We start from the raw sequence: 144179 nt of genomic DNA, 5'->3' as shown, positions 1-144179 counted from the left end.
TAGTATAAAAATAGATTCCATATAGTTTTAAAGAATAAAGGTTTAAGCCTGACACACAGTGCTCAGTCGACTTTTAGGGAAACCAACATGAAAATGTCCATACATTATGGTGGACAGTGGATATTTTGGTGCAAAAAACAATGGTTAAATAGAGACTGTAGACGTTTAATTCCAGCACCAGGTGATTTCATATTGTGAAACCATAGACAGTAGATTAGTCTCACATGCAACAGTAAGACACTTTTAACTCTTTCCCCAGCACCGCAGCATTTTTGATCATTTTTACAAAACTTTAATCGCCCCCAGAATATTTTGTTGTACGAATATCTGAACAGAGAACAGAGCCTCTGCTCTAAGAAAAAACAAAACAAAACAATTATTCTTTCACTTGTTTCTGCTTCTTCGCTTGTTTTTGGATCCGGAGATACTGTACTATTTCAGAAGATTTGCAATAGCATCCCCCTACCATATAACAGTGAAAACATGGATTGCTGTAAAATTCTGTCAAGTATGGTAAAAGAGTTAAACTGGATAGAACTTTTAGCTCAATTTCTTCATCAAGTTTTTAACGTAAGTAGTTTGTCCACTGCTTGTGCTAAAGGCATGATTGATACCATGTCAAATCATGAGGCTTGATGAGGTGAAGGATTCTACTACATTTCTAAGTAATTGGATTTCCAGATGTTAAAACTGGATAGAAAACTACACACTCACACTTAAGGAGGGCCCAAGCATTGTCTGAAAGCCAGGCAATGCCCACGGACCTTTGGCTAAACGTCTGATGCATATGGCACACTTATCTGGAAACACTTCAGGACTTTCAAAGTCGTCATCTGATTGGTTGAATTCTACTGGATGTCCAGGAGACGTGTGTGTTGTGTTTATTTAACGGTCCGCCTGGAAACAAATGCCGTGACGCCAAACTCCCTCGTGGAAGAAGAACGCCGTTGTGTTTACAATTGTGTCAATGAGCACTTACCAAAATCAACTAAACACTGGATTTTCAAAAGTATGTGAAATTCGCGGCTCCATTGTTGCGGTAAATTTGCACAACGTTCTGGAATTAATAATTTATAGATGCACGCTGGTCTGTTATTGAAGGGATCACGACTTTTTCACGCACCTAAACCTTTTGAGGAGGAAAACGAAGTGTGATTGGTTGCGTTACATGTCAGTCAAACGTCCTCTTGGGCGGTCCTGCTTTCAGTCTGAAGGTCCAACAACCCCCCTATAGCATTGTTGCTTTATAGTTTTTGTTTAGAAAATGTAAATCTAGTTAAAATCTTGCTATAGAGATCATTTTGCCTCAAACTATGTATGTTCAGCCCAGTCTTTCCGGAGTTGTGTTTTAGTTGTATTTGTTAGAGCATTGGCTTCATTGTGTGTCTCATGGAGGACTGAGGCTACAAGTGGAAATTTGGCCCCGTACCCAGTTTCCTCCAGCTATGTTTGGCTGAGAAAAAGCACATGTCACAGCCCATTGTGACTGTAAACAGATGAATATCTTTTCCCAAAGTACTTCAACCCTTCGTCGCTTCTTTTTTGAATAGGTCAGTATAAATGTTGTAGCAGACTTCCAAAAATGGTTAAATTTTTCTTATCCACAAGAAGGGTTTGCCAGGCCTTTTAAATTTTGCAAGGAGTTTGGTGTATTTAGCTGCGATTCATCATGTCTAATGAGGTGATAACATTTAGTGAAAGGTCGAATCTCACAGAAAATGCTTAATGTCAGCATTTCCTAAAAGCATTGAGCCTAGCCTACAGTAGAGACAATTGGTGCTAATGGTTTCTATGATCCACTTAGACTTTGATAAAATCAGCCCTGGTGGTTCACCTCAAAGTCGAAATAAATACGAAAATATAAAAGTAATAAGTGATTAAGATCACATTTGATTCAGCATAAATACAATTTTGGTCAGCAAATATCACCATGATGTCTACTAAAATTTTTACTTTATACAATATGAATTAACTACATGTACTTACTAGAGTTAGGGTTAGGGTTTGGTTTAGGGTTAGTTACTTGTAATTATGCATCATTTACAGTCATTAAGTAAGTACATGTAGTAATGTGTAAGTACGTCACCTTAAAATTAAGTGTTACCAAATGTTGAAATATTTACAAATTTGATCTGCATTACCGTAAAATGATAATGTCACAGTGCTAAACAAACCCTTCATGTTCCTAAAAATAAACCTCATGTCGTATATTCTCATACAGAATATAAATTCTTATTTAATACATTTATTTTTTTCTTAATAATCCAAACATTTCTCAATGTTGTATTGCAAAATTTGCACAAAAATAGTCTATTAGTTGTTCCAATACTATATCAGATCTCATAACCAGTTATCACATTTGTCAAAAATGTACATTATGTACAAAGGCACATTAAGGATTCTAGCGTGTTTTCATAAGCTATTCCTGTAATATCTTGTGCTTTCATTGCAGAACAACAGTTTGGAGAGAATCTTGCTAAACAAGTTAAAGTAAATACATTTATGGCAACTTGAATAACAACAATTTAGTTTTTGCATACTTGCGTGAAGTATATTTCTGGCTGAAGACTCTTTTGTCAATGCCCTTTTGTTATGCAATGAGCGTTTCAGCAATGAGTGATCGTTTTTTGAAAACTGATGGCTTTTTTTGGAGAGTTGAACATGTACGTATATCAGATAAAATCATACAGTCACGCGTCTGTGATGGAATAACCGAACGCAGAGGTGCAACTATATCTGATGAACTCTTTATCAACACTTCATCAAAGTTGTTTAAAGCTTTCTTGTCCCTCTGCTAGTGTCCCCTATAAATACTGCAGTGTTTACCTGACATTTAAAAGTACTCTAATTCAATGAAATTAGTTCTATGCTATTTTAAGTCAACTGTAAGGAGCTGCAACAGGAAATGATGCATTGCAAATTTGGGAAATCCTCTTGAGAGTTTAAATGAAGGAAGTTTCCATTGGCCTCCCCACCCTTTCAAATTCAGTGGAACTAAGAAAACAAAGATAGTGAACGACAGTCCATAAAAGGTCTTTATAAGATCAAAGTAACGTTGTAAATTGCATCAGATGCAATTCTATTCTGAGCCCTGTCAAATTCACTACAGTCAGGGTCTGCTGTTTCCATCCATTCTTTCACGGCTGTGCAGTCAAATTCTCGTGACCTGGTTTCACTGCATGCTTGACAAGGCTGAGGAAGGGAGTGGTCTGTGTTTTCACTTTTTTTAGTGGTCATTGCGTCAAAGAGACGCAAAAGCAAATTAAACTGCAAAATGTTAAGCAGACACCTATGTTTTAGACAACCTACAGACAGACTGGCAGTGGTCTGCTCTCTAACACAGTTCTCAAATGAACTTTGAAAAGTCCTGTACCTTACTATTCTGCGTTGAGTTAACAGGAATTTCACACTTGTGGTTATAATATAGCAGACCACGGGGGCACATATCTGTGACACTGATAAAACTGGTCTGTTTTGTAGCAGCCAGTGTTATTAGGAAGTAGATACAGATATTTTTGAATATGTTGCGTAACATTCAGTCATCTGTGGCTGATGTTTTTTTAAACTATTTATTTTACTAAATCCATGAGCAGGGGTGTGAAGTAACGAATTAGAAATACTCATGTTACTGTAAGTGGGTTTTTTATTATTATCAGAAATTGTACTTTTTTTTAAGTAGAAAATGGTTCCAGCCCAAAATGGCTAAACACTAAACTTTTAATAGTATTAACCACAAATTATTGGTCAGGAAATGAGCAAAATTTAAGCAAATTAAGCACTTCTTAAAAAGCCATTGCTGTCTCAGGAAAACATCGAAGACAAAATGAAGTTTTTGGCTGAATATGGGAAGTTTGGTTCAGAGTGGTTCTAAAGAGTTGTGTGAAGTGATGAATTGCAATGAAACTCAAGTTTATGTCGGTTTACTAACTTGGAGACATTTTTCAACGACTCATGAACTGTTTGAAGCCATCAACATTGGGTGGAACAACACTGACTGTTCTTGTAAATAGCTGTCTGCAAGTTTACCCACATGGCTTAAACATTTAAAGAAAACAAAGTGGAAGGCACTATGTTAAGTTATTTTATCTACAGTATAGATAAATTAATAGTTACTTTATCTACAGTATTTGTGTAATTCTTGCTAATTTCCTGACTAGGGATTTTTTTTTATTAAAATGGTTAAGACCATTAAAAGACCACTAAATATTTTGCCATTTTTGGCCCATTTTGGCTTGACCAATTTCTTGTTTTAATTTTATTTTTGTCCATCAACGTGATAATCGGTCTAGTGACTTCAATTGAGATCAGCTTCTTCCTCTAATTTGAGTATCATGTTTCAGATTTCTGCTTACTAAACTAAGTATAGGCTATGGCTATCCTTTTGGTGCGAGGTTTTGGGTATTCCATAAAAGTCCTGCAAGTGCCATGTTCAAAATTTGGGAAATTCCCACACCCATTTATGCCTTCAGCATATCCACCTTTTTCCTATGCCCCATTATGCTTTGCGTGAATTATGGGAGTAATTTCCGTTAAACTGTGAACAATCAGTGAAAGTCTCGCTCTATAATACGCTTAAAAAAATTTGTACATTGTACAATGAAGTCACATTATTCTACTCACCCCTCAACCATCAAACATTAAAAGGAAATTGAATTGTATAAAAGTATTATCAAATTACTACAACACACCATGAATAACCCCAAAAGCGTGATATTTCTGCAGCTTTATTATGGACGTGTTAAATATCACTTTAGTAGGCTAATATTTGTTTATATTATTTAACTTATGTTGCCTTAAAGGGGTGGTTGATTATGATTTCACTTTTCTAACTTTAGTTAGTGTGTAATGTTGCTGCTTGAGCACAAACAACATCTGAAAAGTTATGACGCTCAAAGTTCAAAGCAAAGGGAGATATTTTCTTTTAAAGAAATTGCTTTTTAAGGACTACAACAAACGGCTGGTAGGGACTACATGACATTCCTCCCGGGTTAGTGACATCACCAACCCTACAATCTACATAAACCCGCCCCCGGGAACGCGATTTATAGATTATCATGACAGAATATGTTAATCAATGACTAGAAGATGGTTAACTCCACATCAGCTACATAAATTCATCAACTAACCATTCAGAAATGTTGTCTACATGTTGTCACTTCTTGAGTCTCTCCATGTTTGTCTGACTCCAGTTTGAACATAAAAGGCTAAACGTTTTTGAAATTTTCAGGACACAAGCTGTTGAAGCTCCGCCCTCTGTACTGGGAGCAGCAGCTCATTTGCATTTAAAGGGACAGATACAAAAACGGTGCGTTTTGGCTCACCCTCAAGAAGTGATGATTTTAACAAGCTATATAAAAATATCTGTGGGGTATTTTGAGCTAAAACTTCACACACACACTCTGGGGACATCAAATACTTATTTTACATCTTGTGAACAGGGCATTATACCACCCCTTTAATCAAAAATGTTCATTGAGTGATAATATTTCAAAGTGTTTTCTGTCATTTTGACAGATAACAAATACGGTAGTTACCTGCTTTAGAAATGTCCTGCTAATAGTGATTAGAGGTACAAATTGGAGAGAATTACATTTTAAAGCATCTGTGTGAAAATGAACTTGGAAAGAGACGTGAGGATTTGGAGAGAAAACGAGAGATTCTTAGTGCATTCCAGTGAATCATTCATGGGATGTATTGTACAGTAAACCAGGAGAGCAGACCACAAATGCAACATATGTTGCCATTTTCATTCTGTTACAAAACAAAAGAGAAAATAATAATGAGGAAAAGAATGCAGAAGACTGAAAAGAGCTCTTACCACAGATATGCTTGTGATATCACATTTAAGTACCAAGCATTACATTCTTCTGACATTTAAATTAAAATACATTTAAACTACAGATCACTTTTTCTGAAGGTTTTGCTTTCACATCAAATTCACAGCGTCTCCACGACATGAAGACAACACTACAATTTACTGAAGGCTCATCTTTTATTCTTTGCATATGCCTTTGGCCGGACATTATGCTAATATAGCCTATCACATAATATTTCATATCGGGACTTCAATCGAGGCGTTTTAGGCAGGTCAGGATCAGTGTTCTCTGTTAGATAGAATACATACTTTTGTGGGAGACTATGAGCTTTGTAACTTTGCAGATATTATACATGCACAAACAGATATATTACGCACTAAAGGAAAAGTGAGACATTAAAAAGCATCATATGACCCCATTAAAACAAGTGCACTTTCATGAGTGTTTCTTAACACTTAAGTAAAAGTTTAAAGTTTACTTTGAAATGATGTCAAATTAAAAGTTTTACGTTAAAGTGTTTTAAACTTTTTCTTTAAATGTTTGAAAAAGAAGTAGGCCTACACTTATTTTCTTGTTGACTAAAATACTTTTAAAGTTTAAAGTACTTGGTTATTATTTTTACTGTAGTGTGTTATTCAATATAGCATTTATAATCATATCAAATAGGTCAAAAAAGCAAGTTCAGCTAATTAGATTTCATATAAATTTAAACTATAATAAATACTTTTTCATTTACTCAATTAACATGTAATTGAGTGTCCAAAAAACATGACATTCCCAGTTCTTAACAGTATGTTAAAGTGTACTTCTTTTTCACAAGGGTGTGCTTGAAATGCCTGAAGTGCTTAAAAATATCACACATCTGAAATATGTAATTGAACCTAGTTACCTCAATATAAACCTTCATAACTGAAATATCTAAGCTCCTTCCTGAATCCATTTCATGTTTTAGAGCTATATGGCTGCTGGCTTTATCAAGTCGATCCTAATTCCTTTGCCTACTCTCAAATACAAGGCATTTCTGCTATGCATGACCTGCCACGGCAGGTCACAGATCTTCAGATTTAAGTATACGCACACTGAATGCACTGCTTCATTCCTTAGAGACTGCCTCAAACCACGTATAGTCTTGCATAGTTTTTTTTTTTTTTTTTTTTTTTTTCACTGGCAAAGTCATTTAACTCATTTAACTCATACATTTAATTTAACTCATTTAACATTTTATTACGAGCACGAATTTACACAGCAAAATCCCCAGAGTTAAATTAACTCTGCTCAGAGAACATTTGGTCCCTCTAGTCTCTACAGAGAGTTAAAATAACTCTGAATCAGAGTTAAAGTTAATGATATACTTAAGTGATTAATTAAGTGATGATTGGCATTAATGATGAACACCTGCTGTCAACAAGCAGAATCACTGAATGAAAGAGAAACAATAAGAACAGAGAAAAAGAGAAACACAAGAATTACAACTGACTTCCAGCCACAGCCTTAGATGAAATCAACTGAAGACAAAGGAAGACATTAAATCTCTCAAGATCTCAGCAGAGGAGGATTAAACAACTCCACAAACAGCATTACCAGCTTCACTTATTACTAACCAGATTGACTTTATTTCTGTCAGACGTCTACAGAAGTTTTTATTGAGAATTAAGGTTTAGATGTTGATGATTTATTGAAAATGTTTGGTCACCATTGTGGTGACCAGTGTTTACTTTAGTTGGGCAGTTTGACACTTAGTTTTTTTTTTGAAATGAAGAAGCAAAAATGATCAGGTGATATAGTTTTCAACAACAAAAAATGATATCATCACTGTCCAAAAGTGGTTATTTGATGTTAATAGATTATATTCACCAACAATACTCTCTTGCCACAGATTGGACATTCAATTATTTATTTTTTTTAATACATAATGGGGAATTTTTTTTTTTTTTAAAGACACAGACGTCAAGAATCAGCATATGAATCTCAACAATGAGATTCCCGCATGTTTCATCCCGCAATGCCTCCTGGGAGTCATGAGTTTTATACTATTGTGACTCCCAGCATGCATTGTGGCATGAAGCATGTCACCATTGTTGAGATTCATATGCTGATTCTTGATGTCTGTGTCTTTTACAAAAAAAAATAAAAAATCCCCATAATGTATTTTAAAAACCAAAATTCAGAAAGTCCGATCTGTGGCAAGAGAGAATTGTTAGTGAATATAATCTGTTTACATCAAATAACCACTTTGGGACAGTGATGAGATAAGTGCCTTATTCTACTTTTTGTTGTTGAAAACTGTATCACCTGCTCATCTTTGTTTTTAGCTTTCTTTGTAACAAATGGCGTGTTTTGGTAAAAAACTGTTACAAAACCACAAACTTGCAAAAAAAGCCAAGAGTCAAACTGCCCAACTAAAGGAAACACTGATCACCATAATGGTAATCAAACATTTTCAATAAATCGTCAACATCTAAACCTCTGTTAATTCTCAATAAGACCTTCTGTAGACGTATGCCACCAATTAAGTAAATCTGGTTAGTAATAAGTGAAGCTGGTAATGCTGTTTGTGAAATTGTTTAATCCTCCTCTGCTGAAAACTTGAGAGATTTAATGTCTTTTGTCTTCATTTGATTTCATCTAAGGCTGTGGCTGGAAGTCAGTTTTAGTTCTTGTGTTTCTCTTTTTTCTGTTCTTGTTGTTTCTCTTTCCTTCAGTGATTCTGCTTGTTGACAGCAGGTGTTCATCACTAATGCCCAATCATCACTTAATTAATCACTTAAGTATATCATTAACTTTAACTCTGATTCAGAGTTATTTTAACTCTCTGTAGAGAGGGACCAAATGTTCTCTGAGCAGAGTTAATTTAGGTTATAATCCCAACTGATTATTGGTCATTTGTATAATAGTTTAGCTACGTATTCGATTATTCTGTTTAACTCTTTAACTCTATTGAAATCACAATCGTTCATCCGGATTCCTATAATACTTTTGAGTCTCGCACCGGCCGGGTATACAACCTCATAATCACAAACTCGTCAGTATTGGTCATTAACAGAGGCGATTTACTACTACTTTTAGATAACCGCACCATGCTTGTTAATTACCAAAAGTATATTATGTAGTCCCCATAGGTCTGTACACACTAAATTAAGGCAAGACTATATTTAACCATTACCATAGAACCAAGCCGACCAACTTAACTTTCTCTAATGGTAACGTATAATCATGCCGTGGTTTCCCACGTACACTTAGTTAGAATAATACTATACAATAATCAGAGGTTGAGGCTCCTCCCTATTTAGATTGGTCTAACAACACTGTTGTTCTAAATGGAAAAACCCATTATTAGCCTCTACATTCTAAATATACATGACTAATGCCAATGTGTTAGTCGGAGCTCTAAAACTTCAGCTGAGCTATATTTTAGTCCATTACTAACCTGAGTGTAGACTTGTGGTGTTATGGACTTAACGTAATCTACTTGAGTCAATAATTTCAGAGTAAATCAGAATAAATCCAAATGTAAAAATATTTTTTTAGTCAGGTAAATGTATCATGTCAATTACATAATCAGTTAAAAGATAATGCTCTGGAATAATGAGTAAAAGATGCATACCTGACAAAAATATAGTATACATAATGCAGAGTTTCTGAAAGACTTTTTCAGCATTTCTTTAAATAACTAAAGACAAAACATCCCCTCAATGTGGTGCATGAACTTACAACAGGAATTTGCATTGACTAGGGTTATAGACCTTGAGGGATTTGCACCTTGTCAGGGAACAGGAGTTAGTTTGGATGAAGGACTCTGGGAAAGGGGCACACCCACCACAGTAAGCAAAGTATCTCTAAACTCTTGAAATCTTTATTACCTTTTGGTTTACTTCTGTGGAGACGAGACCATTGTACCAGTCACAATGAGACATTTTAAATTATACCAAACGTGACTTTTAATTCACTTGCATTGGCATAGAACATTATAATAATTTATATAATCTTTCTAAGTGAAGTGAGTGAAGAGAAGAATGTGTAAAGGGAAGGAAGTGGGGGAGAAGTAACAAATGTGAAGGGAGGATAGAAGGGAAAGAAGATTTCTCGCAACTTCACTCTAAGGGGTGTGGAGACAAATGACTGTATGTGTTTGTGTTGTCCATATCTCAGGAGATTAAAGTATCTGAGGTTCTGTTTGTCTTACAAGGCCATTCATAGGTTTATTTTTCTGAAAGGTTTAACACTGTTTAACACTTATCTAAACATTTGCTCTGTTTGTTTGTGCATCTCAACCAGGTCCATATGTGTTTATAATTCAAGCTAATCTCTTCCACTTTATAATTACAAGCTAAGTTATTGTCTTAAAATTGAGCCTGCGACATATTGTTTATGATATTGAAACAGTACCTTTACTTTTCATATGTTTATGTCTAAAGTATCAGACTTAACCGTATTTGAAACCTGCTTCTCAAAGCCTTCAGATAACGGTTTAACATTTTTTAAACAAAATTTTCCGCCAGTACACACGCACACACTCACTTTGAAATGTTTTTTGCTTTCAGTTCTTAAATTATTCATGCAGTTTTTTTAAATGTTAATGTTTTTCTTTGTTCAAAATCTTTGTGTTTCCTTTCTAACACACAATAGCTTCATTCTTCGAGTTTTAGATCTGTTTGTCAGCAGCATATGCTGCATGTACGATCATCTTTGTAATATTATATTTGTTATTATATGCATTTATTCTTGTCCAGTTTGGGAAAGAGGTTAGAGTAACTCGATAATCTAATGGGAGGGATGTACTGTACTTTCACCCCATGGATGGGTGACAACATTCAGACTCTTCATGATATATATCGCTTCACAGCTGCTTTATTGTTTTATTATCATTTAAAATTCAGCTGTGAAATACAAAGTAAATGTGCAAAGTGCATAACACACCTCAAGTCTATCTGTCTGTCTGTCTAGAGAACTATAATAGCACTTATTACTGGACTGGTTTGATAAAGACCTTCAGTGGCACATTTACCTGTACTGACACAATCAAAGCACTCAAACTTAATATCTCTGAATGGAAATGAGATCCATTTCCAAGTAAATGTAATCCACAATGCAGTTCAAAGCTTAAAGCAGTCGTTATAACCTGACCATGTTATTAGTATTATTAAAGTGCCCTAACAGGGAAATCTGGTTCTTTTTCTCAGGTGGGTGAAATTGAGGGAGACTGGCTGCGAGAGTTCTTCACGGTGAGTTTGATGTTCAAACACTCACGTCTGATGTTGCTCTATGTAGCATAGTAGAAAAACTAAAAGCTTCTTCTTTTTTTTTTTTACATGCTCTTTACTGTTCTAATATTCACACGTACATTTCTTTGTCTAAGCTCTCCATCTGTTCAAACCTGCTGTAAACACACACCTTTGCAGAGTGAACTTTACTCGGCCACTGTAAACCTAAAGGTGTTTTTCTAATTTATACAACCTGTCTTTGGAACACCATTAAATCATGTTATATTATCTGCTGTTGTCACGTTGTGAGCAAAACAAAGTTGAATCACAGATTTAATGATTTTCCTGCTGGGAAATCTCTGCATCTAATGCATACAAAATCTGTTACCTTGTATTTGAATAGTCTGTGGTTGTCTTTTTGCCTAGTAACATTATTTGTGCAACTTTATCAAAGATAGCAATAAAGTTTTTTTTGGAAGTTGCTTTTAAAATATATATATTTATGTATTATGTATTTATGTATTTTTCTATAAAAAAATCCATGTTGAAATGTGCCACACAAACTATTAAGATCAGACTGACATGAACACAACAATTTGGACTTTCCCCAAATCTTACTCTACTAATGGTTAGTTTTTCTGGGGTTAGGAATTATATTATCCCTTCTACATCTATGTGACTGGAGAAGTTACAGTACAGTACTAGCTACAGTATGTTTGTTTATTTAAGAAAAAAACAACATGTTATTATTTTATTATTCTCATGATTTGATCCCTTTAATGAATTCTGTGATTCAACAGCTGATAAACACAATAGTGAATTAATTGTATGTCTAATGTAAATCTTATCATTTTAGACGGTCCGCATTTACAAGCCACGCTTCATCGCCCTGCACTTTCAGGAAGTTGGTGGAAAGGACTATATGTTAAACATGGGCCATGCAGAGAACTTTTTCTGGTGAGGATATGGCAGATTGTGTGATATAAAGGAGTCACCTTATTAAAAAGTACTGTGGCAGTATCGTCAGAATCAGATAGTACCAGACCACTGATTATTGTGTTTATATACCATGGTATTTACATGGTATTCTGATGTATTGTTGCATGTCCAGAAATATCCAAATAATGTGATAGTAGCATTATTTTTCAGTCCTTTTTGAATGATGTGATAGTAGTGTATTAAACAGATTACAAAGGATTTATTGTTTCTATTTTGATATATAGAATTATATAATTTTCATCCTTTCCTTTCTTCTGATTATAGGGCCATAGAGTCCAGCTCTGAGATGGCAGACTTCGACAGAAGCTCTGTCTATGTAGACAGTCATTTCAAGGCTGTGGACAGTTTCACGGTGAGTGTTAAAGTTGTTGCAACATCTGATATTTTCACTTGTTTCCCTAGTGATTTAGTTCAAGGGAAACACGTTTAACACATTTAGTCATGCACTAACTAAATGTGTTGTCTTTTGCAACATCAGTGCTGTGGTTGGTTTGTATGTCCACTAGATAGAGCCCTACAACCATTTTTAGATTGTTCTTCCAATACTCACCTTTCTGTGATTCTAGTGCTATTCTTACCTACACTCACAGCAGTGCTTCAAAGTCAAAGTGATAGTCCACTTAAAATATAAATTCTGTAATCATTTATTACCGCCATTATAAACCAAATATACATTTATATATACAAGTAAATAGTGGATGTGTATCCTGGCCACTATTCACTTTAATGAAAGTGAATGAGGACAGGGGGCTTTCAAGGTGCAAAATTAAATAAAAATAAAATAAAATAAAATAAATAGTAATAGTAATCTATCCACCTTATGTTTAATGTAACAGCAGCTTTGGCAAGTTGATTGTGCGAAGCTTGCATTGTCATTCGCTTCCGTTATGCTGCTGGATATTGCAAGATCGTATTTGTTATCATATAATTTTAATGTATTATCGCAAACATAAAAACGCATAGTGCAAATAGTTTGACTGTTTACTGCACTTTGTTTTTCTTCTAGATATTTATCTGTAGTGGCTAATGAATTGGGAGTCTTGCACATTCACAGAAAATAGCTTACTTGCGTGTTACAAAATAATAAATAAATAGTATTCTGAAGCCATCCAATAGTTTTTCGTGAGGAACAGACTGTTTTTATCTGATAATTGTTCCCCACAGTAAGCTGTTAGCGACTGCGACCAGATCATTGAGTCAGTGAGTTGAACTCAAAAACAAGATCAGTCCGATTTCAAAAAAAAAAAAAAAAACTGATTCATAATTTCAACACCCTTGAATTTATTTTAACTACAACAGATTTTAAAAATGTAAGTTATTCAAAATGGAACATACAGTGGGAGACCATATTAAAATATAAAATTACAAAGACCTCTTAAGTAAATTATTGGTCAGCTACTATCTAAAAACAGTGATGGACCAAAGATAGAGCCTAGGGGCACCCCTTTCATTACTCAAAGTAACTTAGTAAAATCTGTGAATAGAAATAAGTTGCTGGTGTTTGGCAGGGTATTAACCCTCAGCCCACCCAGGTGAGAGGTGCTGTCTGTGTGTTTGTACACAATGTGTATGGTCTGTACCTTGATGGACTGGGTTAATGTGCGGGAGTGGCCAGGCAGCAGACCGAGTCAATACGTTTAACTCCAGATTAAAACTATTGATTAGGCCCCTCTCATCTGAACATGATAAATAAACTGAATGTGTACGTGTGTGAGTGAGTCAGTGAGTCAGTGAGTCAGTGAGTGAGTGAGTGAGTGAGTGAGTGAGTGAGTGAGTGAGTGTGTATTTGTTTTGTTGATGCAGGAGGGTTTGTGAGTTTTTCTGTACGTGGGCCCTTTGCCACACCTGCCTCAGTTTTTGTTCCCAAATTATAAATTTATGTCAAATATTGAAATGTCATAGATGCACACAAATCATCTCTGTCAAAAAATTGGCTCATCACATCATGAGCCTGTTTCAACGGGACCCACAGCCCCACACACACATTCACACTTAAAGAGAGATCAGCACACTTGCAGCTTTACACCTATCTTCATCAATCAGGCCAGTGCAGGGTTTAATAAAAATGTATTGACTTAAAAGTGATTTTTTTATCTAAACACCATTTGTACGATGTGTGCCAGACGCTCTCTGCATTTACACACACACTCTCTTCCCAGTCAAGCGATGATTCACAACCTTCAGAAAACTAATTACAAATCAATACAGATGATGTGAGACAAATGAGAATGAAGGTGGGTGTTAACACAGCCGATGGCTGTGTGTGTGAGTTCATGCACTGCAATGTGGACCTTCATTATAAAAAGCTGGAAAATTTGAGCAAGATTTGATTATTTTTTGCCAACACACAATTATTTGTTTATCAAACAGACCCAAATTTTCCCCATGGCCCAGTGGTATTTCAAATACAGTCGATCCTTGTCAACAGTATTTAATGACACTTTACAGCAATACAATATATTGGCTTTTAGTTCTTTAGCCTTAAAGTGTTAAAGAATTGAAATCTGGAAGTATGTAATTTGAAGTCTGTTGTCTTTGCTCATGGCTAACAAAACAAATACACTACTGGTCAAATGTTCTGTGGTTTGTAAGATTTTTAAGGTTTTCAAAAGAAGTCTCTTATAATATAGCATTCTCAACAGACAAACTCAAAAAAGGTTAATCCAGTCTGTGTCATTTCCCAGTCCAATTTCCCATCTTTCTGGTCCCTGCCGGAGCTGTTGTGCTTCAGTTGCACATGTGCCTGTTGTAATGTCCAGTCTCTCAAGACTGGTCATCTAGAAAGCACTATCATATTAAAAAAGTATAATTTCTCTCACAAGATTTCTTTCTTTCTCCTGGGATGGATATTTTGAAGAAAACCTGACTCTGTGTGTGTGTGTTTACGGTGTGGTGTGCTTCATGTCAAAACATCCCTCAATGGCAGGTCATTTTTCTCTGCCATCCATGCGGCTCGTGTTAGGCCAACAGGAGGGCCCTGTGTTTAATCCCTGTGTGATTGTTTTAATTTTCTGTCCGTATTGATCTCTGCGGAGCTGGATTGATGTGCGCTCACCAGAGCAAGCAGCTAGTACATTAAATTCATTCAGCGTGCTGTCAGAAAACGCAGGGAGTGTGCGTGTGTGAGGTTTGTATTGCATGGGCATATCTAGGTGTTTTTTGGGGTACCAAAACTATGGGCAAGTTTATGATTGGATAAGGAAATCGACTGTAACAGAGTCTTGAAAGTCAGGGTTTAATGATTGTGATGCGAGTACATCATCAACATCATCTAAAATCAAAGCAGCTCTTCAGACATTGGAGATCTCCATTAACCCCTTATTGTGCATGACTTTAAGCTGTCAGGTCATTAGCCCTGTATCCACTCGGGATATTATTAGGGCTTTCGATTAGAAGATCACACAAAATAATGTATAATTGTTTGCTTGACTGATTTATTTATTTATTTGATTTTAGGCTCTGGGAAGCATGTATTTCATCCACAAGTCACTGAAAAATATCCAACTATATGACTTCAATGGTAAGAGTATTATTTCGATAAATGTACTATAAAGTATTTATACTACTATAAAATATTATGGTTGAATTTCACAAAACCTTTCAAGAACAAGTCCGGGTCATATTACAAAATCCCGATCACCACGTTGGGGGTTATTTTGCAATAATGACTAGCTGATTGCACATCATCCTGCTTATTACATGGCTTTTTAGCAAATAAATCAATAAATAAACAAAATATTTTGGAGTGGTCAGTTGGTCATACATTGTTACCTGTGGATGAGCTGCAATTTATTCTGAAAAATTTGACAATTCAGCATTCAGGAGAGCTGTATAATAGGAAATTATATTTTTCTTTTTTAGGACCATTAAGATTTTTGCATTGTGACATTATTTTCATGACAATTAAGTACATCCCAACAATTTTAATTGTTGTAATATAATCTAAAGAACAAATATGGTATAACATAAAGACAAAATATGTTTGTATCTATATCTAAATTGTATCTATATGGCATGTATACATAATTTGAACTGGCTTTAATTTATGCTTATAAAAAACCATTGTATTAACTGATAGAACTACAGTCATGAAAAACAAATGAGAATCAATCTCCATTGGAAAAAATTTTGAATGAATGATGAAGTGAAGTACAATCAAAAAGATGCTTTACATTAAAAACATATTCAGGTGAATACATAGAATTCAGTTGAGGAACAATGTTGCTTCTCAGAATGTTTTATTCTATATTAAAGATTAAGATCAAGATAAAATATTTCGTGGAAATTGTGTAATGAAGTGGGTTTAATGGTACAAGGATTTTCCCAATTCGTACAACAACAAAAAAAGTAAATTTGTGCAATTCACACAATCTTACTGGCCGAAACACAAGACATTTACTGCTATTAGCAGAGAGAAGAATTTCCAACCAACACAACAGAAATAAATGTTCTCCTTTGACTCGTTTGGTTAGTGTCTCTGATAGAACAGGATTTAACCTCATAAGCTTTTTTTCTCAAGCCTTCATCTGTTCTAGTCACAGCATCTCATGAATAAGCTCTCAAGAAGAGGACTAATAGAAGAGCCATTTAGATCAGTGGACCAATGAATTTGGTGCCCTATCAAATCAGTGTCTCATAGATCCTGCTCTCACAGGCTACAGCTGCACGACAACTCCAACATTAGTATATTGATTTTGCATTTGCATGTTTTTCTTACAATATGTCTTGTTTGTTTATTCCTCCTCCTTGTAGTGAAGGAGTTTAAAGCTCTCTCAGGCCGTAACAAGTACGTGGGCTCCCTGGAAGGAGTGACTACCATGGAAAAAGAGAAATTCCCCAAGAACTTTTGGCCTGATGTAAGTCTGTGTAAAGTGTTCTTTTTTATTATTATTTTTTTTTTTTTTACAATTGTAGGGAATTTCTCTTTGCTGTGTCACACACTTCTGTTTTGACTACATTTTTAGGGATGCACCAGGTTAATTTACTCACCCTTAAACTGGTTAAATGCTCTCATATAGAGCATTTGTTACATAAACCTTGAAACACAAAGAAACTGGAATCAGAACAAACTATCAACGATTATTTCAAGAATTGATTAACATTTCATTCATTCATTAAACATATTCATGTCTGTAATATTGTGGAATAAGATTTTTTTACTTATCTTCCCACCATGCTGTACAAATGGTCCAAATAATGTTCTTTTTTTAGTTGTCACAATTTTAATGAATGCTACATATTTTATAATTAGGGGAAAATCATGCAGTAACAAGGTTGTATGCAAAATCTAAATGTTTGGTCATTTAAATTAAAGTTAAATAGTAAACATGCAGTTATTACTAAAATATACTTTAATTTTTTAATACTGTCATGGACTTGATCATTGATTACTCAAACACTGTCTATAAAATGATATGGATGCCTCCTTAATTTTATAATGCATATGTGTGTGTGCATTTCATTACAGTTTAAGTGGTCCAGAAAAGGCTACATGAGGACACGATGGATCATTCACAACCAGTATGTTTTCACTCACACACTTCTTCACCTTTTGAGATGTCCCCCTTAATTTTCTTTACAGTCTGTCGTGTAAGTGTTTTTTGGCTTCAGCTCAAAGAAAACACTCTGTGTTAGCTGTGTGTTAGTGGAATAGTATGTCATCAGAAGCGCATTAATAGCAGACACATGGCAGCAATATAATAGAGCAGTACAGGAACCTGAAGACTGAGTGATAAATGAGCGGAGCCTGTGAACTCCATCCTATCAGCTGATGTCCCACATCAGTCACAGAGACCCCCATATATAATATATCTTGTGTTTATCTGTGTGTGTGTGTGTGTGTGCAGGGGTTTAGACCTGGTGAACGTTCATCTGTTTCACGACGCCTCCAACCTCATAGCCTGCAACGCTAGCCCATCAGTGTATTCCGCAAACCGCAAGAAAGCTCTCAGATATGTCATCAACAGGTTTGTGCTTCTGAATTATTTGTGTAAATACTTTCAAGAAATACAAATGTGACCCTGGATCACAAAACCAGTCATAAGTGGCACGGGTATATCTGTGGCAATAGCCAACAATACATTGTATGGGTCAAAATTTTCGCTTTTTCTTTTATGCCAAAAATCATTTGGCTATTAAGTAAGAATCATGTTCCATGAAGATATTTTGTAAATTTCCTACTATAAAACATTTATTTTTGTGAGTGATTGCAGCATAATTGCGAACATAAATGGACAACTTTAAAGGCGATTTTCTCAATGTTTTGATTTTTTTGCACCCTCAGATTCCAGATCTTCAAATAGCTGTATATTGGCCAAATATTGTCCTATCCTAACAAACCATACATCAATTGAAAGCTTATTTATTCAGCTTTCATGTGATGTATAAATCTCAATTTCATAAAATTGCTCCATCTGAATGGTTTTGTGGTCCAGGGTCACAAATGACAGTGGATGCAAGGACAACATGAAATTAGAATTAAATAACATGCATTAGTGCACGTTATCCCTACATTCATTAAAGGGTTAGTTCACCCACAAATTTATCTCATATATTTATATAAAATATCCCATACTTTACTCACAGGCTGTTCTTTCAGCCAAACACAATTGTCCAAAAATATCCTGGCTCTTCCCAGCTTTGTAATAAGAGAGTGAATGGTACCCTAGATTTTGAAGCCCAAAAAAGCACATTCATTCATCATAAAAGTAATCCATACGGCTCCAGGGGGTTAAAGGGATGGTTCGGAGTAATTTCAACCTAGGGTCCTTTGCACCATGACCTCGAGCCATTACCTTTGTCGAACGTTATTAAAGTTAGAGCTTATTTAGAGAAATCAGCCGGATGGCTTAGTTCAGGCGCTAACGTTCATTCAAGGATGTATCTCGTAAATTACCCCACTAATAATGCCCAGAATGGTACCAAACTTCTACAGTAGTACAAATAGGTTCTGCACTCATAAAACAAGGCATTGGAAAGTTTGTAAGTACATCAGGAGTTTATTTAAATAACACTTGCCTGACGGCTCATGCTACTGCTAACCCAGACGTCGACGTCACTTCTGTGATTTGGGAAAAGCCCATAAAAGTCATTTGCAAAACTCACAAGTGTAAGGGGAAAGTGGAAAACTTTTCCGATGTGTTGACAACTTAGTGTTACTAATAATTGTTGCAAACTGGTACTACCAACAAAATATTAGTGCATTCCTGGAACTGGGCGTCATTACACCACATCCTAAAGGCCCTTGCACACTGAGTCCGAAATTCGCATTTGAAATTTTCGCCGTTAAAAAATAAATACGACCTCACGTTATGTCAGTCACGCATGCACACTACCTCCGAAACTTTCGTCCGTCAAAAAAAAAATTCGGATCAGGTTCAATTTTTAGCGTTTTTCACATCTGTAGCAAGCATTTTGAATGGTGTTTTGACAATTTAGAGCCACCGAATCACGAATATTCACGAATACGGAAAAACGCATGCGAAAATTTCGGACTCAGTGTGCAAGGACCTTTATTCATCGCTTTCTGCCAGGACTTTTACGGGGGTGTTTGGCTCGAGGTCATGGTGCAAAGGAACCTAGGTTGAAATTACTCCAAACCATCCCTTTATTAAAGGCCTTCTGAAGTGAAGCTATGTGTAATTGTAAGAAAAATATCCATATTTATAACTTTATAAACTATAATCACTGGCTTCCGATAATAACGGCCACACGTGAGTCTAGTTCCGGCGGAAGAGTGACCTCTGAACTGACGTATAATAATATTAATCTATAATATCATAGTTCACTCATCATGATCAAATCAAAGCTTGAATAGAATCGAGTCCAGGTCAACATTATTTCCAGTAGAATTTTCTCCTACACACAGAAATGCATCAGTTGAATGCTGTGTTATGTTGTCTTTGAGCAGAAAAGACATTGAGTTGTAATGTGGTTTGTGGTCCATATCAAACTTTTTCTCTTGTCTTGAAGGATGGAAGATAACAGCTACAGTCCTCTTCCCTTCTTCCTGTTTGGGGATTTCAATTTCCGCCTTGACACACTCAGTCTAGTACAGGTAAATCTGACTGATATATTCCACACACACACACCAAAGAGACCATACACACATCAATTATATAACGAATAATATGTGTATTTGTTTGTGTTCAGAACCTCTCCATGTCGGCTGATATCCAGACGGTAAAAAAAGACAGTAGCAACGAGGTAGAAAAAATCATTTGTGAAGGGAAAGACAATGACCACCAGGTGATTATTTATTTTTAAAGCTGTTTTGATGAAAAGAGATATTGAATTAGGTGATACTGAAATATGCTGATTACTTAATCAAATTAACCACAAACATTTGCATATATCAATTATTTCTGAGAAAAGTCTACAAATTAAGATTCAGTCATTCAGTAGACATCGCAAAAGTTAACTTGAGTCTGTCTGAGGTAAATTTACCGACTATTTACACATTCCATTAATTGTTGTTTTTTGTACCAAAAACGTAGGAGTCAGTAAGAATTTTTTTTTTTATTATTCACCAAGGACGCATTAAATGCTGACACAGATCAATTAAATAAGACACTTTCACACTTTCGTCATTTCAAATTTCACAATAATTTTTTTTTTTTTTGAGTCAGACGTCGGCCATTGTGACCATTATTAATTGACATGTGACCATTATTAATTTACTTAGTATATATATATATATATATATATATATATATTAAACATACTAAGTAAATTAATAATGGTCACATGTATGTATATATATATATATATATATATATATATATAAAAAATCTGAATTCACCAATATGCAGAATTACAGAGCCACCACCAAATCTGCCGAGACACTTGCTTTCCTGAGGTTTTGTAAACATAGATGTTAAAGGCTCTGACTTAGCATCTAGGAGATGATTAATTTTTTTCTTTTTGTGTGCGCTCAGACATATCCAGTACACTGTCCAGCCAGATTTATGGTTCTTGGACGGTTGATATTGACTTCTTGCCAGTCCTGAAAATGCACGCTTGCATTTAGATCACTCCTGCAGACCTGTGCTTCATTTTTTTTTTGCCAGCAAAGTTGGAGTTACTCTCCGTTCTTTGCTAGTTTTTTATGCCCTGCATTAACCTCTGTCCTTCTCTTTTCACCTTTGTCTTTACTCTTTGTCTTTCCTTGTGTTTATTCTTTCTTTACTCATTTTTTGTTCCTTTGCTTTCTTTTCAATACTTCATTATTTTTTTTCTGTCCTTCTTTTTATCACTCCATCACTAGGTTCTCCTTCATATAGAGACCAAGTTATTTGCTTACTTGAACCAGGCCGTGTTCAGAGAAAACAACGGAAAAGAGGTCTGAACTTTGTTTTAAGAAATAACATTGATTATAATTCAATCAAAAGAGTGTATCACTAGAAATGAGTTCTGTCTTTCAGCTGCTGAAGTATGATAAGGAGATCTCCGAGTTTCACGATGTCATCACAGAGGAGGATATCCGCTTTCCTCCTAGGTGAGAAACTTTAAAAAGTCTCGTTAAACACCTGAGAATGTAAAGTGCACAATATTCCAAATGTAAAAATCTAAGTAATATCAGACTCTGGCCTTGCAGAAAAGAAACGTCTTTCAGAAGCAGAACAAAGTATATAATTTAAAAATATATATATTATAATAATATTAGCTGTACTTTTCATGGACCAATCAAATCTGTATGGACACTGTAAAATCAGGTCCTACATCACATCATTTCCTGATTAATATTTTATCATTATTAATTTACAGAAATACATTACTTTTGAATACTATCAGTCAAAAGTTTGGGCCGGAAAGATTTTTTTTTTTTTTTTTTGAAGAAGAAATTAATACTTTTATTCAACAAGGACTAAAATATAGTCCTTTTAAAATATAAAAATGTCTTATTCATCAATAACTTTCTTATTCATCAAATAATCCTGAAAAAAATAATGGTTTCCACAGAAATATTAAGCAGCACAACTGTTTTCAACATTGATAAAAAAATAAGTAATGTTTCCTGTGAACCAAATCACCATATTATAATCATTTCTGAAGGAAATTTTAGTTTTAAAAATAATGTGTTACAGTATTGTGTTACTCCCTAAAAAAGTTACTAATTGCGTTACTTAGTTGCTTTTTATGGAAAATAATGCATTACATTACTTTTTCTCGCCTGGGCTGGACTAAACAACAAACTGAACAAAAGTTATATTTTTGGCAAATGCAAAGGCCCTTTCACACCAAATGTGAGATGACCCATGAGAAGAAAGTTCAACACTCTCACTTCAGCAAAAAAAGAAAGAAAAAAAAAGAAACACGTGATGTTTAACTAAAGTCATGTTTGCTTATTTGTATGGTTGAATTGGACCATCGAAAGTCAGCAGCAAAGACACTGGTTAATAAAGTGAAATTAAATACATAAATAGTATATTATTCAACATTTTAACTATTGCAGGTTTGCTTAATGGTTATCATTTCACTGTTTTTATTCATTTTGAGGAATGCTGAATCAGTGTTTGTGCATGCAAGTGAGAAGAGTAAATGCATGTTCACATTAGCAGAACTACAATAACCATCATGTTCACACACAATGCCTCTGCACTTACTCCTGGTTTCTCTCAACGTGAGGACAGGAGAGCTGTCAGTCAATAAATGGGAAAACAAAGTAACTTAAGTGTTCCTTATTTGAAAAAGTAATTCAGATATTTTGGTGTAAATTTAAAAGTAATGCGTTACTTTACTCGTTACTTAGTAAAAGTAATCTGATTACGTAACTCATGTTACTTGTAATACATTACCCCCAACACTGCTGAAGACTGGAGTCATGGTTGCTAAAAATTCAGCTTTGACATTTCAGGAATTAATTTTTTTTTTTTTTATATATATATATATTAAAATAGATTTTTTTATTTATTATTGTAATAATATTTGACAGTATTATAGTTTTGACTGTATTTTTTATCAAATGAATGCAGCCATGGTCAACATAAGAAAAAATAATAATTCCGGACCCAAACCTTTGAACGGTAGTGTTTCATCATGATATTACAGTAGTTAAATATGTTGTGGGTCAATTTTACCCATTCAAATTTCTGAAATGAAAGTTAACTTATGATTTTTTTTCTTGACATTTTGTGACTTTTTCTCAACGTGCCTGCAAAGTGAGGCGTTAAATAATGAATTGTAATTGTCAGTCCAAAACAGTGTAATGTTCATGTCTGAGTTCTGCTTGTATCATTTTAATGTTTCAGTTACCCATACAGTGAAGACTACACTAAACCTACACAGTACATGAACACACGATGCCCGGCATGGTGTGACCGCATCCTAATGTCCCACAGCGCGGGAGACATCATTCACCGGGTAGGTTTACATTTATAACGTTTATTGTGATTTTAATGAAGTTTTTTTCTTCTTCTTCTTTTCTTACATATTCTTTTACACCATAACTAAATATGTTCATCTGTATTACACATCCATGTGTTAAATCTGGTACCAAAGGATATGCAATATGCGTGTTTGAGATGAATGAACAGCGACTTGTATTGCTCTTTGTTGATTTATTGTTTGTTGTCTGCAGAGGGAAGGGAGTGAGAGTGGTGTTTTTTATAACACACTGGGCTCCAACATCTGCATGGGAGACCACAAGGTGATCAGATCTCTCAAACATCCCATCCAAATCAAAATGTTTCAACGAATGCTTATGGATGATTCAATCAATGACTATTTTATTGGTTATGTTTTATGTCTTTTCTCCAGCCTGTTTTCCTGTTTTTTTCACTGAAGACCATTTTACATTGACACTAGGCGAGTCAAAGGGTGAGGCATTTCATTTGTTTGTGTTGTGTTTGCTGCTTTTGTAGCTTGACCTGAAACAACAAAGATTTTGTTTATAAGTATAAAATCAGATTTTCAGGGTTTTTTCCCCCCAATATATTCTTACAGTATAATATGGACAATACATTATACTGCTTTAATGTAAAGAAATACAATAAAACTATATTGGCATTTAATTCAGTTCTATTTTTTATATATCATTTCTTGAATTACCTCAAATTGTAAAAATGTCACCAATAAAATTAACTTTTAATTGAAGATTAACTGCAGTGTGACACGAACTTCAACTAAAACTATCTTAAATTGCAAAGTTGTAATTTTTTTATAATTATGATGCATCTCATTTTATATTATGCATGTCTTTACTCATTGAGTAAATATGGAATGTTTGTACTTTTACACATATATTCGTCACACAAGTGAAATAACAAAGACAAAAAAGTGATTAAATTGGTTTTGACAGGGAACAAAAGCTACAATATTCCTAATTTGAATAATTCTCACCCAAGGCATACGCAAAAAAGGGGGGTAATGGTAAGGGCGTGACATTTCCAAAACACGTAAGAAGCGGTTGACCAATCACAACACACTGGTCCAATCAGAGCACATTGTGTTTTTTAGAAGGAGGGGCTTTATAGAAACCAGAACTAAACAGAGCGTTGCTGGCAGTCCGAGAAAGGAGGTGCTGCAACAATGTAAATATGTGAAAAAATTATGTTTTTTGTACATTTAAACATGAAATCCTACTAGACCCCAAAAACATAATCAAGACTTTGAAAAAGGGCATAACATCTTGATGTTGAAAAAAGGTTTATGTCCACGTTATTTGTCAACCACCCAAGTACACCTCTCCCATTTCCAGTTTGAGTCGCAGAATGTCCGTCAGTCCACTTAAGCGTTCTGTTCTGATCTTCCCCGAGGAGCCGTTAGCCGCCCCTCGGCCCTCATTTACTGTGACGCTGAGCCGAGATGATGGAAGACGGGTCCCGCTGCTCGTCTCCTGATCTATGTCTGTTGGATTCCCTGGCTCTCAAGCCTACGCAAGCAGTTCCACCGCTCTGGACCATAAACGCACCAGTGTTCATTAATTACAGATACACAGAACACAGATCTATCCTGCATTGTTGTCCCATATTGGCATTTTTAGGGCAGTGATTTTGTTTTGCTGCCAGTTTTATGTGTGTTCTATAGGTTACGCTTGTCTAGTGCTTAGATTGGTTTACTACTGAAGCTGGTCTGTCGTTTAATCTCCAAATAGCCTTAAATTATGGACATTAGTATTCTTTGGTGCTTAAATTGAGGAATTGGGGTCTAAAGTGGATTCTGCAGGTTTAATTTTTTTGTTTGTTTAATATTATGTGCAAGACAATACAATGTACATTGTGAAACATTTCAGTCTACGAAAAACGTTAAATGGCTAGAAACAAAGATTGTACTGTACAAAGATTGTAATGGCTAGAAACAGTACTGTACAAAAGCAATGTCAATACCAGACAATACCAAGAAATACAAAACTCTGCACAAATTGTGATACCGTACAGACAGATTATAGAAGAGCAGGAAAGTTTATTTACATAGCATATATGTATATACTTAACAGTCATTGGTAATCCAAAGTGCTTGACATTGGTATAATAAGGAGAGAGAATAAAAAAAAAATGCAAACATTATAAAAGGCCAAATGAATAAGAAAGATAAAAGAACAGTTTTATTTAAAATGGACAAAACTAAAATGGAATGAAATACAGTATAATAAAAAAAATTCAAAAGACAAAATGTGACACATTCCCATTTAAAACGAACTTCTCAGCAATATTATACATTTCAATATAAATTTTCTGTTTAATTCTTATACATTCATAAACCCATTTCAGTCCATTCATAAACCCACTTTAATTCTTTCTATTAGCACTGTTTAAATTTTTTCTACAATTACTAAAAATAATAACAACACATTTCCACTAGATGGTTTTTCATTGAATGGTTTTATCAAGATTTATCAAGATTTCGGGTTAAAATTATTTCATATATAATGGGAAGTGTATGTCTTAGGACAAATAACTGGTCACATGCCATTTTTTAATCACCCTTTAAAAAAAAAATTCATGTGAAATACCCATAAACCAAACAAATATTAATTTACAAAGTTGTCATGTGCAAGATTAATATGTTTTCATAAATAAGTTTTCTTTTCAAGTTGATTAACACTCCTTCTCTCTTTATCAGGACTTCCTGTGTTGTTGACGTGTTCCTAGAGGTTATTCTGTGGTCATCTCTTCCGATCATACCAGGGCTCTACAACAAGTACACACTCACTCTCACACACCGAGACAATGAGAAAACCCCTACAGGACCCCCTGAAATCTCCTGGCAAACTCAAGTGGGCACACAATGTAAAGGACAAGAATTGTTCATTTTCTGATATGTTCTCTTAGTTTTACTTTCATCATATAATGCACATTTAACAAAGACTTCAGGTATGTTCAGTCAGCGTGACTTCAGAAATTTCTGAACAAAGAAAAATAGGACAAAATCAAAAAAGGACCAAGAGAAAGAACACCAAGACTTCTCAAAGCTCTCAACTCCCCACTTTTCACAAACAACTAAGCTTAAGACTTTGCATAGAGTGGGTATTACAACTCCATTCGTTTGCTTTTTACTCATTGTATGCGAATGCAAGTACAAGTATGCTGAAAATAGCACACCGTATCCAAACGCAAGCTGCTGCGACACGCACAAGCTTTGTTTGCTCTTTCACTCCGGAATCTCTTTGCATTGACGTTCATCATTCGTGTGCATGTGCATCGAGTAAAGTGCGGCCTGACACTTTAGCTTTTACCTAGTTGCTTTTCAGTTCTTATGCATGTGTGAGTATGGATTCATAACCGTATGTTTTTGCATTTACACTCGCCTCAGCACTTATGGCTGTCAGCGTGTTCTTCAGCTTCAGTCATTGTCTCTGCGGGGTTGTTAGTCAAGACTCTCGGATCAATAGAATATGTACAGGACACCAAGGGACAAGTTATAAAGCCATTAGCACTTGTGAATTATGGAAATCCCACCCAGAGTGCCCTGGCCTGGAAGCCCCCAGACTTTTAATTAGAGCACTAGTGCAATGTGGAATGCTAATGTGGAGCATAGCGTTCGCAGATCTGTTTGTTGTTTTATTTGCGTTGGATCTTGGGTATTTCGTATTGTTTAGTCAAGTTTAACCACTCTATAAAGGTTTTCATTGGTGTTGGTCCAGCGTTAAATGTGTTTAAAGCTAGTTTTAATTACCACGTTTCGTATAGTAGGATTCTTTGTGGTAAATTACCTTATGTGTTGCTTTATGTAATGACTTTAAATTGTAAATACGTAGGGCTACGTAACTGTTATTGAATCACTTTGTTAGTCACTGATGCTCAGAAATGTATAAATAATCAAACCCGACAATAGGCAAGATTTAAGTTGACACACTTTTATAGTAAAATATCCCTTTAAATGTCCTCAGCAACATGTTTCTCATTTCAAAACCCAAATCAAACAAATTATCTCTACAAGGGATTATATCCAGATATGATAGGGCCGTGATTTCTTAACCAAACCGGAATTTATTGATTAAATCAATATAATCTGAACACCCCCCACGCATAATTTACGTGTGAGGGTTAAATCGTACAGCCCACCTGTCAATAATGGACTTGTTGAAGTTGATTCATGGTATGGTCAACATAATTTACTGTTCTCTGGGGCATCGCTTCAAACCGTGGTTCAATAGGAGGCCACGGAGTCGCTGTAGGAAACGGCATCGATGTCGTTTAGCATTTGAGATTTTACAGATAAACACAAACACTACAGTCTCTTGTGATTTATGTGCACTGTTATTAGCATGCTAAGTTACACGTGTATGTAGCCATTCATGTTTGCACTGGTTTTGGGGAAGTATTTTACTTAGCAGTGATGTGAGCATTCATAGTCCGTAATAAAAGGGATCTTTCTTTCATAGCAATTGTGAAATCAGTCACATTGCTTATTGTATGTTAACCTTTAAGTTATTTCTACTTTCTGTGACTCTGACTTTTCTTCTTCTTTAAAAAAAAAAAGAACTCCTGGGTGAACATATTTTGTTGATCCTGGAACAACATTTCTAACCATATCCCTAAACCTAAACCTATCCATAAGTTATCTCTAAAATCAGTGGGAAATAATCTGTGAATAACTCTGATGTAGAAACACCTAACCATGGTTGCAAGCCTAAACTTGACATAAACTTGTCCCTCAAATCTTACTGGTTAGAATGTTGTTATTGAAAGATATTGATCCAGGAACATTTTGTACTTGGTGAAATCAGGTTCTGCCATGGAGCCACCCTAGAAACATTGAAAAATATATTGTTATATAGTGTCTATCAAGAAAATGGGCAGTGGTATTGTGAAAAGTTTAAAATAAATGGTGACTGCTGGGCCAGGAGGAAACTTGTCGATAAGATCAGAACATTTGCCATTATGAAATTACAGATTGTTTGGAGTAAACAAAGGGAAAGTTCACCCACAAATTTTAATTCTGTCATCGTTTACTCACCCTCGAGTTGTTCTAAACTTGTATGTTTCTTTCTTCTGTTGAACACAAAAGCAGATTGTATTATTAATTTTTTTCTTCTCTATGGAAGTCATTGGGGACCAGCAACAGTTTGGTTACCCACATTCTTCAAAATATCTTCTTGTATGTTCAACAGAACAAAAAAAAAAAACTCATACCGGTTTAGAACAACTTGAGGGTGAATAAACGATGACAGAATTTAATTTTTTTGGGCAAACTATCCCTTTAAACAGTCATATTCATACCTAAAAACTGCAGGAGAAAAAACTTTCTTGTGATTGAAGATGTACATGATGCTTGATAATGTGCCAAATATAGTTTTTTCCTTTTTTTCTCCATTTTATGATTTTTGACAGACCGGTTGTAACAGACATAAGATGCAGTAAAACAGTAGCAGTGCATCTGGTGTACCTAATGTGCTGTCGAATGTTAGACTGGCCTGAAACGGTCTAAAGACCCTCTTACTGTACTATAACTTCTGCAGCACCAATGAATGTTTTTCTCAAATATTTTATGTCTTATTTCCTAATAAAATGTATATATTCATCAACTGATCAGTCGAATTGTGTGTGTTTTTTTTTAGCCTAATAGATAAACAGAATATTTAAATTGGGTAAATAAATAGATAGATAGAAAAATGTAAATTGCTATTGAATATATGAACACATACACTAATGTTCAAAAGTTTGGGGTCGGTAAGATTTTTTTGTGTGTTTTTGAACGAAGTCTCTTATGCTCACGAGGCATTTATTTGTTAAAAAAATACAGTAAAAAATTGTTTTAAAAAAATGAATTGCAATTTAAAATTGACTGTTTTCTATTTTAATCTATTTTTCATTTATTTCTCTGATAGCAAAGGTGAATTTTCAGTAGCCATTAACCCCAATCTTCCTTTTATTAATAAACATATTTGTCCGGTTTCACAGACAAGGCTTAAGCTAGTCCTGGACTAAAATGCATGTTCGAGCTGTTTTAACTGAAAGAAACTTGCTCTGATATATCTTAAAATATGTAAATGCCATTGTTTTGTCTCAAGATTCACACTAGTAATGTTTATTTAATGTTACATTTATAAAAGCTACTTACATATCCTAATTGAACCAAGTCCTAAACCTGGCTTAATCTATGCCTTGTATGTGAAACCAGGACAATAAATGTTTTTCCTTTCTTTTAGAAACAAAAAACTAAACAAAAAACCTTACTGACCTACTAGGGTCAGGAAAATTAAATGCGGGATTAGAACTGAGCCTTTTTTATTATTCAAAAACATTGATGATAATGAATCGTGATATGTAGGCTTTGTCTGAAAGCTCAGGCAGCTGACTTGCCTCACTGCCTTGACTTCGTAGGCAGTGTTTGCGCATGGCAACTTGGTGACAACTAAGTGAATATTTATTTACTACAATAGCAATTTCTCGCTGGAAATCAAAAGTGCGGAAAAGTAAATATACATTTACACACAAACTGACCACCAACTGCAATTTTCAGACGCCATTTTTATTTTTATCAAAGGCTGCGAAGGATACATCTAGGATACAAAAAAACATTAGATAGAGATAGAGACAGGATGCGACACGATCATTGGTTTCGGATGTGCCTTGTTAACTTCTTGTGCTGCATGCGGAGGCAGCATTGTTCAGCTTTCAGACGCAGCCGTTGAGTTTCTCCATATTTTAAATATTGCAACTGGTGCTAAAATTAGCATCACTGAGAAGATCCATTGATGCCTGTTTGGTCAATTGTTTCACATTGACCCCATTCACATTAATTGATCAATCCAGAGTCATTATCATTATAAGACCCTTTAATTGAGGTGTGCAGTTAAGACGTCCATAACAAGCAGATGCCAAACAACACACACACACTCCCACCATCTGCTCTCTCATTTAGATTAAAGGATCTGAGATCTGACTAATGCTTCCCTGTAGACAACTGGTCTCAAAGGAGCCATTAGTTAAATGGCATTCATCAAACTGACAATGACCACTTTATATCCAGTGCCTGCTGATTTGCTGTAGAATTATCAGAGTAAGTTTTACATTTATTGACAGTTCAAACTGCCTTTTTTCCCCAACAGGTTAAACTCAGGCATTAACTTAAAATTGAACTTAATATTCTCAAGATTTCATTCCTTTCATAATGTTCACTTATCCAGTATGCTGAAAAGTTTTGATTTACCTCTTTAAAATGTTAAAAGATTGAACAGATTTTCAAAATAACAGGACAAACTCAACATTCAAAACAGCAATTTATTGTTATAATTAATAATTAATTTACAGATCATGTACATTAGATTATATGCATTTTAGATGTTAAACATTTGAGTGTTATTTATGGTTTCATTTATTTATTATTGGGGGGAATATCTACCCTGTCTTCAAGAGTTTTTAAAAATCAATAAATAATAGTATCTCTACAGTGCTTATGGCATTATGGAAAACATGCTGTCTTATTACTAAACATCCCTGTCTGAACTTGACCTGATTTATGGACTGAGAGGGTTGCAGTTGCAGGTTAGTTCAACTTCACTGGCACAACATGAAATGCTTTTAACTTTTGGAAGAAAGGGAAGAATGTACATCTACAGTGACGTAATGATATAAAGAGAGTGAGAATACAGTTAATTCAGTATTGATTTATGTATCTGATTGCATTTGACCATATCTCCTTGTTATCCCTGTTTCATGAGAATTTAATAATGCATTTTATCTCTGAATAAGTTTGAGCGATATTCAATACAGAATTCAAAGATAACTGGGTACACTGTAAAAAGTGATCAGTTGACTTAACTTAAAAAAGTGAAGAAACCTGTTGCCATAAAATTAAGTAGATAAACTTCATGCGTAATTGAAAAAAATAAGTTATGGGAACTTGACATTTTTTCTTTCAATTACGCATGAAATGTATTTACTTAATTTGATGGCAATGGGTTTCCTCACTTTTTTAAAGTTAAGTCAACTGATCACTTTTTACAGTGTAACACTTTCTTTGAAGCTTTTATAATGCAACATAAATGTATTCTTAATGCCTTAAAATTGATTCCTAAGGCCTTGTAAATTTTGTCAATTGTATGTTCTCGTAAATCATTTTCATCAGTTACAGTAGCCTATAATAAATTATAACGGTTTATTCATGGCTATATATTTAGATAATACATTGTATTATAACACAATAATCAATAACAATGGTATGTATAAAATGTTATAATGCATAATCAAACGAATAGCCATGAATAGTTCAATATTAAAATTATTTGTTATACAGAGTATTAGGCCTAGCTGTCACGCAAGAAAGATCAATATCCCCAATAACTATAGCCTAATCTTTTTATAAAAAAATTCTAGTCCACAAATGTGTTTTTTCCGTTACAATACATACAATGAATTAATTAGGCTACACACTGCCCAAAACATTTAGTCGTCTTTTACATTTTATTTTGCCATTTCTTTAATAGTTTTATAGGCCTATATCATAATTGTTTTACTGTTTAAACTTGTACCGCTGAAAAGCCTAATAGGCTGTTTAATAGCAGGTTCCATTTTGATCACCCCATATCATTTCTGTATCTTTTTTTTCCTTGGCAAAACAAATGGTGGTAATTTTCATAGAAAGTGTTACAGAGAACGGTTATATAATAGCCTACTGTGTATTAGTAGGCTATAATTTGAGACCCCCTTGTTTTTTTGTTTAGTTTTTGGAGTGTATGAATATGCGTGTTTGTTTCTATGTTGGTGTTCTGGTACAGCGGCCTGTTGAACGCGCGTTCGCCTTCAGAGGTGATGCGGTCCTAGGCGAAGTACTGAGAAAGCTCTGCGGTGTTTTCGCAGCAGCTGTCGGATCTTCTCGTCGTCCGTGTCGGGGTCCAGCGGTTTGTTGTACTCCTCGTCCTCCACCTCGTTCTCTGAGCAGTCTCCTCCACTTTCCACCCGCGAGGCCTGTGTGGAGCTGGGCTCCGTCGCGCTCTTCTTCCGCCATTTAGTGCGCCGGTTCTGGAACCACACCTGAGAGGAATCGTATTATCGTGTCAGATTCACGCAGGTGCTGTGCTGTTAAAACTATAAACTATTAAAATTTACAAATAAATAAACTCACAACAAACCTTTAAGAATGTCAGTTAGACCGAACCTACTTAGCTGTTTGCTTCTCAACAACTTTACCAACTTTAATCCACAAACAATTTAGGCGTTTTTATATCGAATAACGCACGAATGCAGAACTATTAAACTATTATTGTAGGTTTAACTTAAAAAAGTAACCTGGTTGTTTATTGAAATTACAAATGTGAGAATGAAGGAGATTGGTTTAATCAACAGAAACTCAAAATATGTTATCTATTCTGAACCACATTAAAGGGATAGTTCACCCAAAAATGAAAAGATTCTGTCATCATTTGCTCCCCCTCATGTTGTTCCAAACCTGTATGAGTTTCTCTCTTCTGTTGAACACAAAAGAAAATATTTTGAAGAATGTTGGTCACCACTGACTGTACCCATTGACTTTTATAGTATGTTTTTCCTACTATGTTTTTCCAACCATCAACAGTTTGATTACCAACACTCTTTAAAATATCTTCTTATGTGTTCAACAGAAGAAACAAACTCACACAGGTTTGGAACAACATGAGGGTGAGTACATGATGACAGATTTTTTTGGGTGCTCTATCCCTTTAATTATCGAAGTTGATTTGACAAAAGAAACAAAGTTGTGATAACAAATCATGAAAATATTCTTTACAGTGTTGTACTATGTTATCTTACTTTAACTTGTGACTCAGTCATGCCTAGTGAGTATGCCAGTCTGGCTCTCTCTGGTCCTGCCAGGTACTTGGTCTGCTCGAAGGTTTTCTCCAGAGCGAAGATCTGGTGCCCGCTGAAAGTGGGTCTTGTGTGCTTCTTTTTCCCCGCCGTCTCAGTGTGATGCCCACCGTCTACAGAGAAAACACAAGTTTGTGTATCCCAACTAAATCTGCGTGTGCTGACTTAATTTTTCTTTTATTTAACCTTGTGACTTCAAAGCAGGAATTGAAATGAAAACTATTTTACATTTACAATTTTTTATTTTATGTTAGAAACATTCATAGTTACATCTGAAACTAAGAGATCTTGGAATAAGTAGAATAACCTTAAATAAAAAATAAAAGAAACATATGGTATTATAGAAGAAGTTTTACATTTTATAGACAACAAATGCCTATGAAAATGTCAAATGTTTGATATAATTATGTTATAATGTTTATTATATTGTATACAAATAATTATTTTAATATAATATTAATATAATAACATTTTGATATTATTATTTTATATTTCAATCTTTTTTTTTTTACATTTCCACTTAAAGCTTAAAATAATGAACTGTTTAATAAAATGATCGGGCTACAGTTATTTAAAGTAAACAATTTTTCTTTATATCTTGTTTACTGAAAAAAAGTCATTTGAAATATTTTTCACAACCTTTCATTTAAATTTAATTTACATCATATAGAGTCAATATTATAAACATGGATAATATCACGCTGATTTGTTAAATCTTGTAACTTTCCACTTAAATCTTAAAATAATTAACTGTTTAATAAGTTTAAGTATTTTTCATTAAAACATTTTTTTTTTAAATCTTGTTTACTGAAAAAAGTCATTTAAAATATTGTCCACAACCTTTCATTTAAATATAATTTACATCATATACATTAGTAAATTTTATATACTGATTTGTTAAATCTTATAACATTTTTACTGACATTTTTAAATATTAATATTAAAATTAAATAATATCGCACTAACTGGACTCACATTTAACCTGTTCTCATCAAGTCCTTAAATACAGTCTAATTGGGATTTTTCTTTATTCTTCTGTATGATATCCAAACAATTTACAAAACTGTACTAAACAATAAATAAGGTAAATTAGTATTAGTAAATGTCACATTGTTGGTATGACATCACACATACTACTCTTTTCAAATGACTCACTGTTGGCACACTGCTGTCTCGCTCCTCTCCACTCGTACCCTCCATCCACCCAGCAGCTGCTGCCTTTGCCCTTCATACCCGAACACTCAACGCCGGCTTTAGGGAAAGCGCTCAGTCCCGATGGGGCGTAATCCCGATTATAATACACCCCTGGACTGGGCACAGCTGTCCCAAAGCCACCCATGGTGGGGTACCCGGACAATAGCGCGGGGGTTCCCGGGCCGCCCATCAAGGATCGACTCAGGATGTCACTGATGCCATGCGGAGTGCCAGCCTGGAGCTGAGCGTTGATATTGGCGGGGCTGAGCTTGTAGAAGGAGTTGGGAATGGAGTACTGGCACACCGGGGCCTTGATGTCTGAGGGGAACTGGTTCAAGCTGTTGTTGAAGAGGAAAGACCCTGAAATATTGGACTCCATGGAAACTAGTGTGCGCTCTTCTTCTGTTTCCAATGACGAGGATGAGGAGGATGATTACCAAGGTCCTGACATCCAGTACTCCGAAGGGTCTAGTCCAGTTCTAATCTGAGTTCTGATTTAATAATCTGGAGTATTTCCAGCGCTCAGTGTGGTCCTCACATCACACCAGGTTCAAAATGTCTGAAAGGTCAGGTAAGAGTCTGTTTTTATTTCCTCTTCTCAACTCTTTTAACTAGTCCATAATGGATGCTGGAACTCCAAAGTGAACACCCAGCGCCACTCTCAGTTGCACAGACAAATGTCCCACTGGCTCTCTGGTTGCAGGTCATAAATAAGATGTACCTTACACAGTCCAACATAATGATGGACAGAATTAGAATGCCCTGTCTTGATTGGTTAAGCGCTCAACGTGCCTGATCTCTTCATTGGTCTGTTTTCACAGTGGGACAGCCTTTGATTGGTTGTCAGCAGATTAATAGTTTTTTAAAAAGTCTGGGTGAGAATAAGTAGCTTTTTAATGGGGCGTCTGCCGTGCCTGTGGAGGAGCAGCTTGGAAGCGTAACACAAGGAAATGGGATTTTTGTCATCTTCAATGGTCATTGGGAATATATTTGACATAGTCATTTTCTTCATAATGATTGTGGCTTTGTGGAAGATGAATAAGATGTTTGGTGACTATGTGATAGATTTTTTTTCTTACTAATATCAGCTGCAAAATCTTCCCCTCTCTGCTTGCGTAATTCCTCAAAATATATGCATTTGCATCTAAATTGTATTTCTGGGATTGTAGAGCAATTTACAATTTTAATCAAAAGTATCAAAGTATGTAGTCAACAAATGGAAAAAGTCAAATGTTTATTGTTTATATGTACACTTAAATGTAACAAGCGCACAAGGGTATAAATAACAAAAACAAAATGATGTTATATAATGAAATAAGTGTAATCTACAGCAACATACACCCATTTTCTGAGAGCAAAAGTTAAATCGTCAGTCTGACCTTTAACTAGGCATTGTCCTTGACTTTCTGGTCTTAGACTGTTTGATATTCTGTCCAGCTCAAGAAGGGTTTTACAATTATAGTTTGTACTGAGATATTGATTGTGTAAGTTCATGCATAAATTCTTAAATTTCTTGACACAGGCATTCACAAGTGGTGTAGTGTCAGTGGCAGTTTTTGAGGTATAAAAAAGGTGCGTGTGTGTGTGTATATATAATAAATATAAATACCTTAGATATAATAACAATAATTAAAGAAAATAATTAAAGAAAGAAAAAAAGGAAGGAAGAAAGCAAGAATGGAAATAAGAAAGGAGAAAGAAAGAAAAAAATAAAGAAGGAATGAAGAATGGAAATAAGGAAGGAGAAAGAAAGAAAAAGGAAGGAAGGAAGAAAAACAAAAAAAGGACATAAGGAAGGAAGGAGAAAGAAAGGAAGGAAATAAGGAAGGAAGGAGAAAGAAAGAAAATAAGGAAGGAGAAAGAAAGAAAGAGAAAAGGAAGGAAGAAAGAAAATAAGGAAGAAAGAAAGAAAGGACATAAGGAAGGAAGGAGAAAGAAAGGAAATAAGGAAGGAAGGAAGGAAGGAAGGAAGGAGAAAGAAAGGAAATAAGGAAGGAGAAAGAAAGGAAATAAGGAAGGAGAAAGAAAGGAAATAAGGAAGGAGAAAGAAAGAAAAAGAAAGAAAGAAAGGACATAAGGAAGGAAGGAGAAAGAAAGGAAGGAAATAAGGAAGGGAGGAAGGAAGGAAGGAGAAAGAAAGGAAATAAGGAAGGAGAAAGAAAGAAAGGAAATAAGGAAGAAAGAAAGAAAATAAGGAAGGAAAGAATAAAGAAAGGCAATAAGGAAGGAAGAAATAATGGAAATAAGTAAGGAAGAAGAAAGAAAGAAAGAAAGAAAGAAAGAAAGAAAGAAAGAAAGAAAGAAAGGAAATAAGGAAGAATGGAAATAAGGAAGGAAGAAAGAAAAAGGAAATAAGGAAGGAAAAAGAAAGAAAGGAAGGAAGAAAGAAAATATAAGGAAGGAAGGAAGAAAGAAAGGAAATAAGGAAGGAAGGAAGAAAGAAAGGAAATAAGGAAGGAATGAGGAAGAAAGTTTGGTCACCATATTTTATTTTATTTTGTATTTAATTTTTTTATGCAGGGATTCCCTGACATTTATTAAAAAACCTCTTCTACTGACGTTTAGGTTTTATAATGAAAAATTCCCTATCTGTATTTAATTGTGTGGGCTGCTTTAACTTGTTTTCCTCTGTAGAGGGCGATAGATATCAGACATCAACAATCTCCACATAGAGACCTTGACAATCCCTCAGTCAGTGCATGAAGACAAGAGGAACACACACTAGTGCTGGAAGCATTTAATCAACCAGTCAGTACATTTATAAAGTAATGTGTCCTCATACCAACACGGCCAATATGTGCATACGTACTTTAATACTGTACTGTTTTATCACTGGAAAATACAATATATAAAGCTGAGTAGCTGTCTCTAGCACAGGGTTGTCAATGCTTTAAAAACAACTGGCAATCTGTGATCAGTGGGAGAATTAAGCTGATGAGCTTGTCTCAACTTGAACTTGGCTTTGTATTTAGACATTTAGTACAAAGAGATTTAATAGAAAACTTTGGTTAATGCACTGAGAACTGACATGAACAAACAATGGACAACTGTATTTTATGAACTAACTTTAACAAAGATCAATAAATACTGTAACAAATGTATTGCTCATTGTTAGTTAATTCATCAACTAATGTTAACAAATAACACCTCATTGTAAAGTGTTTTCATTATATGATGTATTATATTAACTTTAGAGAAAAGGGATGTTTTAGGACAAACAATTACATGGAATTTTTGTTTACACGTGACAATATATCTTGTTTCATCTGATCAGGGCTTCTTCATCTGTTCATCTAGGCTCTCTAAGGGTATTTATAGTTTTGGAAAGTGCTGGATTTGTTTTCGTTTTTTTTTTTTTTTGCTTCAACACACACTACCAAATGTTTGCAGAAAGCTCTTGCAAGTTCTTCATAATTGGAAGTAACTTGCCTGTAAAATCTGGACTTGCACAGTGTGTGAAAATTTCCATTGTTCTCCAGAATGGATTGAAATAAATACAGTATGTTAAACAGAGCTGATAATTATACACTTTTTGACAACTGATATCATTGGCAAATTGTGGATGTGCAGTTTTCTGCAGCCAGTCACTGCGACAAGCGAATTCTGCATACTGCGCAATACTGCTATAATAACAACAACAAGATGTTAAAGATTGTGACTGATTAACGCGACACATCCGTCAAGCTAGAAGGTCAGACGCTCACTGCACGTGTAGTTGTGTATATATTTGAACAAATGTAGTAGATGTGTATTGAAGGGTCAAATACAAAAAGGACAGTTTGTGTGCTAATCTGAAATCTCCTGAAGTCCACAGCTATTATTTATTCATTATAAGTAAACTCCTGAAGTCATTTCCTGCGTTTCCAGATAACCCTCATGTCAGGCAGGTTTCATTATTATTTACTTGTTATGTTTCCGCGTGTTTTTACAAACCACTGCATTGCTTCAAAGAATGATGAAAGAAATGATGTGATGAAAGAAAGATATGATGTGATTAAAATGAAAACATTCTACAGAACTGGACAATTCTACTAAACATGGTTTAGTTTCACATTTCAGATTTTTATTTTATTTATGAATTATTTTATTTGAGTTTTTATTGTTTCTATTTTCATTATTGTTTCTGGCAATTTATATTATTGTGTTGAAAACCAAACCCTACGCCAAAACAAACAGATATTTTTAGAAGTCATGTGTGGTCAGGAGTCATACTTTTGCTTTCGTTATGACAGCGTCTTGCCACATACATGTTTGTGCAGAAAAGGAAAGTGGGATGGTCCTAATCCCTGGATTTTCCAGGTATGTTTTGATTTCAGAGAAATGTCCTGCTGTAAAAGGTTTAACCTCAATCAATAATTGATTTTACATGAATATTCAAACCCATCTGAACTATTTACTGTATGATACATGAATATAATTAGGTAAGTCATAAAAAAAAAAAAAAATATATATATATATATATATATTGCAATGGTATTATTAAAATTACATGCAGGGCCCTCCTCACTTTGGCGATTTCAAATAATGTGAAATCCCGGCATTAATCTCAGCATCAGATTCATATTTCTTGTTTGAAACCCTAAACATAATTAAGAATAATACAGTTTGTTAGGTGTTTGTTTTCTTAAAAAACCTGTCATGAAACTATTCGCCACGTCTTGTTTCACCAGTATTTCAATGACAGCCAAATGACAACTTAAACTTTCAAATGTAGCTTGGATTATATGTATTCAAAACAGAAATAAACTCACTGGTCAAGATTGTTGTTCTCTGGATTTTTCTTATTCACCAAAGAACTCATCTGAAATATTTGTGATTCCATTTGTGAAAGTTTAAACTGTAACACTTTACAATAAGGTTCCATTTGTTAATATTAGTTAACTACATTAGTTAACATGAACTAACAATGAAAAATACTGGTAAATGATTTATCTTAGTAAGTGTTCATTTCAACAGTTACTAATACATTATTAGATCAATTAGATATTACATTATTAAATCAAAAGTTGTCTCTGTGAATATTATTTAATTGACCTGAGCTAATATGAACTAACAATGAACAGTAAATAATGTTAACAAAGATTAATAAATACTGTTACAAACATATTGCTTATTGTTAGCTTAGCTAATGCATTAAATTGAATAAGAATTCTCATCTATGCCATTGTTTAAATGACATGATATATACAGTATATTTAGGAGTAAATTTTGATCTCAACATGTTTTATGAGATTCACCTTTCAGCTCCACCTAATTTCTCAAACATTTATAAGGAAATGAAACAGACAAAATGGCATACTTTATTTGTAAGTTTAAAACATGTAAGTTTCCTAACAACCAATTTAAAAAGAAATCTTACAATGTAATTTCAAAACCAAATTACAAACAGTAAGCCAGTAATTTCCCCACTGTGCCTCACCTGCATACAGTATACTGTAAGCCCGTCCCCTTCTTCTTTTCATTTCTTTTCTTCATTCAGCCAGTGTAACAAGTAAAACAGGCTCTGTACTCATGGGACTCACAATGACTTGGACAGTAAAAGCAGTCACAAATAGTTTTTTGATTGAGTTAACCATCTTGAACATCAGGACCTTTTCATGAGGCAAAGACAAACCAACAATGAGTGAGTATAACTGGTCAAAATACATAAAGTGGTTCTAGGTTCATTGGTTTGTCAGTCTGACTGTAAGATTCATTTGTATTATTTTAGGGCACGATCGCATGTGTGGAAGTCGATGTCTGGGTCCCATGACTTTCAATGTGGACCAGACAGGTCAATATGTGTCCCTCAGCCAAGGAGGGAGACTCGCATCCAGAGACGCCTCCACCTTTATGAACGGTTTGGCGTTTCTTAGCCGCACTGTAAAGGTGGACGAAAAGCTGTGTATATGTATTGAGGACTGCACTTCATCATGGGATGGAGCTCTCCGTGTGGGTTTCACCAACATCTGCCCACAAAGAAACAATATACCACCTGCCTCTATACCAGACCTCAGGGACGCACAGGGATACTGTGTTGTGCCGGTGCCAGAGGACTTGTGTAGGAGAGGTGTAGAGCTTCAGTTTTGGATGAACTATGCAGGCCTGGTTATTATCCAAGAGAAAGGTGGGGAGAAATATTACCTCAAAACAAAAGGACTGAACCTGAAAAATCCACTGTGGGTTTTCATTGATTTGTACGGGAGCACAAGTGCCGTCCGCCTTTTGGGTAAGTACCGAATGCGAAAAAGACTTTTCTTTGCAGTTCAGTCAGAATTGATTATAAAATCTTTGGTAATAATGTGCTGTAGGCTCAAGGAGGGGGAGTCGAACATCATGCCCGGTTTGTCCCGTTGACGGTGGCATCGACTGGTTGACGAGACAGTTTGAGAGACAAATGTCAGAGGAAGAGCAAAGTTATAATAAAATAGGTGAAAAGATTTTCTTAAGACGCCAACATCAATAATAAACCATCCATCAAGCATATTGTTTAGTTTTAGAACCCAGTGAACTGATTCCATTGACTTTTTTTTATCCTGCTTAGACATCAGAACGGTCCAGAAAACATCATCATACTGGAAACCAAGTCTCTTCCTTGTACAGTTTGCCAACCAAACGACATCCCCAAGCACCAAAGAACGCTCAGATCTCACAAGAGCTGGTTTAGGTACATTATATGGCTACTTTCAGCATAAAGGGATAGTTCACCCAAAAATGAAAAATTTGTCATTACTTACTCACCCTCAAGTTGTTCATAAACCTGTATGAGTTTCTTTCTTCTGTTGAACTGACAAGAAGATATTTTGAAGAATGTTGGCTACTGTCAACTGTCTGGTTACCAACATTCTTTAAAATATTTTCTTTTGTGTTCAACAGAAGCAAGAAACTCATACAGGTTTGGAACAACATGAGGGTGAGTAAATGATGACAGAACTTACATTTTTGGGTGAACTATCCTTTTAAAAACATCTCCAGCATCGACAGTTATCATATTGTGCATAACATTTACAATTAACACCAGTTTGAAACATTAAGAATCTTACAATATGTCCCATGTGATGCTTTCTAGGCATACCTGTCCAGAAGAGGAGTCAGGAGTCAAGAGGAGTAGATCTAAACTGGACTTGGAGAGAGCTGAATTGCTTCATTTGCTCCAGATATCCATTGGTCAATCTGGATTTGATTGGTTTCCATTTAGCAAAGGCTGATAAACGTGGAAGACTTTGCAGATTACGTGCAGACACTCTGAAGAAAATAAAAAAGGAGCTTGATGATAGCGAACTTTATATAATTCCTGAGACGGACATTGTTTTAAATGAGGTATAGTAGGAAATTGTTATTTATTTATTCATTTAATCAGTTCTGAAATACTGTAATAAGTACCACAGTACTAAAGTAAATGTTTATGCACTGGAGTTCTTTGAAGGCACTTCAGCAGCTCAACCTGCTAGTTAACAATTACTTGACAATACTATACAATTAAACTAGGCTACTACTTTTTCCACAGATGACTGCGCACACACCATCGTCAGTCATGAATGCAAATGCTTTCTCACCATCACACTCTCCTCCACCTGATCCTGCACAACAGAGGAACCGGCTGACTTCAACCAACAGTTATTTTTCAGATTCAAGCCGAAACTCATCAGTGGTAATTATCTTTATGATGACACACACACCTTACATACATCTTTGACATTGACATTGCAGAAAGGCAGCATAAGGCAGTGTTCACATCTCTTCAACAGGAGGACATGGACGTTAGCTCTTTGCTCAGAGAGTTTCAGCACATGCATCTCAGTGCCAATGAACAAGTTTCAGTATTGGTTTCTCGTAAGAAGTTGCTGCAGAGTGCTAAAGATACGCTTTCCAACTGCAATTTCCCTTGGACCAAAATACCCCTCGTGACATTTGTTGGTGAGCAAGCACTCGACTGTGGAGGTCCACGGAGAGAGTTTTTTAGGTATGTCACTTACAATAAAAATTTGGATTTGGATTCATTAAAGAGTAGAAAACTCATTCTTACAAAGGAAACATGCACTAGTGAGATTACAGTTTTGTTTGACTTTGACATGAATGGCATCTCGTTTCATCTTTACCCTGGCCTCAGAATCCTGATGATGGAGGTGCAAAGCTCACTGGGGATCTTTGAGGGACCGTCTGGACACTTGTTCTTCACCTATGACCAGATGGCCTTGGAGGAACACAAGTATGAGTTGGCAGGGAAGCTGATTGCGTGGTCTGTGGCTCATGGCGGACCAGGACTCAAAGCTTTTGACCCTTGCCTGTACCAGCTGATGTGCACCCAAGAATGTCAACTGGAAGACTTTGACTGGCACCTGATACCAGATGCTGACATTCAGGACAAACTGAAAAAGGTTTCTATCCCTTTCTCCTTCAATCTGTTTCCCTTCTTTAGCTACAAGATCTCTAACCATTTTATCTTGCGTTCAGATTTTGTCATGTAAAACGTCGAAAGACCTCTGTAGGCTTCAGAGAGAGCATGGCGACTGGATCTGTGACTGTGGATTCCCTGGAATATACAGACCTGGAATTTCCATCAAAGATGTACCAAAGATTTACTCCTATGCAGTTCGACATTACATATATCTTAGGTAAGTATCTATATAAAAATTTGATCTCTCATATAATAAACATTATTTACGCTTGCTTTTATCAAATGAAAGGGCTTTTTACACTGAGTGCGATTAAGTGACGCGAATGTACGTCGCGAGGACACGCTTGAATCAAAACTATAGATCCCTATGGAGTTATTCACACCGGGCGCAATCAATCGCAACGTGACAAAGCGAGAAGTGTGTCAACAATGAAACGAGCCGCCCAATAGATTTGAGCTTACCCGAGTCACAGTGGTGGCGCTGTTTTGAAAACCTGCGTAAACACTGAATAAAAGTATTCCAGAAGATAATAGAATGGATGTTGAGTTCTTGTATCATTGGTGTCTGAGAACAGATTTATTCTTACATGTTCTTTATACAGATTTGTATTCATTTCCCACTGAATTATGCGATCTGAAGAGCTTGAAAAAGCATATAAAATTCTCAGTCAGCGCCACCTATCGTTCAGGCGTGAATTAGCTGAAGGCAGTCAATCATTTCACGTTCAGAAAGCTCCGTTCGTAGGCGATTTGCTTAACTTTATCGCGGCGTACTCAATGTGAAAGAACTCATTTATACGACAGTTAGTTCCGGTCCTCTAATTTGACTAGTCGTTCCAAGAGCACTGTTTAGGATATTTATACAAATAATTATCTACTTCTTAAACTGCTTAAATATAAGAATAGTCATTTAACAGTCTCTGCTAATTTTCACAGAACATCAAATATGATTCACCAGTTCACAAAGGGACTGAATGCTTATGGACAGTTCTGGGATATGGTAAGAACTCACTGGGTTGAGTTTCTGCCCATCTTTACCAACATACATGAGCCCCTTTCCAGAAGCACATTCACAGCCCTGTTGCAAATCCACTGGAGTAAAGCAGGGACCAAGAAGAGAGCGGCTGAAGAGGAGACTTTACATTATTGGGAACTGGTGCTTCAGATGATTGAGGGTGAGTTTCCTAGTCAGCAAGTAAACTGTGTAATTGCATACTTGTGCTTGTAATTGGCAATTTGTTAAGACTTGAGCTTGTAATTTTTCCCTCAACAGATAAAAAAGCTCCACATAATGAATTGCGTTTTGAGGAGATTTTGGCCTTCATAACTGGAGCGGATGAAGTCCCACCGCTTGGGTTCTCCCAGAAGCCCAGCATTAATTTCTACCAGCCAGAGGAGCGTGGATGCCGTCTACCATATGCTAACACATGCATGATGGGATTGTTCCTGCCCAGGGTAGTAAAAGATGAAGTGGAACTTTACAGAATGCTTCTGAGAGCAATCCGAGATTCGGCTGAATTTGGGAGAACATAAACGTATATAGTTCAATATTCGAATGGAAACATTCACATCTGAAATATATAATTACTATATACAAGCTACTATTTCATTACTTGAAAAGAAAGCGCTTATGTACAGTTATTTTTATATGCTATATATTTTTTGACATGTTTACATTTATTTTACATTGTACTGTAATTACAATAACTGGGTAATAACTAGGTACTAACCCTGAACCTACCCCTAAACCTAACCTTAACCCCTGTAGTACATTATGTATTTATATAAATATATTTATATGTATATATGTATTATATATGTATTCACTTAAGTAGGCTAAGTATACACTGTAAGTATATGCACTTTTAAATAAAGTGCAACTCTAATGTCAGTCATGCATCTATAAACGGTTAAAAAAGAAACAAATTGAGTGTTTATTTCTCTGGTTTGGTGGGGAGGAGTGATAAACAACTGCAATTCAGCGAATCAACTGTGATTTCATACAGTGTCGACTAGGAACTATTAGGTAAAATATTTAAAAAAATAAAAATATTTCAAGTGAACAATGAATACCTGCACACATCAAAACATATTCTTCTTTAGTTGAAGTAACTAAGAAGTAACTTCTTCTTCCATAGTTGGGTAACGATGCTTTTGTGAAACGCTCTCCTGGTAGACAGTGTGTTACTACATAGGTTTGGCATCTAAAACTGGTTTACAGAATGATGATTGGCAGGTCCTATTCTCTTCAATCTGCCAACTGAACATTTAAGTATGCAGTGAATTAAAAGAAAGCTATAGAAGATTAAAATAAATATTAAAGAAGAAGAAGATGTTTTGAGGTGTGCAAGTATTCATTGTTTACTTTAAATATTTTTTTTTTTTTATTATTAATTGCGATCATATTTGGCTTCAGGAAAAGCCCCTCATGTGGTCTTTGAGCTGTCAGCTGTTGAAGAGAGGATTCAGTACGCTGAATCAGGGGCGGATACCGGGGTGGCAACTGCCTCACCCCAGAATTATTATTAAATATTATGTAGTATGTAGTGTTTCCGCTTCAGTGTGAGGGCTTCAAAGAAGAAGAATACCAAATGGCAAGAATAGATTAGGCTACAGTGTATTCTCCCCCAGTTAAAATAATCCCCATTTGATCCAAAACAACGGCAATACATTCACTACTGTTTGTATCCGCTTACAGTGATTTACTGTCAAGGCTATAACGCGGTTGGTTTACGAGGCACACGTGAACCAAGTTGTCCATTGCAGACTCTCCTCCTCCCGGCCACGACCACTCCAGCTCCTCAGAAGCGCCCACCCCACTTGCATTTCCTCCCAGAAGGCGGTTTCGCTCTTTCACTCTGCTCACATGATAAAAGTCAAACAAATAAGATAACTGTCATGTGATTTCTCTGAAATGCCTAGTGAGTGACATCATCTTTTGAGCTCGTTGTAAACTTGTTCCTCGGTTAAACCCATGGGAATAAAATACTTGACTTGTCATTATTAAGGAATTGAATCAGATTCAAACGGGCGGTTGATAATAAATAAGTAAAGTTTAATTAAAAAATATATTGTTTAACACACTAAAACACATTCTGAAAATGTAAATATAAGAGACCCATAATATAGAATATAGATGTAGAGGGCAACTAAAAGAGTCAGGGACCAGCTGACATGGTCAGGTGTGCGTTTCCCAAAAGCATCATATGCCAAATATGGTCGTAATCCGTGTAATTAGCCTATTGATAACGACGGAACTTGCAACCATAGTTGGTTTCAGGGAATGCACCCCTGTACAGGTGTCCTTTAGCCTAGTAATTTTCCAACAGGATGAAACATATAGACATAACCATCTTCTGAACTGCATCCTGTGAAATTCCCAGAATGTTATACTGATGAATTCTGAATCCGTTTACTTACATGGACTCCATAGCTACACTCTTGCATGTTTGATTATGGACAGTCCCATAATTTAAGTACAAAAACCTAGATAGGCTATTAATATTAATATATTATGATATTTTATTTGCAGGGTAGCCTACTTACAACTTAAGAAACCATTGCAGTTATACAGTAGGCTATGTCTAATAAAATAAGGTAAAAATTGCACAAGATTTACAAGTCTATTTAAGACTTTTATAACTTGAGAAGCTTGAGAATGGTTCTCTTCAACAAGTATGATATTTTATTACAGGTTGAAGTTCATCTAAAACTGTTATGGCAGGAAAGGAAACACATTTAATAGGAATAAACATATCAAACAGCTGGAAGGATATTGGACCTACATCTACATCAAGTGGGATACAACAATAGCTTTTTTCCTGGCAACATATTTTAAACCAGAGCATTTATTACTGACCTCATGTCAGGCCCAGACTGTTTGAGAATAGGGTTAGTCATATTAATATGATCACTATAAAAATGAAAATATTTCAATATTTCAATACAGCACATACTCATTCTGTATGACAATTAATTTGTAAATTAAAACAATATCCTGTCCAACTGTAGAACACAACCTGACACACACACACACACACACACACACACACACACACACACACACACACACACACACACACACACACACACACACACACACACACACACACACACACACACACATACACACACTTCTCTGAGCGTCTTTTATAGTACGCTTATTTACTTTATCTATGAAGATAAGCTTTACACCATAAGTAGAGATAAACAGCCTGTATTTATGGACAACATCATTACATTTATTAGGTGATTTTCACAACATCGGTCCCTTCCTCTATGAAGTGAAATGAAAACTTTATGGCATTATAATGATAAACTTATCATCAACTTAAGAACGCATCCATTCACACATCCACAGTAGTTTTATTGACAGCCGTACCCTTGACCTGGAAGTAAGCTCTAAGTCAGTTCAGTTCACAAAGTTTAGGCTACTAAATCAGAAATGTTTTAAGGGGAAAAGATGTGGCCAAAAGTAAAATTTTTGACATTTTATTTAACATTTCATTTAAAAAACAATGTCATACTTTTTAACAGTCATAAGATCATCAAGGGGGCTGATTTTGGGTGATGTCACTCAAGCATCCCAGACAGCAACAGTGTCTGACTCTGCCCAGATCCGGGCCACATCTGGTACATGTGGATTCAACGCATACCAGATGTGGATCAGATCTGGGCAAACACTATGTTGCTGTCTGGGATATCAAGATGCACTCTACTTTACATGTATGTTCATGTGCATAACTCTGGACGCTTTGTTTTATGCACCTGTTAGAAAAGGGCATAGCTAGAATAAGACTTTGGTATCTACACTTTTGGCCATGTACTATATCAAAGCGTGGTGGTTTAAATATGCCTGTCTGAGGAAATTGATTCCGCAGGATGATTCCTAGGTGCATTAACCAAGACTGAAAATGGCAATCGTAGAGATTAAAAAACACTAAAGTAGAAAGGCGTGTCATTAACCCTTAAAAAGTAGAAGTAGAAGAACACGCTCGTGTATATTGGATCCGTGCATTAAGTCTTAAAGTGACAGCAGCCTAATATTTCTGCTTCAGTCTGTGTTTTTAATGTTAATCAAACAACAAAAGACAATGAAAAATAATTATAACTTTAATAATAACTTTAAATAATTTGTAACTTTAATAAGGATTAATCTGTTCATTCATAAAGCGAAGACTATCCAGTATTATTTATTTTGCATTTGATTACTTTATTCAGTTTCTGAAAACTATACTGTTAATTGTCTTTAATAACGTTTTAAATTTATATTAGTTAGGTTAGTTTTAGATGTGCTATTGAAATTGCGGGGTTAGGTTTTGGCCATTGGTGTGGCATAAAAATAATTGTATGCCCTATATATATATATATATATGTATAGTTATGTACATGCTTGAACAGAAAATACATTTATTCAGTTCATTTCCACATTACTCCTTTGAAGCAATTATAAACATACCAAATGGTGGTTATCATGAGATAACTGAATGATTAAACAAGTAAATGATATCAGAAATATTGTAACCTTGACTCAGACACTCGAAGTGAAAGTTCAAAAATTCTGTTTTCTGAATATGTTGTTGACTGCTTTGCAAAGCCCTTGAGCTTTAAACCGACCAAAGAGCAAAACACAAATTAAAGTGCCTTTGATCCATGGCATTTTCTGTTGCCAGGTATTTCCCCAACCATCCCCACTGGTTTTAGGTCAAACTGACAAAATGCCCACAGAAAATTAAAAAATCATGTGACCCACATATACTCAAAACAGACTCAACTATGAGAATGATAGCAGTATTGGGTGAGCAATTCTTTCTCATGCCTCCTTCACTGGACTAAAGAGTATATATCTTGTGGTGCACGTTGCCTGTTTAATATGCTACGGTCACTGTTAATGATTACAGCTTAATTAATAATGCTTTTTATGAGTGTGCAGAGAATGTGCCTATCCATTCTCACCACAACATTTAGGTTTCTTTTTGACAGTTCAAGTAAGGTGTGGCTCCTTAAACATCCATGCAATACTTAATTTTAGAACTAACTTGCTGTGAATACACAATGAAGTAACATACTTACATACTTTCATACTTTGTGGTGTAAAACAAGACAGCAAGGGACTTTTCTTTTAGTTAAGCTAAGTTTGATACACACACACACACACACACACACACACACACACACACACACACACACACACACACACACACACACACACACACACACACACACACACACACACACACACACACACACACACACACACACACACACATATATATGTAAATAAATAAAAATGTAGATTTAATTCATTTCCACATTTACCCCCTTTAAACAATTATAAACTAAACAAATGGTTGTTGTTGTGAGATTAATGAATGACTGAATGAGTAAATTATGTCATAAATATAGCACCCTTGACCCAGACACTCAAAGTGAAAGTTAAAATGATACTGTGTTTTCTGAATATGTTGTTGAAGCTGTATAATTCTTCTTCTTCTTTGAAGTTTTGTGGTGGTTGGCAAACCAGCTTTTGGTCCATATTCCGCCACCTACTGGGATGGAGTGTGGAGCATTGACTTTGAGGGAAAACGACATAATATATAAATAAAAAAGGAACCAACAAATTACACGTACATCTTAAATCATATCCATTAACTCTGTCTTTTAGATATTTAAATAGAATATTAAACACTCTTACAGTTGTATCTTTGTTTAACAGATTCTGCAGTAAAAGCTGATTAACTCTGATATCTCTATGTGCTTAATAAGTTGTATTCTTTCATTGCCATAACCTTTACACTTTATTAAAGCATGCTTGACTCAGGAAGATCACATCTGATAAACATCTTGCCTAGTTGATGATTTTCCACTTTTTAAACTTGAAAATGCTGCAAAAGAGTCCGAAAAATATGACCACTTCAGCTATTTTCAACCTGGTCTCTTGCACCCACTGAAGAGCAAGTAACATTGCAAGCATTTCTGTTGTTATTACTGATATACGATTAGTTGCTCTTTTTGCTATTTTGTTCCTAAACCTTGGTATATACACTGCTGATGCAGGATCTGTAGATCCATCTGTATATAACTGAATTACTGATACATATTTCTGACCCAAATATTGATGTACTATTGTATCTTTAGGTTCTTGTCTGTTTTTATCATTTATACTCACTAGAAGTTGAAAGTCAACTGCATTGGGAATAACCATGGAGGTGTTGCTGGCATATTACAGTAGAGCAAACAGCACAGTAACTTATTCCAATATGATGAGCCTCTTAATTTGCTTTCCATCCAAAACTATTCAGATTTATACACTCATGTTCCCAGCAAAGCTGTATAATTTAGTAAAATTATGACTAAAAAGTCAATTTATGTTATGCATTAGCCTACTATTAGACAAAAAAAATAAACTACCCAAATACTTTCTTTTGCTTACCAGTTTATACGTACAAAAAACGAATAGATTACTAAATTTCTAAAAGTTTCCCAACAGTTATTGCTGTCAGAGTCATTCTCAAAGGAAACTTCCCAGGGCTCCGCCCCCTAGTCCCTCCATCCAATAGTACTCTCGTGTTTAGGTGCAAACCACAACACATGCAGTTACTTAGATATAGAAACGAATGTAGCCTGCAGAAGATACCAAGAGCTGCTTAAGAAAACAGGATGACAGAGAAAAAGAAAGGTAAGAAGATGACACTAGAGCCAAATTGTAACTTTTCAGCAATATCACTTAATGAAAAAGCAATATGTCAAGCTTAAAAATAGTTCTGTTGGTAGGCTATTTACATTTTTTAATTAGCAAGTTTCTAAATGTAAATTATTTATTTTTGTTTTAAGAACGTTAACCAACCAATTAATTTAAAGTAATTTATACAATAAAATTGTCAATAAATAAATAGATTATAGATTATATTATGCGTCAATAATATGAAATTATTATTTTTCGTGCAACATTGTAGAATCTGAGCTTGATGATAATGTGCGTAACGTGATGCTTGATACGAAACTTTCCAAAACAGTGATTTTGACAGTTGAGCAGCGGCTGCCTCTACTGGCTATAAAGCGCTATTGCAGTCAGTGAGTTGAACAGCCGGAACGACTAAGTTCGCGAATCGGTTCTTTTGAACCGAACAAAGAACCAGTTAAATTCTTATGCAAATTACATTTATTCCGGAGTGACTTTTTTTATGCTGTACTGTAGCCTACATGTACTATTGCGTTTTTAAGCTTCAATAAGGGTGTTTATTTTCATTTCATGTGTCCCACGCAGGTTGTTGCAGACATGATTCATGTTAATTATTTAGAACCTTAATATAATTTGCATTTAGGCTACATTAAACATTAGGCCTACTGAATTTAAGTTTAATCTCTCTGCGAATATTAAACCCTTATTTCATAAGTGTCCCAATCGACCTGAATGTACCCTATATTACAAATAAATTCTCGGTTCAGTGAGAATTGACTCGAGAAACGCTCGAGTTCAATCTTTGGACGAGTCGTTCGAACCTTTTCTCAACCGGTTGATTCTTCTCAAAAGAATTGATTCGCGAATCGGACGTTCTGGAAAGTCCCGAGCAAACACAAGTTGCAAAAAAGACAGATGAATCATAATAGAATCATAACAGAAATGTCCACAACACACCGCGTGGTCACTTCATTTCTAATGACAAACTCTTTATTTCTTTTCCAGAGAAAGTGAAGTGCGTGTGTCACGCGCACGGGAGCCTGAGAGCGATTTGTTTCCACTCAGAAGTGAAGGGTCCTCTGATAACGCTGAGTGACGGGGGTCGTCGCGTGACCAGGGACGGTTCGTCATTCTGCCACGGACTGACGTTCAGCGGGCGACAGGTGAAGAGACAGGAGAAAGTTTGCTTGAGAGTCGAGCACTGCGTGCGGGGTTGGCACGGAGCACTGCGGGTCGGATTCACGCATGTTTTACCCGAGCAGACAACTTTACCCCCTCTGGCCATCCCAGACTTGACCCACTCTCCACTGTTCGCGGCGGCGGTGGTTCCCGTGGACATTTGTCGGCATGGCTCAGAGATTCAGTTCTGGTTGAAGAAGAACGGCTGTCTGCGTATACGGACTTCTGATGGCAGAACACACACAGAGCAAACCGCTCTGAACGCCAAGTGGCCCGTCTGGGCGATGGTGGACGTCTATGGACAGACCACGTCAGTGATGATGCTTGGTGAGTGAGGCTTCTGATGTATCATATTTGTCTTCTGAGGGCATACATTATTATAAAATTTTTTTTTTGAAAAGTTGAAAAAAGCTGGTTATTTTTGTGCTATATTTTGATAACCTCAAAAAATATACTGTAGCACAAAAATAACCTGATTAGGATCTATTTTTAGGATCATCATTGCACCGCCATAACACTTTTCTGTTTGAAAGAGGCAAGTTTTTTTTTTTACTTTACTTTTTGATGTAAAAATATACATATATATAATTTATGACAATTAATAGGTCATTTTCATTGCCATTTAAGAGAAATAACTGAACTTAAATATACGATCTTGATCAAAATGATCATTCTAGAAGAAAATTTCAGATGGCACTTAGAGGCTTTTGCATCTGAACTCTTCATATATATATATATATATCATTAGTATCTTAAGTGTACGTGCTAGTTTGACCGTTCTAAAAATACATTTTGTAAAATCTTTTTCTTTCTTTCAAGATTTCACAGAACCCTTGTGGCCCTGAGGCTTAAGCAAACCAGGGACATAAATATATGTCTGGTTCTTTTTTCCCCTGCCTAACAGTGAATGTGATCTGTGTATCTGCATTATAGGCTCAAAAAAGAGACGTTGCATCTTCACCAGGAGGTCCTGTCCTGCTCTCACACACATCAAACACACTGAAGATAAAGAAATGCTACAAATAAAGAAGGAAAAATTGAGCATGGTGGAGCAGAGAAACCTGAGAAACCCTTATCTCGTCAACACAGGTAAGAATCTCATAAGTGCATGATATTAATTGTATGATCGAGTACATGTAGTTTCAGCATCTAATCTCTTCTCTTTCCCCCTCAGATCATGAAACTCCTGACTCTGAGGAATGTGTCGTGTGTTACAGTGATGTGGCAAACATTCGTTTGAGCTGTGGTCATAAATGTGTTTGTACTCCGTGCGGCATGAGGGTGTTCATGGCGTTTGGGACCTGTCCTCTGTGTCGTCATCCCTTGGGTTCCTTCCAACCATATGACTAGTTTTATCCCATTTAAACTGGTGGCCTATGGCCTGTTTGTTGAATGTATTTTGTACAATTCATTTCAGAATTGCTTTAATGTACAAATCTATCACTGCACTGTGCAAATTTGTATGTTATTTTTTATTTTCTCTTGTTGCACTATTTCTCATTTGTACATTATTTTACATTCTGATTATTTATGGATATATTTGCGAAAGTATCAGATTATGTTCTTAATCTATTATGTAAATATGTATGTAATATGATTTAAATATATATGTATGTATTGTAAATATGTATGTATGTAATATAAACAATGTTTTTAATTTTTTATTAAATGCATTTTATGTAAACAGTTTGTAGGACTGACTTTTATTCTCAGTTATTCGTCACCTCACAAAGCGTAATGTCTTGCACTACTGAACATTTCCGCCAGGTGTCAGTATTGTGTAGGAAAACAAAAACTCCCAACAACAGAAGAAACAGACAAAAGTTTGATTAGCCACTATTCTAATTCAACATTCAATATGTGAGGCTCAGTGCTGGAGAATAAGTCTACGTTTAAAAGTGGGTGAGCTTTTTCCTTTAAAATAGTAGTTGAAAATATTCAGGAAGGGTGGGGAAGAAGAATTACGGATTTGGGCGTGAGAAATGCAGTGTGTAGGCTACTAAAAAGAGAACGTGCTATATTTGATTTCGTTTGTTTGCTGGCTGTTAGATATTAAAGTCTAGAAGTTATCACTATAGTTTTCTTTTAATTTAAAGTTAATCTTAATAACATTGTGATGCAAGACATTTCAACCAATCAAAATACGTATTTTGTACGGGGGGTGGGGTTGACACACAGGTAAGTTTGCAAAAGTCTTATTTGACAAACGTGTGCTTCTATAGTTGGTTTATTGTTTTGAAACATCTAGTTCAAAATGCTCTTAAATTAGAATAATATTTGTGAATAATGTCCTACGAACTAAAATTCCAGTATCATATTTTTCTTTTAGCTCAATAAAACCACACTGACCCGTGTAATACCTGACAAATTGTAATTGTCAAAGTTAAAGATTAAAAGCGTGTTCTCAGGACAAGACTTTTCCCACAAATTAAATTTGAATTGCATATACAATTTTCATTCATTTGGTTAAAAGGTTTTAATTAATCTTGGTAAATTGTGAGCACTGAATAAGAGCAACCCACAAGCCTTGCCATTTTAGAGATAGCAAATAGATAGATATCCGCGTACAGTGATTTACTGTCAAGGCTAGGCTATAATGTGGTTGGTTTACGAGGCACACGTGAACCAAGTTGTCCATTGCAGACTCTCCTCCTCCAGGCCACGACCACTCCAGCTCCTCAGAAGCGCCCACCCCACTGTTGCTCGTTCTATAGGAAAAATACTGGATACGCTGCAAACTATTTCCTCCCAGAAGACCGTCTCCGCTCTTTCACTCTGCTCACATGATAAAAGTCAAACAAAATAATAAGATAAACTGACATGTGATTTCCTTGAAATGCTTAGTGACATCATCTTTTGAGCTCGTTGTAAACTTGTTCCTCGGTTTAACCCATGGAAATAAACCAATAAAATACTTAGTGACATTATTAAGGAATTGAATCAGGTTCAAACGAGCGGTTGATAATAAATAAGTAAGTTTAATTAAAAATATATTGTTTAACACACTAAAACACATTCTGAAAATGTAAATATAAGAGACCCATAATATAGAATATAGATGTAGAGGGCAACTAAAAGAGTCAGGGACCAGCTGACATGGTCAGGTGTGCGTTTCCCAAAAGCATGCTTAGCCAAATATGGTTGCAAGTTCCATTTAATTGCGTAGGTAACGACGGAACTTGCAACCATAGTTGGTTTCAGGGAACGCACCCCTGTAACAGGTGTCCTTTAGCCTAGTCAATTTCCAACAGGATGAAACATAGCAGACATAACCATCTTCTGAACTGCATCCTGTGAAATTCCCAGAATGTTACAGGTGATTCATTCTGAATCCATTCACCTATATGTACTAATATGGGTTTACATATAGCTACACTTTGGAGTCCCATAATTTAAGTACAAAAAGATAGTCTATTATTATTAAAATATTATGATATTTTATTTGCAGGGTATACTGACGACTTAAGAAAATGTTGCAGTTCCATATGTCTGATAAAATAAGGTAATAAATGAAACAAATTGCACAAGGCTTACAAGTCTATTTAAGACTTTTATAACTTGAGAAACTTGAGAATGGTTCTCTTCAACATGTATGATATTTTATTCCAGGTTGAACTTCATCTAAAACTGTCATGGCAGGAAAGAAAACGCATTTAATTGGAATAAACATAATAGCTGGAAGGATGTTGGACCTATGCAGACCTCATCTGCATCAAGTCAAGTGGGATACAACAATAGCTTCTTTTCTGCATTTTGACTGTTTGAAAATAGGGTTAGTCATATTAATATGTTCACTATAAAAATTTAAATATTTCAATACAGCACATACTCATATGAAAATTAATTAGTAAATTAAAATGATGTCCTGTCCAACTGCATAATACAAAATATTATGTCCCCCCCCCCACACACCACACACACACACACACACACACACACACACACACACACACACACACACACACACACACACACACACACACACACACACACACACACACACACACACACACACACACACACACACACACACACACACACACACACACACACACACACACACACACACACACACACACACACACACACACACACACACACACACACACACACACACACACACACACACACACACACACACACACACACACACACACACACACACACACACACACACACACACACACACACACACACACACACACACACACACACACACACACACACACACACACTTCTCTGAGCGTCTTTATGTAGTAAACTTATTTACTTTAATACTTTATGAAGCTTATCTTAAGATAAGCTTTAACGATGTAGAGATGAGCAGCCTGTATTTATGGACAATATCAATACATCCGGTAGGTTATTTTGAAAACATTATCGCATTATAATAAAAAACTTATCATTAACTTAAAGGGTCATGAAACCCCCCTCTTTCAGCTCAAGTCTAGCTCACAATCTTTTTGAAAAATGCAACTTAAATGGGCGTGGTGGCTGTGAGAAGGGGAGGAGAGTGGGTGTGGTTCGACACGGCATGGGAGGGGGAGAGGGAGGGGGAGGGAGGGGGAGGGAGGGGGAGAGGGAGGGGGGACTGTCATCGCCGGTGGCCCATGATTTTAGACTGTCTCTAAAAATCAGTGGTAACACGTGAGAAAATGCTATTTTTTTTTTATAGCTGTCAAAGTTAAAGTCTAATGAAATACACGGACACCTTATTTTTGTCCTTTCAAAAGTAACTGAATGCCCTGCTACAAATATTAGCCTACAGTAATCATAATTGTATTTAAAACATACAAATTGTTTCTATACACAATATAAATGCATATATTTGAAAATAATACATTTTCCACTTAAAAAAAAAACGAACCCTGGTTTAGATGTGTCCGTGGTTGATGGCCAACCAACCGCCCGCAGTTAGAGTCTAGCCCTGGCAGCATCGCGGGGAAAGATGCACTGGAACTTCTGCACCACGAAAACAAACGCGCGTCCCACCAATGCCTCTCTGCTCTCTCATCTACTACGCGATATCACAGTTAATTTGACATGTGTGTCATTGGAAAGTTCCACGTGGTGTAATGAATAATTAAGAGCATTCACTAAGAGCAAGTGTCTTCTAATTGGATAAGAAAACTCAGTCACTTAGAACAATCACTATGCAAAGAATAAAATATAGCTGACATACCATTCCTCACCAAATCAATCAAACAACACACATGTTTTAATGCTGTAACAATAGCTTCCACTCTGACAGCTTGGTGGAAATTTCACCAAATCACAAATTCTATACTAGCTCCATCTAACCTCACCCCACTGTGGAACAACCGTGACTTCATAAGCAATAAAAAAATACTGAATTTTCGCACATGGGCTGAAAGGGGTATCACCCACATTTACCATATTTTCAAATCTAACACATTAACAACATTTCCGCAATTGGCCCAGGAGTTTGGCATCGGGAGCAATGAATTTTTAAAATACCTACAACTCAAATCTTCTGTTCTGGCAAAAATAAACATCAGAGCCACAAATTTAGAACTTCCACCGGCAATATCAGACTTGGTTAACATTTCCTCTCCAAAGAAACTTCTCTCTAACATATACAAAATCATTTCAAATCAACTTCAGACCATATACTTACCAACAATAAAATGGGAAACCGATCTCTCAATAGCTCCTGATGCCAACTTCTGGACCCAAATCTGTAAAAACATCTATCTCATGTCCAAAAATGCTAATCTTCAATTAATACAATACAAAACACTTCATAGAACACATTACACGGGCAATAGATTAGCTAAAATGGGTTTCACATCAGAAGTTTGCACACATTGCAATCACAATTCTACAGATACATACATTCATGCAACCTGGCACTGCACTCCAATCAAACACTTTTGGGAAGAGGTCACACAGTCACTATCCACTATAATCGGCTGCCGCATCCCACTATCGCGTCTCTTTGCTTGCTGGGGGACCTCACAATAATTACTGATAAAACTATAAACTCTAAAATGCTCCTCATAGCTCTAACCATCGCCAAGAAAACTATCCTCATGAACTGGAAAACTCGTAACAACATACACATTAACCACTGGAAAAATCTTATTACAGACTTCATTACAATGGAATACACATCTCCCCCTTATAATTACGCATCTGAAACCGACCTCTGCCATCCAACACTTTCTGACCTCTTACAACTATGAATCCCTTCTCTCCTCTCAACTCCGACCCCTCCCACCTTTTAATCAACCCACGGATATCACTGCATTTTTGTTATTTTTGTCATCATAGTCATTATTTTCATTAATGTTATTGTTATGATTATTATTATTATTTTTTATTATTGTTGTAATTGCTGTTGTTGTTGTCGTTGCTCTCATCATTGTTATCACCATTGCCATCATCATCATCATCATCATCATTATTATTATTATTATTATTATTATTATTATTGCTGTTTTGGAATTACTAACCTGGTGTTCATTGTTATCACTACTGCTGTGGTTAAATCAATTGATTATTTCCAATTCCTCCCTAATCTTTTCATGTGTTTTTAATGCACCACAAAGTAGAATATAAAAAATAAAATAAATAAATAAGTGGATGTGTGTGTATATATGTGTGTATATATATATATATGCATTGAAAAACCTCATAAACACTCAGGCAGGCAAGACAGGTGAGAAGTGGTTTCCATAGGACAGCATCTCTGTCCCAAGTTGAGACACTCTCACACTGTACCTCTTCTTTTAATGCACCTTAGACACTACACATAACATAAAAAAAAAATAAAAAAAAAAATAAATAATAATAATAAATAAATATATATATATATATATATATATATATATAGTATAGTAGAAAATAGGGACTGAAGAGATGTGGGAGGAGGGTTATCTTGTATTATAATATATTATCTTATTATATTATCTTCTATTATTATCTTACTATCTAAAAATGTATTTATCTATAGAGAGTGCTGACAATCGTAATTGTTACATAGGAGAAAAGATAGAAATTAAAATTAAAATTGACTAATACAATGTTGGCAGTATGATGGTAGTGAGGAGTGGTGGTGGTGATGGTGATGAAGATGGTAATAAATAATAAATGGTTACTTTGCTTACGCGCACACACACACACACACACACACACACACACACACACACACACACACACACACACACACACACACACACACACACACACACACACACACACACACACACACACACACACACACACACACACACACACACACACACACACACACACACACACACACACACACACACACACACACACACACACACACACACACACACACACACACACACACACACACACACACACACACACACACACACACACACACACACACACACACACACACACACACACACACACACACACACACACACACACACACACACACACACACACACACTTTTATTTCACTTCTGGAATTATGGAATTACTAGATTGTTCGTTACTGCACTATTTTGGTCTGTATGTCTGTCTGTTAAATAAAAAAAATTAAAAGGACTGTTCCCGAGTCCTGTTCCCGAGTCCTGTTCCCAGTCTAATTTGTATAGTTTGTGGTCTGTTAATAAAGTGTGTGCTGCATTTGGATCCTGCCTCATCTCTGCCTCAACCGCACCACGTTACAGAAGAACTCACCACATTGTGATCCAGCAGCCATGCCTTTCTGGAGTCCAGACGTCCAGATTCTCCGTCTCCGTCAAGAGAATCGCACCATAGAAGAGTACGTTGCGGACTTCGTTGAACTGGCACATCTCGCACAAATGAGCACAGAGTGCTTGATAATCTTCTTCCGCGGGGGATTATCGGAACCACTCCGATCTCTGATCCCCGACCCTGATCCTCACGGTACTTTGGAGCAGTATATTGACATTGCCCTGCAACTGAGTGGTTCAGCTTTTACTGTGGGAAGGTGGACGAGGAGCCCCGCGACTCCACAGTATTCGCCAAACCAGGGTCTAGTCATGTCACGCTTGACGAGCTGGAGAATCTTCACTTCACGCCTACCATCAAAGCTGCCATCGGATCGGTCTATTGCTGTTCAGGACTGGTCTCCAGTATGGCTGATCCTTCACTGATCTCAACGCGGAAGTCCATAAAGGTTGCCGTTCCAGGGTTCCTTTCTGCCAAGACTGCCAGTCCAGAGCCTGCACCGTCAGCCCCGTCCAGTCCCGAGCCATGCCCGCCGAGCCTGAGACTGAGAGCGCCATGCCCGCCGAGCCTGAGAGCGTCATGCCCCTCGAACCAGAGCCAAAGCCCTCTTCACCGCTGGTCCTGCCCAGCTCAAAGCCCTCTTCGCTGCTGGTCCCGTCCAGCCCAGAGCTTCCTTCGCCGCTGGTCCCGTCCAGCCCAGAGCTTCCTTCGCCGCTGGTCCCGTCCAGCCCAGAGCTTCCTTCCCCGCTGGTCCCGTCCAGCCCAGAGCTTCCTTTGCAGCTGGTCCCGACCGACCCAGTACCTTCAGAGCTTCACATCTGCCTTGACGAACCTGAGCTTCACGTCAGCCTAGACGAACCAGAGCTTCACGTCTACCTAGACAAGCCAGAGCTTAACCTCAGCCATGACGAACTTGAGCTTCACGTCTGCCTCAACGAACCTGCACCTCATGCCAGTTCTGACGAGCCTACTCCTCACACCAGCCCTGTCGAGCCGGCACTTCTGGTCCCGCCCGCTGCACAGGAGACTGTTCGTCGCTCGTCCATCGAACATGCAGTTCCTGAGCCATTGTCAGTTGCTGAGCCCATGTTAGTTCCTGTACCGGTTCCTGTTCCAGCCTATGTCCCCGTAGGTTCCCCCAAGTATTTTTTTGGGGGGGGGCAGTAGGTCCCACGAAAGGACCATGAAGGTCGTGCCGCGGCCGCCCGAAGGGTCCTCTCCGCCGTGGCCGCCCGAAGGGTCCTCTCCGCCGTGGCCGCCCGAAGGGTCCTCTCCGCCGTGGCCGCCCGAAGGGTCCTCTCCGCCGTGGTCGCCCGAGGGGGCTTTAGCGCCCTGGCCGCCGGCACGTCCAGCTCCGCCCTGGTCACCAACCCTCCACGGCCCAGGCCCGCCTTGCCTATATCCTGGTCCCGGTTCCCAGTGCGGGCCTGGCCCTCCGTCCCTCCCCCAAGACCGCCTCCGCTTCTCCGCCCTCCTGAACTTTTTGTTGTTTTAATGGCCGTCAGGAGCCGCCCATGGGGGGGGGGCTATGTCACGATGTGGGTTTTGTGTCCTGTCAGGTTCTATGGTTCCCTGTCTTGTCTATTAGTTATCCCAGGTGTTGCTGATTTACCACGCCCCTGTCCCTGATTATTTAAACCCTGTGTTTCAGCCTTGTCTTTGTGAGTTCTTGTATGTCTTACAGTTTGCTGTAGCATGTTAATGTGGATGTTCGTTCCTGTTCTTGTATCCTGTTCCCGAGTCCTGTTCCCAGTCTAATTTGTATAGTTTGTGGTCTGTTAATAAAGTGTGTGCTGCATTTGGATCCTGCCTCATCTCTGCCTCAACCGCACCACGTTACAAGCTCTAAGTCAGTTTAGTTCAGAAATGTTTTTAGGGAAATAGATGTGGCAAAAAGCAGAGGTGGACAAAGTACACAACTTCCTTACTTGTGTGAAAGTACAGATACTACTGGTCAAATATTACTCCGTTACAAGTTGTAAAGGCCGATTTTTACTTAAGTAAAAGTACAGAAGTTGTTTTTAAAAGTACTTAAGTATCGAAAGTAAAAAGTAAATGTCAGTGCATTGTTTTATTATTGTTGCATTGTTGTAAGTAATACTTACAGTACCTTATGCCTCTGAATCTATGCCTGCCTAGCCTCATATCAATATCAAATTTATTTCTAGAACACAGTTCCAGTAGTGGGATTGAATGTGAGATTGAATAAGTGCACTAATGGTGCAATAAATAAATAAGTGCAATAATGTCCACAATGGTTTCGGACACCCGAATGGCTGTTCCCTCAAATATTGCCCTATTTAAAGTTTTTTTTGGCTTTTAGTATTATGTTGGCCTTATTGTTATTTATAAACTAGTGTGCTCCAAAACAATGACAAAATTCGCATTTAGAAGACCAAACCCAACGTTGAAAATGAAAATGAGGTTGATGTCAGAAACTAACATCAGTCGGGTTTCATTTCCAACCAAAAATCCAACGTCTGTCCGACATCGGATGCTGACATCAAACCGACTTTCATCTCCAACCAAAATGCAACCCCTGCAACCAAAATCATCCCCTTAGTGACGTTACTACTTTCTACTTAAGGACCATGACATAATTATAGTGGAGTAAAAATTACGATATTTGTCTTTCAAATGTAGTGAAGATAAAGTAAAAAGTTTCCAGAAAAATTATACTCAAGTAAAGCACAGATACTCAAAAAGTGTACTTAAGTACAGTACTCAAGTAAATGTACTTTGTAACTGTCCACCTCTGGCCAAAAGTAAATTTTTTTTAACATTTAATTTAAAAACGATGGATGTTAATAGGGAGCTGGTCTTCTCTTCTGCTGTTCTAAGAGCTTCTGTAAAGGCTGCAGAGATTTGATCCCATTCAGACACAAGAGCATCAGTGATGTCTGATTTTGGGTGATGTCCCTCAAGCATATCAAGATGCACTCTACTTTACATGTATGTTCATGTGCAGGTTCTATGCACCTGTTAGAAAAGGGTGTAGCTGGAATAAGGTTTTGGTATCTACACTTTTGGCCATGTACTTTATGTGTGGCTGCCTGAGGAAATTGACTCTCCAGGATGATTCATAGGTGCATTGACCAAGACTGAAAATGGCAATTGTAGAGCTTAAAAAACACTAAAGTAGAAAGGTGTGTCATTAACCCTTAAAAAGTAGAAGAAACAGTAGAGAAAGAACACGCTTGTGTATATTGAATCCATGCATTAGGTCTTAAAGTGACAGCAGCCTAATATTTCTGCTTCAGTCTGTGTTTTTAATGTTAATCAAACAACAAAAGACAATGACAAAAATAATCACTCACTGCTCACGACAGAAAAACTTTTGTAACTTTAATATGGATTCATCTGTTAATTCATACAGTGAAGACTATCCAGTATTATTTATTTTGTATTTAATTACTTTATTCACTGTCTACCTGAAAACTTCTGTTAATTGTCTTTAATAATGTTTAAAATTTATATTAGTTAGGTTCGGTTTAGATGTGCAATTTAAATTGTGAATTTTCACTGCAGTGTTAGGTTTTGGTGTCATAACTGCCTGTTCTTGCCAAAAGAGTTTAATGGCCGGTAAAAAAATATTATATATATATAATATAAAGTCACAAGCCATTGGCAGGTGTGGCAAAAAGATAGTTTGAGGCCCTATATGTCACGTTTCTGTTTGAGTTTGGACTTTGTTTCATTGTTCAGTTTCTCGCCACTCCTCCTTCATTAGTTCATTTGGTTCAGCGGTGTTCTGTTAGTCACTATGGTTACGGTCATTAGGCGCGTTTCCATTACAGATTTGCGCAAAACTTTAGCGATTTTTTTCTAAATGTCGACAAAAAACTATTGCGAAATGATGGCGTTTCCATTAACCGATGTTATGCGACTAAAACGTAAATTTTTTTTCCTCTCGCGATAAGTAAAATCATTCCAAAAACCATGCCAACGGACGTTGGTAGGTTTATGTACTATAGACGGTTTGCACCTACGTCACGATTTGGTCAGTTACCCGGATGCGCGGCCATATTGGTACTCGGATGTTAACAACGGCATGGATTGCACTGTTTATGTACTACTGAACACATTGTTACACTAATTTATGATGTCTAAACCACAGAAAAAACACATGGAAGCTGCGAAATCATGTAGAAAAGGACTTAGTAAGCAGGAAAGAGCGCGCAATTGACAAACTTAAGTTAATATGTGGTAAAGATCCGAACGAGCTAGCTTCTCTAGTCCTTACTGCAATTCTTCCTTCTATTTCTTATCCCGACATTGGCAATGTTCAGATTGTCAGTCCAAACAAAGCACATTAAATCTGTTTCAAGCTACATCCATATGGGGTTTGAAATTCTATTCAAATCACATATCAGGAAATCCACTTCAGTCTGAACGCTCTGATCGGATTTCGCGTGGTTTATGTGACTTTCTCACGCCACGTAAAATGTAAACATCAGAGGTTGTTATAGGGAACATGCTGAAAGTCGCTGCTGAAACAAGGCTGTGTTGTTTCAAAGTGCCGGACGAGCAGAAAATTATTCTTTTTTAAATGCATTTTGAAACCGGCACGGAAAAAAAAAAGAGTTGTGCATACCAGCCTCACACAATTGTGCATATGTCACAGGTCGGGCTGGGAAGCACCGCCGCGGGTATGGACCGGCGAGAATCTCAGGTGAGTATCACAGGTGAGTAAGGATATCGAGGCTCACTTCCTTCACGGACTGGTGTCAGACTCCCAGTGGGAAAGCGTTGGACAGGTGCGTATCACAAGTGAGTAGAGAGAACGGGGATCACTTCCTTCACAGGTGGGTGTCAGACTTAGTGGAAGGGCGTTCGACAGGTAAGTGTCACAGGTGAGTAGAGGGATCACGGCTCACTTCCTCACAAACTGGTGCCAGACTCACAGTGGGAGAGCGTTAGACAGGTGGATATCACAGGTGGGTAGAGGAATCAAGGCTCACTTCCTCCACAGACTGGTGCCAGATTCGCAGTGGGAGAGCAGTAGACAGGTGAGTATCACAGGTGAGTAGAGGGATCACGGCTCACTTCCTCGCAAACTGGTGCCAGACTCAGTGGGAGAACGTTAGACAGGTGGATATCACAGGTGAGTAGATAAATCACGGCTCACTTCCTCCACAGACTGGGGCCAGACTCACAGTGGGAGAGCAGTAGACAGGTGAGTATCACCGGTGAGTAGAGGGTTCAAAGTGCACTTCCTTTCCAGACTGGTGCCAGACTCGCAGTGGGAGAACAGCAGACAGGTGAGTATCACCGGTGAGTAGAGGGATCAAGGCGCACTCCCTTCACAGACTGGTGCCAGACTCTCAATGGGAGAGCGTTAGACAGGTGAGTGTCCCAGGTGACAGAATCGGCTTCAACAGCAATGCACAGTTCTCACATGGGTTGCAAGAGACGGATAACTTCACACATGCAGGTAGGCTTCAGGGCTGCAGCAGCCTCAAGGTCACAGACAGAGCGGGGTTTCTCTAGAACAGACAGAATCAACTTCAACAGCAATACACAGTTCTCACATGGGTTGCAGGGGACGGATAACTTCACACCATGCAGGTAGGCTCAAAACTGCAGCAGACTCGGGTCGCAGGCTGAGCGGGGCTTCTCCCGGACAGACAGAATCAACTTCAACAGCAATACACAGCTCTCATGTGGGTTGCAGGGGACAGATAACTTCACACCGTGCAGTTGGGCTTAGGACTGCAACAGGCTCAAAGTCGCAGGCTGAGCGGGGCTTCTCTGGGACAGACAGAATCAACTTCAACAGCAATACACAGTTCTCAAATGGGGTGATGTTATCTCGCAGAGGTTCTTCTTTCTAGACACCGCACGTAGATGTAAGCAATCTCACTCAGCTCTCACGGTAGATAGTAGACCCCCAGGACGCATGCGGTTGCACAGCAATAAAGATATTCTTCCACACACACAGCAATCCAACTCTAAGCATGCAATCGTGAGGGGAAACGTCAATTTAAACACTGCAACTTCACTCTTCTAGTGCGCATAAGGCCAGCACTCACCCGCAAGTCCTGGTCTACCGCACTGATGATCGCCAGGGGCGGACAGAACACTCGAGAGATTTTTCCTCGCGGTCACAGGTGGATAGAGGAGGTGAGAGATCGACAAAGAGTCAGTATTTCACTCGGTGAAGGGTGTACACATGCTCCAAACACTTCAATCCAATACCCAATTTAGTGGAGAACACAATGCAATTATGAGATTCAGTTTGTTAACTACTCATCTCTCTCTTCTCCAGCTCAGTCAGCGCGTGTCATTCCTCTGGGCCGTCCTCACGTCCTCTCAAACAACGCTCCTCTTCCTTCAAGACAACCCCTCAACTGCAGTGCCCATAACCAATTCCCCACGAGAGAGAAACCACCAACAATCGGGGGGGAGGACGATCCAGATCAACAGGGCAGAAGAACAACACAGCACCACAGCATGGCACAGTACCCCCAGCCTTCTCCTCCTCGTGTGTTTTATCCCCTCTAAAAGCGGGAGTGGCCTCAATCAGACGCTCAGAGTGAAGTCCCTACACCTGTCGCCAATCTGCCGTTTAGTTGTCATGACGACAAACACTCATACAGATCTGGAGCTGTTTGTCACCCCGTGACACATATGCTGACACACAAATCGGATCTGAACAGTTGCGATACACAGAGTGGACATCATTTTAGATCATATTCCAATCGGATACAAAGATAATCAGATTTGGACTGACAGTGTGAATGTAGCCATAGTGAACTACTTTACACCAACATTTTAGCCATAGTCAACGCTTCATTTACACATGTGGTGGATGAGCTGATGCTGTGCCTCTCTCAACCACAAATGCCATCTTTCAACAGTTTTTTGCACTCTTCTCTTTAACTTTCGGCAGTCTATAGAACTCGAAATGTTTTTTCCCAGTGCGACCGATTAGTACAGACCAAAACACGACCATTTTTCAGCAGCAATAATTTGCCAAATTTGCGAGTCCGTTCAGTTCAGTGGCATTGTTTATGTTCAGTGCCTCCAAAATGGCCGACTTCCGGATTGATGACGTGTAGTGAAAACCCTCTATTTCCCAGCCACTGCACTAGCCATTATTATTAATCGAAGGAGATGTATGTGTGTTTCCAAGCATTAATGGTAAGGACCGACCCTTATTATACTTGTGAGCGGCACATGTAGGTGTTTCTGGGTGTTTCTCCCTCATATCTGCTTCGAGGTTTTGAATCCATTATTTCTGTAATTCTTTTGTCTTATATGAATTTAATAAAGAGCTCTGTCTCGTATTCTGTCCAAACATACCGCGTCATCTACGTCAGTTGACCTATAAATGCACAAAAACGGTTTCTATTGCATTGCGAAATAATTCTTTTTCGAATTGCCTGAAAAACCACCTCATGTGAGCGTAAAAACCTTTTTGCGATAAATGGGAGTTTTTGCGAAATTGACGTGTTTCCATTGGGCATATTTTCATTTCGCAATTTCAGTTTGCACAATTTGAAGGGTAACTTAATGGAAACGTGGCTATTGAGTTAATTTGTCCCTGTTCTCTCTATATTAAAGCCCTCTGTTTCTCCCTGTTCCTTGTCTTGTATTATTTGAGTTCTATGTAGTTGTACTATTTCATGTTTATTCCTGGATTAAAGTCTTCCTTAGTATCTCTGTCGTTGTGCGCTTGATTACAGCCACTCCATATCGTGACTATATATACCATTTGTTATTTCCACATTTACTCCTTTGAAACAATTATAAACATAACAAATGGTGGTTATCATGAGATTAGTAAATGATTGAATGAGTAAATGATATCATAAATGTATAAACAACACTCAAAATTAAAGTGAAATACAACTGTGTTTTTGTTGTTGACTGTTTTGCAGAGCTCTTGAGCTTCAAACCCACCAAAGAGCAAAACACAAGCTAAAGTTGTCAGGTTTTGGGTAGGTGAAAGGAGTGAGGACTCAAGTGCAGAACAATGGGTCTTTATTAATAATAAAAATAAAACAAAATGCAAACAAAAACTACCCCAAGGGGAATAACAACACTGACTTGACTTGACTTGACTTGACAGGCTTGGCTTGGCATAACAGGGTAGAATTATGACGACGAACCAGCACAGAACTGCAAACACAGGGAGAATAAATAGGGAAAGCAGACAAAGCAGGTAACAGGAGAACATATGGCACAAGGAAACATGACAATCCATGTGCTCACACCAAACGTGACAAACACATGAGCACATTGCCCTCAAACACAATCGCCAGCCATGTGCCCCAACAAAACAAGACAACATGAAAGCACGCAGCCAGTGACAAACACAAGCTGCATGCAACACAACACAAGACAAAACATGACATGAAAGCACAGGAAACAAGGCACACGGACAAGACAAAACAGTAGTGTCAAGGCTCTGTCATAAAACCATAGATATAAAGTGAGAGAACCCTGAAAAAAGTGCCCTTGATCCAGGAAATAGCCCTATAGAAATATTTGAATTACACAAATGGCTCATTGAAATGTTTGAATGGCAAAGTGAATAACACTCAATTTATCGAGTTATACACATTGCTTGTCCAGTGTATTTGTTAATTTCTGCATTCACAGTCAAAAAATTACAAAAGTTTATTGAATTACAAAAATATATGACAAGAATGAAACACAAAAACAAACGAGTAAAAGTGAAAGTAAACTGGTGCAACAATAGTCAGCAACACATCTATCTATCTATTCCCATTTCAGTCGTCCGACTCTTGGTCATTCAATGGCCATCTCTTGCCATACGTGAGGGACTGACCATGAATGTTCTTGGCAATGATTTTTCCATGTATTTCCCCAATCACCCTAAAACCCCCCACCCAGTGACCAATAGTGCAATAAACTGTACAGGGGTCAAGTTATTAGCGATGCCACTGATTGTCAATATTGTGGATACATTTTTTTTTTACCCAAATCTGGCAACGTATCTCCGGGGATACAGACTATTCAAAATGTGGCACACAACAGCCTGAACAATGTATAACTTCATTTTCTTTTTCAGCATCTTAAGACAATGTTCACATATTAGCAGTTGTAGCCTATTGCTTTACTTGCTTTACTAAAGAAAAGTAAGATTAATATGTAACTACTATCCGCAAAGTCAGAATGTTCAGCTCCATACATGGGCGGACATGGGTCAGACTGACAAAATACCCACAGAAAATGTTACAATTTTAAAGTCATGTGACCCAGATACTCAAAACAGACTCAACTATGAGAATGATAAGAGTATTGTATGAAACATTCTTTCTCATGCCTCCTTCAAATTAAAGAGTATATATCTTGTGGTGCACGTTGCTTGTTTTACGGTCACTGTTAATGATTACACTATAGACTACTAAATACAGGTAATCATGCTTTTTATAAGTGTGCAATGAATATGCTTATCCATTCTCACCACAAAATTTAGGTTTCTTTTTGACTGGTCAGGTAAGGTGTGGCTCCTTAAACATCCATGCAATACTTTATTTTAGAATTAACTTGCTGTGAATACACAATGAAGTAACATACTTACTCGTGGTGTGAAACAAGACATTAAGGGAATTTTCTTTTCTTTTCTAAGTTTTACACACACACACAGAAAATACATTTCTAGATTTAATTAATCTCCACATTTACTCCTTTGAAATAATTATACATGTAACAAATGGTTGTTATCATGAGATGAATTAATGATTGAATGAGTAGCCTAAATGATCTACAGTAGTAACCTTGACTCAAACACTCAAAGTGAAAGTGAAATACTACTGTGTGTTCTGAATATGTTGACGACTTCTTTGCAAAGATATTTGGCCCACCAAAGAGCAAAACCCAAATTAAAGTGCCCTTGATCCAGAACATTTTAGGAAACTGCTTGAATTATACACAAATGGCTCATTGAAATGGATGAATGGCAAAAGTGAATAATTTACACTAATTTATCAAGTTACCATTTAAACATAAAATTAATAAAATGTGAGACGTGATGTGTGGAGAAAACAGACAAATAAATATCACTTTATAGAATGTATTTCCAATCAAGCTGTATAATTCTTCTTCTTCTTCTTCGTTGACGTTTTGTGGCGGTTGGCAAGCTTTTGGTCAATCATCTGTTATGCACATGATTCTCAGTTTTATATTCCAGTAAGGCTTGACACCACTGCTTCATTTGATGTGTTATTGGAATGTGTAGATGATATCAAGAGGTGGATGACAAATCATTTTCTGCAGTTAAATGAGGATAAAACAGAGGTTTTAATTCTGGGTTGTCCTGCAAATTCTGGAAGCCCAGTTAGGTCCTCTTTCGACAAATGTTCACAAACAAATCAAAAACCTTGGAGTGATCTTTGACTCTTCACTATTTTTTGATAAACAAATTAGTGCTGTTATAAGAAGAAGCTTTTTCCATCTAAGATCTATTGCAAAGCTGAAGAACCTTCTTTCAAGCAAAGATTTAGAAGTTGCGATTCATGCATTTGTAACATCACGATTAGATTATTGCAACTCTCTTTAATCTGGTCTCCCTTAATCTTCACTCTCTCGATTGCAAGTTGTTTAGAATGCGGCTGCAAGATTTTTGACTGGGTCTAAAAAGAGGGATTATATTTCCCCTGTTTTAGCATCCCTTCACTGCCTTCCCATTAAATTCAGAGTTGATTTTAAGATCCTTATGTTTGTATATAAGGCGCTGTCTGGCCGTGCACCTTATTGTGCCATACTGTCCTGCTAGGGCACTTATCTTACAATCACTACCTCTTAAATGTGTCTCGGTGTCGCTACAAATCAAAGAGTGATCGGGCCTTTTCTGTGGCTGGGCCCAAGCTTTGGAATGGTCTCCCTTATCATGTGAGGTCTGCTCCTTCATTGGACATTTTTAAATCTACTCTTAAAACACAGTTTTATTCTTTAGCTTTTGGAAAACTGTAATTATTGTTGTTTTGGTTTTGTTTTGGTTTCTTTTTGATAGTGTAGACCTGCTTTGTACTATGTACAGCACTTTGGATCAATCTATATTGTGTTTAAATGTGCTTTATAAATAAATGTTGTTGTTGTTGTTGTTGTTGTTGTGGTGCATATTCCGCCACTGTGGTATTGACTTTGAGGGAAAACAACAAAATAAAAAAATAAAAAGAGAGAAAAAGAGAAAAAGAAAGAAAAAAGGAACCAACAAACATGTACATCTTAAATCCTATTCATTAACTCTGTGTCTTTGAGATATTTAAATGCAATATTAAACACTTATACAGTTATCATTGTATCTTTGTTTACCAAATTCTGCAGTGAACGCTGATTAACTTCTATATCTCTAAGTGCTTCTATAAGTTGTATTCTTTCATTGTCATAACTTTTACACTTTATCAAAACATGCTCGACTGTTTCAGGAAGATCACATGACACAACATCCAGATTCATGTTTTCCAGTCATATAGTGACTGCTTAAGAGCAGAGTGCCCAATTTCTGAGATGTGATATTATGCTATCTTCCCTTCTATTCCCAAAACTTCTCCTCTCGTTCCCAACTATTCTCTGAATATTATATAGATGTCGTCCTTTATTTTCACAGTCCTGTTTTCTTTGCCACATATCCTTTACAAATCCTTTACAAATCCTTTAATTAGCCCTTTTATTTCCAATTTACTCATTAGAACATTCAAATTCAAATTCATTTTATTAGAGGATAACCCCTTGAGATGGAACATCTCGTTTTCGAGGAGGTCCTCAAGATAACACCAAAAACTTACACACTTGTACGTACTAAAGCTCTTCCTCTCAACCAACAGCCCCAACCTGTCCCACCTCTATCCAAAGCGTATTCACATAAACAATATAGTATAATATAAAGATATTACAGGAGAGAACCATATTTGACGAAGCCACAAAACAATCAAATATATAGCCTACATATACATACATATACAAAAATACATACCTAAATACACATACATACACATATGCACGCAGACATGCATGTACACATACATGCACATATGCTCTTACTAAGGGCATTAATGAAAAAAAAAAGGTGCATTAGTGAAAAAGAAAGTACAGGTCATACACGAGGGAAACATTTACATTGGTCACAGGATTGCAAGTAAATAAAAAGGGCTGACTTAAAGAGTGGAAAGGAAGAGATGGACCTTAAGGAACAAGGTAAGCTGTTCCAATCAGAGGGGGCTTTAAATTTGAAAGCACGTCTTCCGATTTCTTTAGATATATTTGGGACAGAAAAAAAGAGATGATCAAGGTGTCTCAGGCCATAAGTTGACCTATATAGAACTAAATGCTGCTTCAAATAAAGAGGATAATTAAAAAAGATACATTTATAAACAAACTGAAACCAGTGTAGCTGTCGTCTGGCCTTTGGTGATAAGAGATTCAATTGCTGGTACATATGACAATGATGGGTTAGGAATGGACATCTCAGCACAAATCGACAGAGACAGTTGTAAACAACATTTAAGGATTTAAGGAATGATTCTGTTGTACTCATATAGACAAAGTCAGCATAATCAATAATAGGAAATAAAAGAAAAACATTCAACTCTAAGTTTGAGTGTTTTAATGCTTGTTTTGCTTTTTGGTCCACCAGTTAATTTCCTTCTACCCCATATGAGCGGGTATTCTTACAAATAAAAGAACTGTTCTTGTTTGATGTATTCTGAACAAACGTTGTAAAATCTGATAATCTATCTGATGATTTCCCAATCTTTAAACTTGAAAATGCTGCAAAAGAGTCTGAACATATGACCAGGTATTTGGTCTCTTCCACCCACTGAAGAGCCAGTAATATTGCAAGCATTTCTGTTGAATAGACTGATATTAGTTGTTCTATTTGCTATTTTGTTCCTAAACCATGGTATATACACTGTTGATGCTGTATGTCCTGTTTCAGGATCTTTAGATCCATCTGTATATAACTGAATTACTGATACATATTTCTGATCCAAATATTTATGTACTATTGTATCTTTAGGTTATTATTTGTTTTTAGCATTTATACTCTAGAAGTTGAAAGTCAACTAGGTTGTCAAATAAGTCAAATGGTTGCTAGCAATCTTGCATTAGCCTACTATTAGACAAAAATAAATAAAATACCCAAATACTTTCTTTTGCTTACCAGTTTATACGTACAAAAAACGAATGGATTAATAAATATCTAAAATTCCCCGAGCAGTTATTGCTGTCATTTTAGTGCCTAGGAATAGTCATCCTCAAAAAAAACTTTCCAGGGCTCCGCCCCTATAGTCACTCCTTCCAATAGTATCCTCGTGTTTAGGTGCAAACCACAACACATGCATTTAAAGAGCAACAAATCCCCCAGCCTGCAGAAGATACCAAGAGCTGCTTAAGAAAACAGGATGACAGAGAAAAAGAAAGGTAATAAGATGACACTAGAGCCAAATTGTAACTTTTCAACAATATCATTTAATGAAAAAGCAATGTCAAGCTTAAAAATAGTTCTGTTGGTAGGCTATTTAATTTTTTTAATTAGTAAGTTTCTAAATGTAAATTATTTTTGTTTTAAGAACTTTTACCAACCAATTAGTTTACAGTAATTTATACAATAACATTGTCAATAAATAAATAGATTATATTATGCGTCAATAATATGAAATTATTATTTTTCGTGCAACATTGTAGAATCTGAGCTTGATGATAATGTGCGTAACGTGATGCTTGAAACGAAACTTTCCAAAACAGTGATTTTGACAGTTGAGCAGCGGCTGCCTCTAGTGGCTATAAAGCGCTATTGCAGTCAGTGAGTTGAACAGCCGGAACGACTAAGTTCGCGAATCGATTCTTTTGAACCGAACCAAGAACCAGTTAAATTCTTATGCAAATTACATTTATTTCGCAGTGACTTTTTTGATGCTGTACTGTCTGTTGCCTAACAGTTACATGTATTGCGTTTTTAAGCTTAAATAAGGGTGTTTATTTTCATTTCATGTGTCCCACGCAGGTTGTTGCAGATGATTCATGTTAATTAGAACCTTAATATAATTTGCATTTACATTAAACAATAGGCCTACTGAATTTAAGTTTAATCTCTCTGCGAATGTTAAACCCTTATTTCATGTGTGGGTTCGTTGATAAAACTGTCTCGTCGTCGTAAATGTTTTGTCATTGAGATGACTGGGAAAAGTGTCCCAATCGACCTGAATTTACCCTATATTACAAATAAATTCTCGGTTCAGTGAGAATTGACTCGAGAAACGCTCGAGTCCGATCTTTGGACGAGTCGTTCGAACCTTTTCTCAACCAGTTGATTCTTCTCAAAAGAATTGATTCGCGAATCGGACGTTCTGGAAAGTGCCGAGCAAACACAAGTTGCAAAAAAGACAAATTAATCATAACAGAAATGTCCACAACACACCGCGTGGTCACTTAGTTATGAATTTTAAATGGCAAACTCTTTATTTGTTTTCCAGAGAAAGTGAAGTGCGTGTGTCACGCGCACGGGAGCCTGAGAGCGATTTGTTTCCACTCAGAAGTGAAGGGTCCTCTGATAACGCTGAGTGACGGGGGTCGTCGCGTGACCAGGGACGGTTCGTCATTCTGCCACGGACTGACGTTCAGCGGGCGACAGGTGAAGAGACAGGAGAAAGTTTGCTTGAGAGTCGAGCACTGCGTGCGGGGTTGGCACGGAGCACTGCGGGTCGGATTCACGCATGTTTTACCCGAGCAGACAACTTTACCCCCTCTGGCCATCCCAGACTTGACCCACTCTCCACTGTTCGCGGCGGCGGTGGTTCCCGTGGACATTTGTCGCCCTGGCTCAGAGATTCAGTTCTGGTTGAAGAAGAACGGCTGTCTGCGTATACGGACTTCTGATGGCAGAACACACACAGAGCAAACCGCTCTGAACGCCAAGTGGCCCGTCTGGGCGATGGTGGACGTCTATGGACAGACCACGTCAGTGATGATGCTTGGTGAGTGAGGCTTCTGATGTATCATTTGTGTTCTGAGGGAATAACACCGTTTTTTTTTGGTTTGTTGTTGAAAAAAGCTGGTTATTTTTGTGCTATATTTTGATTACTTCCAAATATATACTGTAGCACAAAAGTAACCTAATTAGGAGGATCTCATACATCATTGCACCGCCATAACACTTTTCTGTTAGAAAGAGGCATTTTTTTTTAACTTTACTTTACTTTTTGATATATATATCATTAGTATCTTAAGTGTACGTGTTAACTTTGACCGCTCTAAAAATACACTTTGTAAAATCTTTTTCTTTCTTTTAAAGGGGTCATTTTTGTATATGTTATTATGATTCTTTAGGGTCTAAATGAAAAGTTTGTTATACACTTTAATTAAAAATTCTCATTAGTATTGTAAGAAAACACTAATTTTACCTGGTCAAAAACAGCTCTGTTTTCAGCACGCCATTTAAGTACATGTGTCTTTAAATGATAATGAGCTTTGCTCACCCCGCCCCTCTGTTCTGTGCGTACACAGTTTGTAATAACACAATAATCATAACGCGTTGTTCATTATAAACTTGGGATTATGAATTATATTGAGAACGTTGTACATAGAAAACATGCCGTAATGTACCCTGAGTTGTAAACCTCATCATGAAGCGTGCAAGCGATTTGCAAAGATTAATATAAAGGTTAATAAAACGTTACACTCACTACTTCTGGAGGTGCAGCAGGAACACGAATAGTTGGTACCGATCCTTTTTTCAGGAGCAGCTTTTTAGCAAAACCAGCTTTATACTGACCCTCGTTTATAAAGCAGTCTGGTGAGAAATGATTCGTGAAAACATGAAAGCATTGACGTTGATCGTGGGGAATATTCCCCTCGAAAACAAACTCTGCCACTGCGTCTTCAGCGGTTCGGATTTAGGAACATCAAAATGACTGCTGTGTTCGTTATTACACCCAAGAACAGAACACCACAATCGCTTAGACGCCATTCTGCTCCAGCGTATCAACAATGTCCGCGCGGACTATGATGATAACAATCGTGGGAGGGGCGTCCGACCGTGTGACGTCACACGGTCAGACGGCTCGATTTTAGACGGGGGAAAACATATAAAGAGATTAAAAAAAGACCACTGGATGGATTTTTATCATTATATGATGGTTGTGTACAGGCACTGCCAACACACATTTCAGTACAATCAACTTGTAAAAGTGCATATGACCCCTTTAAGATTTCACAGAACCCTTGTGGCCCTGAGGCTTAAGCAAACCAGGGACATAAATATATGTCTAGTTCTTTTTTCCCCTGCCTAACAGTGAATGTGATCTGTGTATCCGCGTTATAGGCTCCAAAAAGAGACGTTGCATCTTCACCAGGAGGTCCTGTCCTGCTCTCACACACATCAAACACACTGAAGATAAAGAAATGCTACAAATAAAGAAGGAAAAAATGAGCATGGAGCAGAGAAACCTGAGAAACCCTTATCTCGTCAACACAGGTAAGAATCTCATAAGTGCATGATATTAATTGTATGATCGAGTACATGTAGTTTCAGCATCTCTTCTCTTTCCCCCTCAGATCATGAAACTCCTGACTGTGAGGAATGTGTCGTGTGTTACAGTGATGTGGCAAACATTCGTTTGAGCTGTGGTCATAAATGTGTTTGTACTCCGTGCGGCATGAGGGTGTTCATGACGTTTGGGACCTGTCCTCTGTGTCGTCATCCCTTGGGTTCCTTCCAACCATATGACTAGTTTTATCCCATTTAAACTGGTGGCCTATGGCCTGTTGAATGTGTTTTGTACAATTCATTTCAGAATTGTTTTAATGTACAAATCTATCACTGCACTGTGCTTTTTTTTTATTCTCTCTAGTTGCACTATTTCTCATTTGTAAATGATTTTACATTCTGATTGTTTATGAATATAATATATTTACGAAAATATCAGATTATGTTCTTAATCTATTATGTAAATATGTATGTAATACGATTTAAATATATATGTATGTATTGTAAATATGTATGTATGTAATATAAACAATGTTTTTAATTTTGTATTAAATGCATTTTATGTAAACAGTTTGTAGGACTGACTTTTATGTTCAGTTATTCGTCACCTCACAAAGCGTAATGTCTTGCACTACTGAACCTTTCCGCCAGGTGTCAGTATTGTGTAGGAAAACAAAAACTCCCAACAACAGAAGAAACAGACAAAAGTTTGATTAGCCATTATTCTAATCCTAATTCTTAACAACGCTCATGTTCAACATTTAATATGTAAGGCTAAGTGCAGGAGAAGTCGTCTACATATAAAGTGGGTGAGCTTTTTCCTTTAAAATAGTAGTTGAAAATATTCAGGAAGGGTGGGGAAGAGGAATTACGGATTTGGGCGTGAGAAATGCAGTGTGTACTAATAAGAGAAAGTGCTATATTTGGTTTCGTTTGTTTGCATGTTGGCTGGCTGTTAGATATTAAAGTCTAATAGTTAACACTATAGTTTTCTTTTAATTTGACTGAATATGGAGAAATACTGAATAAATAAGGAGGAATTTGATAATATAAATCTACTTTGTCAACATTGTGATACATGACATTTCAACCTTAAAATATCAAAATACGGCAGTACCGGGGCTGGTTGACACACATGGAAGTTTAAACAAGGTCTAGTTTTTGAGTTTTTATTTGCACTATAGCAGTTGGTTTATTATTTTAAAACATCTAGTTCAAAACCCTCTTAAATTAGAATAATATTTGTGAATCATGTCCTTTTAGCTGTTGGGTTAAAAGTGAACTTAATAAAACCACACTGACCTTCACACAACAGTCAGCTGTACCTGAAATTTTTTAATTTTCAAAATTAAAGATTAAAAGTGTGTTCTCAGGGCAAGACTTTCCCCACAAATGATTAGGCCTAGTATTAAAGGTGTATGTATTTTAATTGCATATACAATTTTCATTCATTCGGTCAAATGGTTTTAATATAAACTAATATACTGGGGCATATATTTGTCAGAAATATAACCACATTTATAGAATTTAACGAATTGTAACTTGCTTATGTAGAACACGTTCACACTTTTTAAGTGTCCGTAAGTGTTTTAGAATCTGTATTGTTATTTTTTTATATATTTGCATTAACAAGCATTTGAACAGATAGCATTAAAGTGGCCGGTGATATGTTATATGATGAACCAAAACATTATGTCCACCTACCTAATATGCTGTTTGTGCTCCACCTGCTGCTAAAACAGCTCCGCCCCACCGAGGAATGGACTCTAGACCCTGTAGGTGTCTTGTGGTATCTGGTACCAAGACCTTAGCAAGCAGAACCTTCAAGTCCTGTAGGTAGCGATGTGCAGCCGCTGTGGGTCGAACTTGTTGGTCCAGCACATCCCACAGATGCTTACCGTAATTGGATTGAGATCTGGGGAATTTGAAGGCCAGGGCAATACCTTGAACTCTTCATCATGTTCCTCAAACCATTCCTGAACATTGTGTGGCAGGGTGCATTATCATACTGAAAGAGGCCACCTCCACGAGGGAACACCAGTGTCATGACGGGGTGTACCGTGTACCTGGTCTGGAACAATGTTTGCATGTGGCATGTGTCAAATTTCCTTCCACATGAATGGCCGGACCCAGGGTTTCCAAGCGGAACATTGGCCAGAGCATCACACTCCCTCCATCGGCTTGTCGTCGTCCCACAGTGCATCCTGGTGCCATCACTTCCCCAGGTAAATGGTGCGCACATACATGGCCCTCCACGTGATGTAAATGAAAATGGGACTCATTGGACCTTCTTCCACTGCTCCAAGTTCTGATCTCGTGTGCCCATTGTAGGCACTTTTGATGGTGGACACTCTGATTGGTCTGTGACTTGTGCCATAGCAGACCTTCTGTTGGCTCGGACCAGACAGGATAGCCTTCGTTGTCTTCATGCATCGATGAGCCTTGGGGGCCCAACACCCTGTCACCGGTTTGTGGTTTGTCCCTTCTAAGACCACTGTTGGTAAATTCTCAACACTGACTGAGAGCAACCCACAAGCCTTGCCATTTCAGAGACACTCTGACCCAGTCGCCTTGCCATAACAATTCGGCCCTTGTCAAAGTCGCCCACGTCTTTATTTCTGCCCATTTCTCCTGCATCCAACGCATTGATTTCGAGAACTGATTGTTTGTTTACCATCTACCCAGACATTGACATGTGAGCTTGTTAGGAGGTGATCAACCAAATCCGCTTAACGTGTGACTGGTCAAACTATTTTAGCTCATCAATTGTTACCATATAACCATTTGTTACCTTGGAATATTTTTGTGTTTCCATTTTTACTGCGCAAGTATACCAGAAAAAGCTTTAAAATAGGTTGTTTAATGGCCATTGTGCCATCGTGACAACTTGCATAGTGTCACAACAACATGCCCCACAATTGGAAAATGTCTTTGCTAAATTAAATATAAGCAATGGCATATGTTCAATGAACTATGTTTTTTTTTTTTACTGGGCAATAATGGCAGAAGTGTTCATTAGCTTTTTTACAGCCAAGATTTTTTAATGTCAAGAAATGCAGTTGCGACAGAAGTGTTCTACGGTTCGTCCTGCTACTTTCTCTGTTGGGTACATCAGATCATCAGAATGAATCTGAAATTCACAGAGGGTCATTATACAGTGGCCTTAAATGAAGCAAAATATTTACTTAATTCTAATGGAAATCTTTTGTACTTTTTCTTGTATAGAGTGGTGCGGGTATGACATCAGAACCTGGAAGACTAATTCATTTGCTGCTAATTCCTTTGAGATTTTCCTATTGAGTTTTATAATGTTTTTTATATATGAGTAAAATAAAGCCTGTGGTAAACATAACTTGACGATACTTTGACGTTTTGTTTTACAACATACAGCACACTGCACACACTCACTCCCCAAGCTGTCTTATCTGTTTACTTATTTAAAAAGTACGTTTTGAAAAATGCATCAAAATTGAATTTTCACTATGTGTGTGTGTAAATTTACGTTGTAGAACAAAATGTTTATGTTTACCACAGGCTTTATTTTACACATAAACCGAAAAACCTATAATGAAACCCCATAGGAAAATCTTAAAGGAGCCATTGGCGAATTAGTCTTCCAGGTTCTGATGTCATACATGCACCCCTCTATAACTTGGTCCAGTTGGCTTGTGCAGTGGGCACTGAGTCCAATGAGTTGGTTATCAGCTTTAAATTACATTTACAGTAACACCCCAGAAATCGAATTATACCAGTGGGAAATTCATAAAAAAAATAGGGGGAGGAGAATGGCGTAGTGAGTAGTATGTGACCTTTGGTTGTTGATCACGTTATCTGACTGTTAAATATTTATTTTGGATGGCAGAACAGAGCTTGAGGAAGAAGAAAAGAAGTGAGGAAGGACTTACTAAGCCATTGAGTCAAAGCCGAGTGGGGGTATAGAGAACGTCTCTGAGTGAACTGAAGATTGCACTTAAAGGCTGCTCAGCTTGATGAAGAAAACAAACATCCTCATCATCAGCAGACGTGCAGCACGGTAGGTGTCCTCGGCTCACTACTAAACAGTTCCTCCAGTATTTTTGCTCTTAATGTCTTACAATGGTTGATTTACTGTAAACTACCATTCAAAAGTGCAACTATATAGTTGCAGTAATTTCCCATCTTGAATGACTCTTCATTCATTTGAATGACAGTCTTTTTGTGACTCATTCAACCACTCATTACATACTGTTGTGAGATATCAGAGATATAAGGAAAGGAAGGTGGTTTAGGTAAATAAGGATGAATGATCTCATCCACGTCAAACCGCCTTTACCTGAAATAAGACTATGATAAAGGGTTCTTCAGAAGTGTGCATTACAAAACATTACTTTTAATGAGTCACTGTGTGTAATAATTCGTTTCCAAAGAATTATTTCCAACAAGTTCTCAGAATAAAAAGCAAAGCTGTCATTGTTTTACAGTTTATGCTCAATTTTACAGTTAACCTCAGCTCTATCCACATTTGTACAAAACTCATCAAGAGGCATGTTTTAACATCACCATATGCTGATTACTCATTTTGTGTATATCAGTGCTGGTTTAAACATTATTTCTAGTGGAATATTTTTACAACCTAAAAGGAATTGTTCAACAACAACAAAAAATAATTCGTCATTGTTTACCTTCATAAGTAAATGAATAACACTTAAGATCTTTACTGATAATCTTCCAACTGCGAATGGATTATTGATTATTGAGTTCAATGAAAAGAACCGTCTCATTCATGAATTGAACATTGCCACTTCAAAGAAAGCAGGCGGATGTCAAGATTTTCTCTTTATGCAACCATAGACAGTAATTTGAAATGTGTTTTTTAGGTTGATGTTAATATAGGGTGTCTCATTTTAGCCGGTCAGCCCAGTAGTTTAAGTATCCTCTAATTTAATGGACATAAGTGGTCACTAAACCTCATTGCCTGTGGAAATAGTCAGAAAGCATGTTGCGTGGCTGAACTGGAAGGACATCGGGATGTTATTTGATTGTCTCATATCATGCTCTAGAAGAGGGCACATCTTCATCTCAGGCACTGACAGTATGACTGGAAAAAAAGGAAGCCCCAAGGCTGTGTTCGGTTGAATGACAGAAAAGACATGAAGGCATGAGATAATTGTATGTCAGAGAGAGAGAGAAAGTGATGATCTGTCCTCCAGTAAACAATGAGCTGATGTATTTGCAGATCAAACATGCCGTCTGTGTGTGTGGGAAGGGAAATGCACTCATTTGTTCTTTTGATTTTAACACACAAGAGGGTGTTTCTCCTCAGTCTGCATGGGACTTTCTATTATTTCCAGCTGTGCATGTGTGTGTATATGTATGTGTATGTGAGTATGGGATGGAAACTATTACGGAGCTTTGGACTCGTTAGGCACAGAGAGTTTCATGTATGATCCTGGCTTGCCCAGAATGGTGTATTACACACACACACACACACACACACACACACACACATACACACACACACACACAAAGGCTGAGTCACAGAATCGGAGTAAATTGCAAACGCCCTCCCAGCAAAAGGCTGGCTGTAATCTGTTCCCTCTCTCTGCTTCTTTCTGTGCTACTCATTCCAGGGAAACATCTCCTCACGGTAAATACGCCTCTTTCAATTCTCTTCAAACTTCATGACTCTCTTTTACTCAACAGTATGCTTCTGTTCTGTTTTGAAGTAAATATTTAGGTGATCTTGAATATGAAACACCTATAAACTTTTCTGTCACTTTCCTTCTTGCTGTAACATTTGTGGAGACGCATGCTTGACGGTTTACACCCAGGGAGTGAAATTCACACCCACCAGCCATCAAATGTTGGTACTTTGTGTGAATTGGCTGGTAATTTCGCTTAGTAGCCTGTAAGACATCTTATTCTGCTAAAGTGATTGGTACTAATGTTGACCAAAAACTGATCCACTTGGGTCAGCGACAATGTGAATGCAAAGAGAACATCCAGTTCTCTGAAGTTGTAATATTATAATTTGCTGTCAGAGGTGTTGTCCCATGAGAAGCTGTTGAGCCTGATCTGCTAGATTCCTGTCAGACTGTGTTTCCTGTCATAGTCTACTACTTCCCCGTGTGACAGGTTGACAACGGTAATTTATTCATAAGGTAGATACAGTTGGCAAGGAGGCCTTGTCCACAATGTGGGGGAAAACAAATGTACTCATTTAAGGAAAAATGACCAGATATTTTCAATATTTCTGGTTTAAAAGAAGTTTTTTTTTTTTTTACGTCAAAATGCAGAACTTATTTTTTGCCAGTGAATTGGATGCTAAAAGAAGACAGTCAGTGACAGGATCTCAACATGTGCATGTCAGAACTTGGTTTGACTTTTTTTTAAGATAAAAGTGAAAAGTAATTAAATGGGAAATAGATAAGTGCCAGAAAATGACTTTTTACAGCGAAACCCTTGTTACTGTTAATTAAAACTGAAACTTTTAAAAATAGTTTTCATTAAAATTTAAATAAACATATATGACTATTATATATAAAAAAAAAAAAAAATTGTCATGACAACCATCATGTTTCAACATATGACAATGTTGATATGTTTGGTCTTGGCGGAATAGATCTGCTACACTGCTGCTGTTATTGCTGCTGCTGCAGAGCAAGTACGGGACTTGCTACTGCCGATACATACATGACACACTGCTGTGAGCAAGCATGACATGCTGCAGCTGTAAAATAGCATACATGAATTACCCGTAGCAGATCTCTACAGGTGGTTCTGGGGAAGGTGGAGGGCTTCTAAAAGGGCGTTGCAAACTTCTATGGGCAGTTGCTGACCAGTACTTGAAAGTTGAGCAGCAAGCAGCTCATTGGCTACTGATACAGCAGAAACCAATCAGCTGTGCCCTATAGAGAACAATGTGGATTTCAAGTATATTGAGTTAATCACCTCTCAGCCTGCGGCATCTAGAGTTTAATGACAGAACTTTGTATAAATATAAGATACAAAACTTAAATGAAAATTAGAAATGCTGGCAATGGAAATACAAATTTTTTAATTGCTCAAATTAATAAAACTAAATCTGAAATAAAATAAACCAAAGCTAAATAGAATTATGTAAAAAAAAAAACTAAACAAAAAAGCACAACAAAAATACGAATTATTTGCCTAAAATTAAAATGACAACTGATATCTGAAAGCTAATTTTAAATATTAATAAATAATATTATACTGTACAGTAAATAATAATAAAATAACACTGAGCACCTAACACGATAATTTTGCCAGGGATAATCATCTCCTGTGGTGTCATTTTATAAACATAATTTTCAATTATCACACAATCATGTAATTATCATTCATCTGTTGAAAAAAATAGTTTTTTATTTCTTTTATTTTTTAGATAGAATAGCATATATGTTGGACAGGAGGTGAAATGAAGAGAGAGGACCATGAGCTTGGATTTGAACTGTGGTCGCCTGAGGTGTGATTATGCTACAGTACATGTCCAAAAGCTGCTGATATTTCTCTTCTTTTTCCTCATAAATGGGGTAACTATAACCATGATTTGTTTTCCCTACGCTAAACCAGTCCATGTCTCCACTGAAGTCTGTGTCTATTGAAGCATCAGATGGATGTGCTATCTGGAGCATTGTCTGTTGCTGTTGTCGTTTCATAGATTTGAGGCTGCTTGAATTTGATTGGTATAGGCTGTAGTTCTTGCACTTGTTTTAGTATCTTGCACATTTTATGCACAGTAGCCTCCCCTTGTTCCAGAACATTCAAATGTTGAGGTCACAAAGCAATCAATCCATTTTAATTGAGTGTTATATTTCAGCAGTGCGGTCTGAGACTTGTCAAGAGTAAATATTTACCATCGTGGTGAACTTAGTTTCCTCTTACGCAACGTTGAGTCATGCCAGTCATGCTGTTAATCAGCAGTGGTTAGCTGCCATTCACAGTATCTCTTAAGCCCTTGGTTATATTTTGTCAGTATTGGTGCAACATGTTTACTCTATAATTTAGTGTAGAAGTAGTTGACAAATCATAGCCATTTCAGAGTGTAGTTTCATTTTAGAGAAGGATTTGTGCTTGTTTGGGATGTTGTTTAAAGTAGGGGTTGACAATCTTTTTTAGGCCAAGGACCCATCAGAGACATAGCAGAAAACCCCCTGTTTTATTATATAAAATGCATTGTATAAGTCTGTAATAACGTGTATAGTACTATATTAATGCATTTACTTTACTGTTAAAAAATTTGAGATGGGTAAGATTTGTAATATTTTTGAAAGAAGAATCTTATATTCACAAAGGGTGAAGTTATTTGATCAAAGATACAGTAAATAAAACAGTAATGTTGTGAAATATTATTACAACTTAAAATAACAGTTTTTTATTTGAATATATCTGAAAATATATTTTATTTGTGTAATGGCACAGCTGAATTTGCTCATTTGGTGCTCAAGAAACATTTTTTTATATCATTAATGTTGAAAAGGGTTGTGCTGCTTAATAGTTTTTGTGGAAACCATGATGCATTTTCTTTCAGGATTCTTTTGATAAACAGCATTTATTTGAAATATAAATATTTTGTAATATTAAATGTCTCTGCTGGCACTTTTAATTAATTTAAAACATCCTTGCTGAATAAAAGTATTAATAAAAGTATTAAATAAAAAATCGTACCGAACCCCAAACTTTTGAACGGTAGTGTACTTTTAACATTTCATTCGTATTGTCATTATTGATCTACAAAGCCATGTACTTTACTGTAATGCTCATTACAGTTAACTTTTTCTTGATACATTAAATATAGGTGGGACTCTGAAACAGTAAATGAACTTTAGCTGCTTAACATTGGCTTTGGTTGAAGTATTGTGCTTTTTTAATGCAAATGAAATTTTTCCACAAATGCCTGGTTTAAAGGCCTTTTATGTGCTTTCTTTCTTTAAATGAGGTTTATCTGTATGTTTAGTACAGAACTGAAAAATAATGGTAGATTGTTTATCAGGTTATGATGAGGTTTCTTTCGGTCCAGTGATCACCATACTGGCAGACAAAAATATCTGCTCGCTGCAGGAGACCGGCCATTAATAACATGCCTCTCATTTATTAAGCCCTCTCTCCTCTATAGTTCATCACTCACTCTTCTCTGCCCTCTCAATGGTTTATTTCTCTTTCCTCAGTCTCACGCTGAACTTTCATTCCAGTATAAGACCTCTGTATTCTCCTTTCCTCTCGTCTGGTCTCACCTCATGCATTCTCCTGTTTAAACTGTCAGTTGTGAAATGTATTTTCTTCTCTCCTCTGTTTTGCAATAATCTGGTTGCTGTACACACACACACACACACACACAACACACAACACACAACACACACACACACACACACACACACTGTAAGACTATACCATTTAAGACTGGTTTGCCCTACTGAGCCAAACCAATGAATTATTAAGAACGAGCTGGCTTCCCAAGATCCAGTGGAAAAAAGCCAGCAATGGAAAATGCCACACATGCATAAACGAGTTCAGGTAATCAAGAATTCACTCTTTAAAATTCATAAAAAACCACACACAGAACTAAGGCCCGATACATTTTATTATCGTTTTGTTGCTTTTTATGATGGTGGTGTGGCTTAGTGGTTAAAGACCTGATTGTAGGTTTGAACTCCACAAGGGGGGATTGAAGAACAATCACTGTTGTGCTCTTGAAAGTTGCTCCACTGAGACTTCAGATCAATACGATAAATTACTACTTATGAATGATGATATGATAACGTAAAAACATCTCGTTACGACTGTAACCCTGAGAAGGGAACTCAGCACTGCATCAGAATGTTGATGCTATTGGAACACTTCTGCCTAACTGCATCTGAAGCACGTGTGAAATCACTCCAGTCTCATTGGCGAGACATTGTACTGGGACGGATGACGGTGCAACGTTGAAGCTATAAAGTATTGGCTGAAGTAGATCACTCTCAGGTATGCAGGAAGTTATGGCAAAACAACACAGTTTCTTGTTCCCTTCTACAATTGTTACTGAGACGTTCCCTTTTGAGGGAACTCAATGCTGCATCAGAATGTTAGCACAAAGGGAATGTTCATACCCACTACGCCATACTGAACAAATGCCTGTCCAAGAGTGAATCATAATGACCACAAACTTAAGTCACAAGAATTTGAGATCTTGCCGTGAACTCTATATCCTGGCTATAAAATCTGATGAAGGCATGTGGAGAGGACCAGCCTACCGCATCACAAACCTCTTGAAGGGAAACCCCTTATAATAATGCCATAGAGGGAGCCATACTTCTCGTAGAGTGGGCTCTTATGACTAGAGAAGACCACACGCCTAAAAGCCAGAGAGATCTACAATCTACAATCCACTTGCTTATTCTTTGCTTAGATGCCAAGGAGCCCCGTTTGGGTGAACCAAATCAGACCAACAATTGATCATATTTACATCACTGAGATGAGCAGTGGATGTAACAATTAAGTGCAAAGCAAACTGAGCTTCTCTTGGTCCTCCATCTGAAAAGGAGGAGGATAAAAAGCCTGCAAAACATAAGTGTGTTACATTTGTAGGCACTTTAGGCACATAACCCGGTCTAGGGTAAAGAAAAGCTTTTACCATGCCGGGAGCAAACTCTAGGCAGCAGGAAGCAACAGACAGGGCCTGCAGATCTCCTACCCTTTTCAGTGAAGTAATTGCAAGTAAGAACACCATATTAAGAGGACTCAGACATTTCTCTGAAGCTGACTCAAAAGACTCAAATGGTGCCATAGACAAACCCTCCAATACAATGGACAAATCTCCGGTTGAAACTGACTCTACTTCAATGCAGTTTCCTCATGGAGGGGAGGTAGAGGTTTGTAGAGTTTAGAATGGTCTCAACAACCTTGGTTGAGAGACCAGAGTTCAAGATTTGGTCCCTTCAGGGGCAAACCCACAGATGGAGATCTATATCTCCAGTCAGGGGTGATAAATGGGGCACCCAAATGGGGCACCATCAGCTTGAGACAGAAGATCCCTCCTGATGGAAATCTCCCATGGAGAGCCATCCAGGAGAGACATCAGGTCTGAGAACAATACTTGTTTGGCCCGAACGGGGCTATGGTAGCAGATGAACCTTGTCCTGGCAAACTCTCTCCTGAACTCCCGGGAGCAGAGCAACCGGGGGGGAAATGTTTACATGTAAGATATTTTGGATTAAAATATCCAAAAACCACAAAAAAACTTAAATATATTTGTTGTCTTGTTGTCTACATTATCCCAAATGTTTCTAACAATGTTTAAATCCATAGAAATCAGCGATTTTAAACAGTGTAACGGACCCTGTCATTGCATCGCCTGTCAATGACATCATATCCGTGCTACCCTTGATTTCTATGGAGCTTAAAATATGACAATATGATTTGAATTTGAATTGTGTAAATTTGAATTATTTACAAGTGAAATCTAACAAAATAGAATTTTAGGTGGTAGTAAATAGTTCTGAATTTGATTTTTTTTTTTTACGAATATTGAACATTTGAAATTTAACAAATTGAAATGTTTTTATGGCTGAATTTTATAGACATGTATTTTCAAACAGATAGTTTTTTTGTTCTGAATTCTTATACTGCAAATATTCATGCACTGCAGTAGTTTTCTGCCGCAAACGTGGTGGTGGTTCAAGATAATCCGTGTATCTTTCGTTCAGTCGTTTTTTAAATTTAATATTAAGAGTAGAAAAATGAGAAAACAGCTTGAGTATTAGATTTCTAATATTCTAGTAATAATAGTGCTCCGCTGCTGCAGTTGCACGGAGCTTACAAAACTTAACGCGTGTATTGCAACTAGGCTACATTTCATTTTCTCATCAAACAACTAGACTTACGAATGGCTCGGCACAACAGAAGAGCCTAGACCAGCAGTTGGTCAGAATTTGCTATAACCTATACTGTAGCCTATTTTTCGGACTGTAAGTCACATTTTATCATGAAACACGCTGTGATTTATTCCAAAGTGACTCAGGCTTAAATAATGCATTAAACGTTAAATAATCTAAATGTTGACTTTCAAAAGTAGGCGCGCCAAGAAGGCTATTCTCTGTATTTTGGTACATTTTTGGTGTGCGCCAGAAAGATCTTGAAGGAGACCGAGAGGCGCTAAAGCAGCGCATCATGTTGTTTTATTTATTTTTCAATGGCATGATATTTTGTAGTCATTTTGAATGTACACAAATAAAAATATACATTTTACTGTTTCGAATGATGTCATTATCTGTAACAGAGTATTAAGTTATAATATCCCAGCAGTGGAACAAATCCAAGTGATGGCGCAGGCGCCTCGCGCTCTCACACAACATAGTATCAGTTCTGGCGTTGCTTCATCTGCCTAATTTAATTGGTCTGTTGTACAATATAAAGGGCAATTAAGCTGTTCCGAACAGTCCTACTTGTTATTCCAAACATTTCCCTTGCTGTGAAGACGCTGATTTAGCCTATACGTGTATATTGGGACTCGACTGAAGTATGAAGCCTTCTTTATATTAATAGTTAGCATCCACATGTTACATTGAAAATATGAAAACTTTTGACTGAATGAGAGATGCGCGGCCGTTTCGATTTAAATACCTTTGTTTAGGCTTGGTGTTTAAAATAGGCTAAATGTTGTTTGTAATAAAGGACACAATATGGGCTATTTTTATAGGCTATGTTGCCTATATATTAATTTATTATACATGGCTACTTATTTTTCATTCTTGTTGTTTTCTGCATTCATTTAAGGATTTGTCATACAGTAAGGGAAAGTAAAATAGGCTACACATAGCCTACATGTTAATAGTGTTTATCATGTAAATGTTGTATTTTATTTATAGGTCTTATACACTATTGCTGAATAGGCTAATATTAAAATGCGTTTTTTATGACGATTTGACGTGCGCGTGTTTCTCTCTCAACATGATCCGGTGTGACTTATTTTCTGGCAAATACGGTCAGTTAAAAAATGTTGCTGTATTATTACAAAATGCATAGAGTGGAGACCACATAACTCCAGTAAACTATGGAGTGCCGCAGGGATCTGTGTTAGGCCCTCTGTTATTCTCAATATATATGATGCCACTTGGAAATATTATAAGGAAACATGGAATTAGTTTCCATTGTTATGCTGATGACACTCAAATATATATTTCATCACGGCCGGATGAAAACGCTAAATTTTCCAAATTGACAGAGTGTGTTAAAGATATAAAAGATTGGATGACGCGTAATTTTCTTTTATTAAATCCAGACAAGACAGAGGTAATACTTATCGGTTCAAAAAACCGCCCACAAAACCTCACACAATACAACTTTAACATCATAGGATGTCCTGTTACTTTATCCTCTACAGTAAAAGACCTGGGCCCGTATTCATAAAGAATCTTAATGCAAAGAGTAGCTCCTAGTGACAAAATTCTAAGAAAATTCTTAGAAATGTGGGCGTTTACTCTTAAAATTAAAGAAAAAATCCTAGTAAAGAAAAAAGTAATTCAGAAAGCATCTTAACCCTTAAAAGAGGTCTTAAGCTCAAAATTGTTAGGAGCACGGACGAGGACTTTTAAGAGGCTTAAGAGTTTCTTTAGCAGAGGAGAAAATGACAGAAAGACGAAGAGGGAGAAGAAATGTGTTGCAGACAATGAATAACAGTGAGTTAATAAGACGCTATAGATTAGATCGTGCAGGGATCATGTTTGTGACTGATCTTATTGGAGACACGCTAACATCTCTGATACAGCACAGCGCCAGAAATGAAAGTAATCACTACATTACGATATTTGGCAACTGGGAAAATTCCATGTTTGATACATTAAAACCAACATTCAAACCACCACTTAAATAGACATGCCAGCAATCAGTGTAATTGGAAAGAGTGGAAATTTTTTTATCATTCTAAGCCAATCAAATACCTTATAGGAAATTAACAGCATGGTAAAAAAAAAAAAAAGGATTTATATACACATATAAAATGTGTGTGTGTGTGTGTGTGAGAACGGTCAAATAGGAAAAATTACGCATGTAATTTCAAAGGGAAGGCTTAGAATAGACCCTATACTTAAAATCACTTTTTTTTTTTCTTCTTCTTGGACAACCAACCAATCACAGTCTTCAAAAGATTGTGTCATACATAGCAACGGGGTCAACCCCGCCTCCTCACTAAGATGAAAGTTTTTGTCTTTTCCTTACTCAGAGTTGCTCTCAGATCGGTCCCGAATCGCTTTTAAGCTAAGACTCCTACGTAAAAGTTTTTAAGCTAAATTAAGAGTTTTCTTAGAGGATTCTTAGAATCTTTATGAATACGGGCCCAGGGCCCGTATTCATAAAGAATCTTAATGCAAAGAGTAGCTCCTAGTGACAAAATTCTAAGAAAATTCTTCGAAATGTGGGCGTTTACTCTTAAAATTAAAGAAAAAATCCTAGTAAAGAAAAAAGTAATTCAGAAAGCATCTTAACCCTTAAAAGAGGTCTTAAGGTCAAAATTGTTAGGAGCACGGACGAGGACTTTTAAGAGGCTTAAGAGCTTCTTTAGCAGAGGAGAAAATGGCAGAAAGACGAAGAGGGAGAAGAAATGTGTTGCAGACAATGAATAACAGTGAGTTAATAAGACGCTATAGATTAGATCGTGCAGGGATCATGTTTGTGACTGATCTTATTAGAGACACGCTAATATCTCCGATACAGCGCATATGCCATAGCGCCAGAAATGAAAGTAATCACTACATTACGATATTTGGCAACTGGGAAAATTCCATGTTTGATACATTAAAACCAACATTCAAACCACCACTTAAATAGACATGCCAGCAATCAGTGTAATTGGAAAGAGTGGAACAATTTTTATCATTCTAAGCCAAGCAAATACCTTATAGGAAATTAACAGCATGGTAAATAAAAATAAAAAGGATTTATATACACATAATATAATGTGTGTGTGTGTGAGAACGGTCAAATAGGAACAATTACGCATGTAATTTCAAAGTGAAGGCTTAGAATAGCCCCTGTACTTAAAATCACTTTTTTTCCCCTTCTTGGACAACCAACCAATCACAGTCGTCAAAAGATTGTGTCATACATAGCAACGGGGTCAACCCCGCCTCCTTACTAAGATGAAAGTTTTTGTCTTTTCCTTACTCAGAGTTGCTCTCAGATCGGTCCCGAATTGCTCTTAAGCTAAGACTCCTACGTAAAAGTTTTTAAGCTAAATTAAGAGTTTTCTGAGAGGATTCTTAGAATCTTTATGAATACGGGCCCTGGGTGTTATACTCGATTGCAACCTGTCTTTTGAAAATCATATTTCATATGTTACAAAAACAGCCTTTTTCCACCTTAGAAACATTGCTAAGCTACGTAATATGCTATCAGTTTCTGATGCAGAAAAGTTAGTTCATGCATTCATGACCTCGAGACTAGATTACTGTAATGCTTTATTAGCTGGTTGTCCTGCATCCTCAATAAACAAGCTACAGTTAGTCCAAAATGCCGCCGCTAGAGTTCTTACTAGATCAAGAAAATATGATCACTGCATTGGTTACCTATAAAGTTCCGTATTAATTACAAGGTATTGCTACTGACTTATAAAGCCCTAAACGGCTTAGCTCCAGTCTATTTAACGGATCTTCTATCGCCCTATAATCCATCGCGCTCTTTAAGATCACTAAATTCAAGGCTTTTGGTCATACCTAGGATATCCAGAACCACCAAAGGAGGGAGAGCATTTTCAAATTTGGCTCCAAAATTCTGGAATAGTCTTCTTGATACTGTTCGTTGCTCAGACTCGCTCTCCCAGTTTAAAACTAGATTAAAGTCGCATCTCTTCAGCCAGGCATTCATATAATATTTTTAATCTTACAGTTCAAACTACAATCCGGCCTCTAGCTCATAAATGCCAGAGGAGAACTTGCCCCCGACTGAGCCTGGGTTCTCCCAAGTTTTTTTTTTCTCCATTAGGTCACCTGATGGAGTTTTAGGACACCATTAGGTCACTTGATGGAGTTTTTCGGTTCCTTGCCACTGTTGCCTTTGGCTTGCTCAGTTGGGGATATTTTGGGGATATTTAATTTAATTTTATCAATCAATAAATTCCACTTGAAACAAACCTTGTTGTATTATTTTAATTTAATACTGTGAAGCTGCTTTGATACAATCTGTATTGTGAAAAGCGCTATACAAATATACTTGACTTGACTTGACTTGACTTGACCATTTGGGCAAAAAACAAACAAACTTATTGTGTTCATTACCCCCACCCACATTTGGCCTTAATCACTGTTATTATTAGGGGGTCCTTGGAAATGTATTTAGGTGTAGACAAAATCAGTTATGTTTATTTCATATATGAATGTATCTTGCATCTCCCGGACACTAGCTGTTAGTCTACTTCTTTGGCCTATTTTTTTTAGCTGGCCAATTCTCAAAATCTGTGTGGAAAAGCTGCGGAGTGCGGAGAGAACGCACAATGGCTTTGCTTTGGAAGTTTTTATTTTTATTTTTATTTATTATTATTATTATTTATTTTGGAAGTTTAGTTGCCAGAGAAAATAACACACAGTTTTGTTTGACATCAATTGATACTCAATATTAATGAAATAAATAAATGTAATGTCAGAGAATGCACAAAGCGCATCCTTTTGAGATGTAAATTATAATACATTTTAATTAAAATAAAACACATAAGGCCTACATCATAAAACTAAAAAAGATTATGTATTTTAATATATTATATTATAATACAAATAAAAAGGCTTCATACTTCAGTCGAGTCCCAATATACACGTAGGCCTATAGGCTAAATCAGCGTCTTCACAGCAAGGGAAATGTTTGGAATAACAAGTAGGACTGTGCGGCACAGCTTGCCCTTTATATTGTACAACAGACCAATTAAATTAGGCAGAATGACTTTTTATATGTTTGGTTGACTGTGTTTTATTTTGATAATGAACAGTCTGCGATATGAAGCAACGCCAGAACTGATACTATGTTGTGTGAGAGCGCGAGGCGCCTGCGCCATCACTTGGATTTGTTCCACTGCTGGGATATTATAACTTAATACTCTGTTATTTATAGTCATACAGATAATGACATCATTCGAAACAGTAAAATGTATATTTTTATTTGTGTACATTCAAAATGACTACAAAATATCATGCCATTGAAAAATAAATAAAACAACATGATGCGCTGCTTTAGCGCCTCTCTGTCTCCTTCAAGATCTTTCTGGCGCACACCAAAAATGTACCAAAATACAGAGAATAGCCTTCTTGGCGCGCCTACTTTTGAAAGTCAACATTTAGATTATTTAACGTTTAATGCATTATTTAAGCCTGAGTCACTTTGGAATAAATCACAGCGTGTTTCATGATAAAATGTGACTTACAGTCCGAAAAATAGGCTACAGTATAGGTTATAGCAAATTCTGACCTTATATAGTTCAACACGGTTAGTCTTATTGTCATTACCGTGAGTAACATGTTTGTACGATGCCTCAGAGACAATGCTATTTTGCCAAATGGCTTACATAGCAAAATCTGAGCTTTTTACAAGAGCTTTATTTGTAGTAACAGTAAACAGAATTTTCAGAAACAGCGCTGCGTTACCCCACAATTTAAATTTGTCAAATAAAGTGACCTGTAAGAGTAGTTCAGTTTTGCTTCAAGAAAGTTGATAATTTTCACGTGTTTTTAAGTCTTATCAGTTTAAACATTGAAGTGATTTTAAGCCATTCATGTGTGAGATGCCGTGAAAGTAACTTCATTTGGTATTCGCACGCTGTGGTAAATTGTTTCGGTGCGCACACACAGAAAGCCACCTCTGAGACGGCATGTGAGTACACACAAAATTGTGTCAAAATGCCTCTGTCTTGATGAGTATCCACGTAAACACAGTCGGTTATGTCTTAAGTGAACGAAAACGGTTAAGGAAATATCGGATGTGTGTCAATATAACGGATCTATGCATTAGGTCTTAAAGTGAAACCAGCCTCATAATATAAGCTAACTACATGGGTTACGGTTAGGTTTAGGGATAGGTTCAGGGTTAGTACCTAATTATAACCCAGTTATTGTAACTGCTATATTAAGTACATAGTATGTACATGGGGAACAGGACGGTAAAATAAAGTGCTACAGTTTTCTTGTATTTACTTGTGCTATTGCATTTGTTATTATTTTATTATTGTCTTTTATGTTTATTATTGTCGTTATATTAGTTAGGCTAGTGCTAGTTTTTGCTTGATCTGACCTGGCCAGAAGAAAAAATCCTTAGTGTTGAGCCCTGAGTCCATATTTTTGTTTTTTTAGCTAGTTAACAGAAATACTTGTTAATAATAATGATATGATGACAATTTTCTGTAAGTCAAACCTAAACGTGTACCGATTTGAACTATATTGCAGAAAGATTGGTGTCATTATATCATTTATAAAGTTTTTGTATTGACTTACTGGTAAGGTACTTTTGACTTAGGCCTACTATAAAGTAAAATAGTACTGCCAATTTAGAAGGGCATAGAAAGAAGGGCATACGGCATTATAACAACACCAGGGTGAGTAAATTATGACTTAAATTTATTTTTAGGGTAAACTTTCCCTTTAAGTCTTGTAAATCAAATCATACTTTGTACCTGTACTGTGATAATCCACAATTACCCTCAGTATCTTTTAGCACAGTTCCTAAGAAGATGACAGGACATGTCTATGTACAATGTCTAAGTAGTCTTTTATATAATGATAAGGTTAACATCTATAAAATATGTTTCTTGAGCACCATATCAGCATATTAGAATGGTTTCTGAAGGATCATGAGACAATGAAGACTGGAATAATGGCTACTGAAAATTCAGCTTTCCCATTACAGGAATTAATTACATTTTATAATATATTGAAGTAGAAATCAGTTCTTTTGAATTGTAATAATATTTCACAATATTACTGTTTTTTACTGCATTTGATCAAATAAATTGCAACTATGGTACAACATAAGTGTTACTCAATACATTTCAGTGTAGGCCTATTTTTTCACAAGTTAGGTTTTCCCGTAGTTTGACTAAATCTTACACTTTTTTGACATATCTAAGAATTGGGCATGTTTCTCAATTCAAGCCCTCTGGCCTTATTTGAGTTTATTTGTCTATTTTCTGTTCAAAAATTTCTCAAGCATAAATTCACTTTTCACTTAGTCACTTCTGTCCTCCTCTGGTTGGCCATGTATGGCCAGACACACATAGGCAGTGGCTCGTAGAAAAACAGTGGGGTGGGAGCACAGGAAGGACAGAATAGAGCGAAATGAGAGGAGAAACGTCAGGAGGTGGATGTGGTCTGGTCTTTGAATTCTCCAGTCTTTAACCCCGTGCTGTGAAATATCACCTTATGGCCACAAAAGGCTGACTGCCTATTCAAATGCTCTTTAGTGAAGGCAGCCAAAAGTGAGCCAGGCCTCTGCACACAGTCTGTATGTTACCATAGTAACCCTTGTCAACCAGGAAGTCCTGTAGTGGTGGAGTGAGAGAGAGAGCGAGAGAGAGAGAGAGCGAGAGATCGAGAGCATGTGTGTGTCAGTATGTGAGAGGGAATTAACAGAGGTTAAGTAGACGGGAGCAAAAACCAGTGAGGGAGAGAGAGAAAGAACTGACCTTAAAGCAGACAAAAAGAGAGAAAAAGTACAGAAAGAGCAGGCTGCTTCTACAAAGCAGACCAACCAGCACGTAGGGAATTGTGTGTGTCATCCTGGGAAATCTGTGCGTGTCACACACATACACACCCACACAAACCGGTGAGTTGATTTTTTCCATCTGACAGCCATCAGCCTGTTAGCGTGAGTATTGTAAAACACAGTAAAATGATAATGTAAACCAACTCATTAATTCATGCAGTTCTTTTTGGCTCAGTTTTGGCAGGGTTGTGTTGAACTGGTGGACCGCTTTACTTCTGAAGTTTATTCTTAACTCTCTTTGAAGGATTAAGGGTCTTTGGTGCGAGTTTTCAAAGCAGTGGAAAAGAGCGTAAATGTTGTAGAAAAGCCAAAATGTGAAGTCCTGTATGGTGTTCTGTGCTTACAATGATATTTCTATGTAGCCTATATGTTGGAAATAATTTGGTTTCAAGTGGCTGGACCTTATTGAGACAGTTGTTCCTGCTTAGAGTGGTGTGGTTTGATTGACATTTGATTATTGCAGTTTGACCCTAAATGCATTCTGTTCATGTACAGAGTTTGTTGTATTTACGATTTAAAATGAAATAATTTCGTACATTTGTTCTGTTTGATATAATGATTTAATGTTATTAAATCATGTAATCATTCTGGATGCACAAAATGCAATTGGTGTATGTTATCCTATATTGAAAGACTGGACGATGCGGATAAACCATTAAAAAAGGTGATATTTAAAAGTCTACTATTTTATATAAATTAAAAATAAAACACTGAAAACTAAAATTGTAATGAATTTAAGTGAACTTTAGCATCACAATAGCGTATTATAATGTACAGTATGAAAAGACGATTATCATTCTGAGATCTTCTCAAGATTACATTTAACAGTAGGCTATATTTTAATTATCAGTGTTTTAAAAATTAATTTGAAAGTTGGCATGAAATGGAAACATATATTCACCCAAATATTCATATGTACCAATATACTGTATATATATATACATTATAAACAATTATAAAATGTCGATCTTCAGTGAAATGACAGACTTCTTTATTTAGTCTGCTTAAACCCCTCCCCTTTCTTACAATAGACTTCAACCTCGCTTTCATATTTGTCTCCATCCAATCAAGTCCCTGTCCTAAATTTTCTTTTTCTTTTTCGATAACCTGATACTTGGATGTAAATCACAATACAGAAAAAACTTTACATTGTGTTACATTGCAACTTTAAGTGAGCGTAAGATGACCAAACATTTTTATAAATGTAAAAAGGGGGAAATGATAAAAAAACAAGATCTCAGATAACCGACATATTTGCAAATATATTGTGCATCCACACTGTAAAAATAAAAGGTGCCTGGAGGAACCTTTTGGGGTTCTTCACTTTGCCACACCGGCGGAACCGTCTGTAGATCCTCTAGGCACCCTTTAAAAAGGGCCGGTTCTCTGAGGAACCACACAGGTTTCCTGAGGAACTCTTATATAAGGCACTGTGTGGAACCATTGTGGGTGCCTCCAGGAACCAAATTTCAATTTTATTTTATTTGTATTAAATTCATTTCATGTTGTTACTATGGTTACCACCATTAACTTCTATTATAATAAACAAACTGAACCAAATACAAAATAAGAATTGTTTATTACATATTTTAGATCCATTTTAATACACTTCCATGCACTTGAAAAAAAAAGCTAGTAATAGATTAATATCAATGAATACACAAAAAAAAATATATAATAGTATAATACATAAGTAACATGAATAATCAACCATGTGTATACAATAGGCTACACAAGAAAAGACATCTCAACAAAATGCATGGAAAAAACATGTTCCAAGTAATAAATCAATGTAAAAAATTCAAATTTTGACTAATTAAAAATGTCCATCTTCACTTAATTTTAAAACATGTGTTTCAGTTCACTTAAGTCTGACGCCACTGTTTCCAAGTCCAAAAGCTCTATCAGATGCCAAAAACAAACAACAAACAGTGCTAATATACACGCATTGTGCTGTAATATTCCTGAAAATTATGCTCCTAACCTTTATCTCTATTCCGAAATCTCAGATGGTTAGTTATCCATAAAATGTGGAATCATAAAATGTTGAAGTCTGGGATGCCGTGAGACTTGAGACTGTAATGTACACTATGGCTTTTGAAAAGCTTAAATGTGTGACTTGAATCAACAGTTCCCATAAATGGTTGTTGAGTATTCTCAATATCTAGAAACAAGATAGAGGAAGTAGAAGTAGAGGCTTCGACCCAGAAACAGTATTCCTTATGTCACAACAAGCAGAAAACATTTTCCATTTTTCCAGAGTTAAGGTGCAGTAAAATGATCTGTTGTTCTGTGAATGTTCACTGGTGAATTCAGTCATTTCAATAAGAATCCACACGATCAGCAATTTTGTGTGGTGCTTCATACATTACATCGCTACACTGCTGACAATGGTCAATGGACCTTTTTGCCTGTGTAATTTCACGAAATTCACAAATGTGATGCACCTTTACTCACTGCAACATAAAATGCAATCAATTATAAAATCTTCACAAGGGACACGTGAGGTACTTAACAAGTTAGAAAAGTGAAAAGGTGCATCAGCTTCCTTTTCTGTTTGTTTTTCCTCTTTTCTGGTGAATGGTCCAGGCACTTCAGTGATTTTCAGGTCTACAGGAGGATTTTTATTCTTGATCAAACTTGTATTTCAGCTTACCGAGATCCCTGCAAAGTACAAAATGTACTGTTAGTAAGGTTATTAAAGTGATAGTTGTGAAATTTAAATAATTTCCTCAGCCTTGTGACGTTCCAAACCTGTTTGACTTTCTGTCTGTGGAACCCGAAACCAGATCTCAGGCATAATGCAACCCGTCACCATTCAATATCACTGCATGAAACACAAGCATAAAATTTTTTTGTAATTCATTCACACCATTCTTATGTACACTTGTCTAGTTCAATTCAATGCAACAATTTATGTAAAAATGGTTAAGCTCCAAAAATGTCCCAGAAAAGATCCTAAAAATAATCAATGAGTTCACAACTCATGTGTTATGGGTTGTGTTGTAAGTCTTATGAAGCCATATAATAGCTTTTTCCTTTTTTTTGTCGAAAAAGACTAAACTTGAAGTTATAATTCAGTATAACTGATTAAAAAAGTACACAGTCAAACAATACAATTTCACGCAGAGAAAGTTCACAGTAATAAAGTACGTGCATGCGGTGTAGGTAACTTACTGTAATTCAATGTTGCCTCTGAAATGTTCAGATTATTTTAGAAATGTACTGGTTGTTCTGGGGAAACAAAAGAACAAAGCTGATTATTCACAACATAATATTTATTGACCAGTAAATGGCTTTAAAATGGTATTTGAGAGAATGAGGGCACCTGTAGTAACGTTAAGTAAAGTTAGGCTAAACAAAAACAGACCAAACTATATTAACCTGCTTTTGTTATTCATAACAAACGCCAATGAGGACAGGAATCAGTTAAATTAGTTAGGCTATTATCAGCAATTTGAAGACACAGTTGTACAGAATATGTTGAATTGAATGACTAAATCAATCTAAGACAATAAGTCAATAATTTCCATTTGTTCATTAACTTACGTTAGATCAACGTAGTTAGCATCGCGGCTAAAACCTTCATACCAGATACTATGCAATAAACGAGTGGTAAACACTGTAACGTAGTAATGTATAATAAATTTAGTTTATATATATATGTGTGTTTGAATATAGTGAGTAGACTCTGTATTTATATTTATTTGGCGAGTTTACAAACCTTGTAAAGGAGAGCCGAACAAACGGCGGAAGCTTTGATGAGAGGAGCCGTTACCCGATGACGTCGATCAGCTGAGCTTTGTTGCGCGCGAGCAGCGCGAGCATCACTGAAGCGATGACAGCAGAGGAATAGCAGCAGTTTCGTGACAGAATAAAACGTTTCTCCTCCTAGTTCTTCTTCTTCAAATAATAATTTATGAAGAAGTAGGTAAAAATTATTATTTTATTACTATTATTTATTCAATAATAATTAATTAATTCTTATTATTAATATTATTATAATTTAGTGTTGTTGTTTAAGGTTTAAATTAATCAATAAAATAGGCCTATAGATACTAAATAAATGTAAGCTACCCAGGTGAAAAAGACGTAGGCTACTGTTAAATGTATTAAAAATGCATTAAAGTATATTTGTATTGTAGGCCTACTAAAAACACACTCAAGTACATTTTTAATTGTACGTCTTTTTCACCTGGGTATGTATACTGAATCAAACTTAAGTAGCCTATAATAATAATAATAGGATAATAATAATCTCATTCTGGCCTCACTGAACCATTGGGTTCCTCCAGATGCTGGCTTTAACATAAGAGATCTTCCAGGAACCACTTAAATGTTAAAAGATCTTCCAATAACCCTTTTATCGCATTCAAGTTCCTCTATTTTCCCCCAAAGCACTTCGAGGTCTCATAGTAATGAAAAGGTGACTCCAGAACCTCTGAACTAAATACAAAGTGCTTAAAGGATCCCATAAGTTCCAGCAAGAACCTCAAAGATTGTCAATGCTCCTCCAGTAACCCTACTATAGGAGAAAGAGCTTTGAGGTACCTAAATTACATTTTGAAGTTCCTTGAGTATCCGACAGGATATTTGAGGCTCCTTTAGTTTTTACAGTGCATAGTATTGGCCTTAAAGATATAGAATATAATACATCAAGATATCAAGCTAATATTAAGACTGAAATAAATGTATAATTAGTATAATCAGACTGCTTTTCTCAACCTCACATATTCCCATGTTAATGCTAGTCAAAGATATTTTCCCAAAGTGCTCCTCAAGTCAGTGACTGACAGCTTAATCTCATTGAATATGTCCTGCATTATTACACGTCTCTCTGGGTGTTTCTCACCGTTGTAAGGCAAATGAGTGCAAACTTCAGTGTCAGCTCCATTAGTGTGTGTTCCAGTGACAAAAGCATGGAGGGAAGGGTCTCCTTTCTCCCCTCTGAACCTGTCAGGTCCATGAGAACGACCTAAGCAACACACACTGATCTCTCTGAGAATATTCTCACATTGTATGTGTGTGCGTGAGTGTGTGCACGTGTGCTTTACATAAGCATGACATTCTATGGGGACCCTCATAGTATGGGGCATTTCCCAGCCTTTGATCAACAAATACACAAGGGTACAAAAAATGCCATTTTCTTTACGAAGAGACGTCTTGCTGATTTGAATCATCTTCAACAGGTCCAAACAGGGGTTTCACAGTCTCCACACTTTAGAGTGTAGTTGATTTTGGATGGTGCATAGAGTTCATGTGGAGGAGCCCATGTTGACTCATCGCTATCAAATTGTTTGTGGGATCCATCCCTCCTGAGTCGAACGATGGACGACCATACATGGTGATCAGATGGACCTGCTGCTGATTAATGTGTGTATCATGTAATAACAGGAGATTGTAAACAGACGCACAGCAAAGCCTTGTATGGTGTCCGCTTGCATTCTTCAAGAAGTCAAGAGCGAAAGACCTGTAAAAGAGAGAGAGGAGAAAAGTTAGCAATGAAATATATGAGGGGGTCTTTTGCTTTGTTCTGCTGTTTTTGTTATTTTTAATTTTAGAAAGCTTTCCCTTATTTCAGCATGCAGAGACCATTTGTTGGCTGACTCCCTTGAAAAGTGTAAACTTAAAGTCTTAAATAGTCAATAATTGTATCCTTTTAAAACTCATCTTTGATCCCCAAAATGAAATTTGTAAAATTTTTCCGGTGAAAAAAAAGCATCATGCCTTAACATAGCTTGAATGCAACTCTACACCCTTGCTTCATTTAGTATACGCGGATCTATGAATATGCTAATTAGCCCAGCCTCCACCCACGCCAACTCACAGATTCACTCAGCCAACTTACTGAGGTAAACGCTACACAATGTATCGCTCTTTACAACGTCGGACACATAACGGTAATTAATATGATTAGCCTTTTGCTTGACTATGTTATCAAACGGCTAATAATGTGTTGCTAATGTTACACAAACTATGTTCCCATTCACCATTTCAGTCTGCCTTCTAACAATCATCAGAAACACTTTGAACAACTCAGAACGTCAGTGGATAAAGGCATATACTGTAGTTCATTATAACATTGTAATGTACATCATACACCCGCTATATTGCTAAATCCACCCGATTTTTCATATCAACAAAAAATTATACAGGGATAACCTGGCATCTCTCAAGACTCCCCTCCTAGTTTGCTGTTAATGATATGCTAAAGCCCGCCGGCACATTGACCTGATTGGTTACAAGGAAGTTTGTGATGTCAGAAACACCAGCGATTTCAAACTGCGTTTTTGAGACTGTCTTTTTTTCACTGCAGTTTTAAAGAGAAAATATTCAGGAATGGTGCTGACTTAAGAACTTGCACATGGTTTGTCTTAAAGCACGTTAAAAACCACCACATATACATATTAACAACGTTAAAAACTTGATTTTCACCAGAGGGGGACTTTGTCATCTTACAATATCCCTCATTTGTGGCATGGGTTGTCTTCGTTTCGTTAGGGACTGTTTGTTTGGACATTTCTGTGTTATCTAAACATTGTTTGCTTGAACATCCAAACAGCCTAGCACAGCAACAGCTTGGCCAATGAAGTGTTTGGGGTGGAGCAACCTGTTTTTTCAACCAATGGCAGAAGTGAGGGGTGTTAAAAATAAACCTGTCTGAAAACAATCATTATTTTTGCAATTATGTTATGCACTGAAATGACACTTTTCCACTTCAAGTATGTGTCGTTAGAATTAGTCTCTGTCTGTGTTCTTGCCTTAGTTTCTAAAGCCCAAACCATACTTAAGGTTTGACAAAAATGCTAGTAAATGCTTTCAATAATTTAGTTTAATGGTGTTCACAAACACACACACTAGAAAGTTTAATCTTTGTCCAGTTTTTGTGCTATTTCTTTCCAGAAGTCATGAGCAACAAAAAATCTCTATGTACACATTTAAGAGTTGCGAATAACTCTTAACCACTCTGCAACATGGTCATTTAATGTTGTTGCGTCTCCAGTTTGTTGCTGTCGTCCGATCTCATCCGTTTCTTTTTCAACATCAATTCAAGGATTGGGGACAAAAGTTTTGGCTACGATGTGTTCAGTTTGACCTAACTGGTTGTTGATGTCGCACAATGTGCCCTTAATTTTACCCAAGATCTCACTCATATCGTCTAGTCAGATTCGATTAAGTGATATAATCTAATCATGATGTTGAATCTTTTGGCTCAATCTCACCTCATACTATGCTTTGTCTGTCTACTCTCTTTTATCTCTATAACATTCACGCACACCTAAAATCTCTACAGAAAAGCTCTCTCAGACATTTACCTTCATTTGATTAACAAAGTAGCAAAAGATTGATGTGACTCATTCAGATTTTATCAGACAATGAACTATATATGAGGATTAGTACAAAATACATGAATTACTTGCAATGAAATAAGTTTTTATTAATATAGTATTTTATGTCTATATGTTGCTATAGAATAATCTGTAAAGAGAACCACCAAGCCACCAAGAACTATTTGAATACTTAAGCCACAAGTAAAATGTATGAATTCCATTGTGTTACATACAAAATATGATCTGCAAATTCTTTCAGAGCTTTCTATAGTGTTTTCTTATAATGCAAAGACAGTAATATATTTGTATATTCTGAGCGTCCAGATCGTTTTTGGGGTCACTGAATGTAGGATGTAGATGTGTATAGTATAAAATATTAATTATATAGTAGATGTGAATCTAGAGTAAATGTGTTCACCGAATTGAAAGGCACAGTTAATTACTCATCATGAAAGTATACCACATACTGTATCTGCTGATATATTTATATAAACTACATGATTGAAAAGTCATTTTCCCCATTGCAACAAACAAACCCGCCTACGCTCAGGACATTTTCCAGATGCCGTTGTGAAAATAAATGGAGATGCAGGGTAGAGTTCATTTGATCACTCGCTGGGGAATGGTGTGCAAGCGCTCTTATTTGGACAGTTGGGATTCACAAAAATGTTCTGAGCTGAGAGAATGTTCTTAGTTAGACAAAATTGTAATTTCATGCTGACTATAAACTGTAGTTAAACACATGGTTCCAATGACTCACATTAATCCAGTGACTGAGTCTGTTAATGATTGAATGGACACTTTTAAAGGTTCTGAAGAAGTAATAAATGTCTACATACTCAGTGTGACCCCTTACTTTGGTACCTTTCCAATAAGAAAAATAAGGTGTGGTCAGTCAGTTTAATTCTTGAATCAAAGCTATTTTTAGTCATTTTCAGTGTGCATTACCCCCACATGTAAGTCATTTCCAGTAAGGGGTTTTCTCACACCAAAGAATGAACTTGCTATTGTTATCAAGGACAACCGGACAAATTTGACAAGTTTTTCCTCAGCATTTTGACATAGAAACAATGAAATCTTCTCAGTACAGTTCTATCTTCGGCTTGTCTATTATGGCTTTTGATAAAAGGGTCTGTGCATAAATTAAGCTTGTCCTGAAAAGCAGAATGTTTAGCCTCAAACTGACCTGTGTCTCTTTTGACCTTTGATCTTTAGACAATGATGTAAAGATCCAAACTGCTGTCAACAAGACAAATGAATCCCCATTCCATTCCCTCACTGATAATAATGCTTGCATGTTCAACATGCTTCACTGCGATATAAGCATTTTAAGTTTTAGTTTAAGTGTACATTCTTAAGTGGCCTTTTATTTAATTTATATTATATTATCTGCTGTCAGCATGATTGAGGCAGCAAAGAGGAAAATAAAGAGCTGGATCTAATAACACATTTTCTTTAATAAAACAAACTCAAAATAACACTTCTTAGGGTAACATAAAACCAAAACACGATACACAGAACAACCGAGATCAGACAAAGGCTGTGTCCGAATTCGCCCCCTATACCCTTAAATAGGACACTATTATAGGGGGACAGCCATTTGTAGTGGTGTGCGAAACCATTGTGGACGTTAATGAGTGCACTCATTTAATCTCAAAATGCACCGCAATAACGATGGTACAACCAATGTATGTTTAACGGCTAAAGAATACCCATAATGCACTGTGAGAATTGCGTGCCGAATAACGTCTGACCAGAAGATGGCGCTCGCAGCTGAATCATCAATCCATCCATTTTCCAAACCACTGGTCCAATGTGGCTACAGCGTAATATTGTGCAGGCATAAATTCCTTTTAAACTGATTATTAAATTGTTTCATTAAGATTTATACATAGTTTCCATGGCAGAGTTCAATATAAATCTTTTCATTACTACTGGAGCTGCCAGTTTTCTACGTTTCAAATGATTATTAAACAGCAAGCACAAACTATGCAAAAGTGGCGGCACGCTCTGAATTCACTTACTCGTTTTTCACATTCAAGTGGACTAATGTAGAGAATAGTGAATAAGGATATAGGGGGTGATTTCAGACAAGGCCTTGTCCACACTTTCGTTTGAAAATGCATCTTTTTCTCTCCATTTTGGCCTTCAGTCCACACTGAAACAGCGTTTTTATTAACGAAAACTTGAATAAATTACGAAATGTCGTTTTCACGTTGTTTATACCAGTATTGTGCCTGTTATGGGCTATTCACTTTCACACAGTTGCTAAAATGTTACTTTGCACACTCTTCATATCACTTGAAAACGCTAGTGTGAACTGAGAGCGTTTTTAAACGAAAATGCCGTTTGCAAATGTAAATTAATGTAGACGTTGCCTACGGGGGGCTGTTTACACAGTACTGTAACTAACAACTAAAAACATAAACTTTTTATGCGTTTTGGCCGTTCACACGACGACAGAGTTTTGGGTGCCTGAAAATGCAAGTTTTTTTTAAAACGCTCTCTGTGTTAACAACAAAAACGCTATATCTGAAGACGATGACGTCATGCACATACGTATTACGTGTTCAGTCTATAGTGTTTAATCGCCATCTAATGGCCTGGCAGCAGAATACAGCGCTTTTAGTATTTTTCGCGGATCATGTGAATACGCTAATTTCACGCTGCCGTTATTTTGAAATCGAAAGCGAGGCTCCGGTGGGAAGAAAAACCGGAAGTGTCGCCTTTAATCACAGGAGAGTCGTGAATGCGATGGAGTATTGTTGTGTTTAATGTATAAAATGAGTTATTCTAAAACTAAACTATACATACATTTCTTTCATACTTTAGACTTTATACAGTGAAATTCATTTATAAATATTTTTTTTTATATATATAATTCAGAAAGTAAAAAAAGAAGCAGGAATGAACTATATACATATCCTATATTGGATATTAACATCCAATAGTGTAAATCGCGGCAGCAGCTTCAGGTTGGTAGTCCAAGGCATTGTTGTTTATCTTTACTTCCGGGGTTCTTCCCACCGGAGCCTCACTTTCGATTTCAAAATGGCGGCTGCGTGAAATCAGCGTATGGGGATCGTTTTGACAATGGTGCCGTCTGTACATGGAAAAATCAAAGGAAAAACGTCCCTGTTTTAAGCATATCGTTGTTGTGTAAACGTACCCTAAAACTGAGGGCTATATACACATGGATAAACAAGAAATAGACAAAATAAAGTCATTAAATAAACACAGGTTTGACACATAAGGGTAAATAAAAACCATGCTTGAACACAGTCAAAGGAAACAGTAAAAACCAACTCAAACACAGACCAAACATGACATCTGCAAGTACAGTTTTTAAATATAATATATATATATATATATATATATATATATATATATATATATATATATATATATATATATATATATATATATGTATATATATGTATATATATATATATATATATATATATATATATATATATATATGTATATATATGTATGTGTGTATATATATATATATATATATATATATATATATATATATATATATATATATATATATATATGTGTGTGTGTGTGTGTGTATATATGTATATGTATGTGTGTGTGTGTAGGATTTGAAGTACAATACAATACAATTAATCAAAATGTCACACTTTTTCACAAATGGATATTTACTTTTATATAAAAATGAATATAAAGATTTAAGGATCAGACCCTTTGTTGACCACTCAAATTTGAAGTATTCTCAGATATTCTGGTTCGTTGAAACAAGTAGCTTTAAACACGCAGGCCTTGATCATTACACAAATTACAGATTGTCTTTATCTTATCAAATGCAATCACGTGTAAATGTGCTTGTGCATGCTAAAACAAACTGTCATATCACAGCTGGCAGGAGCACTAGCAGTCATTATCTTTGAGGAATGATGCCTCTCCTACAATATATTCAGTTTACACTCACCAAAATGTCATGCTGTCTAGAATAAATAATAGATAAATTGATAAACACTGGCCAAAAAGCATCTGTAAAAACGTATCATACCCGGTGTAAAACATGTGACTCGGTATTATGTAAGAGCTGTTCACATGTGTTTCAACTGTAGTGCACTCCTTCCCCACTGAAGTCAGTGGATCGGCTGAGTAGACGGGTGGAGCTCGTTCATAAATGTTCCATAGGTCACTCCCTCATATCAGAGACTGGAACTACGAATACCAGGACACTGGTGACGTCGCCTTTGAAGGATTATTCAACCAGAAATGTCATCATTTACTCATCCTCACCATGTTGTTCCAAGGTTTCTGTCTCCAAAAAAGGAAAAATTTACTTCAACATGCAGTTACAATTAAGGGGGACCAAAGCCTTAAAAGCTTCAAAAAGGAACCAAAAGCACCATAAAAGCATCATAAATGTGATCCAGATGACTCATGCACTGTATTCAATAGTTTTGCATAATAATCTTCCATTGTGCTGTTAAATTTGAAAAGATCCAACTCAAAAGAATTTGAATCTGACGTCGCTACTTCTCCCAGAAATCATATTCCATCAGAAGACTTGATATATAGCGCAAAAACCATATGAACTACTTTTATGGCCATTTTGAAGCTTGATGGCCCCCATCCTCATTTACTTTTATTATATTGAAAAAAAGAATGCCTCCAGGATTTCCTTCATAAATTCACTTTTTGTGTTTCACGGAAGAAAGAAATTCATATGCTTTGGAACGACATGCGGATGAGTAAATGATGACATAACTTTTATTTTTGTGTGAACTATCCCTATAAAGTTTCCTGTGGAAAACATGATTTCACTTTTCTACCTATTTCCTAAAAGTCTTGGATTCCCACAGAGTTTGAGCATGTGGATAGTTTTCAATGCTATTTAAAAAGATATAAAAGAAAGGCCATAAAAGAAAGATGTAATAAGATTGGGTTTTCAATTGTTTTCTCGAAAATAAAACCACCTGAAGGCCAATGTTCCAGCCATGATGTCATTGGGAGTATGTGCTCTAGAATTGACTACAGAAAGGAGAATGCGAACGGATACTGTTCTGTCAGAGCTTGTCATGGGTCACTATGAACATCTTGAATTTGTTGCTTAATATAACACTGCGCAGATGAATCAATATAACATTGCATTGCAGGGCTAATGCAGGCTATGGGTTTAAGCAGACGATCTCATTGATGAAGACGAATTAGAATACAATTATACAATGAATGGAGTTTGTGCTTTATAAGGTTTTATTTAAAACAGTCTGACTAAAGCAACACACGCCTGAATAGAGCATCACTGCAGCTTGATTTATCATCAACATGTGCAAGTGATTTGACCGCAGTAATTAACTTACTGACCCCTGCAGACTACCAGACATTCATTAAGCAGACTTTGTGTCCTAATCAAACCTGTTACTCCTCACAGATGGTATGCATGTTCGCTGCTTGGAGCAAAAGGCCGTAATACTTAATAATGTTGGTGCCGGAACTCTTAGTGGATCGTAAATAGCAGAACCCTGATTAAATGTTAATGATTTTTCATTTACGTGTCACAGATTTCCTGCATGTCTGTTCCTATAAAACAAGATGAAACGCAGATAAGAACTAAATTAAGAGCAGAGTAACAGTGTTTTGACAGATTTAAAACACTTAGATTGCTCTTTTCCCATGAAACAGGCTAAACTTTAACCTTAGAGGAAAACTTTGGTTTATCCTTGAGTAGTTGTAGCCCAAAAGAGATATTTACTCACCTTCATGTCAAAGGTTATTCTTTCTGCAGAACACAAAATAAGATATTTTGAAGAATGTTTCAGCTGTTTTTGTACATTTAATTCAAGTCAATAAGGTCCATTACAAAATTGGACCCCATTGACTTTCATTGGATGGACAAAAAAAGAGACATTCATTCTTTTTTTATTATTATTATTCTTTTGTGTTCCACTGAAGAAAGAAAGTCATATGGTTTTGGAACGAAATTAGGGTGAGTAAAAAATGACAGAATTTAAATATTTGGGTGAACTATCCCTTTAATTGTACATTCACAGACTGTCTGATACATATTGCACACTTCAAGCTTTTCTAAAATCAGAAACTCTATTGTAACAGGCTGGCTCATGTACAGTTTTCCTAAAAGTCAGGATGCACTGGTGTTTATGTTAAACCAGGATCCACTTTACTGTGTATTGCAATATGACGGTCCCTTCCTGTGGGCGATTGTCAGTTTTTTAAATCTATTTTAATCTATCTAAACCATATAAATGTTTTTAAGATTTTGAATGCCCAAACTTTGTTTAGATCATCCCTAGTAAATATTGTGCAGGTGACAAACACATGGTGCAATGTGGAGCTTCAGAGACTTTTCAGATCATTTCTCAGAGGACAGGCCAGTGGTCCCGTCTTGTGCCAGTGACCTCAAAGTTGTGGGAAGCGTGTGTGATGTCATTGCCAAGTCCTCCTCAGGGACATTCCTCATCCCACTTCTCCACATCATCCCAATACCTCCCCCCTTTTCAGTCCGTACTGGCTGTTCCAAGCAAAAACAACTCAGAATTGTGTGTTGTATACAATTATACATCACTGTTCAAAAGTTTGGGGTCAATATAATTTCTTTTAAAGAAATTAATGCTTTTATTCAGCAAGTATGTATTAATTAGATCCTTATCGACAGTAAAGACATTGATAATGACAAAAGATTTCTATTTCAAATAAAATAGATGTAGTTCTATTCATCAAAGAATCATGTTCATCAATTACTGTTGTACATTTCTGATCCAAAAATTGTACCAACCCCAAAGTTTTGATCGGTAGTGTATAGTACAAGTACAAGTAGCTCTGATCTACTGAACTGATATCTAAAATCAGATTTAGTAGATATATACATCTAATGTATGCTTACACCTTACACAATCCAGCGCAGTATTTCCCAGATGAAAACAAAGGATAAATCAGGCCTGTTAGTCTGCAGTCAGAAGAATGTAGCATTTATGCATCGCAGATGCTTGTTTAAATTTTGTAATCTGAAAAAATTGCTTGGAGCGTAAAACAAACAACTTTAATGCTCAACGTGTTCTTAGGAGGAATCTGAACATATTTTACCAACGGATATCTGAGAGACGTGCCCGTATTAGGTTGTGTTTCAGGAGTCCTCTAACTATTCCAGAGAGAATGTTGTTGGGTGCTGTTCTCTCTCTCTCTCTCTCTCTCTCTCTCTCTCTCTAGTGTGTATGGCTGCAGCAAGAGGGTTTTAGAGTGCAAACTATATAAAAGAATAAAAAGGCACTAAAATTATAAAATACAAAAAATACAAAAAATTAAATAAAGTAAAATTAAAAATTAAAAATCTGTAAAAATATAAACTAGTCAAACTCAATAATGACCACCATGACCCATCCCTAGTTTAGTGTGGTATTATGTGCAGGATGTAGTTCACTGACAGGTTCATACACATGTATAATTACACACACACACACACACACCCACATACACAAATCTCTTTGTTTCCTCCATACATGTGGAGACATACAGTGCAATAAATCAACACTCCTTCACTCTCTGTTGTACCGTCTCTGAATTGGCTATTGAGTGTCATGATTCTTTCTTTTATCTTGACTAAATAACTCTTTATATATGACTTCCCAAAGCACGCCAGTCTGCAACAAAAGCTTTTCATTTTTTAAATGCATAAACAGGCAATAGGTTGGGCGCCCTCATCTTTATTCTAAAACATGCTGTATGAATGAATGGCCTTAGTGTTTAATTCAATGAACTGAAATATTTTACCCTTTTACAAACTGGATTAAATTGACTGCTAAAGAGAATGAACATGAATAATTTGTTTGTAACATTTTGACATGTCAAATACAGCTGTGATACAGGGTATTTGGCGTCTGCTATGCTAATTTATTTGTTTTTTCAAATGTTTTTGTAATGTTTTATGTTCACCCTCACATTCCAAACCCACATTCCTTTTACTGTGTAACACAAATGGAGAAGTTTAGCAGAATGTCCTGGCTGTTCTTTTCTATACAATGAAAGTGAATGTGGACGGATGCAACCAAACTCCAAAAATGCTTTAGAAAAGTCTTCTGAAGTCATATTATAGCTTTGTGGGAGAAACAGTAAAAAAATTAAATAAAATGTCAATGCCTTTGCGTTCTCTCAGAAAAGTGTTGCGTTCCCCATAGAAACCTTGCATTCGCAAAGAATTCAAAAGGTTTGCAAGTGAACACAAAGTTTCTTAGGGGAACACAAAACATTTGAGAGAGAACGCAAGGTTTTTTGGTTGGAACGCAGAACATTTGTGAGAGAATGCAAATTATTTGGGGGAACGTAAAAAATTTGCAAGAGAACGCAAAGTTCCTTGGGGGAACGCAACATATTTGCGAGAGAACGCAAAGTTTCTCGGAGGAACGCAAAACATTTGCAAGAGAACGCAAAATTTCTCGGGGGAACGCAACACATTTGCGAGAGAACGCAAAGTTTCTCGGGAGAACGCGAAACATTTGTGAGAGTAGGCAAAGTTTTTTGGGGAACGCAAAACATTTGTGAGAGAACAGATTTTTTTTTTTGGGGGGGGGGGATGCAAAACATTTGTAAGAGAATGCAAAGTTTCTTGGTGGAACGCAAAACATTTAAGAGAGAAAAGCATTACCTATAGTGAAAAATAAATATATCAAAATAAATATTTTATGCAATGTATACTACAAATATATTTACATATTTATGTACTTAATATAAATACCCTGCAATTGTACTTTTGGTATACTAAATTAATTTACTTAAAGTCTGCATTAATATACTTAAAGTCTATTAGAACAACTCATTTTGTGCTTAATGCACTTTAGTTATGCAGAAGAAGTAATGCTGAGGTCCAAAGATATTGGTTGTAAGGTTGACTTGTTATTTTTCCTCCCATCTCATATTTTTTTCCACCACCATGAACCTTTATGGGCTCTGTATGATGGAAGTAAAATGAGACTGAAGGAAAACGTTATTTTAACACAAAGTTTGTTGGAGGAATGCAAAAGTTTTGTGTGAGAACGCAAAGTTTTGCGAGTGATGGCAAAGTTTCTTTGGGGAATGCAGTATATTTGGAAGAAAAAAAGGTTCCTTGAGGGAACGCAAAACTTTCACGACCAAATGCAAAAGAATTTTTGCCAAATGAATAAATGACAATGTAATTTTTGAGTGAACTCTTTCTTTAAAGTTTAATGTATTTCGCTTATGTCCCAGATTTCACTATCACTAATTGATTCAAGACATAACTATCTATGTTAATAAGCAAATAAACACACCCCCATTGTGGGACCCTCACATACTGAGAGATCATTGTGAAGCACACATACATAAACCCACACTCAATTGTTGTTTTCTCTGTTATGTAATGGAGCTCATTCAAGACTGGTGAGTCATCTGGGCCAAGAGAACGAGAGACCAAGAGAGAGAAAGAGAATAACCCAACATATAATCCCCTGTGTGAAAAGCCCAGTGTTCATAGCAGTGGATACAACATTCTGGAAACTGACGGCAATCATTATGGTCTCCTGTTCATAGTTAATCATCTCACATGGAAAACACATCTCTAGGAGTGCTGGGTTTAGGGTTTTGCTCTCAGAGCGGGTAACGTTGATGTCAAATGGAAAGCTAAAGTCATGTGAAATATGACAACTCACCGGTTGCTATGATAACTACATTTTCTTGTGGTTTATAAACACCACTTTTTGTAGAGCAGCAAATGTTCTTTTTTGAATTCATTTTGCTTGTTTTAAACATTTTTGGTTCAGTTGTTTGTGAAGATTTTTACACCAGTTATTTTGATGGGTCTTCTCGTTGTGGTTTTCACACGGTTATGGCTTGTTGGAAAGTTTGACCCCTGGTCATTGTTTAGTTATTCAATTGCCACAGCAACAGGGCAGGAATGTCCACATCATTGGTTTCAAAGTCCTGGGATTTTTGTAGTTGTATCAGATTTTTCACAATTAATTATTATCAGACAAAAAAATACTGTTGAAGCAGTGAAACAAACTCTAAGAAGTCCACGCCACAGATTGAGTTTGAATGGTGGTACATTGAGCACAGAGTGTGAATATAATAAAATCATCACAAAAAGCTTCCGTCCAACCAAATGCTCAAGCTCTTTAAAGCAGGATGGATTTATTCATCAGCTGGGAAAATTGTTCTGAAAGTGATTCCCACAATATCATTTCACTGTGCCTTTTTTTTTTATGGCTATAGTTGTGGTGTAGACTGTCAGACTCTATTCTTTTATATTTAGAACGATTTATAGAGCTATTTTAGAACTCGTTATTGTTATTATCGCTATAGTTCACACATCCTTGGTGTGAATGGGCCTTAAGAGTGCAAAACATGCAAACATTATTTTCATTGAATTCATGAATGTAATCAATGTGTGTGATGAGAGAGAAACATACTGTAATGGTTTATTAATCCACTTAACTGTCCTCTGTTGCTCAAAACGATGAATAGCACATACTGTATCAAACTGCAGTGTCTCTTACAGCTGGTTTTGGTTCTGCAAATGATTATTCAGGAACATTTTATTTTATTTTATTTTTAAAATGGTCCAAATCATTAAGTTGTTAATTTGTCGCTGTATTTGCACTAAAATATGTAAATGAAATAAAACACAAATTCATAAATAACATAAACATAACATAAATTCATTTAACAGTGACCCAGTCTTTTGAATATTATTTCATTGGCAAGTTTAAGTTGGGCTTCATATATAAATTCCGGCTTCATATCTTAATTTCTTTTTTAATAAACTTTATAACTATACGTTTTATAATAAAGAACTCTGCAATGGGGTTTGTGCTTTCTCATGGCAACAATGTTTTGATGTGAAAATTAATTGGGCTCTGATAAAGAGCTTAAATTTGTAATTTTTCAGTGCTGTCAAAACGATGGATTAAATCTAACATAAAAATGTGTATATATATATATATATGTGTGTGTGTATGTGTGTGTGTGTGTGTGCATATATATTTATAAACTTTTCTGTTAGATGCAATTAATCGTGATTAATTGATTAATTGATCTGACAGAATGCAAATACAACACAATGACATGCATATTGCATGACGTCATCTATAGCAACTTTTCAAGTAGACTTTAGCTACTCTCCATTGAATGTAGTAAGCAATAGTGGTAGTGATTTAATTATTTTATGTAAATAACAGGACAGTTTGAAAATTACCCCAGTTATTGCTGTTGATTTAAATCAAATAGAAATAAATAAATAAAAAAGTCCTCATGATTTATTATTGAATGTTTTCCCTCCCTAAACGGTGCTTCATCACAATATGTATTTGAGTTAAAGTGTCTACATGATGGCTGCATTGTCAAGGAATAACAGTATTTTTAATGCATTATAATGTACTGTGTGTTTTTTTTAGGCAGCAAGTCTAAGATCTGCGAGATTACTGACTAGAATCCCTGCTGATGACATGCAGTCTCAGGTAAGACAAACTTTCAAAGCATCTGTTGAAAATCAAAGCTTGTTCTCTGCATTTCTCTAACTGCTTAACTTATGTTAATGTGAAGTACTTTGCACTTGTACCTACTTATGATCCTTGGCAGCTCCTGGGCCGTTCAGCATCACCTCGAAAGATGCCCTGGAAACACAGAAAGAAAGAAACGTTACAAACAACCCATTACACAATGACAGGAGGAGAGAAAGAGAGAGCTATTTATGGACTAGACTTGGATTTCCATGAAAAAGCCCCAGTCCCTGTTCCCCCAGCTCACAAAGGCATCTCCATGATTTAACAATATACAGTTTCACCATCTGTGAGAACACGGGGATCTTCCCATGACCCCTAGAGTTCAAACAGAGAACAGGAGCATTATTCAGGTCACAGAGAGAGCAGAAAGTGAGGTATGGTGGGGATTGAGTCAAGAGGGAGAGGAAAGAAGGTCAGGCAGAATGAAAAACTTTGGGAATGAAAAACTTATCCAGAAATGCTAACCTAACCTGTTACCACCACTCTGGTGACCTCGTCATGACCGTGTTGGTCTAGAATCATTCCTTAGTGAGATTGAATGAGGGACCTCACTTAAACAGGGCATTATAATGAGGTAGTAATGATGTTGTGGCACCTCTAACTAAGACCACAAATGGCCCGTTTTCTGTAAGAAGGTGGAACATGGTCTTAAATCTAAAATGGACTTGGATGGTAATTTCATTTTGATACTTAAGGTAACGAACTGACAGGAGAGGATTTTTTATCATTGCTAAAGTTTGGCCAAAATCTCAAAGCCCTTCTAATTGGTCACAGGAAAAAACATAATAATAAATATTACATAGCACAACATGCACCAATGCTAAAATTTTCTATATATCCTAATCATTTGTTAACAAACCTGTATTCATTACTTCAATGAGCTATATTGTTTCTGCCTTAAATGAATACATTGTTAAGTAAATACATTATTAGCTAACTGTCTGATTTGTATATGTACATTTCTGAAATGCATAGCTAAGACAGTTACCTCTGATAATAGATCACTCTAAATTGTAAAGCATTTTCTGCAAAGCTGCTTTGAAAAAATATGTAGGGAAAAGCGCTATACAAATAAATGTGAATTGAATAACATAACATAACATAGCATAACATATAGCATAGCATAACATAACAACATAGCATAGCATAGCATAGCATAGCATAGCATAACATCACTTAACATTTAAATAGCTGTCAGTAGTAGTGATGCACTGAAATGCCGAAAACTGAAATCGAAATTAAAGTTTCACTAATTAAATTGGGGTAATTAGGTAACTTGGGTGATAAATTAAACCAGTTCTTCAGCAACAAACTACTTCAATATTCCAGTCAAACATATTTTACTATTGCTACTGTAGCATTATTTTAACAGCACAGTGAATTGCGTCCACACTGCTGACATGTTTACCTGTTGTAGCATTTCCACATTGTGTGCATAAAATAGACACTGAATGTAATGCTTTCGGACACTTAGGGTGGCTTAATACTTGTAGTTCAGTTCTCTTGGTTGGTTATTTTGATCCAGACCAAAAAAGAAAGAGATACATTTAGTCCATTTAGTTCGCTTAGCGTTCACACTGTCATTGTTAAAACCAAACCTAAAAATACAAAACAAACAAGTGAAAAATAAAGGCGAATATTTTTTACGACAGAACATCCAAAACAATGCTGTGTGCTGGGCTAAATGCCCTTGTTGTATGTGCGTACATGTGATGATAATTTTTTTACAAGCTGAGAACTCATAAAGTAAAACCCAGGTATGCTTGAGCATTCTGTCCTCTTTAGGGTTGCATCCTGTTTTTGGTTTGTTTAGATGTCTTTGGTCCATGCTTGCATTCATATTTCAGTCGATCCGTACCATAGTTTGTTTGGAAGTGCACTGAGACCAACCTTTTCTCAGTCCGATTTTTTTGGATGTTTGGAAGGTTTAGATGGCAGCGTTCACACTTATTCAAATGAAACGCACTAACAGAGCAATCATACCAGAGTTCGCTGTACTTGAACCAAACCTGTCAAGTCTGAACACACTCTTAATTGCATGTTATTTACATTTAAATTAAAATGAATTATGGTTTAAATTACATTAAATGCAATTAGTTCAAGTAAAGTTTGCTTCTTTGATCCATTTAGAACAGGATTTAAGTACATATTTATATGTAATTTCATAATTACTCCCATTGACTTTGAAATATGGTTAAAGTGTACTGCCGAATGTACTAACAAGCACTAAAATATACTTTAATGTTATTTCTTTTGAAACTTGTATGTCATGTATTTAAATATATATTTAATTGCACGTTTAGTACAATTAAAATAGTTTAATTGTAAAATTGAATAACATTTATAATCTATTATAATCAAGTATTTACATGTGGTTTAGTATGTTCAACACATCAAAATAAGTGTGCTGCTTTAAAACATGATAAAGGATTATTAAAGCATAATTATTTAAAATGTACTTTCAAAATAAAACTTTTAATTTGACATTATTACTTTTTTTAAAGTACTTAAGTGTGTTAAGAAACTAACTTAACTTAATTCTTAAATTATAATATCTGGTCTAAAGTAAAATTTTTGAAAAATATACTTTTAAGATTTGATAAACTACATGCGCACATTAAGTGCACTTCTTTTCCACAAGTGTAGTCAACAGAGGAATAAACATTTAGCCCAGAGAATGGTGTAGTTACAGTATCTACCAGTAACTGCTGAAGATAACCAGCTAAACCTTCACTTCATGTTTTTGACAAAAAGACTGAGGGCCCTACCCAGCGCAATGCAGTGCCAGGCACTACACAAGCGTGTTTTGCTAGTTTCAGCCCGACACAGTTATCATTTCCACATCCTTTAAAGCAAATGCATTTGCGCCAATTTGTGCAACCATGTGCATGCTGGTCTGAAAACGAGGTGTCTTCAGGCGCATTGTTGGCGCATTGCTATTTTGAGGCAACATAAATAGACTGCGCCATTGACCAACTGAAACCTAGTATAAAGTCAATGGCGCAATATTTCTTTTGTTATTTAAAGAGCGCGTTAGTAATATGAGCCTATAGGTTGGTCCGCAACGCATGTACACTCTGCTTATTACACACACAGGGTCACGCAGCAGCACACAAACTAGCAAAATATAAAAAATAAAAGGATTACAATGTAAAAAATTATTATTGTGTATATAAAGATATGGTGGAATTCGGCTTGTCCCGTAGATGGTCTGTTTGCGCACTTTAACCTCGCGCACAAGCAGATCCGTTTGCGCTCTGGAGAAGCGTTCAGTCTTTCCACTATCAAATTCCACCATGTAAATAGCAAATCCGCCATGGTGCCAGCGCAACTGGCTTTTAAAGGGAATGGGAGATGAGACTCTGATTGGTTTATTGCACGTAAAGCCCAAAACACACCCATTACTCTTAAGAGAATAGGGGCAACCCTTTTAGATCATGCGCCGGGCGCGCCGACCATTTTTCCCGTCGTTAAACTAGCAAAAGTGGATTCGGACACGCCCTAAGTGCACTTGCACCGTGCGCTTTAGACCCTGCACTTAGATCGTTAAAATAGGGCCCTGAATGTCTCATGCATTATTTAATTTCACGGAAATTGTGATTCTAGGTCTCTGAAAAAAATTCAAAAAATCTCTGTTTTTCTCTCAGAAAAGTGTGGAGGTATATGATCATCTAAATGGCTCGCGGATCATCTTCTCAGATGAGGCTCTTCCCAGCAGTGGATCAAGACAGCACTTCATGACTCCGGATATGAGCCAGGAAGTAGTAGTAATCTCTCCTGGTCTTCCTACACCTCCGTTAAGTCCGTTCCACAACAGTTCAGCCTCTTCGTCTTCACATCACAAGGCAAGAGCACATCCGTAACACATTACTGTTATTACACAACACAGACATTATTACATGTGTGTTTGGAACATTACTATTCATATACACTGTATTGAAAATCTAGGATTCAAAATCTAACTTAAACCTTTATATATATATATATACGGTATATGTATATGTATATATATATATATATATATATATATATATATATATATAAATATATAAATTGAATGAAAAAAATTATTAAAAAGCAAATATCTGACACTGATCATAGATTGGGTTTATATATTTTCTTGTTTCCATTGAAGCACAAGATGCTCTTTTAGAACATTCTCAAATTATTCTGGAGAACATGGTCAGGTTTTACTCTAACATGTGTTCATGCAGCTTGAGAGCTGCTGTCATTAAAGCAAAAAAGAGACATACCACATAATAATACTTTCTTACTCTAAACTGTTTTTTGTTCATTGAAATAAAATATAAATACTAGATGGAAAATTTTAACTTAAAAACCTTAAATAAAAATAAACTATAATAAAAAAAATATATAAATGTTTTAAAAAGAAACTAATAAAATGACAAAGCACATAACAAAAGTAAACGAAATGAAAACTGAAACTATAAAAATAAAAGCTAATTTATAAAATAAATACTATAATAGTAAATAATACCAAAAAAAATCACTGCTTTGACTGTTACACGCTGACTTGGACTGGAGGTTTTCAGGCACATACTTTGTATTGTTCTGCCCCCTTGTGGCATTAATTAAAAATGACTCTTAAGATACAAAATTTATCCTTTTTACAGTTTTAAAGATAGCACAAGCATTTCTTTGCACATGCCACTTGGATTGATATTTTATAATGCAATGAAATTCAGACATTTATAAGTGCAACTTAAGTGTCCAAATGTGTTATGATAACACATTAAGTGTTACTGATATAATGTTTCATATTTACCTGGATTCTCTTTAATTCACTGTTAATTCACTGTAATTTTTATATATCCCTGACTGTGAACTAATGTTTCATCAGGTCTCAGATGTCAATGGAGGTGGATTCCCATCACACAGTTTCGGATCCTACTATGGAACGACTCAGACAAATTGTAAATAATCTACTTGATTACAAGACTCAGTCTGTCATGTTAAGTGCATCAAAATTTGATTGATGTTGGTGTTGAATTAAAATAATTATTATGTGCATCTTATCTGTGGTGATAAGTAAATATAAGAATAGGTTTCTGTCCTACAATTAGAGTTGTAAAATTAGAATTTAGAAATAAAATAGGTACAATGCAATTCCATATGTGTTTAATTTATCATATCTCGTCCCTTTCAGTTGGATTGTCCAATGGTGGAATACAGAGTGGAGGTTCTGCCACATTGCCCAGGACTTCTGCTACCCGAGAGGAGCGCTTAATAAAGTTCTCTGGAATCGGTCCTGTAGATGAGACGGGCATGCCAATCGCATCCCGATCTGTGAGTCTCGCCCAACATACTCTCTCTGAACCACTGCAATCCCAGAATGCATTCATGCTTCACACCTTCAGTGAGCTGAAAATTACAATGAAACACATGGCCGTTTTATCCTGTTGTACTGTATGGCTGTATAAACCAGCCATGCATGCATGCATACTAGTTATCACATCCTTAAACCAAGACTAATGTACTTGAGAAGCAAAACTGTGTAAGATAATCTAAGGTAATCTTTATCTGTAGGTGTAGATATTAAGAACATCTCTTGTATATTGTTTATTTTTCTTAACCCATTAGCAAATTGTTTGTCTTGTTTTAAATAGAAATCTTACTGACAAGACATATTCAAGATATAAAATATTATACAGTAAAAATATAGTATTCTGAAGATGAATGGTAATATGTTATGTAGTGTTGCTTCTTAAAGGGGCTATATGTAGAATTCAGAAGGCTTTGTTATTAGCGACACCGGTGGCCGTTAAGTGAACTGCAGACAGCAAATTATTGCTCGTGCACGTGTACAAGAGACTGAACATGATTCAGTGTCACGATATACTCACAGCGACGTTCCTTTTCATTCTTTGCTGAAGTAAAAAGAATTTGGAAATACATGCAGCGTTATACTGTTAACAAACATCCAGACGCCATCCATGCTGCTGAGAGCGACGTTTAGATGAATATGTAACGTACATGTGACCCTGGACCACAAAGCCAGTCACATGGGTACATTTTTGAGATTTATACATCATCCGGAAGCTGAATAATGTATGATGTATGGTTTGTTAGGATTGGACAATATTTTTCCGAGATATTGTACAACTATTTTAAAATCTGGAATCTGAGGGTGCAAAAAAATCAAAACATTGAGAAAATCGCCTTTAAATTTGTCCATTTATGTTTGCGATTGTGCTGAATTCACTCACAAAAATATTTTTTTTTATACAGACCATAGACTATATAGATCTGGCTGTGTGAGAATGAATCCCTTTTCTTTGCATGACACATTGATATTAGCCTAAGCATAGTTTCATGTGTCAAAACGAAAGTGAGGCTCTCAAGAGCGTGCGTAATCATATCCTTATGATTTCATCTTCACATGAAAATCAGTCTACAGGCATTTATAGACAACCTAAGAAATCGGGGAAGGTCTCTTCTTTTAAAAGTTCAATTACAAGTTGTGATTAATACATGAAAATTCTTACATATAGGCCCTTTAAATTAATTAATTAAGTTTAAAAAAACAATAGAACATTGTTAAAATAAATGCATATGTTGCACTATATGCATTCTTTATTTTAATACTCAAGTATTTGATTTTTAGAACTTTATTAGAATGCATTGTTGAGCTTTTTTATTCTATTGAGACATCTGACTTGTAAACAAGAAAAAAATGTTAATCACAAATATTTTGTGTAGAGTTTATCCCATTTATATGTTTTATTTTGAACAATGCATTTTTTTGTCTTTCCCATCTCTTTCACCAGAGCGTAAACAAGCCTAAGGACTGGTATAAGAGCATGTTCAAACAAATCCACAAGAAACCAGAGGGTATGTGCTCTCTCTCTCTCTCAGAAACAATGAGGAAATTCCTCTCTGTTATTGTCTGTCACATTTTACATGGTCCAGAAAGAATAAAGCCAAACTCTGGCTTAGAAATGTTAGACCTCATTTCTCGAACATTGTTAAACCTTTCACCACATGTGGAACTCAATGAGAAAGTGCACAATCGACCCCTTTGAAAGTGGAACCAGATAGGCTTTACTGAGCATGATGGGATTTAGGATATACCGCACTGTGCCTTTCCTTCATCAGTGAACATTCGGAGTTAGAAGATACCGATTTCAAACTCTTAAAAATGTAAAGAACACAAAATATAATTGTAAATAACAAATAAAACAGGACAACAGCAAAAGAACAGCATCAGAAATGTGGAGTGTTGCTGTAACACAAACTCCCGCTGAAATTTATACTGTGCTTTACCACTAATTACTGTTACAAAACTTCACAAAAACCCTCTAGGATATTTGGCCAGAGTCCTGAGCTTGATTAATGTTCAGAGGTTTGCTGTTGCAGTTTAATAACTGGAAAAGCACCTGATGTAGTTGAGTAATTATGAACGGCATAATGCAGTGTAACACAGCTTTCTCAATGTATTTCCATAGACACATTGTTTGACTCAGACTTATTGAGCTTATAGAGAGAAAGAAGTTAAGAGCGGGCTGTCATATGATAAGCTTATGGTATCTGGTCTTTAAATAGTACAGTAAGTAGTTCATTGAAATGACACTTTTATCAAAGATACTTACACTACAATGATTACACAGACAATCTGCCTTGTTGTATTAGTGGAAATAAATCATGGATTGCTCTGTGCTAACCTATTGCTTAAAGCTTATGTCACTACACCACATCAAACCTTAGATATTGATATTATTTTAGCTAATAACTATAAAGATGCAGCCAAATATTTGAAGTTCAGTACAGATAGAACATGTTTTCTTAATTTCATGCATTTAATTGATTATTGGGATATATACTGATTTGGCATTCAATATAATAATTCTGCCATGTTTCTTCTTCTTTTTTCTTTTTTGTTGTTATGGCCAATAACTGATACACAATGATGTTAAAATTCTATACTAATCAATCTATGCTACCGGTCAAAAGTCAAGTCAAGTCAAGTCAAGTTTATTTGTATAGCGCTTTTCACAATACAGATTGTATCAAAGCAGCTTCACAGTATTAAATTTAAATAATACAACAAAGTTTGTTTCAAGAGGAATTTATTATTAAATTAAATATCCCCAAAATATCCCCAATCCCCAAAAAAGTCTGTTCTTTTCTGTTCACCAAGCATAAGAGATTTTATTTGATATAATGCATTTATTTTATAATGCTGCGTTTATTTAATAACATTTATTTAAATATTATTTGATTAAAATTGTTTTCTATTTTATAGTTTTCTATTTATAACTTTTATTTTTAAAAATATAAATGATTCCTGTGATGTCAAAGCTGAATTTTCAGCATCATCACTCTTCAGTGTGATCCTTCAGAAATCATTTTAATATGCTGATTTGGTGCTCAAAAACATTTCTTATCATTATCAGTGTTGCAAGTACTTGTGCTACTTAATATTTCAATATTTGTCATTTTTTTCAGGATTCTTTGATGAATAGAAGTTCAAAAGAACAGCGTTTATTTTAATTTTATAAATTATAAAAACTCAGTTTTGATAGATTTTCAGTGTCCTTTTTATACATGTTGCATGTACTAACTCTAGTAATAACAGTAAATTATGCATAATTAAATACAACTAACTTTAAACCAAACCTATAGTAAGAACAAGTTGCTAATTTATATTATTACTTAATTATATACCAGCTTAAATAAAGTTAACCCCAAAAATCCCAATGTTTTTAACAGTAGTGTATACAATTCTATACTATTTTGTCTAAATAAATGTCAAATAAGTTTAAAGCTAAAGATTACATTGATAATCATTAGTGTTTTGTATAGATTAACTTTGAGTGTTAAAAGACAGCAACGGTAACTTAAATGTAGAAATAGGAAAAATTAGCCTTTACTATTTAATATCAAATTTAATACAATATAATACTAATACATTTTAAAAATTCAAATATCTGCTCATAACCATAGTGTCATTTCTTTTAATTTCATTTTGTATGTTTTTACTCCTGTAGAGCCTGAGCTTGACTGGAGAGAAAGTAAGTAGCAAAATAGTTATATTTTATATGAAAAACATTATCCTTATTTCCTGGGCTCTGTATTCTGTAACTCAGCCAGACCGAAGCCTGAATTGTGCTGCAGTTTTTTACAGTTATTTGTGTCTAATGAAAATGTTAAAGCGTTCTGTTTGATGTATTCGGATAAAGACAGTATTCTCAAATTGAATAAAAGTGTGAAACATCTATAAGCTCTCATTGATATGCATTTTTTTTATGCCTGCAGGGAAGCTGTCATCATCATCGACTCCCCCAGATTCTGCCCAGCAGGACGGACGCTCAGACCCCTTCACTCTGACCCCTCACGGAGCCCTGCCTGACTGGTGAGAGAGAGAGAGAGAGAGAGAGAGAGAGAGAGAGAGAGAGAGAGAGAGAGAGATAGAGAAGTTACAGAGACACTGGGCAGGTTAGAATCTGTTGCTGCAAGAACCAACAATGATTGTGTGTGTGTGTGTATGGGGTTTTGTTACAGGGCTGATCTGGGCGATACAGGGAAGCATCCAGAACCAAAGAGTATTTTTGACTTTGAGCCTGGAAGGGGAGAAGCGGTAGAAGATCGTAATAAGGTAAGATCCAGCTGTCATCCACCATCACCTGAGCATTAATGCAGTTTAACAAGAAATATTGTCATTTAAACGTGCAAAAAGACTGGTGGGGTCTGTGTATTATAATGATTTCTAGGAAAAAGTATCCTGATTTTTTTTTAGTTTGCCAGTTCGTCCAAAGCATTATTGTGTCTGTTGAATGCCTTTTTGTTACTGTCCATTGGCATTTGTGAGTGGGTTTGCCTGAACACTAGAAGTGGGAAAAAGGGTGAGAAGGTGCTGGGGAAAGTACAGTAGTTGTGACCGTCTTGCTGGGCAGAATCTGGGTGAGGAGATGATGACAGCTTCCCCATAGGATTTAAAAAAAGACAAACTGTATCAATTGCCCCTTTCAAGATGCAATCCTGGTATATTACCGTAAAAATGACCAGAATTACTTTGCCGGTAAATACCTGCGCTGTTCACACAAGCCTTCCGTCTTGTTACAGGCAAGATTCCATTCACACATCAGTGCCAAAATACCAAGTGTGGGTGTTAAAGTAACACTGAAGCAGTGTTAGAGTTCATTAGGCACTTAAGAGATTAGTTGAGTGATGATTGTTTGATTATTGAAGACACCTGATGATAATGAGCAGAATCACACAATTAAGTGCTTAATGCATAAAGCACTGGATTTCTATAACAGTGCTATCCATGTGTTCCCCTTGCACAAATATATATATAGATTTTTTATATATTCCTCAAAATGCATAAACACAATAAATGAGGTCAAGTCACCTTTATTTATATAGCGCTTTATAAAATATGGATTGTTTCAAAGCAGCTTTACAGTGACAACAGGAAAATGATTCAATGATGCAAACAGAGTTTTTTTTTTCCGGTCTTAAAGAAAATAGTGTCATTGTTCAGCTGTTAGTGTTGATTCCTTTCTGTTGTAAATATCATCAATTATCAAATTAGTTAATTTAATCTATAAAGCAGTTCTGCATAAAAACAGTGATGTCATCTTCCAGCTCAGTTCAGTTCTCATCCAATAGTGTCAGTGCAGTCAAATCAATAAAATTGTTGAATACTGAGTATCCCCAACTAAGCAAGCCAGTGAAACCAGTTCTTCTCTGGCCAATGAACGAACACAGTGCGTTTATGATTCAGGCTCAGGTCAGAATTCAGATTGTGGATCGGTAGCATTCAAATATTTAATTTGAATGCTAGTTATAAATGTACAATATATAACTCCTTTTTAATGTCAGGATAATATAACACTATAGCCGGTTACAAAGTAATTTGTTACTGTAAACAAATGACCTTTTTAGTAGTGTATTGTAGTAGTGTACATTTTAAATATCTGGTGACTTCAGTCTTGATTACATTCACTCTCAAGACTTCTCACAGAGGCCTATAAAGTGGTGTCATTCAGGGGCCATGAGAGAATTGGGATTATTAAATTCTCCAGAAATTCTCAGATTAAGATGTTTGTCAGGACTCCTGATTGTTTATGACTGACTTTATTTCTGGCTTTGTGTGAATAAGAGAATAAAAGAATCTATTGTTTCATCTCCAGTTGTGGAGCTGTGTGAAGGAGGGCTGTCTTGTGATTCGTATTAAACCTGTTAACCGCTTCTGTGATTTAAAAGCACCAAGTGCTGTTTCTTCTTTTCATTTTCCCTCATTTGCCTTAATGTGACAGCTATCATCTCATCTACTAAAGACAGCTTTGCTTTGTTAAAGTCCCCCTGTGTTGAAATTCCAACCATGTTTAAATGTCTATGTTGTGTTTTTAATATGCTTTAAGACAAACCATGTGCAATTCATAAGTCAACACCATTGCTGAGTATTTTCTCCTTAAAACTGCAGTGAACCAAAGACAGTCTCAAAAACGCGGTTTGAAATCGCTGGTGTTTCTGACATCACAAACTACCTTGTAACCAATCACGTCAAGGTGTTATGGTAAACGAGTGGACCTCTGAGCTGGTGTGAATGAGTGGAGGCGGGGCTAATTTGCATATCCATTGAACCGCATATACTAAATGAGGCAAGGGTGTAGAGTTACATTTTTTTATATGTCATTTTGGCGATCAAATATTCGTTTTAAGGGGGACAGGGGGACTTTAACATATTTGAAATATGCATTACTTATCATGTCTTATTGTGTTCTGGATGCCTGACTTGGCTTTAGTAAGGTTGTTAGCTGCCATCCAATTCTGCTCTTTAGGTAACAATTAAATGTGTCTAAATGTGTCTTAATTACATTGTATGATGTTGTAGTCTCAGTTGGTATTTGATTTGTTTTTAGTCTCTGAGGTCTGCGTCACAACTGCCTTTATATCACACCCCAGTTAAACCTCAACCCAGATCTCCATCTATAGAGGTGAGTGTCTGCACTTCTACATCAGACATCAATCTGAACACATCTCGCTTTCTGTTATTATTATATTAATAGCGAATCTATTACAAATAAATGTAATACTGTTAATATGGTCATTTTTAGAGGTACATTTGTTACAATATACAAACATGCCCATCATTTTCTGATTAAAGGTCCATGATCTGCTTAAGTCTTTATTCTGAAGAAAATATTTTCATGCTGTCGGACTATTCCTGTGTACTCAGCATAATCTGAATAAATGAAGGTTATTCCTGCGCTCTTTATCGCCAAATACCTTGTGATTTTTACACTGTCAAAAGTTCAATTACCATGAAATCGCATGAAGTCCCAGATTACATTTAGATCTGTGTGTTACACCAATAGTTTTACATAAAATATAAATACCACACCAATAGTTTTACATAAAAATGCATATGCTGTGTGTGAACTGGTTGTCATGCTGTTGTCCAGGCGACACTGGTGTCGGAGCTGAACCGCTTTGAGGCCGAGCTGGACTCAGACATTCGTGGTCTGGAGAGGAAACTGTCACAGAAGCAGCAGCGGCGAGGCAGGGGTGAGGTACTGACTCTCCATTCTACGCATTTATATATATATATATATATATATATATATATATATATATATATATATATAATTCAAAAAAGTACAGCCAAAAATGTTCCTGTCATTCCAATTTAAATTTCAGTTCAGCTTCTTGCGGTTTGTGGCCTGTTCATTTCAATACAAAACAAATACTTTTCTCAAAGGTTTAGAGAGTGAGCGTCAAAGAAAAACAGACACTGCAGTTAGATAAGACATGGAGATCATTTGAGAAGTTGTATTTGGCGTGCTGTATCAATCGCTCTAAATGGTTTTTAAATCTTTTGGACTTCTAGTCAGACTTTAGTCATCCATTATGACCTCACCGATTTCATAAAAATTCCTGCACCCTTCAGACAAGGTATTAGTCTTAAGCTCGTACTTGTTGTGCCAAAAAAAAAAAGAAAGAAAAAAAAGGCTTTTTCTGTGTTTCTGGCCACTGCTGTTACCTTCCTGCCAGCGTGCTTCAGGTCGCTGGATAGGCCCTACTCTGACAGCTGTGCATGCTGATCCTCTCTATCACTTCCTGTCATGCTGAACAGACAAAGTCTGCAGCCGCCCACCGCTGATCTTGCCTTTGAATCACGCCAGCCTGCACAATGTCTGCTCTTTAAATCCCAGCCGTGTTTATTTGATCCTTTTCTTGCCATGACTCTCTTTCTGTGATTCTTAAAGAGACAGTTCACCCAAAAAGGAAAATTCTGTCATCAACTGTCCTTCATTTCTTTCCACACACACACATATAAATAATATAAAAATTAGTGCTGGGCAACAATTAATCGTGATTAATCGCATCCAAACTAAAAGTTTGGGTTTACATAATATATGTGTGTGTACTGTGTATTACTGTGTACTTTGTATATATAAATATACACACACATGTATATATTTAAGAAAAATTTGTTATTTATATATAAAATATTTATATAATATACATTATGTATAAATATATATTTCTTAAATATATGCATGCATATGTGTGTATTTATATATACAAAATAATTATACACAGTACACACACATATATTATGTAAACACAAACTTTTATTTTGGATGCGATTAATCGTTGCCCAGCACTAATAAAAATACATAACAAACTAACAAAGACACATATTAGACAATATTAATAGACATAAGTTCCTCTATATCATACAATACAAATAAAACAACACTGAATCATAATATAAATATAAATCCATAGATTTTATGTGAAAACAGACTGATATTTAAATTGCTACGCGCTAAAATTTGATCAATTCATTTATTCTAAAAGGAGCTTTTGGCTCAACGAATTCTGCACCTTTAATTGTTTAAGGCTTTATGATTCCCCATGTGCTTGTGAATTACAAACTGTGGAAATCTTAGCTGATGACCTCACATCACCAGTTCCATCTGATTCAGATTTACAATAGAGGTCTGCGCGGACTTTAAACTGAAACTCGAATCCGGCCCTTACCCGAAAGCGTTTATCCCCACCCGACCGGACCGGTACGGTTACATTTTGAGCTTGAACCCGAAGTCCGTTTCTCACAGCAAATAGCTTTTTATAATATGCTGTATTTTAGGATCGCATGCAACGATTAGTAAACAAATACATGTAAACAAACACAGTTTCATCAAGACACAGTGGCCCCCTCAGCAGTCAGCACACACAAATAAATATATCTATTTATACACACACACACACATATATAAATTGATTGATAGATAGACAGATAGATAGAGTTTTTCTTTAGTCACAAACCCGAACCCGATGCTATTTATGAAATATTAACCCAAACCCAGACCTCTAATTTACAATTGCAACCTAAATATGTGGAGTATAGGACCCAGGGGAGCAGTGCAGCTCTCTGTTCAGGAATGGTCACCGCCTCTTGAGATTGCTTTCGAGCTACTCCCAAATACTCCTGTTGAACTGTGTCTTTAGGAGAGTTCATGTGTTTTAGAGGTGAATGAAATAGTGATTTCTATTTTCAGGGACCTAAAGCCAACACAGCAGCCACAAGAACAGAAGAGAACAGACAAGAAAACAGGTAAGTCTCTGAGTTTACTTAATTACACTTTGGGGAAAATCTGGTCAAAAAAAGTCAACAAAATATAACAAAACCTCATAAATAAACTTTTTTTTTAATTCTTTTTAATAGAAAATTCACTCTTAGGAGATAGGGTCAGTCTTAATCTATAGTAATAGTATAGTTTTATATATGTTATATAGCCATAAATGGCTTTTAAGTCATGGAAATATAAGTAATGTTTGAAGTTATAATATAATATAATATAATATAATATAATATAATATAATATAATATAATATAATATAATATAATATAATATAATATAATATAATATAATATAATATAATTTTCCTGCATCATAATTTATCTGTATCTGTCTTATATGTACCATTATATTACAATATTATGTGAACAGGTGGAATGAAGTAGTTTAATCTTTTGACAAGGCCAGAATTACAAGTTTTGTCTTTGGAATGTTTTGTAGAAATAATATCTGATAATGTGTCTGTCTAATTAATTATAATACAGTGTGACAAATGCAGCAGATTTCCCTGTTGTTTTCACTCTCTTATTAAGGTCATATGACATGCCCGGCCTGTCTCCTCGTCTGATTGGTTAATTGTTGACTCTTTGGCCGTCGGCCCACATACCCGACCCCATGCTGAGCTCTTTGTGTGCCTGTTCATGTGTTTGAGTATTTGTGAGAGTGTCTAAGTGTGTGTGGCATTAAAATTGAGGATGTCTCAGTCTTTACTCACATGCTTGACCTTGTTCATCCTGTTGATAAAGTGGTACAGTATTGGTTCTTAAACTGTATTAGACACAGTTTTTCTGCCCGCATCGCTGCTCCACAAGCAGTTATCCCCCTCTTTATGTGCTTTGACACAGCAGAGCTATAAAAGGCAAAGTTAGCTCCCTCCAGGCCTATACTTCAGATGTTCATGCCCATTCTGACACCTTAAGGTTCAGTATTTGCTCGCCAGGGGCCCATATCTCACTGGATCTGACACATTCTTGAGTTCTCCCTCTGTTTTTCTGTGGCATGTTGATGTTTTCTGCCCCCTTCAGCCCCCTGCTGACTACCCCCCCACCCTCAAAATGCCATAAATGCTACAAAAAGGATACAGAACGAGGACAGTTTTACAGCTTCCCTCTTTCTGGAATGATTATCAACCCTGGGGCTGAAAACCTGTTAACTGGTTGTTGGGTTCAAAAATTTGTTATGCTGCCATTTCATCAACATCATTTTTTTTTATATATAACACATTATACAGTTCATTGTCAAACATTCATCCCCACAAGAGAAAAAAAAAATCAGTAATATGTAGAAATATTGTTAAGAAGGCACATTTACTTCAGGAAAGTATGATGTTTATGGTTAAAATGAGTAAAACTATTTGGGATATATGGGATAAAAAAAACGTAATTCAAGAGATATTTTATTTATACAGTGTTATCTTGCACCGTATTATATTTTAAAGATGTTTAGAGCAGCAGAAACCTCTACCATTAGTTAAATCTCTCAGGTCTGTCACATATTCATAAATATTCCCATAATTCTGGGTCCTCATAGCTGAGACAGACCATCTGTTGTGTTTTATGGAATTCTTCCTGTCTTCCTTGAGTCTCCTTTGTAACTCAGAGGAAGGTTGTTTTTTTTCAAAGCTCAGGAGACTGAGATCTGTGTTGTTCATTTGTGTATCAGTGTTGTCTCCATTTATTCATTTAAAATAGGAATAAATATGGAATTGTTGAATATAGTGCTGTAAAATGAGCGTGAATAGCTTAAATGGTTTGGTCTTGAGAGTTTTGATGACAAATGTTGGAGTTCATGTTGATCTCGATTGCAGATTTTGGTGTCTTGCATGACAAATTTGTTGCACATTTTGAGGCATTGTTGAGATTTCATTTGAAGTCGACCTGAGATTATTGGTTTGTTTCTTTGGGGGAAAAACATGAGGAGACTCTAGAAAAGTCTCTAATTAATCTCCATTTAATCTCTGCTGTCCAGGCAAAACATCTGAGACGTGAAATAGATCTCGTTATTTTTCTTACATACTAATAACTAATAATTGTTTTTAAGGAATGGTGTCAGTGTATTAGATGTGAACTTTCACCTCACTGTTTTTGACTTCAGTGTTCTTCATTTATATGATATAGATGTGTCACATGATAATTTTGTTTTTCTTTTCCAGCTATCCCATAATCCCCTGCTCAGCTGTAAAGCAGGGCACAACAGCAAGCTTCATGCATGCTGATGGTAAGATACAATCATCTTCCTATCCCCTCCTGTCCTCTATTTCCTATTTCCTTGAACTTCTCGCCAATCTTCTCCTCTCCTCTCATTCCCCAAGGCACAATTTGCACAATTAATACAAACTAAACACGTTTCTGTGAAAAGAGGAAAACAAATGAAGTCAATCACTATTCATCAGGACAGGAAATGTGTAACAAGGAGCAGGATGGAGGTCTTGATTGCAGATTAGATTTTTCCAGTTGTTTTTCCTGGAGAGTAATGCAGAAAGAGTCTGCCACACTAAACACATTAAGGTCCACTGAAATGGTCTTGAGCAAAAAAAAAAGTTAATTTTGATTAAAAAGAAGGCCCTGTCCCAAATGGAACCCTAAGCCCTCATGATCTTCCTCTGAGTCCGCACTTTCGTGATGTAATTGCGCTTTGACTGTTATTTAAGTCTGTTGTGGAGCTCAAAAGTGCTCATCCAGGGCGCATATCAGCCGCAAATACTTCACATGATCACTACATTCTTCACCCTGGGATGTAAAAGTGCTTAAAGTTGAAGAAGCAACCAATAATTGAAAACAAACATGGACAATAGAGACAATTCTGCTATTGATTTTGGTATATGATGGGCTGATATCTTTTCCTCTACAGGTCGCACATCCTCAGACATGGATTTCCCACCTAAGAAAGAAGAGAGAAAGGTACAGCATTTGATCTTTTTCCTTGAAGTTTGGATGGAAAGTACATATTTGACACAGACTTTGAGACAGAACGGCTGTTTTTTTTTCCTACACAGATGAAAGCAGCCCGAGCCAAATTTAGTTTCCAAGCACAGTCACCAAAGTAAGTAGAAACAAAAGACACAACACAGATTTCATTATTCATAATTATTTTCAGAACTGGATACGGTAGAAGGTTACGGGGAAGTCCTACATTTTTTTAAATAAAGTTCTCTGATTTGTTATTCAGTATGATTAATTTGATAAATTTTACCACATTTATAATCCCACACCCTATCTTCCCTAATCCATTATTATTGTCTCTGACCTGTCATCCATAGGGAGCTGACCATACAAAAAGGTGATGTTGTGTACATTCACCGACAGGTGGATGCCAACTGGTATGAAGGAGAGCATCATGGGAGAGTGGGAATCTTTCCCACCAGCTATGTGGAGGTTTGTCAAGTCAAGTCAAGTCACCTTTATTTATATAGTGCTTTATACAATACAGATTCTTTCAAACCAGCTTTACATGGGATAAACAGAAAAATAATGATCAATGATGTAAAGCAGCTCAAAAAAGACAATAGTGTCATTTTTCAGTTTAAGTCAGTTCAATATTGATTCAGTTCAGTTCAATAACTGTGTAAACTTCATCACTAATGAAATGAGTTCAATTCAGCTATAAAGCAGCTCTGTAGAAAACAGTGATGTCATCATCCAGCTCGAGTTTACTTCACTTTCAATAGTGTCAGTGCAGTCAAATCAATGTCCATGAGTATGCAAATGAAACACTGCGTCTCGTCGTCTTTTGTCATTAACATCCCTTCCTATCTTTTCTTTCCAGATTATTCCTCCAACGGAGAAGCCCACTCCAATAAAGTCTCCTACCATCCAGGTGTTGGAGTATGGAGAGGCTGTTGCCCTGTTCAACTTCAATGCCGACCTGCCTGTGGAACTATCCTTCAGAAAGGTGCCATACATTTCACACACTCTACCATACACTCAGTGGTGTAGTCTAGTTTTTTGTAGTGAGTATACTGTAATATATACCCCCCCCCCCCCGTCATACATACTCACCCATCCCAGAGCGTCACCCCATAAGCACAACCACACTCACTAATGCATACAGTATGCATCGACATGAAATTGAGAGCATTATGAAATATTAGGTGTTATCAACATGCCAATTTATTATAAGCAACACAAGACTTTAACAGCCAATGACATTTACAGCTGGGGAGACTGGACTGATTTTCTACTGTTTAGTGTTAATCACCATCTAATTTAGCCAGTTAAGAGCTACATTTAGCCTTAGATGTTATATGAATATGGTCCCTGAAGCACAGGTTTTATCAGCTGACAAAAAAAAAAAAAAAAGAAAGAAACATTATAGGCACAAATACAAATTTACTTTTAGAAATGGTGTTTTTTTTAAAAATAAAAAAGGTGTTATTGTTTTGGCAAGTTTACTGTTTAAATTAAAACATGTATGAAAACTTGTGTGATATTCGATATTCCCTTAAAATAACGTTTTAATAGATTTTATTATTTTTATTATTATTATTATTATTATTATTATTATTATTTAAAAATTCATTTTACTGTGCAATTTCTTTCAATTTTTTTTGAGTTAGACCAAACTTTTATTTTGGTGGGTTGTAGACATTTGAGTTTCTGTGTGTTTTAATAAACTATTATTATTATTATTATTAGGCCTACTTGAAGTATACTCTACTGTGCAATAGTAATATATTTCTGAAATAATTTCTTCAAGTTATACCGAACTTTTATTTTGACAGGTTGTCGTGAAGACATTACAGTTTCTAGTTTTATCAAATGAAATGGTGAAATTCTCGTGCAGTGACTCTCATAGCAGCTCTGCGATGAAAGTGCACATGTGTATCCTATCCTACATCATGTCTCAATACAGTGAAACGCTGAAAACACCACGTGCGTGAGTCACTCGTGCTTCAGTGTGTGTGCGCTCATTCCCAGAGACGCGTAGAACAATTGCAGTCTCTTTTAACTTTAATATTCATATACACTAGTAGTCCATATCGAGATTTGATTCATTGTACAGCCCTACTTTTTATTTATTCATTCAAAAATAGCCAAATTCCGTGACGTTCTGCTTAGCAAGCTCCATTTGTGACTGGATTCCGCGATTCGGTGTCGCTTCGCAAACACTGACGGGGTGAATTTATGAATGAAAGTGAAAGTTCTGACACAAAACGAAGTTGTTACGTATCCTCACGATTTTTTAAGTGGGTATACGGAAATCCTTGGCCTTTTCTAGTGGGTATACGGCGTATACCTGCGTATCACGTAGACTACACCACTGCATACACTACAACTAATTTATCATGTACAGTTCATTATCATAAAATATTTTACTACAGACTAATTTTCTCTGTTTTTAAATGAGCCGTGGAAACCTTATTAATACCATTTGCAGCTGGTTTGAAATGTATAAACAGTTTGTGACCTTTCATTGCCTTTAATCATGCTCTTGTGTTCACTTACCTCTTATTTCACAAGTTGCGTTGATCACTCAAGTAATAATAAGTGTGTAGCTACCATCCATTTATGGTATTTCAATCATGAACAAATCTGTATTTAAAACAAATGTAATCAACTTGAATCACCGTTATGAATCAAAATCCCCATTGCTAGATGTTAAAGGGATAGTTTGCCTTGCCCCGTACAGGTTTGGAGACATGAGGGTGAGTAAATGGTGACAATTTTCATTACAGTGAATATCCCTTTAAGGCAGTGGTTCTTAACCCTCTAGTTCTCTTCACGTGTCAGTCAAAAATGACAGAATTATTATTTATTTTTTTATGAAATTAATCTACTATATTTTATCTATAGATTTTGTGGTACTAAATTATATTTACGCTTTATTCACTTTTTGAGCATAGTCCTGAAAATTTTATTTCCAACTTAAACTGTCGTAAATCTTGAATGCTTTAGAGCACAGACTTGAGTTTGATCTCTTTTTAAAGACGACACTTGACAAATTATTGCTGGTGAAAAATGTTTAATAACGTGAACTTAAAAAAAGTTAGAATTTTATGTTTATTATAAAAATATATAAATGCACAAAAATACTATTTTCAATTTTGAATATAATATGAATATATATTTTCAAAAACACATTTTACTCTAAATCTGCACTGAAAATCAAAGCCATGAATCTAAACAAGTTGTGTTCCACATTTGAAGTTGATATGAGCTTTCAGGAAGATTTTGTTGGGCGCAGTACCAATAGTTTTCACTAGATGAAATTCGTCTCCCATTCATTTCCAATGCGGTCATTTTTGACTGCAGGGAGTACAGGTGTGACAATTTTTTTCAGGACCATTTAACCTTTCTTAATCATGCCCATGTTTTTTTTTTTGTGTGTGTTCACATAGCAAGTGCCAAAACCTATACAAAGTAAAACAAAAAAAGTTTAAAATAAATTGGTCAAAAATGACCAAAAAGCAGCAGAGGGTCAAACAGTGGTCCAGGGCCCACTAGGGGTCTCAGCAACATTGAAGGTGACCTCAAGATGACAAAATTAACATAAAAAATATTAAATATCTTTAATTAACACCCTCAACCAGTGTTTTTTCTTTGAAGAACCAAGATTCCCAAAGTCTTGAAAAACTGAATATATGAAATAGCCTAATTATTAGCCTAATATATATAAAACATCAATCAAATTTAAATATTAAAATCCCTTTCCAGTAAATCATGAACAGCTTGGGGAGCCTTGGAGTCAAGAAGGCTGAGAACCACTGCTTTAAGGCTTAAGTTTGGTAACTGGGATAATGAATCTTAATTATGTCATGTTCAGACATGTAAATCAAGTCTTTGTGATCGACTTCCAGCCCTAACTAGCACAGCTTTGTAGAGAAAATGGTTGCTTGAAACAATTATAGTCAATTATACCGTTTCACCATTATACACAAATATCCAACCACAGAATGCTGCAAATGACCAATCAGAGTCAAGTATTCCAAAGAACCGTGTAATAAGCGATGATATTTCACATCCAAACAGCTTCAACAGCTTTCTTCTCTCTTCTGTTCGGTGTCTCTGTCTCAGGGCGAGATTATCTCAATCGTCAGGCGTGTTGATGATCACTGGCTGGAGGGTCGTATCGCTGGCACCACCCGAAGTGGAATCTTCCCCATCAGCTACGTCCAGGTCAACAAAATGCCCCGCACTAAAAGCAGTGATGACTTTCCATCTTCTCCCACTCCTACCCCAGAGCCCCTCAGTCCCGGCCGGCCACAGCACTCCCCCCTGTCTCCCCTGTCACGCTCCCCCGAACCCCAGCTTTCACCTCACAAACACTCCAGCCAATCACGCTCCCCTCTGTCACATGCACAGCCCATCTCTCCAAAACCATCAAACCACTTTTTGTTCTCGCCTGGCCCCACTTCATCCACCCCACCCAGCAACAACTGGACGGGATTGCAGCACCCTCACAACCCACTGGAAAAGGACACCAGATCACCTGTGTCACCTTCCAATCATGTGCTGACATCTCCGCAGGGCCCGGGACTGCCAGCGAACACCGGCGCAATGCCAGCGCACCCTTTGTACATCACACAGGTTTGTGCAGAGTAACAATACTATACTGTATATTTACATGTATGAACTTCTGTATCAGCCAGCCAGATGTTTTGGTAACACTTTACAATAAGGTTAATTAGTTAACAGTAGTTAACTACCTTAGTTAAACATGAACTAAGAATGAACAATACTTCTACAGCATTTATTAATCTAAGTTAATATTAATTTCAACATTTACTATTACATTACAATCAAATGTTGTATTTGTTAACATTAGTTAAGTGAACTAACATGAACAGCTGTATTTTTATTAACTAAGAAGATTAACTAATACAGTAACAAATGTGTTGCTCATTTTGTTAGTTCATGTTAGTTAATACATTAACTAATGTTAACTAATTAACCTTATTGTGAAGTGTTACTGATGTTTTTTTAGTAAATATTTAGTATTGTGGTAAATAATGTGGCCAATGTACAATACATTGGTACACTACCGTTCAAAAGTTTGGGGTCAGTACGATTTTTTAAAGAAATTAATATTTTATTCAGCAAGTATGCATGAAATTGATCAAAAGTGTCAGTAAAGACACTTATGTTACGTCAAAAAATCCCCCCCCAAAAAGTTATTAGTCCAAATAAAAAATATTAAAGATGCAGTAAGCGTTTTCTGAGAAACACTGTTGATATGTGAAATTGACACCCAAACAAACCCCTCCCTTCATTTCTCCACGCCCAAAATAACAAAGACACCATGCAACACCAGCAACGACTAACATCAGACATCTCACGCAAATATGCTGTGATTCAACAACAACAAAAGCATAACTTGGTTCTGTGAAACAGCAAAATAACCAATAGCTGTTTCTCAATTCCAAGAAAGCAAAGAACGGACTTGTGTTAACCTTGAAAGAACGAACTCGGGAGGACGCAAGGACACAGATCGCATCTTTGTGAGAATTGAGATGTGCTGCGATCTTGCTGCTCAACTGACCGTCCCATAACATCACAAACAAGCGTCATAATCTAATAAAAAAAAAAATTTCATATTACTATAGACATTGTTTGCATATAATTGTATATCTTTTTTTATTTTACCACGTATATTTATGAAAATAAGTCGTTTATGTGTAACCTATGCTTCGTCAGATTCTTTTTTATTATGCCAATAAAAATACTGCAGGCTTTCTAATGGTTCGATTCTCTCAAGTCTGTATTCGATGCATCCTCGATATCAAGAACACATCCGGGCACTTTCATGCATCCTCTGTACTTGCGTTCTTGAGAACTGGAATTGAACTTCGACGGTTGATGATGACATAGTATGAGAACGCATAATTAGAAACAGCCAATGTTACTCTAGTATCGAGCAGAAACAAGCAACCTTTCTGCTCTCTAATGTCGCTCCAGCGCTGGAAAGCTTTTCCAATATCGTAACCCTTCCTTTCCCAATTATATTCCTCTGACATTGTCTTCTTTGGTAATATCTCAGCCATCTCTCTTTCCACAAATATCCCGCTCTCTCACTTTCTCTCCATCATGAGCAGATACGCCCCCTAGTTGATTTGCAGTGTTTCTCAGCAATCACTCACTGCTTTGCTCTAGAATGTCACACTTTTTAGCAAAATATGATGTGCATTTCATAGCATTTTTGCTTTCGACAACAATTTGTAAGGTGAAGGACTCTTGTATTATCCCTTAATTACAAAAACATGATTCCTGTCTTCCACTGAGACAGGTCACATCTGTTTGTTCAATTCTCAGCCGATTTTCACATGTAGGCTATGACATTATTTTATGCCTAATCCTGATCTCAAGGTTTAGAATTATGGCCAGTGACAGAATAAAACGCAATCATGTCCCAGAAATGTTCTGCTACATCTCTGGGTATTTTACTACATCCAAAAGGTGACAGGAAAAAAAAACTCATTACCTTGTACCTCTTAAAACTCATCTCTGATCACTTGTTCAGTCCCTTGTCGGTTGTCGTTTCAGTTTATGTGGTTTGTTTTTTTTGCCTGTGTTTCCCTGGACATCTCCTGCGTATTTATTACTTGGAATAAATTTGTTTGTTAACTCTGCGTTATCGCCATGCGTGCTGCATAACATTACCAATTAAAGGCTGTATAATAAGAAGAAATGTTTCTTAAGCACCAAATCAGCATATTAGAAGGAAGGATCATGTGACACTGAAGAGTTGAAAATTTAGCTTTTCTATCACAGGAATCAATATGTTTTTAGAATATATTAAAATAGAAAACAGATATTTTATAGTAAAACAAAACTAAATTTTAACAATTATTTTTAGGATGGGACCAGAACACAATCTCCACAGCCCAACGCACAGATTAAGATTCCCTCCACATCACGGTCTCCTGTGAACAAGGGTCATTCACAACAACTGTGAGTACATTATTCACTACTTCTAACCTAATTCAAGCAGACATAGATATATCATTTACATTTATTATCATAGTTAGTTTTATGATTGATTAAAGGGAGAATTAAGTCAATTTCCTTGTTATTTACTCACCAACTTTGTGAAAGAAAGTCATAGTTTGTTGAGTAAAACATGACAGGATGTTAATTTCTGGGCGAACTGTTCCTTCAAATATGTGCAAAAAAACTGTACACAAATCCAGCTATATTGTACTGATATCATTCTTTTTCATTCACTCTTTCTCTTTGCATTCAGGTATAAAGCGGTTTACAACTATAACCCCCAGAATAAAGACGAGCTGGAGTTGAGAGAAGGAGACCTGGTTCAGGTCATAGAGAAGTGTGATGACGGCTGGTTTGTAGGTAATCGTCCTTTAAGAAAACTCGACTTACACTATTAGCATGAAGTCTGCTCCACTTTACAGCTTATTCTGGCTACTGTTTTACAGGTAAAGCGACTAATCATAGTTTCTAGGGATGCATGATACATTTGTATCATATCAACTATCGCTTGTATTATAGATCAATTATATTTGATTGTTATATATTGATTATAATTTTGCAATGCAATGCCTAAATTGAGTTCTAGCATTTTAAACTATTGATATTATTTTTGTGTATTAGAAGAGAATTGTAGGTGCTTTTTAATCTGAAATTGGCAATAATAGAATATTATACAGTATTATATAATTTTATTATGAAGAATATAAATATAAATATGTGTCAGAATTTACAGTCCAAAATTATTACAAACACTACCGTTCAAAAGTTTGGGGTCGGTAAGATTTTGTAATGTTTTCGCTGACTCTCTTATGCTCACTAAGGCACCTTTTATTTGATTAAAAGTCACATGATCTTCTGAAATCATTCTAATATGCTTTTTTTGTGCATTTCTTATAATAATCAATGCTGAGCATTTGTGCTGATTAATATGCTCATGGAACCGTGATACAATTTTTCAGGATTCTTTGATGAATAGAAAGTTCAAAAGAACAGCATTTATTTGAAATATAATTTTTTTGTAACATTATGGGCCCTATCACACACCTGGCGCAATGCAGCATCAAGCGCGACGCAAGTGTTTTTTGCTAGTTTCAGTCCGACGCAGTTATCATGTTCACGTCCTGCGCCACGTTGTTTAAATAGCAAATGCATTTGCGCCCATTTGTGCGCCCATGGGCGTGCTGGTCTGAAAACGAGGTGTGTTCAGGCGCATTGTTGGCGCGTTGCTGTTTTGAGGCAACTGAAATAGACTGCGCCATTGACCAACACAAACCTGGTCTTAAGTCAATGGTGCAATATTTTTTTTATTTAAAGAGCGCCTATAATATGCGCCTATATAGGCGGGTCCACAACGTGCATACACTCTTGTCGTAGATTTTTCCCTAAACCTGACTAAGTCCTATCTCATCTGACCTAAGTCTACCTGGGCCTATAATATTTATACTCTAGCGCGTCTACACATCGACGTCGGCTGAGTACAACCCTATACCCTAGCGCGTCTACACATTGACGTCGGCTGAGTACAACCCTATACCCTAGCGCGTCTACACATTGACGTCGGCTGAGTACAACCCTATACCCTAGCGCGTCTACACATTGACGTCGGCTGAGTACAACCCTATACCCTAGCGCGTCTACACATTGACGTCGGCTGAGTACAACCCTATACCCTAGCGGGTCTACACATCGACGTCGGCTGAGTCTAATCCTATACCCTAGCGCGTCTACACATCGACATCGGCTGGGTACTAATACCTGTTCCCGTAACTAGCTTACTTCCTGCGCAGGAATAATCGACAAACAGACCTCAGCAAATGTCCTTTAAATGCTTTAATCACGGCCGGAGGATCTCTCGAGCAGTTCTCAGAGAATCTCCCCAAAGAAGAAGTAAGGCCGGAGGATCTCTGACAAATTCTATTGAGAATCCCACCAGTTAACTCGAATACAACAGTTTTTATAGAATAGGGAGGTATGACAAAATGATATGAATTTGATTGGTTCTTCACATGCAAACCCTTCTGTTACTTGGTAAAGCAAACTTTGTTTTAATGATTACTTCATTGTTAATTACAAGGTTCAAATTTAGTCATCTGTCTAGTTTAAATTCCCAAATGTGTTATTTATACACTCACACAACCAAAGTAAAAGGGGTAGGGCAACACAACATAGCATTCAACACAGCATTCAAAAACACAGGACAGAATGTTTTAGTACATTGTGTTTCAAAGTGGTATCATGTTAGGCCTGAAAAAGGAAGTACGGTTAGATGTTAGAGACATGGTTAGTTTGATATACAGTTTACTATTTTATCTATTAAAAATCCACACACTTATTACACACACAGGGTCACGCAGCAGCACACAAACTTGCAAAATATTAAAAATAAAAGGATTACAATGTAAAAGATTATTATTGTGTACATAAAGATATGGTGGAATCCGGCTTGTCCCGTAGATGGTCTACCTCGCGCACTAGCGGATCCATTTGCGCTCTGGAGACTCGTTCGGTCTTTCCACTATCAAATTCCGCCATGTAAATAGCAAATCCGCCATGGTGCCAGCGCAACTGGCTTTTAAAGGGAATGGGAGATGAGACTCTGATTGGTTTATTGCACGTAAAGCCCAAAACACACCCATTACTCATTAAGAGAATAGGGACAACCCTTTTAGATCATGCGCCGGGCGCGCCAACCATTTTTCCCGTCGTTAAACTAGCAAAAGTGGATTCAGACACGACCTAAGTGCACTTGTACCGTACGCTTTAGACAATGCGCTTAGATCATTAAAATATGGCCCTATAAATGTCTTTACTGTCACTTTTGTTTAATTTACCGCTTCCTTGATAAATAAAAGTTTTAATTTCTTTCAACAACAAAAAATCTGAACCCAAACGTTTGAATTGTAGTGTATATAAATTGTTGCAGATAATAACACAGCGGAATATACAGTTCTACTCATAAACAGCATGTAACAAAACTGAAATATGTATCTTTTAAAGACTTTCCCCGTACTGCCCTCTATTGGCCGATTGTGACGTTACAGTAACTTCCACCATCGGTGCATCTCATAATCAACATAATTTTTTGTTTGTTTTTGTATGTATTAGCAGAGCGGTAGTTATTTGTGCCATCTGTTTTTCTTGCTTAAATTACATTTATTTTCTCTTCCTGTCAGGTACGTCTGGAAGGACCAAAGCTTTTGGAACATTCCCTGGCAACTATGTGGCACCAGTTTAAGAGCTTCCACCAATTCTTCCTGGCAGATTCTATTTCACTGACACTACAGGCTCAACCACTAATCAATGCAATATACATTCTGTCTGTACTGTCACTGTACACTATTTACAAAACTACTGCCCCTCTTCACACTCAAATATATTCTTACAAATTCTTCCTTCACATCATCCACCAAGCATGTGCACTCCTCACCTTATTACTATGGTGCCCATGTTTCCCATAGTAACTACTTTTACAGATGTTGGACACAGATGGGTTTGTCACAGTATGATCACTCACATGTGTGTATTTGTGATGAATCCACCAACACTATTGACGTTATCTTAGCTTACTTACCCAATGTCTTTGTAAAGTTTACCTCCATTTTGGTTTCAGATTTGCTATGAACACTACATATCCTGAGGATCTGGATCTAAGACATGGTTAAAAAAACATCAATGTTTTTTTATTTTTTTTATTTTTTACGATCATCACAGTTGTCATTTACCTGCTGGCTTAGCTGACCACCACATCATATTATAAACACCGCCGCAGCCTTTGCAATCATTATCAAGTGTATGTAAACGCTTAATGCAATTGCCTCCAAATGTTTAAACTGGTTCACGTTTATTGTGTAACAAACCCAGCATGCAACATTATCTTAAGCTTTAGGACAGGGTTGAAAGTGTTGAGGCAGTGCTGTTTCAAACTCTTTTGTATGGGTAAGTCTCCTGCTCAGTGAAAAATCAGTGGTGGGTTCCATCCAAACTAGATTAAACATGGTTTCTGACTATATAAACTATTTTAATCCATAGGCCTATCTAAAACCATATTCAATTGAACATACATTAATACAATTGAGGGCAATTTACACCAATGACGATAACTATAAAGGCCCGTTCACACCAAGGATGATATATAAAGATAACGAAAAAGATAGTTTTTGCTCGAGCTTGTTACAGCAGGATGGATTCTGATTGGCTGTCAGTGTTTTTATCGTTTATCAGCTGGATAAAATCGTTCTGAAAGTGATTCCAACCGTTTCTCTGCTGTTATCAATATAGCTTTGGTGTGAACTCTGCTATTCTTTAATACTGAGAACGATTTTTAGAACTATATCGTCATCTTTATGGTTACCGTCCCGTTAACACGCCTTAACGATGAAGATACAGTTAGTTATAAAAATTGTTATAAATATAAAAGAATAGCATTTTTCCACATCACAACAACAACTGTAAAGGCACAGTGAAACGATATTGTTGGGATCTTTTTTTTTTTTTTGTACAGCTGATGAACGATAAAAATATTGACGTCCAATCAGAATCCATCCGGCTTTAAAGAGCTCGAGCATTTAAAGTGACAGACTAAACAGACTAGACAGACAGACTAATTACATAGAATAAACAGACCGCTATCGTTTGCGGGTGTGGAGGCTAATAAAGTTGTTATCGTTCTTAGTGTGAACGGGACTTTAAGTCTTGATCAAACGAACATCATGATTTGCAGTTAGTCATTCACAGTATAAAAAAGAAAGAAAGAAAAAAAAAAAGCCGGTGTTCATTCTATTCATTTGAATTCCATCATTAACTCCTTTTGTCTTCTGTTTTAATTTTTCTGGGAACTGAAGTAGCTGATTGCATTTTGTTGTACAGATTGTTGAATCGTTATCGCACAGTTATCGAATAATGGGAAAAAAAGATAATATATTTTTATTGACACACAATGTATTGTAGTATGTAAGGTACTCACAGATTTTGATAATGATCAAATAAATAATAAATAATAAAAAATAAAAAATAAACATTGGTTGCTTCTTACTTTCATTAAGAGCCTAATTCGAATCATTGCAATTATATGCACTGTCCAATCTGAATACCTTTCAGTGCCTGGTCTACAGTAAATGGTTCTACTGTTATTCATAAGCTGTATTTCATTAGTCAACACACCTATGGAACAAATTAAATAATTAGCCTTGAGAGCATGATGACAGACGTCTATCTTTCAGCGAAAGGCAATTGTCATTTTCCAAAACACAT

General features: G+C 36.4%; 5 protein-coding genes and 1 long non-coding RNA gene across 12 annotated transcripts in view; 4 read left to right on the top strand and 2 right to left on the bottom strand.

The window, feature by feature from the left end:
* inpp5l (inositol polyphosphate-5-phosphatase L) overlaps positions 1-28986 on the top strand; it is a 32299-nt gene extending 3313 nt beyond the window's left edge. The window contains exons 2-16 of one of the 2 annotated variants that reach the window (XM_082187771.1): positions 10997-11038; positions 11874-11974; positions 12281-12368; positions 15473-15536; positions 16769-16872; positions 17484-17536; positions 17863-17982; positions 19988-20072; positions 20168-20263; positions 21282-21356; positions 21439-21512; positions 23266-23381; positions 23602-23663; positions 23774-23833; positions 26078-28986. In XM_082187771.1, coding sequence (XP_082043897.1) covers positions 10997-11038; positions 11874-11974; positions 12281-12368; positions 15473-15536; positions 16769-16872; positions 17484-17536; positions 17863-17982; positions 19988-20072; positions 20168-20263; positions 21282-21356; positions 21439-21512; positions 23266-23381; positions 23602-23663; positions 23774-23815 — 1122 coding nt within the window. In that variant the 3' untranslated portion in view covers positions 23816-23833; positions 26078-28986. Of the gene's footprint in view, positions 1-10996; positions 11039-11873; positions 11975-12280; positions 12369-15472; positions 15537-16768; positions 16873-17483; positions 17537-17862; positions 17983-19987; positions 20073-20167; positions 20264-21281; positions 21357-21438; positions 21513-23265; positions 23382-23594; positions 23664-23773; positions 23834-26077 lie in introns of both variants that reach the window. The other variant, XM_082187770.1, reaches the window with a different exon arrangement.
* Positions 27912-38180, bottom strand: nkx6.3 (NK6 homeobox 3). Its single transcript, XM_082187797.1, has 3 exons — positions 34402-38180; positions 33190-33359; positions 27912-32433 (listed from the first exon to the last, which is right to left on the bottom strand). The coding sequence occupies exons 1-3, from the start codon at positions 34817-34819 to the stop codon at positions 32203-32205; spliced, it is 819 nt and encodes a 272-aa protein (XP_082043923.1). The 5' UTR covers positions 34820-38180; the 3' UTR covers positions 27912-32202.
* Positions 38181-39790: 1610 nt separating this feature from the next.
* LOC309512252 (uncharacterized protein) lies at positions 39791-44894 on the top strand. The gene is made up of 11 exons (XM_082187742.1): positions 39791-40063; positions 40151-40648; positions 40731-40850; positions 40964-41086; positions 41489-41739; positions 41927-42070; positions 42168-42382; positions 42530-42797; positions 42874-43034; positions 43754-43992; positions 44091-44894. The coding sequence occupies exons 1-11, from the start codon at positions 40060-40062 to the stop codon at positions 44348-44350; spliced, it is 2283 nt and encodes a 760-aa protein (XP_082043868.1). The 5' UTR covers positions 39791-40059; the 3' UTR covers positions 44351-44894.
* Positions 44895-50390: 5496 nt separating this feature from the next.
* On the top strand, positions 50391-53184 carry LOC309512277 (E3 ubiquitin-protein ligase NEURL3). The gene is made up of 4 exons (XM_082187796.1): positions 50391-50495; positions 51504-52004; positions 52611-52766; positions 52852-53184. The coding sequence occupies exons 1-4, from the start codon at positions 50477-50479 to the stop codon at positions 53025-53027; spliced, it is 852 nt and encodes a 283-aa protein (XP_082043922.1). The 5' UTR covers positions 50391-50476; the 3' UTR covers positions 53028-53184.
* A 26513-nt stretch (positions 53185-79697) lies between these two features.
* On the top strand, positions 79698-143944 carry sorbs3 (sorbin and SH3 domain containing 3). Of its 6 annotated transcripts, XM_082187736.1 has the most exons (22): positions 79889-81460; positions 114278-114340; positions 118033-118230; positions 119247-119319; positions 119553-119692; positions 121174-121237; positions 123394-123417; positions 123662-123758; positions 123908-124001; positions 126274-126348; positions 126817-126924; positions 128923-128978; positions 131156-131220; positions 131854-131903; positions 131999-132045; positions 132263-132377; positions 132769-132894; positions 136017-136118; positions 136470-136529; positions 138796-138890; positions 139183-139289; positions 142103-143944. In XM_082187736.1, the coding sequence occupies exons 1-22, from the start codon at positions 81257-81259 to the stop codon at positions 142162-142164; spliced, it is 2025 nt and encodes a 674-aa protein (XP_082043862.1). In that variant the 5' UTR covers positions 79889-81256; the 3' UTR covers positions 142165-143944. The 6 variants fall into 6 exon arrangements, with proteins under 6 accessions (XP_082043860.1, XP_082043863.1, XP_082043862.1 ...); XM_082187734.1 differs by lacking the exon at positions 79889-81460 and adding an exon at positions 79698-79867 and having other exon boundaries at positions 136017-136529; XM_082187733.1 differs by having other exon boundaries at positions 79891-81460; positions 136017-136529; positions 142540-143944.
* On the bottom strand, positions 97604-100162 carry LOC309512295. Its single transcript, XR_014210943.1, has 4 exons — positions 99269-100162; positions 98722-98778; positions 98299-98371; positions 97604-98208 (listed from the first exon to the last, which is right to left on the bottom strand). It is a non-coding gene; the product is annotated as an uncharacterized lncRNA (long non-coding RNA).
* Positions 143945-144179: the final 235 nt, after the last annotated feature.

This window comes from Leuciscus leuciscus, assembly GCF_965113295.1.
Source record: "Leuciscus leuciscus genome assembly, chromosome: 13".
Classification (NCBI taxonomy): Eukaryota; Metazoa; Chordata; class Actinopteri; order Cypriniformes; family Leuciscidae; genus Leuciscus; species Leuciscus leuciscus.
The sequence above is the reverse complement of the archived record's forward strand: the minus strand, read 5'-3'. Positions and strand labels throughout refer to the sequence as shown.

Excerpts from the sequence above, each read along its gene's own strand:
- nkx6.3 (XM_082187797.1), bottom strand. The coding sequence starts at position 34,819 with ATGGAGTCCAATATTTCAGGGTCTTTCCTCTTCAACAACAGCTTGAAC. Across the intron at positions 33,360-34,401 it reads GAGACAGCAGTGTGCCAACA|ACGGTGGGCATCACACTGAG; the intron begins GTGAGTCATTTG and ends TTTTCTCTGTAG. Across the intron at positions 32,434-33,189 it reads TGACTGAGTCACAAGTTAAA|GTGTGGTTCCAGAACCGGCG; the intron begins GTAAGATAACAT and ends GATTCCTCTCAG.
- LOC309512252 (XM_082187742.1), top strand. Across the intron at positions 41,740-41,926 it reads CGGACATTGTTTTAAATGAG|ATGACTGCGCACACACCATC; the intron begins GTATAGTAGGAA and ends CTTTTTCCACAG. Across the intron at positions 43,035-43,753 it reads CGACATTACATATATCTTAG|AACATCAAATATGATTCACC; the intron begins GTAAGTATCTAT and ends TAATTTTCACAG.
- LOC309512277 (XM_082187796.1), top strand. Across the intron at positions 52,005-52,610 it reads CACGTCAGTGATGATGCTTG|GCTCAAAAAAGAGACGTTGC; the intron begins GTGAGTGAGGCT and ends TCTGCATTATAG. Across the intron at positions 52,767-52,851 it reads CCCTTATCTCGTCAACACAG|ATCATGAAACTCCTGACTCT; the intron begins GTAAGAATCTCA and ends TTTCCCCCTCAG.
- sorbs3 (XM_082187732.1), top strand. The coding sequence starts at position 81,257 with ATGATCCTGGCTTGCCCAGAATGGTGTATTACACACACACACACACAC. Across the intron at positions 121,238-123,393 it reads AATCCACAAGAAACCAGAGG|AGCCTGAGCTTGACTGGAGA; the intron begins GTATGTGCTCTC and ends TTACTCCTGTAG. Across the intron at positions 123,759-123,907 it reads CACGGAGCCCTGCCTGACTG|GGCTGATCTGGGCGATACAG; the intron begins GTGAGAGAGAGA and ends GTTTTGTTACAG.